Source organism: Cajanus cajan, chromosome 1 (genome assembly GCF_000230855.2).
Source record: "Cajanus cajan strain Asha chromosome 1, NIPB_CcT2T_4, whole genome shotgun sequence".
Lineage (NCBI taxonomy): Eukaryota > Viridiplantae > Streptophyta > Magnoliopsida > Fabales > Fabaceae > Cajanus > Cajanus cajan.
The window spans coordinates 25,177,082-25,296,283 of NC_138517.1; the positions used below are offsets into that span (position 1 = coordinate 25,177,082).

At 30.6% G+C, this 119,202-nt stretch overlaps 3 protein-coding genes, 2 long non-coding RNA genes and 2 other non-coding genes across 14 annotated transcripts; 2 read left to right on the top strand and 5 right to left on the bottom strand.

The window, feature by feature from the left end:
* Positions 1–8,025: 8,025 nt before the first annotated feature.
* Positions 8,026–8,523, top strand: LOC145953841 (uncharacterized). The gene is made up of 2 exons (XM_083067620.1): positions 8,026–8,238; positions 8,341–8,523. Exons 1-2 carry the CDS (start codon positions 8,026–8,028, stop codon positions 8,521–8,523), a joined length of 396 nt encoding a protein of 131 aa, XP_082923746.1.
* Positions 8,524–20,919: 12,396 nt separating this feature from the next.
* LOC109803423 (uncharacterized) lies at positions 20,920–31,140 on the bottom strand. Of its 6 annotated transcripts, XR_014434695.1 has the most exons (14): positions 30,981–31,140; positions 30,812–30,877; positions 29,925–29,990; positions 29,685–29,760; positions 29,502–29,579; positions 28,269–28,366; positions 27,738–27,811; positions 27,032–27,119; positions 26,232–26,389; positions 26,010–26,052; positions 24,388–24,453; positions 23,987–24,234; positions 23,306–23,383; positions 21,264–21,309 (listed from the first exon to the last, which is right to left on the bottom strand). XR_014434695.1 is itself a non-coding variant. In XM_020364993.3 (13 exons), exons 1-13 carry the CDS (start codon positions 31,077–31,079, stop codon positions 21,211–21,213), a joined length of 1,089 nt encoding a protein of 362 aa, XP_020220582.1. In that variant the 5' UTR covers positions 31,080–31,140; the 3' UTR covers positions 20,920–21,210. The 6 variants fall into 6 exon arrangements, 5 of the variants coding, with proteins under 5 accessions (XP_020220582.1, XP_029128245.1, XP_020220583.1 ...); XM_020364993.3 differs by lacking the exon at positions 23,987–24,234 and having other exon boundaries at positions 20,920–21,309; XM_029272412.2 differs by lacking the exons at positions 23,987–24,234; positions 27,032–27,119 and having other exon boundaries at positions 20,920–21,309; positions 26,232–26,297.
* Positions 31,141–41,929: 10,789 nt separating this feature from the next.
* LOC145953922 (uncharacterized) lies at positions 41,930–43,550 on the bottom strand. Its single transcript, XR_014431143.1, has 2 exons — positions 42,488–43,550; positions 41,930–42,178 (listed from the first exon to the last, which is right to left on the bottom strand). It is a non-coding gene; the product is annotated as an uncharacterized LOC145953922 (long non-coding RNA).
* Positions 43,551–60,521: 16,971 nt separating this feature from the next.
* LOC109803249 (uncharacterized) lies at positions 60,522–66,681 on the bottom strand. Of its 3 annotated transcripts, none has more exons than XR_014434700.1 (3): positions 64,338–66,103; positions 62,977–63,095; positions 60,522–60,764 (listed from the first exon to the last, which is right to left on the bottom strand). It is a non-coding gene; the product is annotated as an uncharacterized LOC109803249 (long non-coding RNA). The 3 variants fall into 3 exon arrangements; XR_003804627.2 differs by lacking the exon at positions 60,522–60,764 and adding an exon at positions 62,308–62,773; XR_002240156.3 differs by lacking the exon at positions 60,522–60,764 and having other exon boundaries at positions 62,901–63,095; positions 64,338–66,681.
* LOC114916273 (small nucleolar RNA snoR118) lies at positions 65,271–65,355 on the bottom strand. Its single transcript, XR_003804663.1, has one exon. It is a non-coding gene; the product is annotated as a small nucleolar RNA snoR118 (small nucleolar RNA).
* Positions 66,682–76,268: 9,587 nt separating the features above from the next.
* LOC109803319 (uncharacterized) lies at positions 76,269–76,721 on the top strand. The gene has a single exon (XM_083067630.1). The coding sequence runs from the start codon at positions 76,269–76,271 to the stop codon at positions 76,719–76,721; it is 453 nt and encodes a 150-aa protein (XP_082923756.1).
* A 16,441-nt stretch (positions 76,722–93,162) lies between these two features.
* On the bottom strand, positions 93,163–93,252 carry LOC114916274 (small nucleolar RNA snoR118). Its single transcript, XR_003804664.1, has one exon. It is a non-coding gene; the product is annotated as a small nucleolar RNA snoR118 (small nucleolar RNA).
* Between the last annotated feature and the right edge of the window lie 25,950 nt (positions 93,253–119,202).

The following is a 119,202-nucleotide window of genomic DNA, read 5'->3' on the forward strand; positions in this document are numbered from 1 at the left end:
TAGTATTCATTTGTCTCAACGCAAATATACGCTAGATATTCTCTCTGACACTGGCATGCTAGCTTCCACTCCTATGGATTATTCCGTTCATTTATCTGCTACTAGTGGAGAATCCTTAGCAGATCCATCACCTTATAGGAGACTCATTGGGCGCTTGATTTATCTCACAAACACTTGTCATGACATCACTCATGTTGTCCAACATCTCAACCAATTTGTTGCCAAACCCACTTCAGCTCATCATCAAGTTGTGTTTCGTGTCGTTCGTAACTTGAAACACGCCCCTGGATATGGCATCTTCCTTACTGTTGATAGTCTTCTTCAGTTGAAAGCCTTTAGTGACTCTGACTAGGGTGATTGTGTGGACTCTCGTTGCTCTATTACAAGTTTTTCAGTTTACCTTGCCCATTCCCTCATCTTGTGGAGATCAAAGAAGCAACCAATTGTCTTTCGCAACTCTTCTGAGGCAGAATATCGCACTCTCGCTTCTACCTCGTGTGAACTTAAATGGCTCATTTATCTTTTGGAAGACCTTCGCATCCCTTTCACATGGCTTGCTCTCCTCTTCTGTGACAACCAATTTGCCTTACAAATAGCCTCCAATCAAGTGTTCCATGAACGCACGAAACATATTGAACTAGACTGCCATTACATTCGTGAAAGAGTTAGCAATGATTTGATCAAATTTCTACTAGTATCTTCCTCTCTTCAGTTAGCTAACATCTTCATCAAGGCATTGTCTCCTTCCATTTTCCAAGATTTTCATTCCAAGTTGAGAATGACAAACATCTATTCCCAACTTAAGGGGGCTCTTAACCATATTCTATTTTTTTTTTTTTGCCTTTATGCAAAATACTTTCTATTATTTTCTATCGTGTAGCTTTTTGTTATTTTCTTTTTTAATCCTCTCTCTCTTGTCTCTTTTATTGTATATATTCCATTATGATTTAATAATAGTTGTAAAGCTATTATTGATCATTTTATGTTGTTCGTCACTCTCTCTTAAAGTTTTTATCTCCTTTCTTTTATGATTAGCTTTATTAAAAAAAAACTAGAAAAATAAAGTTGATTCTACCATAACCAAGTAAAAATAATAATTTGGTCCTATAACATACCCAAATTGCTTCAAATCGAATACCCAAACTATCGGATTTGATTCATATTCTTGCAAATTGGAGTTTTTGAACTTGAAGGCAATTTGGGAGTGTAATGGGGCATTTGTGTTGAGAAGTTGGGGAACTTGAAAAGTTGGGTGCATGGCTCACCACGTGGACCAAACGTTAAATGTCACTTTCTCATCAATCTAATGTACCACTCCGTCCACGTTGCCGTGTGTCACGACGACTTCGTCTACGTTGCCTTCACTTTCTACAACGCGTGTCATGTTATTATTCCTTCAACACCAACTAATCCCTCCTAATAAATATTCTTATATTCAATTCAAATATTAAGATCATACAATAAAAACTTATTTCACTCGTTAAGCTCTTTATTGTGTCTTCTAGTCCTTCTATAAAATTCTTAAATATCAATTAAATGCAGGTAAAGAAAATAATACTTTTGTTTTTTTTGTCTTTTTTCAATATCAAGTATTTTCAGGTAAATAACTAGATGAGTAACAAGAAGGTAAATAACTAAAGATTAACTTTAAGTTGGCATAATAATTAATAAAACTTTTTTAGAATATGTATTTGTCATTCGAAACTCTAATATGATGGATACTTTTTTTTTTAAGTCATAGTTTGCTTTTACCATGACTAATAGGTAGCAAAATAATAATATGAGAAGAGTGAATAAGAGAGAGAAAATAGTTACCATAAATAAATTTATAATAAAGATTTTATATTGGAGTTAATTCAATAATAAATATATAAAGCACATTTTATGAATATTAAAAACTAAATGAATGGAAATTAAAAAATTTAATTTAATTAATTAATATTAATACTACCTTCATCTTTATTTTTATCCATATCTTCATAATTGAGAGATAATATGATTTATAGTTGAAATTTCTGTTAAAATTAGCAAAGCAGATACTCGAATATGATTCTGCTTTGGAAACCTCCTTTAGTTTTAAAGAATATTCTTGAAATGGTTATACAAAAAAATATTTTAAAAAAATAAATATAATTGTATATAATGTGTTATTAGTTATCAATGTGATTTAAATATGAAAACGGTTTGGGCGTACTTCACTAGTTGACCAATTTCTGTATGGGTTTATATTGTTTTGAATACAAATAGTACACATATAAAAAAGAGTAAATAATATTTTAATCTTTTTTGGGTAAATAAAATTTTGCTATCCGATTTGTTATTGTAAGACCCGTGGCACAACCTTTCCCCTATTTTCTCTTTCCTTCTTCCTTCACTTGCATTTTCTCTTGGGCCCCTAAAACTTTGATTCTCTTCTCTTAGGCTGAGGTGTTGAGTACCAAAGGGATCCATCTCTTTCAACTCAAGGATGTACAGAGCTAGCTGAGGGCGCACAATCCATTCTTCTCTTGTCCATTTCTCTTCGTCTTCTCCTTCACTTCCTGGAAGATTCAAATCTTCTCCTCCGAGGTAAGGGAAGCTAGATTCTTGCTGATTGTGTTGGAAGTGAGTTTAGAAACTCAAAAGCTGTTTGTTTCTTGGAGAATGAGGGCCGGATTTGAGTGTTGCTTGTTTTCGGGGTTTTGGGTGAAATGGTGAAAATTTGGGATTTTGAGTGTTGATGGTTGCATGTTGAAAAAGGGATGATTTTCGAGTTGTTTGATGAAAATGTGGTTCATTGGATGGATTGCATGTGTGTATGCTGGTTTAGTTTGCAGGTTTTAGGTGGAATTTTTGAAGTTTGAGGGTTATTGTTCGTCATTGCGTCGGGCGTAGTTCTTGGCACCGGGCGTGTAACCATCAGAGAGTTCCATTGGTCAAGCACGTCAGGCGCAAGATTGTGTGTGTCGGGCAAGCTTGGGAATGGAGGTCCCTGGATGGCTCATGCCGGGCGTGGTTGGACCGCGCTGGACATGATAACAGATAGGGACTCACGATTTTGGGGTACTGGCATGGCACCGGGCGTGATTCAATCTCGCCAGGCGTCGAGACTCCATGGGAGTCTCTGCCAGGGGTGGCGCTGGGCACAATTGGTATTGTGCCGGGCGTGAGACCTTGCAGAGGTCTCTGCCTTACTTGCGCCGAGCGCAAGTTGGGTACGTCGTGCTTATGAGACTCTTGAGAGTCTTTGCCTCCTATTTCGTCGGGCGCAATTGGAATTGCGCCAGGTGCGTGAGAGCTTTGGAGCTCTCTGGTTGGTCCAGGCTGGGCGCAAATCTTATTGCGCCGGGTGCGGATGTGTTCTTTCAAAAATATGCTAATTTATGTTGATTAATGTTGTATTGATGTAACGCTAAGTTGTGTTGTATGATGCTTTTGCTGATTAATGTTGTTGAGCCGAGTTGGGTTGTATGTTGTCTAAGTTGTTAATGCTGTTATATTGTGTTGTGCTGAATGTTGAATATGAGTTGTTGTAGGCCGTAAGGCTGAGCTATTGATCAATAAGACTATTGGAGATCTCCTAATTGAAATGCGTGACGACGCATAAGCTGTTTGGTGTTGATTTTGTTGAATGATATGAGTTGTATGTGTGCAGTGTGTTGTGAAGCTGAGATGTAGATGTATGTTGTTATGAGTTATAGGTTGAATTTGTTGAAATTGATGATGTGCCGTTAAATTGTAGATGTTTATACTTTCTATATATGCTGATTCTTTCACTAGCTTACCCTTGTTTGTTTCCATGTGGATTGGACTGCTATGATCATACTATGTATGGGAGCAAAGCAGGGATAGGCTAGAGTATAGTAGCAGGTTTGTAACTGTCAGATGGAGCTGATGTTTTGTTGTAATGGCTACTTAGTGTAGCTATTTTGGTTGATATATTTTGTATATTGACTTGTGAAGCCCCAAGCTAGACCTATGTGTAAATATATATTTTCTATATATATGCATACTTTATTCTGTGTGGTGTTGTTGTTGTGCGACGGTTAAGCAGGTCGTTACACTTTTTGGTATCAGAGTAGTTCGAGTCTAGTGGACACTTTGTGGGGGTGGTTCCTTTAGGATTTTGTTGTGCTGAGCTCTGTGTTGTGTTGAATGTTGTGCTGATTTTTGTTGAATGGTTTAGTTGTTGTATACTGAAGGTGTTATTACTTTTGTAGACGATGACTAGTACCAATGAGCAGATAGCCCATGCCATGAAGATGATGGCTATGGCTATGCAACAGCAGAATGCCTACTTTGCTAGGATGGATGTTGATAGAGCTGCAGGTGGTGCAGCAAGACCAGTTGGGTCACAGGAGAGCCGGGATCTAGCTGAATTTTGCAAGTGCCATCCTTCATAGTTTAAGGGTGATGCAGACCCAGAGGTAGCTGACCACTGTATCTGTGAGTTGGAGAAGATTTTTACAGTGCTGGGCTATTCTCAGGAGAGAAGGTTGGCTTATGCCGTTTATATGCTGGTGGGGGAAGCTGAACATTGGTGGAGAGGCACCCACCATATGTTGGTTGCTCGAGGTGTGGCTGTTGACTGGGAGTGCTTCAAGAGGGTGTTTCTTGAGAAGTACTTTCCTAAGAGTGCGAGGCATGCCAAGGAGGCAGAGTTCATGAGGTTGAACTAGGGTGGGATGACGGTGTTTGACTATGCAATGAGATTCGAGCACCTGGCTCGTTTCTATTTGCAAGCTATTTCTGAAGCCTAGAAGTGCAGGAAATTTGCTGAGGGATTGAAGCAAGAGTTGAAGAGGGTGGTGGTGCCTATGGCCATCACTGAGTTTCTGGCCATGGTTGAGAAGGCTAAAGTTGTTGAACGGTTGGAAGGTGGCAACCGAGCAGTAAGGAGTGTTGAGGGACCGGCTGGGTCCAAGAAGGGTGAAGGTCAGAGGAAACCTTATGATAGGCACCAACCACAACAAGGAGGTCCTGTCACAAGGCAACCTATTGATGCAGCTAGAGGTGGGAGACAGGGTGGAGGTGCCACTCTCAGATGTTATAAGTGTGTTGGACCCCACTTCGTTCGGGATTGCCCTCATATTGAGAGTCGGTGCTTCAGGTGTGGCCAGATGGGTCCCGATTCAACTAACTGTCCTACCAAGAATAGACCGAATAGGGGTGCTCCGAGAGGTGATAGACCTACTACAGCTGGGAGGGTGTTCGCCTTGATCGGGACTAAAACTTCCACTTCATCCAACCTAGTGAAGGGGAAGAGCAAAGCTACTGGTAAGGATGTGATGATTCTTTTTGATTCTGGAGCCTCCCATTCTTTTATTTCCTATGCATGTGCTAAAATGTTGGGTGTGCCGATATGTGATTTGGGGTTGAGACTGCTAGTGTCGACGCCTGCTTCTACTTCTATGGTTGCTTCTAAGCTGTGTGTGGTTTGTCATTTAGAGGTGAATGAGAAGAGGGATAAGGTAAACTTGATTTGTTTGCCTTTGGTAGATATTGACATAATCTTAGCGATGGATTGGTTGTCTTCCAATCGCATCCTTATAGATTGTGCCAATAGGAGGTTGATCTTTCCTCAGGTGAAGGATGAGCTATTGGTTTCACTTGGCCAAGCTGAAATATTGATGAGAGATGGAGCAGAGTGTTGTATTCTGCTTGTTTCCATGAGTGTGGAGACCGAGAGGGTTATTGCTGAGATAAGAGTGGTGAAGGATTTTGCTGAGGTGTTTCCGGATGAGGTGCCTGGGTTACCTCCTACTAGGGAGATGGAGTTCAGCATTGACTTGGTTCCTGGTGCGGGGCCAATGTCGGTTGCTCCCTATAGGATGGCCCAGCATAATTGGTTGAGATGAAAGGTTAGGTTGAAGAGTTGCTGGAGAAGCAGTTGGTGAGGCTGAGTATATCTCCGTGGGGTGCTCCCGTGTTGTTGGTGAAGAAGAAAGATGTAGGTAGTCGACTGTGTGTTGATTACCGGCAGCTGAAAAAATTGACCATTAAGAACAAATATCCACTTCCTCGAATAGATGACTTAATGGATCAATTGAAGGGAGCATCGGTGTTTTCAAAGATTGACTTGAGGTCAAGATATCACCAGATTAGGGTGAAGGAGGGTGACATACCTAAGACTGATTTCAGGACTAGGTATGGTCACTATGAGTATGTTGTAATGTCGTTTGGCGTGACCAACGCCCTAGCAGTGTTCATGGATTACATGAACAGAATCTTCTGGCCCTTCTTGGATAAATTTGTGGTGGTGTTCATTGATGACATCCTTATTTATTCAAGAACCCTGGAAGAACATGGAGAGCACTTGAGGTTGGTGTTGGAGATTTTGAAGGAGAAGCAGTTTTACGCCAAGCTGTCAAAGTGTGAGTTCTGATTGGAAGAGGTGAAGTTCTTGGGCCATGTTATTTCAGCTGAGGGGATTGCAGTTGATCCGGCTAAGGTGGAGTCGGTGTTGCAGTGGGAGCGTCCAAGAACTGTCACGGATATTCAGAGTTTTGTGGGTTTAGCAGGTTACTATAGGAGGTTCTTTGAGGGATTCTCCAAGATAGTAGTGCGTCAAACCTAGTTGACGAGAAAGGATCAACCTTTCATTTGGACAGATGCTTGTGAGCGGAGTTTTGATGAGTTGAAGAAGAGGTTGACTACTTCTCCTGTGTTGGTGTTGCCCGATTCTGGTGAGCCTTTTGATGTGTACTGCGATGCTTCTCACCAGGGATTGGGGTGTGTGTTAATGCAGAACAGAAGAGTGGTGGCATATGCTTCAAGGCAACTGAAGAACCATGAGAGAAATTATTCTACTCATGACTTGGAGTTGGCAGTGGTTATTTTTGCCTTGAAGATATGGAGGCATTATTTGTATGGTGCTCGGTTTAGCGTCTCAATGATCACAAGAGTCTAATATACTTGTTTGATTAGAAGGAGTTGAACATGAGGTAGAGACGGTCGATGAAATTTTTGAAGGATTATGATTTTCAGCTGATTTATCACCCTAGGAAAGCCAATGTAGTGGCGGATGGGCTAAGTAGAAAATCCATCCACATGTCGGGGTTGATGGTGAAGGAGCTGGAGCTGGTGGAGGAATTCAAGGGTTTGAATCTTTGTGTGGAGTTAGCTCATGATCACATTAGTTGTGGAATGACTACCATAACTAGTAAGTTCTTGAGGCAAGTTGAGTTGAAGCAGTTGCAGGATGCAGAGTTTGTGAAGATTCTTGGTTTGTTGGGCTATGATAAGGCAGTTGATTTTGAGCTGGGCAGAGACGAAATTTTGAGGTTTAAGGGCAGAATTTGCCTACCTCATGATTTTGAGCTAAAGAAAGCAGTTTTCGAGGAAGGCCACAAGAGTAGACTTAGCATACATCCTGGTATGACTAAGATGTACCAAGACCTCAAGAAGACTTTCTAGTGGTCTGGTATGAAGAGAGACATAGCTGAATATGTGGCGGTCTGTCTGACTTGTCAGAAGGCAAAGGTGGAGCATCAGAAGCTAGGTGGTTTGTTGCAGCTGATAGAGATTCCCGAGTGGAAGTGAGATAGCATCACTACGAATTTCATTGTGGGATTACCTAGGTCAGTTAGGAATAGTGATGCTATTTGGGTGATTGTTGATAGGTTGACCAAGTGTGCATATTTCTTGCCTATCAATATCAGGTGGTCCTTGGAGAAGCTGACACAGTTGTATGTGAGGGAAATAGTACGGTTGCACGGGGTGCCTTCTAGTATTATTTCAGACAGAAATCCAAGGTTCACTTCTAGATTTTGGCAGAGTCTACATCAAGCCTTGGGCACGAAGTTGAGGTTTAGTTCTGCTTATCATCCACAAATGGATGGTCAGTCAGAGAGGACAATTCAGTCCTTGGAGGATCTGCTGAGAGCTTGTGTGTTAGACCACTTGGGAAGCTGGGAGGAAATCCTACCACTGATGGAATTTACGTACAATAATAGCTTTCATGCTAGTATTGGGATGACGCCGTTTGAAGCCCTGTATGGTAGGAGGTGTAGGACTCCTCTGTGTTGATATCAAGATGGTGGGTCAATGGTTCTGGGGCCGGAGCTGATCCTACAGACTATTGAGAAGGTGAAGCTGATTCTGGAGAGAATGAAAACTGCTCAGAGTAGGCAGAAATCATATGTTGATAAAAGGCGAAAGCCTTTGGAGTTTGTTGAAGGGGAAAATGTTTTTCTGAAGGTGACCCCAACCTGTGGTGTGGGAAGAGCGCTGAAGGCTAAGAAGTTGACACCTAGGTTTGTCGGTCCCTATCAGATAATCCATCATGTGGGTCCGGTCGCTTATCGGTTGGCCTTGCCACCATTTCTCTCAAACCTACACGATGTGTTTCATGTATCCCAGCTGAGGAAGTATGTTCGTGACCCCAGTCATGTGGTTGAGTTGGATGAAGTTCGGGTGAAGGAGAACCTGACTTATGAGAAGTCGCCTGTAGCTGTGGTTGATTTCAAGTTGAAGAAGTTGAGAGGCAAGTCTATTAGCTTGGTGAAAGTTTTGTGGGATGTAGCTACTGGTGAGGCTACTTGAGAAGTTGAGCAACAGTGTAGAGAGCAGTATCCTTCCCTATTCCCAAGTAAGTCTATTTTCGGGACGAAAATTCTTGTTGTTGGGGAGGTTGTAAGACCCGTAGCACAGCCTTTGCCCTATTTTCTCACTTTCCTTCTTCCTTCACTTGCATTTTCTCTTGGGCCCCTAAAACTCTGATTCTCTTCTCTTAGGCTTAGGTGTTGAGCACCAAAGGGATCCATCTCTTTCAACTCAAGGACGTACGGAGCTAGCTGAGGGCGCCCATTCCATTCTTCTGTTGTCCATTTCTCTTCGTCTTCTCCTTCACTTCCCGAAAGTTTGGAATCTTCTCCTCCGAGGTAAGGGAAGCTAGATTCTTGCTGATTGTGTTGGAAGTGAGTTTTGAAACTCAAAAGTTTTTGTTTCTTGGAGAATGAGGGCCGGATTAGAGTTTTGCTTGGTTTCAGGGTTTTGGGTGAAATGGTGAAAATTTGGGATTTTGAGTGTTGATGGTTGCATGTTGAAAAAGGGATAATTTTTGAGTTGTTTGATGAAAATGTGGCTCATTGGATGGATTGCATGTATGTCTGCTAGTTTAATTTGCAGGTTTTAAGTGGAATTTTCGAAGTTTGAGGGTTGTTGTTCGTCATTGCGTCGGGCGTAGTTCTTAGCGCCGAGTGTGTAACCATTAGAGAGTTCCATTGGTCAAGCACGCTAGGTGCAAGGTTGTGTGCACCAGGCGAGCTTGGGAATGGAGGTCCCTGGATGGCTCACGCCGGGCGTGGTTAGACCGCGCTGGGTGTGATAATAGACAAGGACTCACGATTTTGGGATACTGGCATGGCGCTGGGCGTGATTCAATCTCGTCGGGCGTCGAGACTCCATGGGAGTCTCTGCCAGGGTGGCGCCGGGCGCAATTAGTATTGCACCGGGCATGAGACCTTAGGGAGGTCTCTGCCTTACTTGCACCAAGTGCGGGTTGGGTACGCCGGGCTTATGAGACTCCTGAGAGTCTCTGCCTCCTATTCTGCCGGGCGCAATTGAAATTGCGTCGGGAGCGTGAAAGCTTTGGAGCTCTCTAGTTGGTCCAGGTCGGGCGCAAATCTTATTGCACCGGGGGCGGATGTGTTCTTTCATAAATATGTTGATTAATGTTGTATTGATGTAATGCTGAGTTGTGCTGTATGATGCTTTTGTAGATTAATATTGTTAAGCCAAGCTGGATTGTATGCTGTCTAAGTTGTTAATGCTGTTATGTTGTGTTGTGCTGAATGTTGAATATGAGCTGTCGTAGGCCGTAAGACTCAGCTATTGTAGGCCGTAAGGCTGAGCTATTGTAGGCCATAAGACTGAGCTGTTGTAGGCATAAGGCTAAGCTGTTGATCACTAAAACTATAGGAGATCTCCTAGTTGAAATGTGTGACGACACATAAGCTGTTTGGTGTTGATTTTGTTGAATGATATGAGCTGTATGTGTGTAGTGTGTTGTGAAGCTGAGATGTGATGTATGTTGTTATGTGTTGTAGGTTGACTTTGCTGAAATTGATGATGTGCCGTTAAATTGTAGTTGTTTGTAGTTTCTAAATATGTTGATTCTTTAACTAGCTTACCCTTGTCTGTTTCCATGTGGATTGGACTGCTATGATCATACTATGTATGGGAGCAGAGTAGGGATAGGCTGGAGTATAGTAGCAAGTCTGTAGCTGTCAGATGGAGCTGATGTTTTGTTGTTATGGCTACTTAGTGTAGCTATTTTGGTCGATATATTTTGTATATTGACTTGTTGAGCCCCAGGCTAGACCTATGTGTATATATATTTTTTCTATTTATATGCATACTCTATTTTGTGTGGTGTTGTTGTTGTTGTACGACAGCTAGGCGGGTCGTTACAGTTATGAAAAAATTATGTTTTACATAAAAATATAATTATACAAAATATAATTGAGATTAAGAAAAATCTTTATTATTAAAAAAAGAATAAGATTACAAAGAATTCTCGATGAATTTTTATTTTTCACGATGCTCTTTAAAGATTAAATCTCCTTTTTGTTTGAATTAATTATTACAATCATTTACACTTATTTATATCATAATACAAGCAAAGTCTTCTATTATGAATGATTCATATCAACTAAATCATTAAATCAATGAATGAATTATAACTATTTACTAAATATGGAAATCTTCACCTTGGCTTGAATTCATTATATTTATATGGCTTTCATTATTCAAATGTGTTGCTCCATCCACTTCTAATGTCAAGCGACATTTGTAACTCCAACTAAGTTCAAAGAATGTTTGAACTTTATTAGTGGAAGAGCTTTTGTCATCACATTATTAAAAGTAGTAATCTTCTCTACTAGCACATCACCTCGTGTTGTGACATTACAAATGAAATACATTAATATACTTTGTTCTCTCATGATACATTTGGTTCCTTGTTAAGTGAATTGCGTTTTGACTATCACAAAACGTCGTAATGTCCTTCTAACTTACACCAAGATCACCAACAAGACCTTTAAGTCATAAGGCTTCCTTCACTGCTTTTGTAGTTGTCATATACTCTACCTCTATAGTTGACAAGGTAATAGTGGACTGACTGTAAAGGACCTCCTACAATCAAGATCGCCAACATAATCTAAATCATAAAATCCAATAGTATGATTATCATTTGTTCCTCTTCCAAACACTAGACCTATATATGTCCATCGAATCCTTCAAGTATTTGAGAATCCACTTCATAGCTTGCCAATAAGACTTCTCTAGACTAGCCATATAACAACTAACAACACTCATTGCATGTCCAATATCTTGTTTAGTACAAATCGTGACATATATTAGACTTCCAATTGTATTAAAGTAAGACACATGAGACATAAACTCCTCTTTCTTTCTTTTTTGTTGTGACATTTTTGCAGATAACTTAAAATGAGCTATCAAAAGTTTATTAACTATATTTGCATTTAGCATTCCAAACCTCTCTAAAACTTTCTCAATATAGCCCTTTTGAGATAAACATAATCTTCCAGCTTTCCAATCTTGTATGATCTTCATACCAAGAATGGTCCTTGCTAAACCCAAATTCTTCATCTCGCATTCACCACTTAATTGTGTCTTCACCTTGTTAATCTTATTTGGATGCTTACATGCAATTAGCATGTCATCAATATAAAGAACCAAGTAAATATAAGAGTAGTCAAGCAATTTCTTATGATAAACACAACTATCATACTCATTTCTTGCATACCCAATATCAATATATAAAAAAATTAGTCAAATCATTTATACCATTGTCTGAGTGACTACTTCGACCCATATAATGACTTCTTCAACAAACACACATGGTTTTCTTTAGTTGGTATGACAAGCCTTTCTGATTCTTTCATATAAATCCTACCTTTTAAATCACCATGGAGAAAAGATTGTCTTCACATCTAGCTACTTTAACTCCAAGTCATGTAGAGACACCAAAGCAAGAAGCATTCAAATAGAGTTATGCTTCACAAAATGGGAAAAAACTTCATTAAACTCAATACCTTCTATTTATGTAAATCCTTTTACAACAAGCTATGCTTTGAACCCTATTCCGTCTTTCTTCTTGAATATCCACTTGTAACCCACAATCTTTTAATCAGCTAGTTTATTAACAAGCTCCCAAGTTTGATTCTTGTGGAGGGATTCAAGCTCTTCTTTCATGGCACCAATCCATTATGACTTTTCATCACAATTAATTTCCTTTATGGAATGAACTAGGTTCCTACTTATTGATGTTTTCTTCCATAATAAGTGCAAAAAAGACTAAATTCTCATACCTTTGAGGTGGTCATTTTGTCTTCTTGGCCTATGTATAGCCAATATATACTTAAATTGTGTTATTGTGACTTCATCTTATGTCTCATCTAGTTTTTGTCTGAGAGCCTCAGTTTCAAGCTCCACCTCTTTGCTAGCATAATCAAATTCAACTATATCATCGTTGTCCTCTTGTGATATTGGGTTAAGCATGATTGTCTCATTAATAGTCACATCTCTCTACTAATCATGATTTGATTCTTTAGGGTCCCACAACCTGTACCCACACCATCTTAATAACCTAAAAATATACATTTCTTTACTCTTGGTTCCAACTTCCCTTCATTAACATGACCATAAGTTGGACACCCAAATAGACGTAAAATTGAATAATTTGTTATAAAGGCTAACTAGATTTCTTTTGGAATCTTGCACTTAATAGTTTTTGAAAGAGACTTGTTCATCAAATAGCATGCAGTATTAACTACTTTTGTCCAAAATTGTTTTGGCAAACATGTTATTAAGAGCATGCAATGAGCTCTCTCAAGCAATGACCTATTCATTCTTTTTAGCACGCCATTTTGTTGTAGTGTGTGGCTCATAGTTCTATGGTGAACTATTCCTTTATTTGCACATAACTCATTGAAGTCTCTATTGCAAAATTTCAACCATATATGTCATCAGTCGTTTGACTTTCTTTTTCATCTACTTCTCCATATATTAGAGATTTTCACTACTTGAACTTAATGAATATATCACTCTTTTGTTTCAAGATATAAATCCAAACATTTTGTGAATAATCATCAATGAAAGTTAACATGTACTTTGCTCCACCGTGAGAAGGAATACTTGATGAACCCTATAGGTCTAAATGGATATAATTAAGAGTCTCTCACGTTCTATGACTTTTGGTGCTAAATTTTACTCTATAAACACAATGCTCACAAAAATCAAGTTCCCAATTCTTTGTCCATCAAGCAAGTCTCTCTTGCTAAGCTTGTCCCCAGGGCCTAACCTCATATGCCATAAATGATTTTGCTCAAGATCTGAAATAGAAGAAACTGCAGCTACACCTACTACTATGCTGCCTTGCTAGATATATAGTCCATTTTTTAACTTTTCTTTCATAACTATCAAAGCACCTTTGGAAACTGTTAAGACTATTTCTTTAACTCAATATGAACAATCAAGAGAGTCTAAAATGCTTAAAGAAATTAAATTCTTTCTGAGTTCAAGCACATACCTCGTGTTTATTAATGTTCACACAATACCATCATTCCCATTAAAATTTTGCCAATACCTCGTGAACAATAACATCAATTATCATAACTTGCATCGCACCTTTACTAACTATACTACAAGAACCATCATTCCCATTAAAATTTTGCCAATGTCAATCTCTTTGTGCATGACAAACCAATCTCTATTAGGCATCATGTGAAAGGTACATATCAAATCTAGAATCTAGTCATCATCATTTATATTAGATAAGACAAAGAGAACATTTTCACCATTTATTTTGAGGCCATAGTTGCTCCACTATACTTTGGAGTACTTGTTCTATCTTTCTTGAGCTATGGACAATTTCTCTTCTAATGCCTTCTCTCTAACAATTATGACATTTATTATTGTTCTTATTTTTTGTTGCGTGATTTTGACCACCTCTTTTGAAAACTCTTCTTCATTTCCAATGTTCTTCTTCTAACCATTAGACCTTCACCTAAGCTAATCCTACTATATGAATCAATAATAAGCCTTTTCAATTTTCAAGATTGTAAGACTATTTTAACTTCTTCATTGATAGCGAACTTTTATCGAAAATTATCATGTCTACAAAATTTTCATAAGCTCTTGACAAAGCACTTAGGAGAAGAAAAACTTGGTTCTTGTCATCAATCGTAGCATAAATATTTTTTAAATTAAACAAAACTTGGTTGAAATATCAATGTGTTTATGAATAGACTCACTTTCATGGATGATATCTAATTGTTTCTTTAAGCAAATATGACTTTGGAGAGATTTTGTTATATACCAACTTTTAAGCTCGCTTGTCAGCAGTCGATTTCTCCCAAAACTTCCTCACCTTACGATAATAATATTACATTATGGGCCTTTTTCATTATTATATCTTTTTGTGCATATGCAATATCAACTGACAACTTTACTTTTCCTTCTAATGCCAACTCGCATTCTTGTTGTGTGAGAAGAGCAAGTATCTTCACTGCCACTGATTAAAGATATATTTATTAATTTATTATAATAAAAAAAATATTTGATGTAAAAATATAATTATACAAAAAAATAGTTGATATTAAGAACAACTTCTATTATTAAGAAAAGAATAAAATTATAAAAAAATAATTATCAATAAATTCATTATTAAATCCTCTTATTTACACTCTTCTATTTAAATTAATTGTTACAATTATTTATTTTAAAATATAAATATCATAAGCCTTCCATTATAAATGATTAATATCAACCAAATCATTAAATTAATTAAATTAATAAATAGATTATAACTATTTGTTAAATATAGAAATCATATTTAACGCATATGTAATATAAAAAATGTTGATATTTTAGAGATTCATAAACTACTTTATGCGTTCTTTTCCCGGTGTATAAAAAAAACTATTTTATGTCGTTATCTTACTTTTGTTTTGACGTGACGATGATGGTATTAAATTTTTTTTTTTAAAAAAGTGTATTAAACCAAGACGTTTCTTTTTTATTTTTGAATTCTATCTAGACCTCTTTTAGACAATGTCAAGCATTCTTTTCTAATTCATATATATGTTCAGTATTTTATAATTCTAAGTTAGTGCAAAATAAAATACCCTCTAGGCCTCTATAACTGGTTTTGATCTAGATCTTTCACAATCAAAAGTGATCCACAAACCTATTCCTCAATTAAGCTATTTCTCCTTTTCCAATGCGCAAATGTTAAGGCCATAATTATGAATTATCATATCTTAAAAAATGTATTATATGGTGTTGAAAAAAATCATGTATAAATAATCATCTACTTATTTTTTACATAAAATAATCATATGATCATTTATTCATATCAATTCTTAACCAATTTACCTTTTGGCATACGCTCGTGTTAAACCATCTATTTAGGTTTAAGTTTAATATCATTTAATTTTGAATTATATTTCTAAACTAAAAAATTATAATTAAGTTTTCATTTTTTCATAATTTTTGTAATTTAATTCCTGAAATTATAAATTCATTTATAATTGATAGATTTTAAAAAAATATTCTCTATATTCTTATACTTGAACAAGAATATTAAATTATTATTTTATATTAGATTTTAATATCTTTTGGTTTAAATCCTTTATAATCTCCTTAATTATAATTAGTAAATATAATGATATAAAGAATATTTTATAAAATTTCACATATTATAAATGAACTTTTAATTTTAAGGACGAAAAAAAATAACAATTTATTTAATTTAAAGATTTAATTAAAAATTTATAAAAATTTGGGTCAAATAATATATTAAATCCTAAGTTTATATAATTCTTGCTTTAAAAAAACAAATAAAATCTTAAATTTATTTAATTACTGCTCTAAAAAACAAATAAATAAATTTATATAATTCTCCAAAGAGACTCTAACTTTGTACAGCTTCATACAAGTTAACTTTATGATAATGATTAGCATCTTATCTTCGTATTCATTTAATGCTGCAGAAAGTGAAAAGATAACTAAAATAGACTATAGATATAATTAATGGACAGAATATAGCCCCCACAATTATTAGATGGAGAAATAAATTTTTCAGAAACAAATTCTAGAAGAGAATCTACACCTAAATTATTCAGAAAAGACTTTTTTGTTTTATTCTTCTTTGCTTAATATGAAAATCAACATTAAGATCATTAAACAATTACATTACATATGTGATGGATTGCTCTTTCCTCAGTTAGTCAGTTATGAAAATGATAAAATGGGTTCTTATTGATTGTTGTTTTTTTTCTTAATCTATTGCCGATTCGATCACTCTTGGGCAATGTGATTTAATTTCACTATGAAGGAGAATATAATAAACTTAGTAGCAATAGCACTTGTTTTAATTTCTTAAAGTAACAAGATAATAGTTAAAAAACATAGCATACAAATAAATAAATAAATAAATATATATATATATATATATATATATATATATATAGTATTGTAGTAACCTTATTTTGATTAAAAACAAAAGTTATTTCAATAACTCACGTAATAAAAATCAAGATTAAAATTCAACACCGATTATTAAAATAAAATTATAATTTTAATTCAAGAAACGATAAAAAAAAAAAAAAAATCTTAAATGTTGCATTTTTAAGAAATGAAATTTCCATTTCATCAATAATGAGTGAGAAAAAGAGGTATGTAGGGAATAAATAATATATACACTAATAGTATAATTTATATTATTTTAATCCTAAAATATCATGTATGTAATTTGTTAATTTTCATACTAATTAAAATAGTTTATTCATAACTAACAATCAATGTAGAAGTTTTTATATTTTTGTATTCACGAGTAATTCTCATATTATTTAAGTTGGAATAACTCTTTATTAATCGATCTATTTGATAGTACTAATAATACACATTAATGTAAATATGTTATAAATAACTAATTAGAAGTTACTAATTTTTAAATACTACCCTTTCCTTTCCACAATAACTATAATTTTAATATTTGAAAAATATTTTTAAGAAAATTATGTTTTTATTTTTCAAATAATATTAATTCTTTTTAATTTATCCTTTCATAAACTATTCACTTACCATACTTAAATGTAATTTATTAAAAAAAATAAATTATTTTAATAAAATCACATAAAAAGTAATATATTTATAATTATCTTTTAATCTATATATAAAAATCTTAAACAACGATGATGGGTGTAGTAAATGAGTGATTAGGTACATACGTTCTGAAGGGCACATGACAAATTGTATTCACTGGCTTACGGCTGGCAAGCCCCACCAAAACACCAAATTGTTGATAAGAAATTAATCCCATCTTTCTAGAACACAAAATCTCATAACCCCAAAACTTAAAATCGATCTTTAATTACATAGAAAATTGCAAATGTGGTTGGAACCCGAGTATTTGACTTTATAGACTAATGTATCCACGTGTTCTCTTTTACTATTTTTTATGGTTTAAAGAAAGAAAAAAGAATAAAAAAGAAAGAGTTTGACACCCCCAAGAATTTGTTCCATTCAACATCTACATGGAAACTTGAGTTGCTTCATAACAAAGCTTGATTAATTATTGGCATGCGCATGACATTAGATGATGATGATACACCATCAAACGTTATCCTTCAAATTAAGCACAAAAGAAGATTTGATATGACTAACCATCAAACGTTTTGGTATGAAAATTTTAAATCAATTATTTGATGGTACGTTGTTAATCATGCGATACTGCCATCTTAATCCACACACGTAGCTCAGAGGAAGACCTCAAATTTTTTATGTGCATTCTTAAACAAAATATTTCCTTGTTTCTGTTTTGGTTTAGGATTCGTTTGTTTGCATGCTTTTCAAGAAAGAATTGTTTTTGTTCAAAAATTATGTCCAAACAAAATTACAATGATTAGATACGTTCCTTTAATAAACAATTTCTATAAAAAAAATTGAGAGTTAAAAAGGGTAATTTTTTTATAAAAAAAAACTATTAAATGTCTTTTACGCTTTGTTTGAAATGGTAAAAAAGAATAATAGATAAAGCTTTTATTTTAATTTTCTTAATTATATTACTTTTATCCCTCTCTTTCCTTTCTTTTATTATCCTAAGGGAAATGTTATATTCTCTGAAAAATCTTTTGAATCAGACAATAATTTACATGTGTCAATCATTTTAGATAAAATATTTTGAAATTTTAAAATTTTGAAAGATTTTTCGGATGTTAAATTTGGGAGGATGAATCATTTCTCTTATCGGAATTATAAAATGTCTCTATGTCCGTACGTGAGTTTTCAAGAAGTGAAAAATCTCTTCTAGAAGAGTATTTATTTATTAAAAATATTAAAAGAATATAGATTCTTCTCGTCTTTCTAAAGCATGTTTGGGAAATGAATATGTAACATATTACGTATGCGTCTCTGCCTATGACACGATCATATTTACTAAGGAAAAAAGAATCATATCCATGTTGAATCTTTTATTCAATTTATATTAAATTTTCAATAAATTGAGCAATAATTGTTTATGGAATTGGACTTGTTCCCCATGTGTGGAGGAGGTCAAACTTTTACTTGGCTCAGTCCAATTGCATCGCACAAAATAAGTTCTCTTTGAAAAGACAATGTTGTCCTCATCACATGCAAATGGTGAAAAACCAAAGTAGTCACTGTCTTATCTTATTAGGGTTATGACAGGACCATATCATTCAATTGCTGAGACTCAATTTTGTAATAAATTTCTCAAATGCATGTCTAAAATATTGAATTAATTCATTTATACAAATAAATCTTGACAATTCGAAGCTCTGTTTATTTATCTTAATTTAGTATTTGACCGGGACAAAGCGTAAAATTAAATGCTAAGATAAAAGGATAAGTTATACTTTTAAGTTTCTTTATATTATTTAATTCATGATTTTTATTTTTAATTTTACAAAATTTATGATTTTGATTTAACTATCTTTTATTAATAAGAATTATAATAATGATAATAAGATTTAAACTTATAACTCTGTATACTAAAAGTGTAAAATTGATAATGAACCAAAATTTAAAACTAATATCTAATGGTATTTATATTAAGTTATATTTTTAGTTTCATTTCTTACTTATAAATGTGCTAAAAGAAGATGAGAATCAAATAATTTTTTTTTAAAAAGGATCAAAATTGTAATTTAATCTAAATATTATTAAATATTAATTATTATGTTATATATTTAATTTTAAGTTATAATGTTATAATTTTAACAATTAACAAATGAACATTTAACGATCAAATATAAATTGTAGATTTTATAAGATTGGAAACTTAATTATAAAATTAAAAACTAAAAAAAATTACAAAATTGAAGACTAAAATTGTAAAACTAAAAACTAGAAAACTAAAATTACAGAAAAGAAAATATTGTATGAAGATCAGAACTCCAGTTTAATCGACATAATAATATCATCTTAAGATAAGGCGTAGAAATAAAATTAATAAAACTAACATAAATAATAATAAACTTTCCTATAATCATTGTTTCTTTTGCTTTTGTATTATGACAAAAACTGACGACATAGGATCTCAATCCGATGTTTTGTGATAATTTTTATTTTCATTTTGTGGTTAAGAGTCCCATGTGTGAATTACCAACAAAAATATTAACTAAATGGTGAGTTCCATGATAGATGTACAAGCACCTAAATATGGAAAATGGAGGGAAGAACATAACCCGCAAACAGCATCACCAGAGCACCTAAATATGGAAAATGGAGGGAAAGAACATAAACCCCAAACAGCATCACCACACTCAAATCCAAGAGTTAAAGTCGGTGGTAATTCAAATGCTATCTTCATAACTTTGATTTAATGCACTTGCTATGCCATAATATAAAAGTGGGGGCGGTGCATGGATAAGGTGATATTTGATTAGTCTATAGTGTAAAGAGGTTTTAATAGGTAGTTGGTTAGGTGCTTTCCCAAAAGAAGGTCTATATAATAATAAGACCCTTCTCTTGCTTGTCCCCTACACAGAACAACCAATACCTAGTCTATCCCTATAGTTCCCCAACAAGAGAGCATGGCTCAATTTTATCATCCTTATGGCAACAAGCTCCTTGACCAAGACCTTTGAGAGATTCATAGCTTTGAAACACTCAACATGGGACCACGCTAGCATTGGTCATTGACTTCAATTTGCACTTCAGGGTCTTCAATTTCTTAGCTTAGCATGAGTATAATAATGATCATGAAGAGAAAACAAAATATTAGAAATGTAGTTTGTAATTGGTAGTTGGCCTATATAAAATTTTTGATAATCATATTATAAATACACTTTTTATCATATCATATAATCTTTTTTTTTTTTATAGAAATCTTGCATCAATTAAAAGAATGACTATAATAATATATATAAATAAAGAATAATCATCATTTTATCACTTCGCTTAATAATGTTGTATTAAACCCATAATCCACTTTTTCTGAGATAATATTGGTACCTATTCTTACAAATTTTCACTCTTTAGCATAAGAGTTGTGTATTGGTAAAATATAATTGTGAGTGAACCATTATATAGGCCAACAACTTATTGCAAATTACATCTCAGATAAAAAATAACAAAGAACAGTAAAAAGCAAGCCTAAAAAATGGAATCTCAATCTCACCGACCATGGCAACTCCAAAATAATTTAAGCTTTCTTTTCCAAATAATCAAAGCATGGAAGAAGAGAAAGCTATATTTAGAGAGAGAGAGAGAATCTACATGATACGCGGTAACAGTATCAACATCATGATATAAAGGTATTACATGATACTGAAAGTTTAACAAGGTACAAAACATAAAGGGAAAGCCAGGAAAAAAAGTTTAGAATCTTGGGCACTAAAAGTACTATCTGCTCATTGAATGATCATATGAGCATGTTCAAATGCTAGATAACACAATAATTTCCTTCTTTATAAACCATACAATTAGCCTTGATATTTCAATAATTAATTGTCAAAATGGGAACTTAAAATGAACATCATAAAATTGACAGTGCACAAAAATAATGCATTCCGTAATCTTAAGTCACATTCTGTGGTTGGAAATGCATTTTGACATGTTCTGCATATCAAGCTTAATCACACTAAATTCACCATTTTTCTTTTCCCCTTCAAACGTGAAACTCAACCATGGTTACATACATACATTGAAGTAACAAAATTTTCTACATAGATGGGAAAACTACTGGACAGACACCACTTCATCAACTTTACTCGCAACATCAGCTATAAATATGCTGCCTGAATCACACCATCCAGCCAAAACATCTTTGCCAGAGCACTGCGATGTAAGTAGAACCAATATCTCACATATAAGTAAAAGCCATTAACTGATTAAAAATAAAACAGAGAGAAAGCTCCAGAAGAAGAGAATCTAGCCTACATTTTTATGTGCTTCGTAGAACCGCAAGGTGAAACTCAACTTAGATGAGAAGGATAAGTTAAAAACAGCCACCATGTACTTGGTCATCGATCATCATACATGCTTACAAGATTACATCCATTGCTAATTTTCGCTTCCCTCTTTCAATTTAACCCACATTTCCACTTCTTTAACACACTTCAATTATATAACAATTCTCCCAAGGTTAAATGGTTATATTTTGACAAAGAAGGGTGCTTCTGCAAGATTCAAGCTAAGTTCTCTAATGTCAGCAGTGACGGATCTATGTGTAGGAGAGTGGGGGCACTTGTCCCCACTACCATTTTACACACTTTTTTTTTTATAAAAAATAATATATTTTTAAAAATAAATATTATATTCTAATAAAATAAATATATATATATATAACTTATTATATGTATTAAATATAAATTTAAAAGAGTTGTTCATTTATTTGATATTTATCAAACTTTTGAAAGAGATTAGTTCTCATATGTGACAAAGAATACTCCTTAATAACGAATTAATTTTTAAAAAAGATTAATTTTTTATAAAATAAAATTTATAGCATATATGTTTACCTTTTGTATTTTCTATTTATGCATGTATTGATTAAAAAAATCAAAATAGGAAATATTGGAAGATTTATATTCTATTTAGAATTTTTATTATAAAATATGTTTTGAAATAAATTATCATCCAAAAAATTATATTAGATATAAAAATATGTTTATATCATAAATAAATTAAACTTGATTTTTATACAATTTAACATATTTATTTTTATGTTTTTATTAGTATTAAATTATTATAAAGTATATTTATAGGATTGTAATTCTAACCAAACATTTAAAAAATATCTATGATAGATAAATAAGTCGTATTTAAGACATGTATTTAAAGAAAACTTAGGTTCAATCCTACTAAATTATAATAACATAGTCTGACCTAATTGATTTTCATCCTTAATCGTAATCGTAAATATAAAAGTTTGTAAAAAATAATTATAATAACATAGTCTGACCTAATTTATTTTCATCCTTATTTGTGAAGAGTGAAATCTTACTAACTATGTACGCACATCTTAAGATGTTCCAAGATATTGTGCTGAGCCTAAGTTTGACCCCATGTAAAAGCATGTAAACTGATATATTACCATCAATGACCAACTCTCCAAGAGCTTAAGCCATTAGGTGCAGACACGAGCTCTTTAAAACACCCACTCATGCATGCAAGAGCCATTTGTTTCAAGTGTTGACAATGCATGGGCTCACTCTACTTTGAGTTGAAATTTAACTTTTTCTTAAAGAATTGAATTAGTAAGGACTTGAACTCTGAATACTTAGTTGCATTGGATTTGATGATATCATGTCAAATCAAATCAAAACACAACCAAGTATTCAGGAATCATGAGTTGTTCATTGACACGATATGAAAACCATGTGACAAAGCATTCAGGATTATGATCCTTACTAATTCCATTCTTCTAAGAAAAAGTAACTTTGTTACCAGGTCAAAGAACAATTCTCCTTAACAGACACAAGAATTGGTTTTATAGTTCTAAGTATTAGTATGAGTTGATTTCTAATCTAAAAATAACTACATGTCGATAGTGATGGCCGTACACAACTAAAACATGATGCTAGAAGTTCAAAAATATAAACAACACTAAGCTTTAGAAATATACCCGTTTTGATGGATGAGAAGTAATTGCACAATTTAAGTTACAAAAAGCAGAAAGTGTAAATTTCATTCAAATGGAAAAGCAGATACCAAAATGTTAAAATATTATGTGACAGCAGATGGGAAAGCAACATTTAGATTTCACTATTTCAGTTGGACTATATACCACAGTGAAGTCAAGTGATAAATCATAAACAGGCTGTATACAAACCTTACTAAAGCCGAGCCAATTTGAGTCTCCTCTAAATGAAAATACTTTTTTGTTCTCTTTCCATTGTCCACAAAAGACCTGCATTGGTTACAACAAATGGAAGAGCATTACGAGATCTGCATGGGCATGAAGTAAAAAAGTAATCAAAAAAGGGTTTTTGTTAAGGAATAAAAATATCATTCATTGCACATCTTAATTACGCAAATAAAGCATTAAATTTTTTTTCCCTTTAATTGTAAGGTATTAGATGCTTGTACTTTTCATTTCATTATTATTTTTTATTCCTTAACATGTTCCCTAAGGGGCAGACATTAACAAAACCCGTTCAGAATACGCTCACTATAGTGAGTTATAGAAATTCAGCTTAAAGAGCTGCTATATCATTTCTGCAGCAAGTGGACTAAAACATTTGATACACCAAATGTTAACACTTCAATTTTTGCATGGAAGAGCCATGTCTGAAACCCCTACTAACACATCTAAAGCCCTGTGATAAAATCCATACCAAACAAGTAGTAGACTGTAGTACAGAAAAATAGAGTTCACCAACCATTTGCTTTCCTGTTAAAATCATTAATCATAGAAAGCCCTATCCCAAGCCCTAATCCACAAGATCATGGTTATCAATCTTGAGTGATAACTCGTAAACTCGTACGAGATTACGAGATTAGTTGGTCATACCTGTATAACTCGTTAGTAGTCTCGTTTTTGAGTAATCTCGAATAATCTCACAAGTTTACTTCGATATTGCGAGATTACGGACTTCACTCACAAAACCCCCCAAAACGCACATTTCACTTAGGATTTTCCCAAAACAAAGTATTTTTCCTGCTCTATGTCTCGTGTGACTCTCATTCTCCCTCTCTGTTGTGCGTTCTCCCTATTTGTGCTATATCCCCATGGCATGAGTTCATACAGAAGGCATTGCCCTGACATGTATGTACTTATTAGTTGACCTCAATGGCATAAAAGTATAAAACCAAATAGTTCCCACTTTCTCCACCCATCCTTCATTTTCTTATGCCTTGTTATCTTGATTACCGATAGTAGTTATACATTGGTTAAAAAATGAGAAAAAATACCTCATAATCAACCCCTTGAATATAGATATAGTCCGGATCAATTGCTGAGAAACTCAGCCCTGTTATCTGCAGTATTGATGAAATCAATTACAGTAATCTATGGAAGCAAAGTTACACACACGACACAACATGTCTTATATCACAAAGTGGCATCAGCCTATATGAATCACATGATGCCATTCGGTTTGGTTAAATATCAAATTCTTAGGAATATTATCCACGATGAGATTCCTTTAAATAATTTCCTCCAACGTAGCATGAAAAAATAAATTGAAATTGCTTTTCCAAATAACATTGGAAATCAACTTAAGCACCATGGGAGTGAGGATAAAGTTAAAGCACTAGATAAAAATCTAGATATCTTTTATAGTCAAAAGGTCCACTATTGAAACAATTTGCAACAACTAGCCTCACCTTCATGCTATACCAATATTCCCATTCCCCTAGTAATTCATTAATGATCTACAAGATGAACTTTGATCCTTTCTTCTAAAATACATGAGGGCACAGTATTGACTTCAATGAGCATGAATCTGCATTGACTGGAAAACTATCTTCCATACCTCCCAATTGCAGCCCAGAGAAAGGGTATTTATAGAAGCTTAGACTGATTAAATAAAATATTAGTGTCTGTTTGTTTTTGAGAAAGTATTTTTTTGTTTTCATTTCCTATTTTTACATTTTTTACAAATAAGAACAAAATTTTAACCTTTGTTTTACTTTGTTTCTCGTTTTCAAATACCTGTATAGGAAACAGTGAAAACAAGATTTTTTTTGTCCTGTTCATATACAAATTTGTATAAGTAATAAATAAGAAGGAAACAAAGAAGCATTTTTTGTAATTATTTGGAAAAAAATGGAAAATGAAAGTATGAAAACATTTTGACAAACCCAATCGACCCTTAATGATCCATTTCCTTTCCTAGTAGATTGTAGAAAATATAGATCTCAAATGATGTGAATAACAAGACATTGATTAACTAGCAATCGGCATTGGATAACATCATCTATTTTTATTAATCTTAACTTGAAATTGACTACCCAATGACATAGGACAACTTTAATACACATTATTGAATTAAAGAAAAGTGAAGCATAATTTGGTGTAAAACCATGAGTTTCAACTACACACAGGAAACTGAATATACAGCAATAAGAAAACAAATACATTTATCCTAATCAAACTAATTGCATGATTTAGTTGACTTCTGTGCATATGAATGGTAGAAACCGAGAGTCATGGACAGTTATTTTTTAAAAAATAATTGTCCCTCACTCTCAGTTCCTATTAGCATCCTACGAAGCTAGACTTAAATGGGGAAATAATACATGTTGCCAATACACATAAAGAATGAATGAATTCAAAGGTGCATCAATCCATACATTATCTGACTTTAACTTGTAATATCCACAATTAAGATGATAATTTGTCTAGGAAAAAAAAATACCCAAATTAGAGAATCAGATTAGTTTAGTGCATGTATTTACTCACACACACAAAAAAAAACAAAAAAACTTGCAAAATCACGGCTATAACTTTACAATTTCTTTAAGAAACATTCTCTGAAAGTAGTAAACAAAATTGTTGAGAGATCAGGGCAAAGTACATTATTAAAACTGACCTCAAATTTTGAACAGTGCACCAATCTAGACAATGCCGACCATCTACATCAAAATGTATTTATGGGCTAAGATTAATTAGGGCAACATAAAAGTAAATTAAAAAAGGGAACTGTTGTCATGGCTACTACACAATATTCACACGGTTTAATGTTACTGACAAAGACTATAGTGACAAGCCAATTTTCTATTTGTTTTGTCCTGAAATCAAAACAGAAGCTAACCTGCGAGGATCATAAATAGTCACAGTACGATCAACTCCACCCACAGCAACATTGCCATTGGAAGAACTGCAAACAGCATAAAAGATATCACCAGGGATGCCACAAATCCGATGTACACAACCACCATTTTCTTTCATTCTCAAGTCCCATAATGTCAGCTGCAATTGTATAAACAGGTGATGCTCTAAAATATATACAAATATGAAGCATAAGGCAGCAGTCATTATAAAACATGAAGCACAAACATTGATGCAGATATGAATTATGAACACAGAGATACACTAAAAAAGAGTGGTCCACCTAGTGTGGCCTAGGGAGGATAGATACATGCAGCCTTAACCCCACAAAGAGATTGTATACAAGATTGGAACTCGTGACCTCCAAGTCACAAAGAAACAACCTTAGTATTGCATCAAGATCCACTTTCAAACAAGTGTTTGTGTACGTGTGTTGGTGCGTGTGTAAGTGCATAAAATGAAAAGGTTGACTGAAATGATATCAGTACTACAGCACCCATTCTTTATGTTCTCCTTTCACAATTGAAAATTGCTTAAAAGTTTTAAACAGATCCAGTCTCTTTTTTTTTCAAATTTTACATGGTCAAGTACATGCTATGTCCCTGTGTCAACATATGTTGTCGTGTGTCATGTCAAACATGTGTCTAATGCATGAAAATAACACCAAAATGGGGTGTCAGTGCCTTATATTTGCAACAAATGAAAACATTGAAGAAACCATTTGATAGGAACAGTAACCGTCCCTAACTCTCAGTTCCTATAACCACTGGTCAACAAATTTACCTGGCTTCCTTCCGTAATAGCTAAGGTAGAACTTTGATTTCCATTAACTACATTTTGCAGGAAGTTTATTGAAGTAGGGTACCAAAGCCTGAAAGAGTACAAATTAACTAAGAAATGCTCAAAAGGAAATGTGAACTAATAAAAACTTTTGTCAGACAGCATCCCTTTTGCTTTTGGGGCATAGTTGTCAAAATCAAGACTGCCATCTTGAAATAGATTGCTATTCTGTTTGAGAAAACTCTATGTTATCACCAAATCTGGAAGTTAAGAAAGTCCAAAGAGGAATTTGAAGACATTATTTTTGTTGCAGGCATGGTGCATTCGGCTCATATGTTCAACTAGAGGGAGAGTGCAGAAAATAGTGGTAGTGATAGTGATAGTGTAGTATTGGAAAAACTGAGTCATAGGAAATAGTTCAACTTTTTATTATTGTTCTCAATGTAAAATGCATTTATTATTTTAAGCATACACATAGCAAGGATGCTGAGTACACCAACTCAAGCAATTCACAGAAACCTTTCCTAAAACTTTTCCTGGTCTCTTATCAAGTCTGTATCAAATGTTTTAGAAGTGCATGTCATCAATTTTGCATTAACCACATGGAAGGAATTTGAATAGGAATGAACAAAGGATAAGTAAATATAGGAAGATACTTATTTTACTTCCACATAATTAAACCTGAAAAAAGAAAATAAAAACCACTTACGGCCGTAATGTGCGAATGTGAATGTCTTGGTCATAGATATCAATGGTTTTGCAGAAACTACGGGCTACTGCTGTCTGATTAAAGGAACAACTCAACACAATTAGTAAAACCATATATAGGTATGAAGTAGTCACAGATCAAAACAAAGAGAGAAGCAAACAATTTCTTTCTATTTTTAAGTTGAAAACACCAACCAACATACTATAGTACTGTTTTTTGGGCAAGCTTGCTAAATTGAAGTTCTGGTCACTGCCACAGCTTTCACTCCTGTGCTATTGATTTTCTTATGACAATAGGACCAAATATTTTAAACTATGCTTGTTTATTTATCAACAGTGTATTATCAAGATATTTAAATCAAAGTAAAGCAAAAATTATTCTAGATGTCTATGCAGCTTACTAACTATAACACTTCCAGTTTTTTTATTTTTATTTTTCTTTTTGGAGATAAAAAAAGTACTTCAAGGTATTTTCTGTAAAAACATTCTGTAGACGGAATGGAACCACCACTAATGGTACTAAAGTGCATACCATAGACCATTGATTTGGACAAAAGCATAGTCCTGACCAACTTCCTTCCCCAATACCATTATCATGAGGCAATGCAGAATATGTTAGCTTGTCAACATCTGTAGATTAGCAGAAATGCATCCAACTAAATTAAGCCAGTGACTCAGTGATAACATTTAAAAGCTGAATTTAATATCTCAGAGAAGGAAAATGTAAACAGCCAAAATTAATTTCACAAAATAGGTAGTGCTACAAATATGAGATATGATCACTTGGTGAGTTGGGAGGTGTGCTGTTGTTCTAAGGAGGGAGGTTTGGATCTTGGCAGGTTGACTTGATTTCTAAGAACATTGTTTTCAGTGCAGCAAAATTATTGCTATTAATGCAAAATGAGGTTCGTGTATTAAACTCTTGAAAACAAAGAAAGTGAGGGAGTGATAAAATTATCAAAGTTTAAATAAGTTTATAAGCGGAACTAATTGAATGCATAGCCCATGACTTTGGAACAAATCAAGCACTCATCACAGTTGTATTGCATGATTTACAGAAGGAGGTGTAAAAATTCATATCCAAATCAACAGATGTCTATTTACCCATATAGTTATTTGGTACGATTTCATGTAGCATGTACTGTAGTCTACTAAGGAAAATTGAAAATTACAAATCACCATTATCAAACATCAAATATTATTTGTCTAATGGAGAAACATTTTGATAGAAATGGAACAGATTTGTGAATAAAAAAGTTTGAATCTTTATTGATGAAGCCTAGTTCCCAATACCCCAAAGTCGGCATGGTACGGTACCAAGAACTGAAACTATACAAAGAGCGGTAAATTCCCTAGATATTCTAGAGATTTAGGACTACCAATTGATCAAGAACCTCCTCCTCTTAACCCCTCTTCCTAATTACAAGCAACATGCCTTATTTCTGTAATTATCCCAGACTCCCAGCCCCAACTAACTCAGTAATATAACTAACAAATGGTTAACTAACTAACCTATTATAACTGACCAATAATGTGGATACCTAACACATTTCCCTATTTCTGAATAGACACCACAGAAATACAGCTATGAGAAAAACTCAAGGGAAACAGAAAATTATTCATAAATTGAGGATGAAGATATATTTTCCCAGATAAACATCATAATTAAATGCCAGTATGTTTACTCTTAAGAATAAAATTCATGTTAAATTTAAGCCTCAACACAAGGAAAGTCAGAACAATTAGTTAAAAAGAAAAAAAGTACCTTCACCAGATGCATCTAGTTTAGAGACAATGAGATGACCATATGAATCCACACTTCCCAACATTACATAGCCACAGCCTGAAAGGCATAGCAGGTTAAAAAAATATAGAATTGCTATATCCATACTAATTTTGATGGCAAGACAAAATATTAAAGGAACACTCATGATGCAAAATCACATACTCTCCTCATCAGCAAGAGCAATACTCTGAATTTCCGAACGATGGGGGCATCGGTTGAGTAATGAAGAGGCAATAACCTACAAGAGACCATAATATGAAAACTTACAAAAATAATAAATAACTGGAAAAGGAAGGAAACAGAAAAACTAAACAAAGTAGCACGCTGTGAAATTCAGACATATCACATTGTAAAAATCAAACAACTACATTTTCTTTACAAGTCACAAGTCCATATATATACCTCAGTGTGTTCAGGTATCAAGAGGCTATCTTTTCCTTCACTGACCGAGGATTCTCCCAAAGCAATCTAGAGAGTAAATATAAATTCTAGTTAAGTAAAACAATGGCCACAAATACAATTCAAGATAAACCAACAAACTGATATGTAGCGTTTTATATCAGCAGAACCAATTATACAAGTTGTTTACTTCATTAAAGTCATGTTTAGATAAACTTCTCCACAAACACATATTGGAGAAGGAGATAAAAAGGTGAAACGAATTGAACTTCTCCCAGAAGCTAAAATCAACTAATGCACCTCAACTTCTTAAAAAATATTAGAATGACAAAGCTTTGGGAGAAGCTCAATTCATTTTAGCTTTATGTCCTTCTCCTCAGTGGCATTAATTGCAATGGGTTCAAATATATAAAATTAAGTAGGACAAAATATAAAAATTTAACCTATTTATTTACAATAAGTAAAAGATTAGTTTTAGTTGTTAAGAAAAATACATAAAATTAAAAGGTAAAATATTAAAAAAAGAATCATATTTACAAGTAATTTTTTAAAATCGAGGCGGCCTTAAGTGAAAATGTTTATGAACTAAGTTCGGTCTAGATAAACTTCTCAATAAGTATTTTTTAGGAGAGAAAAAAAAAATCTCCATAAGTTAAAATCAGTTTATGCATAACTAATTTGTAGAAACTCTATCCGATTAACTTCTCCAAAATCCTATTTTTAATTCTTGCACAAGCTAATTTTAAGTTATGAAGAGCTTATTTCAATTTTTCTTCCTATTTTTCTCACCTAAAAGTATTTCCCCGCTAAACAGCAAGAACTTGACAAAAACAAAAGATAGCAGAGCCAAAGTAGAAGAAATGAAGAAGGATGTAAGTATGTATGTGTACATGGAGGTTATAAATGTGGGGTCCAGAGGCTATGTAGACAAAACAAGAGCTTGGGTCCTCGCTAACCTGAGACGTTAACAAAAGAAAAGTGTTAGAGCAATTGAGAAGAAGAAGAAGAAAAAACAGAGAGAAGGAGAAGAAGAGAGTAATGTTATGGATAGATAGATACACGGAGAGCGAGACGAGTGCACTGAAGGCTTCCAGGAGATGGGTCCTCGATGAGAGACGAAGGAACCACTGCTTTCTTCAAACACTTCGCCTCCAACATTTCTCTCTCTGCTTTCCACAAAAAACCTTAACCTTGGTTTCGATTCCATCTCCATAACACGTGTGTGAGTAATGACTAGAGCTGTTAAACATGTCGGCCCACTTGGCCCAAACTTGAAAAGGGTATCTCATTCTGTCCAACTTTTATGATATAATTGAATATTAATTTTTTTTTTTTTTTTAGGTTCGTTCCTGGAGTATTCACTACTAACGCAGCTGCATACACAAGGCTGGATTCGAACCCCTGACCTTGCTTAAACGTGGATCAACCCCTACCGTTGGACCACACGTTTGGGGTTTAATTGAATATTAATTTAAAATCACCTTCATAATATATATATTTGATTTATATATATTTTTAATTTTAAATTTAGGATAAATTTATTTTTAATTTCTCGGATTTAAAATTATTATTTTTAGTTTTTATAATTTTAAAAAAATTATTATAATTTTTTATATTTAAATTTTGTTAAAAATTTTATCAAATATTATTACATAAAATCTACTTAATAGTATTCATGTTAGTAAAAATCTCACATTAAATTTAGTTGATATTGCATAATCGTCTTAATTTGTTATTTTCATATGTTATTAATGACATGAGAGATGAAAATAAGATTTTTAAAAATTACATAAACTAAAAATAATTTTAAATTTAAAGAATTAAAAATATATTTAAGTCTATATTTTTTAATAAAATAAAATAAGAATTTTTTAATAAAATCTTTTCTCTCAATTTTAGTTGAATAAATTCAACTGGTTCTCTAATATACCATATATTAATTATTTTATTTTTTAATATATCCTAAACTCTAGTAGTAGTATCGATAACTAGTACTCTCTAACTACCATTACTCTTTTGGACCTACAAGAGTTTCTATTACTATTATTACTACTATTTACTCCCTTTATTTTTTATTGTTTGATGTTTAAGATTTATGTACAAAAATTAAGAAAATAATTAATATTTTAATTTTTTAAAATTTATTTATTATTTATTTTCTTATTATATCTTTTAGGTGGTTGAAAAAGAAATAAACGTTAAAAATGAATAAACACATTCTTCAATATCAAAGATAAAAAAAAAATAATAAGGCATTAATCTAAGAAAAAATAACAATAAGAAAAGAGAAAAAAAAATAATATTAAATAACTATAAATAAAAGACAAAGAAAATAATAAACAATAGTGGTTCAACTAATCCTACTTGAACCCAGGCACCATAGTGCCAAGAAATTTAAACAAGATATATTTTAACTCAAAAAACGACACGATCAAGTATTACTGCTTTAAATTTTATTTACGAGCAAACTTCCTATTTATGAAAGCCTTTGGGGACCAACATGACCTTCAAGATCAATGCTGCATGAATAAAAAATAATTTAAGTGTTACCACGGGGTAGAGAAAATTAATCTGTCGTACGATAAATAACTACAGGTTATGCTACTTCTTTGACTAGAAAATGAAAGAAAAATTTAAGCTGTAGATAGATTAATCACATGCAGTTAATTTGAAAGGAACTTCATTCAATTGAACTATCTATTTTGGTTGGGAAGTTAGTGAGGCAAACCTTTGCCGTATTAAGTGTGAGAGACAGGGGTTGTGAATGTGAAAGGATCAAAAGGACATGCCAATTTTCTACTTTCCTCATTTGCACCAAAATAGAGTAAACAAAGAGACAAAATAAAAATAGAACAAACGAAGGTTCAATGTAAAACTACCGTCCAAGATCATTCACACTTCTCTTCAAAATCAGCCAACCTAATACCAAAGGACACCTTCTATTTCACATACATAATATAATAATTAAAAAAAATGTTATACTTAAATAACTTCAAATCAAAATAAAGAGTATTATATTCAAAATTCAAATAAATTAAATTAGTGCTTAACTATTATAAATTTAAAATAAAGTATACTTTGAGGAAAGTAAATTAAAATTCTTAAAATAGAAAACATGAAACATAATTCAATATTTTTTGTATCATAGGTATTTGGGCTCTCCCTTTAATCAATTAGATTTCTCTAAAAAAAGGAAGTCTTTTGCAATCATATATAAACTTCTATGAAGAAAATTAAATAGAAGAGTGAGAACATATCTTACTCCGGCTACCCGTGTACAATAAGGCCGGATAGTCACAAACAAACATTATATATAAAATCAATAATTAAAATCCTCATCAATCCATACAATAATTTTAACTTAGTTTATATCTCATTTTATCATGATATCAATCAAAATACAGTTTAAACACAAGCAAAATGTTATCATCGTAAATAGACTAGACTCTCCTAATTTATATGCATGTGATGCCAGTAAAAATATTTTTTCTGCCCGAAGGCTATGTAGTTTAGGAGTACATACTAGGTAAAGTCATCACAACACTTTCACTAGAAAGATATACTAACAAGATATCGTCAAGATAGCTGAGTGGCACAAAATACATCTCATGCACTAATGGGCGAGTCTGGGGCTTCCCAAACCAAACTATCCCCAAGGACTAATCCCCAAGCTTTTACACAATGAGATTTTTTCTAACCGTGTTTTTCACATCATACCCATTACAAAACACAAATGCACATAATGCAGGACATTCAAAACTCAATGCATTACAACACAAATTCACTTACCACATCATTCATAACACATTACATTTTATCACTTATCACTTTATAACTTCACAATTCATCACATATCACTTTCATTTATCGTTATCACTTATATACATAAACCACTCGCATATACATGTACATAGAAAGTAGATTTAAATAAAGAATCACGCCCAGTGAAACACACCTTACACCTAGTGCATGCGAGGCTATGAGCCTTTGGAAGGAAATCACGCTTGACATGATCCTCCCCGCACGCTCAGCGAGATGCATCCAAAGGATTTTTGGAGCTCTCGCACCCACCGTGACTACATTCATGCTTGGTGTCATTAACGCTGCAAGCATTTCAAACCTTCACGCCCAACAAGACCAATCTCACGCCTGATGTGGTTGAGATCACGAGCATTCTGGTTTATCCATGCCCCATGAGACTAAGTTGCCACTCGACGTGGTATCAATAAAACTTAATCTACATAATTCACAATTTTTTTCAAATATGTAACTTCTACATTTTCTACAATTTAATATATTAAAGGGGTTTTCGTAGTCTAATTAATTCACATTTTAGTCATGCAATTTACAATTATTATGAATTAACTCCAACCTAAGGGTTTATATACATCCTTAGGGTTCCATGGAAAACCCACAAACACTCAAATTCGTGATTACATGCAATTATTATAACCAACACATTAATACACATATCTACCATATACATCACTACAAAGAAATTGCCGTATAGTGATACACATTCTATAGTGACACAATAAGTGTCACTAAAAACTACTTTTACCTATACAATAAATATAATATATGTTGGTATATTGTTAAAAAGTGTAGGTATAAGCTATAGTGACACATAAAATATGTTGTTAAATCTCATTCAAAATCAACACTAAAATTGTGTGTAGTTATATGCCAAATAGATATATACCTACATATATTATACTTATAGTGACATTTTTTGTATGTTACTATATGTAACATTTATTGTAGTGACAGAACATTCAATTTCATGTAGGTTCATAAAAAAGGATCGAGTTTAATCCTCCTCCAAGACAGCTACATACATCTTAGGATTGGGAATTATCTCGCTACCCAACAGCGACCCTACATCATAGAATAAGATTCTCACTCCCCCACTTACCTTGATTGGCACTAGCTTTAAGATTTTTCTCTCCGAGTTCCTCTTCGGTTGCATCTGATTCGCTTCCCTCTTCAAATCACAATGTATGGTTAGAGTTAGATTGCATGTGAGGCAAACCCAACATTACTAATGTATTTGAATAAAACTCTAACTCCCACCTACACGCTAGCCCGTCAATATAAAGTCCAACTAATTAATCTCACATATTTAAATTTAAAAAGATAATAAACAAATATTATCTTATCAAATCATTCATAATATTTTAAATTTTGGTACAGTTATATCATGTCATTAATTTTTATCTGTGTCATCATTTACATTTTAATATTAAAATTATTATATTTTCAATCCAGTCCTTAAATAATTATATTAATTTTTACTTTTAATTTTATGGAGGAGATTCAAACTAAAGAAATTATATCCATGGCTTTAAGAAATTCTAAGGAAAACATACAATGAGGTTAAACTTGGAGCAAATTCCCAAGGCATGATCAAGAACCATGTTGGTGGCGCTCACTAGTATAGAATATACATTCTACGTCGGTTATTTTAGGGGTTTTACGTCAGAAAAACCTCCGACGTGGAACAACCGACGTAAATTTACGTCGGACATAACAAGTCCGACGTAAAAAGTTGTAAAAAAATTAAAAAAAAAAAAACTGCAAGCAGAACGGGCCGTTCTGATTGCAGAACGGGTCGTTCTGGTTGGAGAACGACTCGTTGTCTAAGAAGAACGGCCCGTTCTGCAACCCGTACTTGGCTTTTCTTCTGGCTTTTCCTCCTTATTTTCTTCTACTGGTTTTTCCTTTGGCTTCTCTTCTCTGTTCTCCTCAGGCCTAGCTTCCAGTGACGGATCCAAAAATTTTAGATAGGGGGGGCAATAATTATTTATATATTTATAATATTAAAGTTTTTACATATAATTTTTAAAAATATAAATATATATCATAATTATTTTTCACAAACTTTTATATCTATGCTTACGATTAAGGATGAAAATAAGTTAAGTCAGATTATATTATATTATAATTTAGTAAGTTTGATCCTAACTTTTTTTTAAAATACATGTCATAAGTATGACTTATTTATCTATCATAAACATTTTTTAAATATTTGTTTAGAACTACAAACCTAAAAATATACTTTATAATAATTTAATACTAATAAAAACATAAAAATAAATATGTTAAATTGTATAAAAATCAAGTTTAATTTATTTATAATATAGACATGTTTTTAATATCTAATATAATATTTTAGATAATTATTTATTTCAAACATATTTTATAATAAAATTTTTAAATAGAATATAAATTTTCCAATCTTTTCCATTTTGATTTTTTTAATTAACGTATAGAATCTTACAATTTTTACTATTTTGATTTTTTAATCAATGTATACATTAATAAAAAGCACAAAAGTTAAATATATATATATTACAAATTTTATTTTTATCAAAAATTAAATTTTTTTAAAAAATTAATTCGTTATTAAAGGGTATTTTTTATTGCATAAGAGAACTAATCTCCTTCAAAAATTTGATAAATATCAAATAAATGAACAAATCTTTTAAATTTATATTTTATAATATGATAATTTAAATATGTCTTTAATTAAAATATAATTTTTATCTTTAAAAATATATTTTTTTTTTATAAAAAAAATATGTGTGTGTAAAATGGTAGTGGGGGCATGTGCCCCCATTCTCTTCTTCGTGGATCCGTGCTTGTTGGCTTCAGCCACTGGTTGTTCCTACTCAAAATATAAAAAGAAACACACATAATAAGTACAAGAACTAATTAACGTAGACCAAGTTATAACACTATCAGTAAGAAAAAAAGTTTCACTAGGAAATCACAATGTCAACAGAAAGGTTATATCACCTGTTTTGCTTCCTCACCCATTTGCCGTATGAATGGAGACTGAAATGTCAGAAAAATTATAAGGAAGGAAGGAGTAGGAGGCGGAGGGATTTCTCGTGTGTGGCCTCCATTACACTACGCGGGAGAATGAAGTTTTTGAAATCTCCAAATCTCCAGCTAGTGTCCTTCTTTTAAGGGGCGGTCATGTGGATTATTTACGTCGGTCCTAGTAGGGTCTGACGTAAATAATTTAACAAAAATTACGAAACATGCCACCACATTTTTATTATGTCAGGTATTTATATGTCTGACATAAAATAAGTGACGTGGTATACTAATTTTCCACTAGTGGCTGGTAATGCGCTCGATGGCGGGAGTGAAGGCAACACCTAGTAAAATCACATAACAGAACAATGTTTAAGTTGTAGAAAACTACGTCTTTTGATTAAAAAAAAAACTGCATGCTCCAAGTCCTTTGATCTAAACCTAAAAATACCCTTTGATCGAAAAATTGCATATAACACCCTTTGACAAAAAATCTAAACCTTCAATAAATTCAACAATTTTAAACCAATAATTTGTTTTATTTTAAAATATAATAAACAAGGAGTTAAACATAAATAATATAAAAATTTACATAAAAAATTAAAATGCTTATGTGAATTCATTCAATGACGTGCATTTATTTTATTGGTACACACTAAAAAAGATATCAAAATTCCTCAATCTTTAATAGTACATGAACAAATTCCAAAAAAATATAATGATTATATAAATATTGCAAAAAAATTAGAAGGAGAATATGAAATTAAATCAAAAAAAAAATTATGATGGAGTAAAAAACTAAAAAGAGAGAGAGAGAGAGGTTCAAATCGGAGAATGTGAGCGAGAAAAAAATTGGAAAACAAAATATGATGAAGGATGGGATTACCAAATTGGATATAAAATCAAAAGTGTGTTTGAAATAGCTCGAATCATTTGAAGCATAGTTGAAACCAAAAATCCGAGTGAAAAGAAGCACCGTGAAAGCTGTCAAATTGAGGACTAATTAAAGAACTTTCCAATTCATTTCCTAATCGGTGAAATAACTATGACTTTGTGTTTGTTTATAATAATTTGGTTATGAAAGTTTAGCCAACCCCTAAAAGAATGCGACAATTTGTAATTGAAAAGATTGAATAAGAAATGAAAAGTTGGAAGAAAATTATGTTCTCTAAAAGTTTACTTTGTCGAATTAGTAGCTTCTCAAATGAAGGAGATTTTGTTAAAGTAAAGGATTGAGAATTTGGTGAGCCACTCTTTGATCGTTTGAGAAGCTTACTTCCCTGTTATCATATGGAATTTCTTGCATCAATTTTTATTTATTTATTATAATAATAATAATTATTATTATAATTATTCATTATTATTTATTTATTTATTTATTTATTTTTATTATGGCCTTTTTCCCTTTAATTCCAGAATCCAAAGTGGTCCACACAAAGAGATAAAGAAAGCTTCACATCTCACATTCCACATTCCCGTGACTTCCGTCTTATTTACGTCTCTATAAGGAAAACATGCAGTTTATTACACTCTTGAAGCACAATGTAAATATTGTGATTCAAGCAGTTTTTTTTTTTCAGTTTTAATTTTAACTAAAATCAATCGCACTATATCTATAATAGTTTAATTAGGTTTACAAACTAAACTTAAAAAAACACAGTTTGGTTCACACTATTTAAAAATAATTCAGTTTATTTAAGTCCAATTTAGTTTAATTTTTTTTTTAAAAAGTTAGAGTTAATAACAGTTTTGTGAGCACTCCATTGTTGTCAAAGATAATATGGAGAATGTAAAAATATATCTCATTATTTTATTTGTGGGTAACGAAAGGATAGAGGGGCAAGTTGCACCTCAGGACACGAGAGAGAGGAAAAGGAAAGAGAAACATTTGATTTATTCCCGATGAGAACTCCATCTGATCTAGAGAAGAAAAGAAAAAGGTCTTGGATCTTAAATCTTGTTCTGGTACGTAGTATAGCATATATGAAACTCCTAAAAATTAAATAAAGTAGATGATCATGATAAGAATGTTCCAATAGTTATAACAATAACTTTTACTACTTCCCAGAATAATTTATGGTTTTCAGTTTCCACATGAGAATATCTATATGAAATTCTATCACATATTGTGAAAGATTGAAGAAAGCTAGAGAGAGGAGAGGAAAAAACAAAACATAATACATGCATAGATTGATAGATATATAAGTAGGAGATGAGTGGAGTGGAGGAGAAAAAATATTGCATTATTACCTTAGGATTCACTTCTTTTGGTGTGGTTTTAGAATAGGAAAGAAGAAAATAATAAATTAAAATTTGAGGTATAAAATTAAAAAATTAAATAATAAAAAGATGAAAGATATTTTAGATTTTTTTTAAAAAAAATAAAGAATGTGTATTTATAAAAAAAAGAGGTGTATATATTAAAAGTCAAATATTTATTTTGATAAAAAAAATTTACTAGTATAACTTTTTTTTTTCAGTTCTAGCTGAATTCATTCAATTGGTTCTTAAATATATATATATATATATATATATATATATATATATATAAATTATATCAATTACTTTATTTTTTAATTATTATATATATGGTAAATATTATATATAACTCATCTTTTTAATAGATATGTTTCATTTTTTTATTATTTCAAAAAAAATATTTTCTTTATTCATCCTTTCTTGTATTCATTTTCTTATGCTATTCTATCATTTTAGAATCACTTTTTTTTTTATATAATTTGTTTTCTCAACAGCAATCTTGATATTGGTGAATTAACTTATTTGTTTTTAAAACTTTATTTTTACATTTTTAGTTTCAATATTTGTTTAAACTTTAATTTTTATCCCATCTTTAATATTTATAATAAAAAAAAATTATTACCGTTCTAGAATTATTCTTTGGGATTCCACCGGAACCCAAATCAATATGAATAACAGGCTCAATTTATTACGACTTTCATTTTTAATATAATTTTTTGCAAAACATCTGATTATATATTAGTTATTAATATATAAATTTTTAATATAATTTTTTGCAATTATGTAATATAAATTTATTATTGTTAGTAATGGAGTTTGAGGTAGTATATAAAATTCTATATTTGAAACTTACTGAATTTTGAATTTGAATTAGCAGTTACATAATAACAGTAATTAATTTGTAATTGAAAGACATGATAAAATTATTAATTTTAATTAAAACTCATGACTATTAATTATGGTAATGTTATAATTTAAATTTACAGTTATATATTAGTAATTAGTTTGCAATAGTTTTGATTTGAACGTCCGTTGTAGAAAAATTACAAATATTATATTATTAACATAAAATAACGAAAAAAGAACACTTTCAAAATAAAATTAAAAATCCAACTTTTTATATGAAATTTGAATTGGTGAATAAGGTGTTGCACATAAATTTGGAAATAAGATAATTTTTTTATAAGTGCAGTAATAATATAACTCATACACTTCAAACAAATATGTGATTTGTGGAGGTTATTTTAGCAGTTTCTAGCAGTTAAAAACCGCTACAAATGGTATTACCAACATCATTAATAATAATCAGATTTACAGTTGTTAAAATCAGTCTGCGGCATATATTTTGTAAAAGCTGGTTTTGGGTGTCAAAAAAGTCAATCATTTTATAGCGGTTTAAACTGCCACAAAATACATTTTAATGTTACTTGTTTTACAGTTTCTAACAGTTTAAAATCACCACAAAATTCATCTAATCTTTATGGAGATTGGGTTATGGAGGTAGAATACTTGTTGAGAAGACTTGATTGAGTAAACAAACAGAATCATTGTAGTGTTTTTATTTAACATTAAGAAGTGGTTTAGAATACTTGGTATTTATTTTGTTTTGGTAGAAGATAATGGTCTAACTCATCTCATGAAAAAAGAAAAAACAAAGTAAGATGCATGAAAACAATTGTAGAAAACTATCACATGTTTGGATTGGATGAATGGTGTATCACCATTTTCTTCTGAACCTTCGATCCTAATGAGAATGCAATCGTTTATGAATTATGATAGTACTATGGGCGGTGGTATAGTATTAGCCTTTTGAAAGCTGAAAAATGCAAATTTCTTACCCCACCATGTGCATTGCTACATATTTTTAAAAAAATATATTTATCACGAATATATTAGCTTACCTTTTTAGATATTAACATAGCATTCTCAATGGTCCCCCATGTAAACTTGGGTGAAAAGCGATGTTGGAAAAGTGTTTACTCAGAAACACTGCAGTTATATATGCACTATATATTATTAAGAAGAGACTAGATCAAGAACAAAACTTTATGATAATGAAAATTTGGAACAAAAATTTAGCTAGACTAGTCTAATTATTTTATCTAATATGAAACATTTGGAAATTTGGATTCCTCAACCATTGCTTTTGTTGTATTCGAATTCAATGTGCAGACAATCTTAAGTTCCATCTGTACAAGGTAAAATATTATGCAATATAATTAAGAAATAAAAGTAGCCAATAACAGTTGTGAGGTAAAGCACAAGGCAATAAGCCAATAACCATTTAAAAATGGGTAATAAAAAGGAAATGATTGAGAGGTTGATGAAATAACTTCAATTTATTATTGCTTGAGTCATTGTTACTTTTAATTAACAGAAAGTTGTGGACGTGAATTACTACCACAGTTTGTACAATGGCAATGGATATGTGCTAGACGGCATTGAAATTCAATTACATCATGATTCTAAAACAAGCACATGTTTGCCTTTTAAAATCAACATTTTGGGCCTCACGGAATCAATCCGTCTAAGATCCAAAAATATATTTTGGGCCTTTTATAAATATATATAACATATTTATAATTTAAATATTTAATGATGTTAATAGAAATAACATCCAAAAATTAGAAATAACCTTAAATTTTAACTTTATAATTTTTATAAAGTTCTTGTGGCATCGTACAATGTCAGTCTTATAAAAGATAATATTGTATTTCTTTTTATTTTTTATTATCGTAAAAAACACAATGCGATAAATAAAAATTGTATGTTCATAATTTTTATTTTTTAAAGAGAATAATACGTCAAAAGTAGAAGAAAACCAAGTTAAAAAATAAAACATAAAATTGTGTAGATAAACTCATTGATCGCATGAAACCAAGAACACAAGTTAAAAGTAAAATTAAAATTCTAGAACATTAAAGTGGTGAACCCAAAGTGGTGAAAAAAATTAAAATTAAAATTAAAATTGAAAATTAATAATGTAACATTTTAACATTTTGTGATTGGAGGGACAAGTTGCACCTTAAGAAGCGAGAGAGAGAAAAGAGAAACATTTCATTAATTCATCTAGAGAAGAAAATTAAAAAAGCTTCCATCTTGGAACTTGAATCTTGGATCTTGGATCTTGTTCTGGTACGTAGCATAGCATATATGAAACCCATGAAGTAGGACTCCTGAAAATTAAATAAAGTAGATGATCATGATGTTAAGTATGTTCCAATAGTTATAACAATAACTTTTATTACCTCCCAGAATAATTTATGATTTCCAGTTTCCACATAAGAATATCTATATGAAATTCTATCACATATTGTGGAAGATTAAAGAAAGCTAGAGAGAGGGGAGGAAGATTAACAAAACATAATATATATATATATATATATATATATATATATATATATATATATATATATATATATAAATGGATAGATATATAAGTAGGAGATGAGTGGAGTAGAAGAGAAAAGAGATTGCATTATTACCTGAGGAGTTACTTCTTTTGGGGTGGTTTGGATTTCTTGTACCCAATGCTTGTTCCAATGTGAGAGGGGTGACTAGATTGCATGATGTTTTTGCCTTTGTTGTTATCCTTCTGAAGAGGTTCCTTGAGTTTCTCTTCTTCATCGTTGGATTTGCTGTACCCAATGCTTTGTCTAATGAGAGAGGGTTCACTACTCATTTTGGTTTCTTCCAACTCCAATAATTACGGTGACAATTGGTTTTCAAAAAGAGAAATTCTAATTCCGAGTATGAGCAAAGTCTTGTAACCTGTGGTATATATAGATAGAAAGGTGTTTAAACTCTGCCTTAACATTAGATTATTTTAATTAATTGAGACAACTCTTATTAAATTATTTTAATCAATAAAGACAAAAGTGACCAATCAACATTTTGGGCCCAAGCAATCAACCGGTCTAAGATCCTATCTTTCCATTCCAAGTTAAACAAAATGATAGAATGGTACTCCAAACTCCAAAGTCACCAATAGGATGGTAGTCCAAGATGAATATATTAGATGATGAAATAAAATAAAATATTAGAAAAGTTAACAACACATCATTAATTCACATCTAATTAAATATCAAAACCCCTTCAATTTTTAGTGGTTCTGCAGCTAATTAACTCCCAATCATGAGTAAATTATATTTCCAAAGAATTAAATTGAAATGTGCTTAGTGCTGTAACCAAATTCTTCTTGTGTTAATATTATCACTAAACATATTTAATTTTTCTACCATATAATGAACACATGTATTCATCTCATACTTTATGTATAAAAGAATGTGTAAAATTTTAAAATATAGACAAATTTAAATTGTAGTCATTGGAACGGAGAAGAATAATAATCCTAACACTTATACTGCTAGGAGTAGCCCACGTAAAGTAATAATAACTTTTGTGCTTGATTTTGTCGGCTGGGACAAGAAAAAGAAGAGAAGAGGGAAGAAAAGGACACATTTTTTAGATTTATGATCAGAGAATATATTATTAACATTTCTTATATTAATAATTTAGAAGAACATTCACTCTAAAAAAAAATGGCAGAGAGAGAAATATTTTTATTTCTAAAAAAAAAATAATAAATAATATCTTACATTAATATCCTTTGTGTATATTTATTAAAACAAAAGAGTTGAATGATATTTAATCCAAAAGTTTGAATACTGAAATAATGTATTATGATATAATTTATTAATATCAATTTAAAAATAAATTAAATCGAATCATTGAAACTTAAATTAATACTTTATTCAATTTTTGAATAATATATTTTAAAATATAAATTATTAAATATTTAAATTTGATCAATATTTATTTTTATAAAGCAAACAATTTTAAATTTTAAATAAACTCTCATATTTTAAATAAAAACTATGCTAGACGATTAGACTTTTAAGAGATTCTAGTTTTTAAAGGTTCTTTTATCTTCTTATTTGATTTAATTTTTATTATCATAATTATAAATAAAAAAATTAAATTTATACATCTATAAATATATATTTATACAAATTTTAGGTATATATACTTATATATATATATATATATATATATATATATATATATATATATATTAAACACAAACGATTATCTTATATGATAATTTAAATTTAAATATTTTAAAAATAAATAAAAATATTATTGTATTATAATATAATTTATTTATGATAAATCTAAAATATAATTTATATTTTATAAATATTTACTTATACAAATTTAAATATTATTTATATATTTAAATATAATATTTATTTATATATAATTTATTATAAATTATAATTACAATTATACATATATTCTAATTATATATAATAAACTAGTGTATCATGCACAGGGAGAATATTTTAAAAAAAAAATAATGTTATATGAAATTGATTTTTTTTTATTTAAACGTTAAATTAAAAAATGATGATAAATTGTAAAAATAATGTGTAAATATTTTGAATTTAAAAACAAAGATAAAATTGAAACAACGAATAGATAAAATGATTTTGGTTGAACGCTTTGGTAGAAAATAAAATTTAATATTCTACGTTGATAATTTAAGAAACAAATTAATACCTTTAAAGGATTTAACTAAAAAATTAGCTAAAAGATAGGTTCCATACTTCACATTGATGAATAAAAAAAAAAAAAAAATCATTGATAATATTGTTTTAAATAAATTTAATAAATTGTTATGATTAAAATAATAGCACCACTTCAAAGTAATGATTTACGAAATATATTACAAACTAGATTTACAAATCGGTTAATATTCATGTTGATAAAAGACGGAGCATAACACACGTAAACAGTAATTTTCAAAATTAAAAACATACAATTCTTATATATAAAAAAAGGAAAAATAAATATAAAATTTAAAAGAATAAATTAAAAAATATATTTATATTATTATTTAAATTTAAATATCTAAAAAAAATGACATTAATCTCCAATTGAGTTCAATTCAGTTAAAAAATGAAAAAAATTGAAAAATTATTTTATTTAGAATGAATAAATAAAATTTTATTTATTATTTATTAAGATAATTCAAAATATTTAACAATAAGATTAATGAAAAAAATAATAATTTGGTTTGAATTGATTGTTTTTTAAAGTAAAACATAAGTTGGAAAAAAATATTTACAATATTAATGATGATAGAAATAATTATGGTATAGTTTTTACAAAAGGATATTAATTAAATTTATAATATTAATTAATAATATAAAAGTTTGAAGGATCACGTCTTATATTATGAGAATTAAGATGATAAACCGATAGAACAACAAAAATTATTAAAATGATAAACTCAAATTAAATCAATTATATTAAAATGAGACAAAAACAAAGTCATTGTAAATTTTCAAATATTTTATGATAAACAACATTCAATGTACAATTTGCACTTAAATTTTCATGATTAAGAAGCAAAATTCGAAGCCCTTCTTTACTATTCATACTTGAAAGTGCAACATACAACTAACCATGTGTAGATACTAACTTTGGTAAATAAATTCCCACATTGACATTGAGATTTATTTATTGTCATAGCAAAAGAAATTATCAAAGGGAATTGCCTCTTCTTGAATTTAATAGGCAATGTTTGATTACTTGGAACCAATGTTATTCTTGGAATAAGAATCATATGACCAGTTTTAGTTCTAGTCATAACCAAACATTCAATAACATGTTTTCCCAATCTCGTAAGTATGTTTTTTCTTCGTTATCTACCCAGGTCATCATATGTTTGTTCACCTGTGAAACAATCTCCAATGTAGGAGCTAAAATAACCCTTTCACTAAAGTATGAATTGTTGCTTAGGTTATCAACAATGTTGGGGTAAACAAAATTAATCAAATCATCAAAAGTCGAATCTGAATCTGGAATCAGAGTATCATTAGGTATTTCTAACTTTGCCTCAACTTCTGTTGAATCTCCTTCAAGACCATCACCAACTCTTAATAGTCACTCGCTAAACAGTTTAATTGAAGACTTGTCAGCATCAGATGAGTTGTTATTAAGTCTCATGTTTTTAGCAAGTCTTAGCACTTTGTAGTATGAACAAAGATAAGAAGCATTTATTGTTGAATACACAATATCTTGCCTTGAGCCTCTTGGGATTACAGGAAAAATTTGCCTGAAATCACCTCCCAGAACAACTACTTTCCCAGCAAAAAGAAGGTCACGATTGAAAGACCTTGAAAAATGAAGAATATCTTTTAAGCATTTGTATAAAGCTTCAAAACATAATTTACTTACCATAGGAGCCTTGTCTCATATTATCAATTTAGCTTTTTCCAAGAGTTTAGCATGAGGACTTCCTTGTTTTATACAACAACATGAGTCTTCTGTGATATTCAAAGGTATTTTAAACCTTGAATGAGCTATTTTTCCATTTGAAAGCAACAAAGAAGCAATCCTACTGGATGAAACATTAAGACATATCTGACCTTTACAGCGTAGAGCAACTGACAAAGTGTTCCACACAAAAGTCTTACCAGCGCCTCTATAACCATAAAGGAAGAAAAATCCACCTTTCTATATAGCAATTGCTTCCATTATCTTATCATAAGCAAACTTCTACTCATTTGTTATGGAAGAAAGATATTGATTCAAAAATTGAGATAAATAAGAGCGATCAAAATTCAACTCTTCTGCAATAAGTCCTGACTAGAAATTCGACAAAGCATCAATTGAGGGAATAGGCATTGATGGATAATCCTTCAAACTTTTTCCATTGCACTAAAGGATTTCTTCTATTTCTGATAGGCAGAGGTCCTTCAAACCTGAATCTGTTAACCTTAATTATGTGAAATCAAAAGAAACAACAATAAGAATTAACATCTTAATAAAAAAATTAATCTAAACAATTTCAGTATAGAACTTAAAATGAAACCAGGACATTCAAGAATTCTTCTTTGTTTGTGAACAATATCATCAGGCAATTCCTTCTGACAATTATCCCAAACAAACTCAGGACTGGACATATTGTTAGAAAAACAACCTCCTAATGTATTGACCATAAGCCCAGGAATTTGCTTCACGAATTGCATCAATAAATTCTGTCATCTTGCAACAAACCAAGTGCGTAACATGCATCCTTAAAGGTTCCACATATTACTCCATTAACTGTTCTAATTTGTTGAAAATTATGGCTACCCTTTTGAATATTTAGAAGTAGGTGAAGGTAAAATAGTCTTCACCATTTCCAACCGGAACATGAGAAACTCTTCCAATAACAAAACTTTGTTTCCTAGGCTACCAATATCCGTCCTTCGCATTCCACACAAATTTTGTAGGGAACTCTGCATATGTTAGATTTCTACCATCAGGATTTATCTGGTTTGCTTCCATCCAACCTAAGAACATTGATTTCTTATAATATGCTCTATCCAATACATTATCTACCTCATCAAAACACTTATACACAACTGGTTGATGATCCTTAGGATGAAAATGAAGTTTGGTAACAGATGGTTCTCTCAACTAAATATCAAAACCGAACAACCTCTTTGTTGCTTCACATGCAAAAATATACCTACAGTCATAGTATGATCTAATTTCATCTACAATATTATCTTTAAATAAGGATGCAATTACCCTATCATTTCCTTTATGTACATACTTGAAAAGGTATTTGATTGAGCTTGTTTGGCATGTACACTCAACATTGATATGGCATTCAAATTTCAGAAGAATTGTAGAATTGTAAGGAACAATGAAACTGTTGTCAACTTCTGCATTCTTTCTTTTAACAGTTCTGCCAATATCTCTTCTTCTATACTTGGGAAATCCTTCATCATCAATAATTGTTCTGTTTCTCAATGGTTTAGGATGATGCTTAGAGAATTTTCCATTTCTCATACATGGGGACTTCTTGTTGAACAGACCACATGGACCATGAAGCATGTATTTTTGCATTGCTAAAAAAAGCTTAGAATTCATGAGTTGATCAGGTATCTCTATGAAAATATACTTGTCAGTATCCTTTGGACTCTTAGGTCTGGCATTTGGATGCATAAAGAGCAAGATGTGAGCATGAGGCAACTCACGCTTTCGAAACTCAACTGTACAAACATCTGAAAATGATAAAATAGACTTAATTATTAAAATAAACAAATTTTAAAAAATTAAATAAAAAACAGCAAGTCATTGGATAATCAAAAAAAAAGTTGTAGTTAAAGAACTAAAAATTCTCACATGAGATAACCTTGCCAAAAACATTACCTCTTTTCAAATCTTTTATTAATTGGTCAAGCTTAATCTTGTAAACTCGACACAGAATATCTGGACGATCCTCTGCCTTTAATTCGCATTTGTTAACAAATCTCTTTATTTCAACCCACTCTGGGTTGCAAGTCATTGTGATGAAATAACTTGGATACCTAAAATACTTGCATATGGCAAATGCATCCTTGCAATTATTTAACATATATTTAGGCCCTCCTGTAAATGAACCTGGAAGAATTATACGTTGTCTAGTTGCAACAGTGTTAGTCTCACCGCGTACTAAACACTCATGCAACCCCTTGTAAAGCTCTACCCTTAGCTTTGGTTGATTGAAATGAATAAATCTCAACCTTTCTGATTCAACCATAGTGTATGCATCAACTAAGAATTGTTGAAATAATCTTTTTGACATTAGAATAATAGGAGATTCAGAACATCTGTCTTGAATTCTATATGCAAAAAATTCACGGAGTGTTACCTTAGTCTTTTTTTTTTTTTTTCACCGCCCATGTTTCTGTTGTCAGAAATTAAGATTCCAGGCCTAAAGTCATCCTCCCTATAAGGAAATAATAAAGAATACTACAAACTATGATAGTTTGGATTTAAAACATCAATCCTTTGAAGAAACCTAGATTTAGTCTCTAGAATGATATCTCTTTCAACAACATTGTGGTCAATATCCCCAACAACTAATGCAGCAACTTCTGAAGCCATAGGGAGATTGTATGTTCTACCATCAGTGTTTCTTTTATGAATCAATTTCATCTTTAATTGAGAAAGTTCGTCTTCTTTAAAACGACCCCTTGCATATCGAAAACTTTTTGCAAGGATATTGTGTTCATCAAGCATATTTTTTAAAGAAGCAATTATCATAATGTCAACATCAGACACATTTTTTGCACACCTGCAACACAAACCCCAACAACTAATTTATGAAATTATAAAATCGATCACCATATTAAGAAAAAGTATTCATCTTATACCTGATTGCTTGAATTCTATTATCAATCACATTGTTAGTATCATACACATAAAGCTGAGCAAACCTTGGCTTCTGGTTATCAAAAGGCAACAGACCACCAATTGAATGATAATTTTAACCACCGAGAAGGAAAATTGGGGGAGCCGTTCCATTATTTATATGATGATCTATCATTCCAGACATTGAAGTAAAGGTGAACATTGAGTAAAAAGCTCTGATATTCTTTAAAAGTGTTGACTTGTCAAATTATTTTTGCTATGTAGATCAATTAGAACATTAGGAGGCATTTGTAATTAAGGAAGTTTGATTTTTCCATCCATACAACAAAGACTAAATTTCAAAATTCTTGAATGTCTACTCCTGGATAAAGATTCTTCAATTCACATGAAAGAATCACACTTCGAACATTTAAAAATTGGATCACCAATGTCCCAAGTTTCTGTAATTTAAATAAACAATTAAATTATAACTTTAATCAATCAACATATATTTTTTAAGTAAATTTCATACCAACTCTTCTTTCATATTACCTTGTGCATTGGATTTAGTATTACCACTTCTACTGATTAAAACATCATTTGCTACATAAAAAAAATATTATAATCAAAAAATTTAATTTGAAAAACTATTAGACCAGTAAAAGTAATTAATATTTAAAAACACAAAGAATTAAAATAAAAATTTTTATCTTCATCATCATAATCTTGGAACAAGTCTTCATTATCAATGACATTTTGCAAATTTGAATCATCAAAACTGCTGATAACTGAAAAGGATATCAAACCTTAAACAACCAATCTTTTAAAAAGAAAATGATTAATAAAAGGCAAATAATATACCAAAAATATGAAATAAAATATTATAATTTGATACCTTCATAATCTTGAAATGGATCGATTACATTTAGTCCACCTAAGTCCTCAAACTGAGGTGTCAAGGTCTCATTATCAAATGTATCAGAAAGATTTTTAGATATTGACTCAATAAATCTTGAATTTTAAATGACATGTTTTCCATTGTTGATAACATGACTTCTGCAAAGAAAATTTATTAATATTATTGATAAAATGTGTAGAGAAATTTATCGGCATGAAAGAAAATAAAAAAGATAAATTTTGTCATACCTACTTGATGAGGACCTATTGGTATTTGAAGGCCTTGGAGATTGACAATGATTAATATGTCCATTAGGTTCTTGTGGAACACAATTGATGTTAATTTTAGCCCTTAGAAAAGATGAACCTATTAGCAATTCACCAATTTTTCAATAATCATTAAATTGTTTTACAAAACACCATGGATATATAAATTTATTACCTTCATTATTTCTATTTTCTTTTCCAAATGGAAGAAAATTCTCTTACATGACAGAGGATATGTAAATGTATTTGCTAAATAAAAAAAGAAATTAAAAAATAAGATTAACATATCAAACGTAATAGTACAAAACAAAAATAACTTTTATATGTTTACTGAATGGAGTAACACCTTTATGTTTATCATGAAAAGGTTCTAATCGAAAGTTCTGATTATTGTTTGATATTACACCAAGAAACCTCTGAAATGTTCCTATATGAGAAAAACAAAGAATGAAAAACAAATAAATATTAATTGAATCAGAAATAATAGTACCTGGATTTGAACTCTGAGAACATGAAGAATGTTTATCCCTCTTCCTTTTATTGTTCAAAATTTTCCATTATTCTAAACCGCACATTTTTCTTCTCATTGACTACTTTGTTATCCATTAAAAAAAGAAAAACAACCTAACAGAACAAAGATTTAGATAGAAAAAAGAAAACCAATATATAAGGTTTTAACATAAACAACACTAATCAAGAAACTTAATGGGCACACTAAAATTGATTTTGTAGTCAGTGATTAAGAGTGTGGGAAAAGTCTTTCAACTCTTTAACTCCACGCCCATAAGTGTGAGCCAATATCCTGTCATATCTCAATACATACAAACACTAAAAATTGCATCTAATTATTAGAAGCACAGATAAATAAGACAAAACTCCTAACCTTTCATATACCATGATTTAAATTAAATGCTAATGGGAATTTAATTGAACTGAATTGAAGATTAATGTCAATTTTTTTCATTTCATTTTTTAATGTCCTATTTTTAAAAGTGAGATAATTAAATTTAAATAAGAATATAAAATATATTTTTCATTTAATTTTTTAATTAATTATAAAATATACTTTAAAAAACAACCAATCTAAACCAAATTATGTTTATTTCTTTAATCTTATTGTTAAATATTCAAAACTATAGTTTTGAATTATCTTAATAAATAATAAATAGTATTTTATTTATTCATTCTAAATAAAATATATTTTTTTAATTTTTTTCATTTTTAAACTGAATTGAACTAAATTGAAGATTAATGTCAATTTTTTTAAAAGTGAGATATTTAAATAACAATATAAAATATATTTTTTAATTAATTATAAAATATACTTAAAAAAAATAATTCAAACCAAATTATGCTTATTTCATTAATATTATTATTAAATATTCAAAACTATAGTTTTAAATTATCTTAATAAATAATAAAAAAAACATTTTATTTATCCATTCTAAATAAAATATATTTTTCAATTTTTTTCATTTTTAAACTGAATTGAAGATTAATGTCAATTTTTTTTAAAAGTGAGATATGTTACACCCTATTTTTTTATAGAAAATAATATTATTATTAATATTATATTCTTTCTTATATTTTGGGGTTATTGTAGGGCCCGCTAGTCCACCCGTTCCTCCACCATAGTATGATATTGTCCGCTTTGGGCCCAAGCCCGCACGGTTTTGTTTTTGGGCTCCTTCCCAAAAGGCCTCATACTATGTGGAATGGTGGACACTTATAAACTAGCCAATGTTCCTTCATTTTACCGATGTGGGACTTGGGATGAATCCCAACAAACCTCCCCTCAGACCAAGGACCACATGTCTCGTGATCTCCTCCCCTCAAGCGATAATCCGTCACCATGTCACCATCTTGTACCGCCGTTAACTCTACGGGACACGCCGCCTGAACACCACAATATCAGGAAGACTTTCGACACAAGGCACCAAGTTCGAATCTCCATCGCGAGGCACAACACTGAGGGTCTTCCCGCATCAAACCCAGACGAACCGTTGGCTCTGATACCACTTGTAGGGCCCGCTAGTCCACCCGTTCCTCCACCATAGTATGATATTGTCCGCTTTGGGCCCAAGCCCGCACGGTTTTGTTTTTGGGCTCCTTCCCAAAAGGCCTCATACTATGTGGAATGGTGGACACTTATAAACTAGCCAATGTTCCTTCATTTTACCGATGTGGGACTTGGGATGAATCCCAACAGTTATAAATATTTAATTATTATTATTAAAGGAAAAATATTTTTGTATTATTATTTATATTTATTTTGTTAAATTATTTTGAGAAAAATGAGAAGTGGGTCGAGAAGGGGTAATGAGTTGGTTGACCCGGCCTGAGGAAATGTAAAGAAGGGATTAGGAGATTAACTCTCATTAGTCTCATTTGGCATTTTATGAAGGAGAGAAAAAAAAAACAAGAGTTCTAAGAAAGTGTGCCTAGAAAGAGATTAGGAGCAACTTCCACTACATCAAGAGTATTTTGATTAACCCAACCAGGTACGGGGAAAAAGAGATTTTTATATGCGAAGTCACATGAGGGAATGGGTAGCGGGAATGTTCCCTAAGATTTTTGGTGATTTTATATTCGTTTGTGTTTGGATACCTAATGATTATGATCATTTCTATGTGAACTTGTGAGTGTATTTCTGGTATTAGATGTTAAAATTGATGTTCTGAGAGAGATTGAGTTTTTGAAATGTGCTTGTGAGTTAGGGTTCATGAGGGATTGGGATTTTGATAATTGGTAAGTTGTTTTGTAAAATTGATTATTCAATCGGGTTTCATATTGACTTATTGGGATGTGCTCTGTAAGTTAAGATTTTTGTAGATTGATGAACACCCTTAATTATATGAATTTATGAGTAATTAAGAAATTTTACTTATGGATGTACCTTAGTATTTTTGTAATATCTTTCTATGTGATTAACTAAATTAATTTTCGTTTGTTGGGTTAAAAAGCAGACACTTGGGGTTATAATTTAGACTCTAAAATCGTGTAAAAATGTTAAGAATTGATTGAGTTATGCGAGTTATAAGTTCAGTATTCTAGTGTACGAAAGATTAAGTTTAATGTTGTCAGCCATGCGAGGTGACCTTAACGATAATTTTAGGCTTCGTGTTCTTCACAAAAGTTGTAGCTTTGGTTGTTAGATTTTTAATGGCTTTGGAATCACTCAAAAAGGATAACTAGAACTCTAGATATGACTGTTTTAGTGAACAAGGGTCAAGTTGTCAAGGTGAATTATATTTGTTTTGGATTTTGAAATTTTTAGCAAAGTGGATGATTTTTTTAGAATTTCATGTCTTCATAAGAGTTGTATATTATTCTCTTATATTTCTTTTGAGATAGGTTTGAGCTTACTTGGATGAGTATAACTATTTGTGTGTTATTTTCTTTAACAGTTATCGAAGGGAGATGCATATTGTTTTGATGTTCTAAAGTGTTATCATGTGGATTGAAAAGTAGTTTAAAGTTGTATAATATTATGTTGTAGAGTTAGTTCATATATGTATAATGATGTGATGTGAATTCATGGTGAATTGCGTGAAGGGTATGTGAACCATCGTTTTGTGTGAATTTATCTATATTGTGCATGTGATGTGGAATTAAAATGTGAAATATGATGTGATGATTGGGCACAATCGTATGTGTGACACTAGGCCGTAAGGGTGTGCACGTGATACAGTGCTATTTTTATGTTGTTGGGGGCATGATCGTATGCATGATATGGTACTAGATGTGTTATGCGTCAAGTACAGTCTGTCATAACCCGAAAAATTCCAATGTTACGACTAATGATTTGGACTACAGTTTTGAAAGATTTCATTAATTAAGGAATGTCTAGAGACCAGTATAATCCCTAATTAATGATTTTTAAAATAGATTCATGGAGTCTCCACCAATATTTTACTCAAAACATTGGGAAAAGAAAAGGTTTTTGAAAATTCAATTTTGGCCTTAATAACCAAAATTGGATTCGGGGTCGATTACGTATAGGGAAGGTATTAATCACCTTACAATGCCCTAAATCGGTACCCTATGATGAAGTTAGCATAATAGTGAATAATAGTTCAAATATCAGATCCCCTTTATTGATGGTTATTTATATACATGAAATCTAAATTACACGAATTATCCTAAGATGTCTACATGGTTATTCCTTTTATTTGGACAATACTTATCAAAATGAGGAAGTAAAGGGAGTAGAAAAGTATTGACTGAAATACCTCTTGACCGAGCTTTATTAAATCTTCAAGTATGGAAACTTTTAGGTTCTTTTTGGCTACCATTCACACTACAAACTACCTCACAAAATCTCAAGAAATACAAAAGGAAGGAGAGAGAGAATATTTGAGCTCTGGGTGACTTTCTCAGATAATTTTCCAGCCCCCTGAACAGTGCCTAACACGGCTATTTTATAAACATCAAAATTGACCAGAACGGCCTGTTCCAGTTTCGGCATGAGCCATTCTGGGTCATTTTGTTACGAGTAAAATTTGAATCTGGAATGACCCATTCTAGAATCAGAACGCCTGTTCTGGATTTGAATTTTACTTATAACAACCTATATTGGAACGACCCGTTTTGAATTGGGAACGACTTGTTCCAAACTATGGTTTATAGGCTTTTTTAGTAGCTTGAAACTGTCCGTTCTAGATTGGAAACAACTCGTTCCAAACTAGGGTTTATAGGCTTTTTTAGTAGCTTGGAACGGTCCGTTCTAGATTGAAAACGACTTGTTCCAGGCTATTAAATCAACCTTGTTGGGCTTTTGGACCTTCTGACGTCATATTGAGTTATTTATGGGCTTCCGAGAGCTCCTTTCCTTCATGCTCGAAGTCCATTTCTTTGTTTGTGGGATCCAAACGAAATTAGGTGTCTACACAGTCGTATGCGTGATATTGGTGCCGCTAGTGGATGCATTAACATAGTCGGGTGCGTGACACGATATTGGAACTGTGATGCATCAGGACATGTACGTGATCTGGTGTTAGATGTGTGACACGATGTATATGTGCAATTTGTTATATGTTCATATGTGAATTGTGATGAGATGATGAAATATGTGGACTGTGATGAGATGATGAAATATGTGTTTATGGATTATATTGCTTTGACATTGTTTTGTGGAATTTTGTGATGTACTTTCTATATAAATATTTTTTTCTCATCGTACGTTTGTGGTTGTTTTTAAGCGAGGAAGATGTGGACGTGGATGGTATTCAAGGTGCCAATAGTTGAGTCATGAGATTGCTCTAATAGTGATATCAAGGTAAAAGATTTTAGATTATTCATTTTATTGTATTTGGATTTTATATTTCTTTGCTAGTTAAATTTATGAACTTATATTTTATAGACATTTGTTTTTAACTTATTTGGATATTGGAAGTATTTTAATTGTGAATCATTTACCCAAGTTAGGGAACAATTTTTTTTATATTTTTATATTATATGTGTTAGGATAAAATGAGTATCACAAGATATTTAAATAACAATATAAAATATATTTTTTTAATTTAATTTTCTAGTTAATTATAAAATATACTTTAAAAAACAATCAATTCAAACCAAATTATGCTTATTTCATTAATTTTATTGTTACACATAATGGATTTTTGTAAAACTATAGTTTTAAGTTATCTTAATAAATAGTATTTTATTTATCCATTCTAAATAAAATATATTTCTTTCAAAAAAATTTCATTTTTAAACTAAATTGAAGATTAATGTCAATTTTTTTCATTTCATTTTTTAATGTCCTATTTTTAAAAGAGATATTTAAATAACAATATAAAAATATATTTTTTAATATAATTTTTTAATTAATTATAAAATATATTTTAAAAAATAATCAATTCAAATAACAAAAAACAATGCTCCACTTAACATAGATAACAGAATCCATCAGAGGATGACACCTATCCTGAAAAATATTAGAAATTTTATTTCTAATAATTATTGTGGGCTACATATATTATTTGTAGTATTTATATTTGTTATTTACATTTAGTTGGGGTCAATAAAAGTGATCTAATTTTAATGAGCATTTAGACTGCCAACAAGAAAAAAAACTGATATGAGCCCAAGTAAGTAGAAACCAGATTTGGCCCGTTAGAGATTAATGGAAACCCTAATAGGTTTAAAATCGTAAAGATGGTCATGGTCCCCAATATGCCAAATCAGAAACATACGTCTCTCTGTCTCCCCATCAGAAGAGTAACATCAAGTCCCATCAAGGAATCTAATGATTTGGCTGAGGAAAATCATTGTACCAAAAGATTATTCCGTTGTACCCTTTTGATCAACGTCAATGGATACAGGTACGTGTTATTAACATTAATTCTGTAATATGAGACAATGGTTCTTAATATTGATTAATGAATAATTTCTATTTGACTTAAGAAATTTATAAAAAAAAATCTTTTTTTTATATATTGATTGATTGATTGATATATTTTAAAATATTAGTTAAAGAAAAAAGTCCAAAGGATCTTTAATATATACAAACGTCTAATAATATTAATAATGAAGGTTGAAATAAGAGTTGGAATACTTTGCCACATCTTTCACATGGTAAGTTGGCAACGTAGGTGTCGGGGTATAGAGTTTAGGGTTTAGGGAGAGAGGAAGTTGTGATATGAAAGGTGGCGTTGTTTCGTTGATTAGACCACTATTAAATAAATGATGCATCATGCATGTACTATTATGTTTCAATCGGTATTCAATTTTCACGGGCCAATGGTTTGGAATCATGTATCAAATTTTACTGTAATATCCTTTGTGTATATTTATTAAAACAAAACAATTAAATGATATTTGATCCAAAAGTTTGAATACTGAAATAATGTATTACGGCTAAAATTAAGATAATAAAAAAATATATTAATAATGTTCTTATTTAATTATCACTACTATTTAGTATTTAATTAATATCGATTTAAAAATAACTTAAATCGAATCACCGAAACTTAAATTAATACTCTATTCAGTTTTTATTTATTTATATATTTTAAAATATAAATGATCAAATATTTAAATTTTGATCAATATTTATTTTTATAAATTAAAAATTTTAAATTTTAAATCAACTCTCATATATTAAATAATAATTATGTTAGACCATTAGAATTTTAAGCAACTTTTTTGTCTATTTATCTAATTTAATTTTTATTTATTATAATTATTTAAAATTTTAAAATAAATTATGAATAGATAAAAATAGTGTTATACTACAATATAATTTATTAATTTATTTATCATAAATAAAAAATATAATTTATACATTTATAAATATCTATTTGTGTAACAACCTAGAATTTTTTTTATGTAACTACTAATAATTAATTAAGAAGATAATGATGATTTTATTTTATTTATGATTAAGAATTTTTTTATATTTTTTAATAGATTTAATCATTAAAAGGAGAACTAGAAATAATTAAAGATAAAGGGTTTAGAGAAATAGGATTTATATATTAGAAGAGAGGCGAAGAAGGGGTTATTTGTTTTTCATCTTCATGTCTTTGACACTCATGTGCTCTAAAGAGAGCGCATCTGGGGAGCAAGGGGAAGGAATCATCGGAAAGGAGGAAGATGCTTAAGGCTCATACATTGCATCACTTAAGGTAAGGGGGAGTGAGAACACTCATCTTTGGGAATTGAGCATATGCATGAAAGGTAGAGAGATTGAGCCCAATCCCATAAGTGTTATGTTTAATGAAATTTTATGTACGTTTGATGTGGTTTATCGAATAGATTCCTAATATAAATTTTATTTGATAATTTGATGCTTCTAAAGTAATGAATTGAGTGCTCTGTAAAAAGGGTTAGATTCCTAAGGGAAAAGAATTGATGAATTTTAGGGGTAAGAGTCGTAGACGTTTAATTCAATAAATTTTCATTGAATGGTGAATTTTCTAGACTAAAACGAGTTCTGATTATTTAGATTTTTGTATGATCGTTTATTGTGATGTTTGTTTGAGTTTATTGTTTTTATGATGGTGTGTTTGGGTGTTATCGCACGCAGCGCTAGGCTCGAGTACTTGGAGTTGGGTGTGCCTTCATGCGTATGAAGGCATTACCCATATGTGCTGACACCGGGTGGGGAAATGTTCATACTAGGCACGAGAGGTCTAGGGTGCTCTCTGTCTCAACTTAAAGTCGAGCGTGGCTTTGTGAAACTGGGTATGAAAAGATCTGGGTGTTGTTTGTCTCAGCTTAAAGCCAAGCATGGCTTTGTAAAGTCGAGCATGAAAAGGTCTATATGCTCTCTATCTTGGCTTAAAGCTGGGAGTGGCTTTGTGATGCCGGGCATGAAAAGATTTGGGTGCTCTTTGTCTCGCCTTAAAGTTGGGCGTGACTTGGTTAAGCCGGGTATGAGAAGACTAGGGTGCTTTTTGTCTCAGTTTAGAATCGACGTGGGTGTCCAAGCCCGACGTAGATTGTCAAAAGGATCTTTTATAATGTTTTAAAAGATGTTATTATGATGTTAATGGTTGATTATATGATGATGAATATTTATATATACTATTATTATCTGGATGAGAGATAATTGATGTGGATAAACATAAATGTTGATGAACAGTGAATGATATGATATAACTATATAGAAGCATTTGCATGGTTATGACATGCATCATACTTGCATGATTATGTGGTTCTAGTAGAAATTTGTTGTTGTTCTGATGAGAACACTTATGTGTTGGTAGCCTAAGGTTAACTTGGAACTTAGATACCAACTATATATTCTTGATTATGATGGGTGAGTATTTCATGCATTTAGATGTAGGTGCACACTGCATTGCATTACTGCGTATGTGTTTATGAATGAAATTAGTGGTGTTACAAGCAAAGTTAATGTATTAATTATTGTTATCATGAAGAGATGGGATGTCGTGAATTGTGACTCATTTCCTATAGAGTGAGATTACTTCTTGTTTGTTTGTCAATATATTTTTTAGATGAAAATCCTCGGTATTTGGAGTAGGGAGAAATTGTAAAAACTTTGATATCAATGTAAAATCGAGGCATATGAGTAATTAAGAATTATATTCTCTCTTTGATTTTAGTTAAGTTATGTTCTCTCTTTAATTTTAGTTAATTACATACAAGCTATAATTTGACATTAAATACTCAGTGTATTTATTCTTTAGATAAACTGTTATTTTATTTATAACTTTAAATGAGGATGAACTGATATTTTATGAGCTTTATATATATTTAATTGGAAGACACTAGCTCATTAAACACACAGGGCACCATGAGCACTAGGATTTGTGAGCGGAATGAAACAAGGAAGAGGATCCTAACACGCGGAGCACCAAGAAAGTAAAAACATTTAATTATTTTATTTATTAATAATTTATTTGTATAAATAAATAACTTAAAACATATAAGTCATCTTTTAATTTATGAATAATAAATTATATTATGATATATAATTATTTTATTTATTAATAATTTATTTTAAATTAATAACTTATTTTAAAATATTAATATTTAATTTATCAATAATTATAATAAATAATAATTAAATTAAATATGTTAAAAGATTTCTTACAACCCTCACAAAGAAAAATTAACCTCTATATTAAACATGATCATTTATCTTACAATAATGTTTTTAGGAATTTATAAGAAAAGTTCTTAGAATTTTTTTTAACTTCTTATTCAATCTAATTTTTATTTTTCATAATTATTTATAAATTAAATTTAAATGTTTTTAAAATAAGTTATAAATAAATAAAATTAATATTAGATAGAAATATACATTATTTATCATAAATTTAAAATATAATTTATATGTTACTATAAAAAAATATAATTTATATGTTACTATAAAAAAAATACATTTTAAATATTTAAAAATATCTACTTGTACAAATTTTAAATATAATTTATATATTCAAACATAATATTTATTATATATATAATTATATATTTTAATTATTTATAATTTAATTATATAATAAGCATTTATTCTATATACTAGTTTATACAATTTACAAACCAAATTTTGTAGGCAATAGGAATTATATTAATCTATTAAAACTATAAAAAAAAATACAATTTTTATCAGAACATATTTAAAAAATAATAAGAATTTAAATCAAAATAATTCAAAAATAAAAATCTTCAAGTTCATTAAATTTCAAATCTATTCATAAACACAGCTTTAAATATTCTAACCAAACATTTCCAAAATACTAATTTATAAGAAGTTTCTTTTGATAAAGTAGAAAGTAAAGATAAATAATCATTAAAAAAATTAGAGTTGTTTCAAGACAATTGCCTAACCCGATCGTTGGTTCCCAGTTCCCAGAAAAATTGCATAGCCCCTCAGATTTTATACATAGCTGGTAGCTAATACAAATAGAATCATCTGCAGCTATTGACACTGGTTTCATTTACAGCCTCCTTGCACCACCAAAATAAATAAATAAATAAATAAACGACCAGATATGATCAAACAGACACACCCACACATAGAGAGAGAAAGAGAGGAGAGTGAAGGGCAATGGTGCAGGTCCGTTGTAAACAAAACCAGTTAGCAATTCAATAGTCTATTTATCCATCATTGGGAAGTAAGAAAACATTTACGGTAATTTTCCTATTTATAGTTCCGAGCAAAAATTGTTTGGTTCTCGACTATCGATTTTGATATTTGCATAATCTCCCAATTAAAACTAGAAAGAAGCAAATCCAGTTGTTAACAAAATCATGAAACCGCTCATTAGTATACTTGTACTTCTGTACATTATTGGGCTGGATTGCAGACAATTAGTCCAACTATAATTATCAGAGCTTATTCCGATGTGTTTTTCCCGTCATGATTCTCAGAAATCTATTTAAAGTTCTAAACAAAGTTTAATATATAAAAGATATCCGCGATAAAATGGAGACCAAATGAATCCGTGGGCATCACATCACACGATGGGCTTAACATTTTGGCTTTTTGACCCAGTTAAATTAAAAAAAAATAAAAATACACAAAATAAATTAAAAAAATAACAATTTACCAGAATACTACGTAGGGAGCCACGTGGATGAGAAAATGCATGGGGAGTAGACGTTTTTTTCTGTTTTTTAGAAAAGGCCTCCCCCTAGAAGCCTTATGTGGCTGATGTGACAGCTGAGCCACGTGGAAAAGAAAGAACATGGAGGAGACATTTTTTAGAAAGAGCCTCCCCAAGGCACTATCTTTTGCAAATGTTACACGTGCCACGCTTGTGAAGAAAGAGCATGGAGGGAGGCTTCTTCTGTTGCAGCAAAGTTTGTAAAACCTCTCCCAAGTACTATCTGTTGACGTCCTGATACATTGTAATGCGCATCTCCCTCAGCGCTTTGAAATTCAGACACTCCCTCCTAATATAGTTAAATGTAGAACGTGTTATTGAATTTCACAAAATTCATTTATTTTGGTGTAGTTTAGATGCTATCATATTTTATTTGGTAGTCCAGGATAGTGCAAGTGAATAATATATTTTATTTATTTTAATTTTAATTTTTATAATATATTGTATGGTGATTCGTTAGTATATGTTAGTGGTTGTCTGAGTTTCATTAAAATAAATTGATGATGGCATAACCACATCTACATGAACATACAATTCAATCATATTCATTTTATATTCTCTCAAAGCTATCAAACATACACTCAAGATCAACATTGTATGTTGGAGATAATTTTGATTAGTATTAAGATGTAATTTTGCATGAATTTTATTCTTTAAATAATTCATGCAAAGTTACATCTTAATACTAATCAAATTATCTCCAACATACAATGTAGATCTTGAGTGTATGTTTGATAGCTTTGAGAGACAATATAAAATGAATATGATTGAATTATATGTTCATCTAGATGTGATTGTGCCATCTTCAATTCATTTTAATGAAACTCGAGTAACCACTAACATATACTAACGAATCACCATACAATATATTATAAAAATTAAAATTTAAAATTAAAATAAATAAAATATATTATTCACTTGCACTATCCTAGACCACCAAATAAAATATGATAGTACCTGCACTACATCGGAAAAAGTGAATTTTGTGAAACCCAATAACACATTCTACATTTAACTATTAGGAGGGAGTATGAATTTCATAACGCCCGGGGAGAGGCGCATTACAAACTTGGCTGCAACAGAAGAAGCCTCTCCCATGCTCTTTCTTCACAAACATGGCCCTGCAATAGAAGAAGCCTTCCCCATGCTCTTTTTTCACAAACGTGCCACATGTAACATTTGCAAAAGATGGCGCCTTGAAGGAGGCTCTTTCTGAAAAACACTTACCACCTACTCTTTCTTTTCCACGTGGGTCAACTATCACATCAGGCGCCTGGGAGAGGCTTTTCTAAAAAACGTCCACCCCATGCATTTTCTCATCCACGTGACTCCCTACGTGGCAAAAACTACCTATTCCGATAAAAAAAAATTTAATTTATTTTGTGTATTTTTATTTTTTTTAATTTAACTGGGTCAAAAAGCCTAACATTTTAGCGAAAAAAAAGTGGGCATTATATTTCTAAAGATCTCCACAAAAGCTGGCAAATATAAGCAATTATCTTTAAAATAAAAACAACTAAGTATCAATCGTAAAGATCTTATAAGCATCTTACATATAGTCAATCATCAAAAAAATTCTTGTGGATAGAGATATGTTAAGCAATTTGAAAACTGGCGTCGTGAAGGTGACAAAAGAACATTGAGACATTGCCCTTAAAATACAGCAGAAAACCTACAAAAAGTTACGTAATCAAAGGGTAAGAAACCCAAATATGCTTTCTTTAAAACCTTTTTAAGACAGCTGCTAGACTCAACATAAAAGAAAATGAATCCAAAGTACTCATCTCGTAGCTTAATACAATTTCATAAACAACTTTTAACCTTGGTTCAATTCAAAACCTTCTTGCACCTTTTCAAAAACACAATCCAATTACAAAAGATAACAGTAAACAAATCAACATTTAGAAAAATAAGCAAAGAATAAATTACAGAAATTAAAATCAACACAAACAAAGAGGCACAAAGATTAAAAGATGGAAGGCAAAAAGGAATTCGAAGCCCTCAGATCTCACAGCTTAATAGAAAATCATCTACAACTTTTGTCACTGTTTTCAATCACAACCTTCATGCACCTTCAAGATCAGAGTGAATTGGTAGCATCGCTCAACACAACACACACAGAGGAAGATTATGTGGATGAGGCTGAGGAAGAGGGAGATGGGAGAGGGGGAGAGAGAGAGATGCAGATCGGGATATGAAAGAAACCAGGTAGCAGCTCAGCAATCTATTTGCGCATCAATGGGCAAGATAACAAGCAATATGCTTCAATTATCACTACTGAACTTTATTTTCGGAGTAAAACATTTTCAATTATGAATTAAATTTTGAAAAGAAAAAACAAAGGAGAAATGCGTATAACAGGCCCTCAAATTAAAAATTAAAAATAAATTTGATACAAGTAATAGAATAAAAGAAAAATGCAAGTTTCTCAAAACATCATGGCAAACAAAGGGCCTAACATTCAGACGTTAGCATTCAACCGTAGATGATGTCATTAATCACAAAGAATAATGATATTGATGACAATGCAATATGCAATGACAAAATAAAAACAGAAAGTCCAGAACAATCTGAAAACAAGTCTCATACAGTAATGAAAGAAAAAAAAAACACAGAAAAGTAATAAAGAAAACCATAAATTGGAAAAACAGAAGGATGTGGATAAAAAAACGGAACAAGAAGCGGCATTAGAATTTGATCTTGCTTGGTATGAGATGGGAGCATATAGCCATATACAGTGGAAAGTGCAAACTAAGGAACTTACCGACTGGACGTCCTCTGGTGGCATGCACTTTTTTTAAAGTTGGGTCCAGCCAAGTAGTGCTTTTGTGTTTAATAAAACTCCCAAGTAGACTTAAAGTATTAATACCGCAAATGAAAACTTTAATTTCTGTGAAATTATATAATTAGTTACCTTTGTTTGTGGAGTAAAGCTTGCATTTTGCAAAAGCTAAAGTTGATGCCAGACAGATGACCTTTGTAATTCCAAAGGATGAAATCCTTAACTGTGAATACAATAGTTCAGGAGATTTACGGCAAACACACCTAAACAGATCAAAGCAGCAGTCATGGGGAAAGGATTACAATGGTCTTTGCCCAACTATAAGCAAATTTTAATTTCACAATAAAACTCTATAAGCCAGCTGTTATAAGCAAAATAATCGACAAAGATCAATCCAAAACCAAATGCCCTCAGATCTCATAGCTTCAAAAATCATGTACAGCTTTAAAAACGGGATCCATTCACAACCTTCTTGCACCTAGGAGAGAGAGAGAGAGAGAATAGAAGAGAGAAAAAGAGAAAGAAAGAAAGACAGAAAAGGTGGTGATGATGAAGAAGAAGAAGAAGAAAAAGAAATGCAAATCAGGTTATAAAGAAAACCATTAAGCCGCTCAAAAGTCTATTTGTACATCATTGGGCACGATTTCAGGCATACAGCTCTAAATATTATCAGAAATGTTTATGTAAAGATGAAAATTTTCCTTCAAGTCATGAATCTAAGAAATACGGGTAAATAAGATCTCCTCAATAAAAATTAAAATAAAAAATGAATCCCACAAAACACACCATGGGCTTAATTACTATTGCAGCACAAAACTGGTGTTCATAACACCAGAAGCAAAATATATAATATCTCTTAACATACACAACAACGACGAAAAGACAGACAGAGAGAAGCAAAAGAACAGGCCGTACAAGTAAATAAAAGAAATTGGGGGAAATTAGAGATTCTTGTATCAATATCAAATAATACCACATTAGGGTTTGAAGGGGGCGGATCGAGGGATCCACATACAATGAAAACAAACGAAATTAACAATCAATTCATCTTTGTATCTCTTGTGGGTGTCAGACAAAGCTTTCTAGGCTTTGCATTTCCTTCAAAAGCGCATTTAAAACTGCTCGGAGCCCAGTGCGTGTCATCATCCACTAAACAAGAAAACCAATAAACAAATCAATTACAAAAAAAAATGTTTCGAAGACAAAATTAAAAGCCCTCAGATCTCATAGCTTAATACAAAATCATCAACAGCTTTTGTCATGGTTTCCATTCACAACCTTCACACACATTCCATACGGCCCGTAGCTGTCATTCATCCACAAACACACACACACACACACACACAAACACACGCACCCATACACATAAAGGAAAAGAAAGGAGATAGAGAGAGAGAGAGAGATGCAGATCAGGTTATGAACGAAACCATGAAGCCGCTCAACAATATATTTTCACATCATTGGGCAATCTAACGAACAATTTGCACCAGTTATCACTGTTGAACTTTATTTTAAGAGTAAAAGAAAAATCAACTATATTTCTAGGTTATAATTTTGCAGTCGAAAAAATATTACAAAAAAGGCAAATGCAATTTGCTCAGAACATCACACCACACATAGGGCTCAACATTTAGATATCAAAAAGAACAAATGACGCGAAATAGACCACGGAATAATGAAGATATCGCCGATGATGCAAATAAAATAAAATAAAATAAGTAGTTACAAAACAAGTAGAAAACAAGTTTTAACACAGAAAAAGTAAGAAATAAACAGATCAGCGTAAAAAGGGGAGGAACCGCGTGAATTTTGAAACAGAAGGGAAATTAGGGTTAGGGATGCAAATGGCACGATAGGAACAAGAAATGGAATTAGGGTTTGAGGTGGTGTGGAAGTGCGGTTAGACTTGGCGTATATAAAGGAAACTACTACGAATTTACCGGATCAGTGCTCGCGTGGGCTTTTTATCTTTGGGCCCATCAAGTAATTCTTGTGACCACCTCTCTATATTGGTATTTTTAATTCTCGAGTGTGAGATATTTTTAGCGAAATCAAGGTATTTCATGTTTTTATATATTTTTTATTTTAAAATTTAAATAACTTATTTATGAAATGAATTTATTTGTTGACATATATTGGTATTCATAATTTAATTTGATTATTATTTATTGATGAAGTACATATTAATTATATTATAATATTGTAAAGTAAAAATTATCAAACTAAGTATTATGCATACATCATTTGAATTTAAATTAAAAAGTGTAACTTTAAAAAATCAAAACAAAAAAAAAATTTCTTTCATGAGAGTGATTATTCATTAACATTAAATTTTATTAGAGATTTGAGTTGATAAACTTATAGCAATTTCATGTTGTTTAACATTGATTTTATTGTTATCTATAAAAAATATGATATCTTGCTAAAATAGTACATATATAATAATAAATAATTAAGTGGGTTGTTAGTGGATTGGGTTAATGGAATGATAAGTGGGTTAGGTGAGCAACCCGACCGACCACGGGCTCAACCTGGGTGGGTTGGGTCACATTTTTTGACTCATCATAAAGTTTTTCATTTTTTTGGCTCGACCTAACCCGTTTTCAAGGTGAGCCGGGGTTGACTCACAGGCTGAAGTCCACTTTGACAGTTCCAATAATTGTTCGTATTCTATATTCAATATTGAATATATTAACTATATTTTATTTTTTATTAAATGTTATTTTAGTATTTTAAGAGATGACTATAATTACATATAATGTTCAAATATTATAACATTGAAAGATAGTTATTTCAATTTTTTATTACTATCAATCTATTATCACATACATTAATATATATATATATATATATATATATATATATATTAAATGAATAAAAAAAATATTTATACTTAAAAAATGCGTTAATTTTGCATAGTATAGAGTGCAAAATACACCGATTTAATATATTAAAGTTTATTTTTTTTATCTATTTTGATGATTGATAAAGATTAAAATATGTACAATGTTAATTAATATATTCAAGATAGTGTTGGATAAAGTGGCACTAAACTTACTCTCATTAAGAAAAAAACTCAAGTTTAAATTTTATAGATAGTAAAAACTTATTTAAGATGAGAGGCCAACTAAAGATGAACAATAATGAATAAAATTAAAATCATTGGTAAAAAAATAAAAATTCTTTCATGAAAGTGATTATTCATTAACATTAAATTTCATTAGAGGTTTGAGTTGATAAATTTATAGTAAATTCATGTTGTTTAACATTGATTTTATCTTTATATATAAAAAAATGATATATTGTTAAAATAATATATATAATAATAAATAGTGTGAATAATCAATTTTATCCAGATTCACAAAAACAATGAAATACATATCTACTATGAAGAGGAGGAGCTCCCAAAGTATGGAGGCAACACCATATGACAACAAGAAAGTTTGAAGCAAAAAAAAATTTGTTAAGTAGCCCAGAACGAGCCGTTCCAAATTTAGAACAGACCGTTCCAAGTTACAAAAAAGAACAACAACCCTAATTGAGAATGGGTCGTTCCAAAATGAGAACTAGTCGTTCCAAGTCAATGAAAAGACTCAAAATCCTATCTGGAACAGCTCGTTCCGAATTTAGAACGGACAGTTTCAATTTTAGAACGGGCCCTTCCAAGTACTAAATTAACACAAAACGGCCATATCCAAAACGAGTCGTTCCAATTTTGGAACGGACCGTTCTGGCAACTTCTAACGTCTATAAATAGACGACTCGGGCACAGTTTTCAGGGGAAAATTTCGTCCAAGATTCCTTAAAGCTCGAAATTTCTCTTTCTCTCTCCTCTGTATTTCTTAAGATTTTGTGAGGAACATTGTAGTGTGTTAGGTCGCCAAAAAATGCCTAATAGATCATCATATTTGAAGATTCAGCAAGTTAAAGTCTCTCATTTGGTATCATTTCTTTTTCTTTCTTTATTTGTTTATTTATTTATTTTTTATTTTTTATTTAATAATTGCATGTACATAGTGAATATAATTTGTTGTCTTTAAAATTATTGTTTAAAAAGTATTTAATATATGACAAATAATAATGGTAATTGAATAACATTTTATCTTTAACATTATTTGGTTCTATGAGTTTAATGACTAGTCATTTGCTAGCTTAAACTCTCCTGTACAAAATTTCTTTTTAAAGAATAAAGATGTTACAACCAATAACGTTAATTAAGTAGCACTTCTATTTTTAACGTTATTGGAGGGACTTATTGATTAGTCATTTGTTAACTTGAATCCTTATGCAAAATCTATTTCTTTAGATAAAAATATTCATGTATACTTATTTTTATGGTTAATGATATTAATTGAGTAGTACTTCTACCCTTTAATATCATGTAAATCATAAAAGTTAATAGAATAATTATTCATTGTCCTAAGCTTTAAGAATAATTTAGTATCAACAAATAAAAATCAATAACATTGATTGGATAACAATTCTATCTTTCATATTATTGATTAGCCATTTGCTAACCCAAATCCCTATAATTTTCTAATAAAAATACAAAAAAAAAAGGCATCTCACATTTAAAATATATATATATATACATTTCTGAGAAGTAAATTAAATATTTATAAATTTATATAATTTTGCACAATTAATTAAAGGCACTATTTTTACAGGTATTGTAGGGTACTAATACCTTCCCTACACGTAATCGACTCTCGAACCCAACTTTAATTTTAAAGATTATCTTTTAAAGGGATTTCCAATGTTTTTCCCTTAAAATAAAATATTGGTGGCAGCTCCATTGAAAAGAAATGTTACCATCCCGTCGTGATCCCGGTTACGATAGATGGAGACTCCACTAGGGATGTTTGAGAGTCGGGCCTTATTAAATTAATTGCGCAAAATTATGACTTTATAAATATTAATTTTTTTTCCTTTCCTTTTATTTTATTTTTTGTTTTATTTATTTGTTTTGTTATTTTTGTTTGCTACGCATGTGTTGTTTGGATTTAAGCTTAAATTAGAGTTTTATTTATTTTATTTGCATCTTTGTTTGTTATCCCACACACTCACTAACACTTGTACCTCACACACTTTGGGCTCTATACCCGAGCCTGTGCGAGCATAAGAAGAGACGATGGCTTGATGACTGCTATTGAGGGGCTTGATGCTCACTTGACCGTTGTTGAGTCACTACTCAGATTGTTACTAGTAGCATGAGTTAATCATATTGAGAGGGTATGTTCCCTACTTGTGATTGATTCATGCGCTAGGTCCTTATTTATATGATAAGGGCAACCTGGGGACCAATAAATCTTGAGGAGTTTTTAGATCCATCCACAAACTCATGCACAAATAGGTGGACTTAATGACCTTCCAAAGTAGGGTGTTAACCTTAGAAATTTCCTACCCTAGGTTTACCGTAATAGGTCACATTGCACTACTCTCTATCCCTCTTTTATATGTTCATACTAACAAAAAAAAAACATGTTAATACATTCATGCATCATACATTTATATCCAATATCACTTTTGTAATTAGGTTACTTTTCTTTTCGAAAATAAAATATATTAATAAAAAAATAAAAGATAAAAATGATGGAAGGCCATGCATACATGCATATTAGGGGCATATTAGGTTGCATGTTTTTTTTCATTTAACTAAGTCTTTGTCTCATTAACACTTTAAAACAATTGATAGTATTCAATATGGGGGAGATTCAAAATCATACTAGCAATGCATCAGGGTTAAGCAAGAGTATGTAACTTGTTTTAGACATCATTTATTGAGGAGAGAATTCTCCCTTGAGTGATTGTTAATCACATTTTGATCTTGAGATGATTGATCCTTGTTTGAAAATGTGGTTTGTACTGCTGCCTTGCTAGTAAGATGACCTTATCCATTGAGGAGTGAATGCTCCCTTGAAATAAGTGTCAACCATTGTATGACCTAAGGGATTTTTGCCTCTAGCGTTGAGATGTGGGGAGTCGCTCTTCAATTTGAATACAAAATCAATTTTTCCAAAATTTGTTTCTTCTTCCTTTTCTTTTATACTCATAAAATCCACTTTGTATTCAGAAAGTAATAAAGCAAAAAAAAACAAATTTTTTCCTCGGTATCGTTATAGAACACGCTCTCAGGCTAAGATCATGGATGAGATGGAGGAACGCAACGAAGAACTGAGAAATGATATCAATCAATTGAAGGAACAAATGGCCCAAATTCTAGAGATGTTGCAGTCTATAAAAGTGAAAAATGTTGAAGGGACCCCTCCAATAGCTAGAGGAGAATCGTCAACTTCTCCTGCGTATCCACCTGGCTCTACCCCAGCCCCAGCACAACCATTAACTCTATATCTTAACAAATCCGGTTAACAAGTTGATCCTCCAGAGGTCCAATGGCCATATGCTCAACTACACACCTCCAATAATCATGGATCCTCCGGATAAGCACCAACCATTGGTGAATCGGCCGCCTACACAAATGCAACCTACCCAACTTGAGGTTTCATCCATGAACGTTGCCTCTTACAAACATCAATTTCCCTACCAACCCCGAAATTCTAACCAAGGGAATCCTCACCAAACTTCTGGGGAATATCAACCAACCTTTGGAATTGAGCACGTTCAGTCTAGTGAGAAGTTACAAATGCTAGAGAGGCTAAAGGTTGTGGAAGGAGGTAGCTATGATGTCGGTGAAGCTGTCGATCTTTGTTTGGTTCTAGATATACAGTTTCCCCCGAAATTCAAAGTGCCTGAATTTGATAAATATAAAGGAACAAGTTGTCCAAAGAATCACATAACCATGTATTGTAGAAAGATGGCAGCATATGCTCGCAATGATAAGTTGCTTATTCATTGTTTTCAGGATTCTTTAACTGTGGCAGCTTTGAATTGGTATATGCATCTTGAACGGGCCTATATCGCTCCTGGAAGGATTTAGCTTATGCTTTCCTTAAACAATATAAATATAATATTGACATGGTTCCAGATAGATTTCAACTACACAACTTGTCTAAAAAAGATGGTGAAACATTTAAGGAATATACTCAGAGGTGGAGAGAAGTGGCAGCACAAGTGGAACCTCCTTTGTCTGATAGAGAAACGGTAGCCCTATTTATTGATACCTTACGAGCACCATTCTATGATAAGATGATTGGAAACATTTCATCAAATTTCTCTAATATAGTTATCATTGGGGAAAAATTGAGAATGGCATAAGGAGTGGGAAGATTTTGGTTGACCCTGTTGGAATAGCTAGTTCAAGGAAATTTCCAAGTGGTGCAGGAAAGAAAAAGGAAGGAGATATAAAAACAGTGACATTCAACTCTCCTGGGATACCTAACAACAAGTCTCCTTATTTCTATACCCTTCACATGGCCTACCCAAATATTACCGTCATCTCACCATATCCTCAACAACCTGTCCATCAAGCTCTACAAGCTTCACCCGCAACACCTACCATACGACCACCTCAATCTACCCAACCATGGAACCAAAATCCTAGTCATTTTGAATGTTGACAGACCAAAGCTTATCACAATACAAGTACCAAAAGTTTTTCCCTACAAGGATAATAAAGCAGTGCCATGTAGATATGGTGCAAAAGTTTGCATTAATGCCTTTGAAGAGGGATTAGAAGCCATTGACATCACAAATGTTGTTGGGGTTGGTGGAATGACTCGAAGTGGTCGAATTTACACTCTTGAAGAGTTGAAAATCAAACAAGCTAGAGAGATAGAGAAGAGTCATGAGAAAGGAAAGAAAGTGGTGGATGAAAGGATAATCAAAGAGCAAGAAGAGGAGAAGAAGGAAGTCTCCGACGAAGAGGCACATGAGTTTCTAAAACTCATATGACAAAGTGAGTACATGGTGATTGATCAGTTGAACCAAATCCCTGCCAGAATATCACTTTTGTCACTAATGATGAATTCTGAGCCCCATAGACGAATATTGTTGAAGATATTGAATGAAGCGCATGTCGTTCATGACATTTCTGAGGAGAAATTCAAAGGTATTGTTGGAAATATCACTGCCAATAACTACCTTACCTTTACCGATGATGAGATACCAGAGGAAGGAGTATGGCACAATAAAGCTTTGCATATATCAGTAAAATGCACGAACCATATCTTGGCGAGAGTTTTGGTTGACAATGGTTCTTCATTGAATATGATGCCAAAAGCAACATTGGCAAAACTTCCTTATGATGGATCATACATTAAGCCAAGCACTATGATAGTGAGAGCTTTTGATGGGTCTCGTAGAGAAGTGATTAGCGAGATAAGCTTACCTATCCAAATTGGTCCTGTTACTTTTGAGGTAGTATTTAATGTGATGGACATTGTGCTAGCTTACAGTTGCCTTTTGAGAAGACCTTGGATTCATTGTGCAAGGGTTGTACCCTCCACACTTCACCAAAAGCTGAAATTTATTGTGGATGACAAGTTAGTCATTGTATTGGCTAAAGAAGACCTATTGGTTAGTAAACCTTAATCCACTCCTTATATTGAAGTTGCTGAAGAAGCTTTGGACACTTCATTTCAAGGGCTCGAAATTGCAAATGTAAGTTATGGAAAGAACATCGTGAAGCCACAACCATCTGGTGCCTCCATGATGGTAGCTAAAACCATGTTAGGGAATGGATATCAACATGGTTGCGGACTGGGAAGAGATGCACAAGGACCAAGCCAATTGCCTGAATTGATAGATAATAAAGACCGATTTGGTTTGGGCTGCAAACCCTCAAAGGCTGATAAATGGCAGGTTGTTTATGAGAAAAGAGAAATGAGGCTAGCCAGGCTGTAAAATAGGGAGGCAAAAATTGATGGGGTCCCTATCTGTGATCTACAAGAAAGTTTTTAAAGTGTTGGGTTCGAGTTTCCAAACTCAATAGTTGTTGTTGAGCAAGACTTTCACGAGGACGAACAGGCTAGTCTGGTTCGCGCTTGTCCACCGAACATGGAGCTTAATAATTGGGAGATTGCCGAGCTGCCTGTGGTTTTTAATTCAAATTTAAAGTAATTTTCTTGCAATGCTAATCTTATTGCTCTACCCAAGGCTTTAAGATTTATTTCATTGAATAAGGGCTCATGTATTTCCTTTTAATATTAAATAAAATGCATTCATTCTTCTTTCATCTCTTGCCTCTTCCTTTCTCCTTAATCTCTTTATCAATCTTATCCTAACTTTAAATAATGCAGATTTGAGAAAAATGCGCTTGAAAGTGACAATGTTAGTGTTGCATCAAATAATTTTGATTGTCTCGTTAATCAAACTTGTGAGGAAATAGAGGATGATTTAGAGCCTTCCCCTGAGTTATTAAGATTAGTGGAACAAGAGGTCAAAGAGATTCAACCACATGAAGAGCTAACTGAGACAATTAATTTGGGCGACGAAGATGAAAAGAAAAAAGTCAAGATTGGCACGCTCATGAAAGAAGCTGAACGTAATAAGTTGATAAGGCTTTTACATGATTACAAAGATGTCTTTGCTTGGTCGTATCAGGATATGCCAGGGCTTGATACGAGCATAGTGGAACACAAGCTATCGTTGAAGCCAGAATGTCCTCCCGTCAACAAAAGTTGAGACGAATGAAACCAGAATTATCTTTGAAGATTAAAGAAGAGGTCAAAAAGCAATTTGACACAGGATTTCTAGCTGTTGCCAAATATCCACAATGGGTTGCCAATATAGTACTAGTTCCTAAGAAAGATGGGAAAGTTCGTATGTGTGTGGACTATCGAGATTTAAATAGAGTCAGTCCGAAGGATGATTTTCCACTACCTCACATTGATGTGTTAGTAGATAACACAACACAACATTCATTCTTTTCTTTCATGGATGGATACTCAGGATATAACCAAATCAAGATGGCTGAGGAGGATAGGGAGAAAATGACATTTATCACACCGTGGGGCACCTTTTGCTACAGGGTTATGCCATTTGGGCTAAAAAATGCTGGGGCAACATATCAGAGGGCAATGGTGACCTTGTTTCATGACATGATACACAATGAGATTGAGGTTTACGTGGATGACATGATTACAAAATCAAGAAAAGAAGAAGATCATCATATGAAGAAATTGTTTGAGCGATTAAGAAAGTCTAAGTTGAGGCTAAACCCATCCAAGTGTACTTTTGGTGTGAAATCTGGTAAATTGCTGGGTTTTATAGTCAATCAAAAAGGGATAGAAGTGGATCCCGACAAGGTTTGAGCAATCTTGGAGATGCCATCACCCAACATAGAAAAAGAAGTTCGAGGTTTCTTGGGAAGATTGAACTATATTGCCCGATTCATATCCCAACTGATAGCTACATGTGAGCCCATCTTCAAGTTGTTACGCAAAAATCAACCAATGGAATGGAATAATGATTGTCAAGCAGCCTTTGACAAAATAAAACAATATCTACAGAGGCCACCGATTTTAGTGCCACCAGTCTCTGGAAGGCCTCTCATTATGTATCTAACAGTGCTTGATGGGTCTATGGGTTGCGTCTTAGGCGAACATGATGATTCTGGAAGAAGAGAGCAAGATGTCTATTATTTGAGTAAGAAATTCACTGATTATGAGATCCGATATTCATTGTTGGAGCGAACTTGTTGTGCCTTGGCATGGGTAGCTCATCGTCTAAGACAATATATGCTTAGTCATACAACATGGCTGGTGTCTAAAATAGACCCAATCAAGTACATCTTTGAAAAACCTGTTCTCACAGGAAGGATTTCTCGATGGCAAGTTCTCTTATCAGAATATGACATCACTTACATGGCTTAGAAGGCAATTAAAGGAAGTGCTTTGGTAGATTATCTCGCACATCAGCCTATAGACGACTATCAATCAATGCAGTGTGAATTCCCAGATGAAAACATAATGGCACTATTTAATGGGGAAAGGTCACCACAAGAAGATAAATGGATCATGTTGTTCGACGGTGCCTCCAACATGTTGGGGCATGGAATTGGAGCTATATTCATCTCTCCAGAAAAATAATATACTCATATCGCGGCTAGGTTGTGTTTTTATTGCACCAATAATATAGCAGAATATGAAGCATGTACTCTGGGGATACAAGCAACTATAGAAGCAAAAGCAAAAATACTTTAGGTATACGGTGATTCAACCTTGGTCATTCATCAGTTAAAAGAGGAGTGGGAAACTCGAGACACAAAATTAATTCCTTACCAAGCTTACATTAAGGAATTGATAAGGCAATTTGAGAAAATCACTTTTAATCACATCCCTCGAGATGATAACCAATTAGTAGATGCACTAGCCACCTTGTCATCTATGTTCAAGTTGAGTAATGACGAAGATATGCCACTTATAAAGATTCAATGTCGTGACCAGCCAACATATTGTCAATCAGTGGAAGAAGAGCCAGATGGAAATCCTTCGTACTATGATATTGAGGAGTATATCAAAAGTAGACAATATCCACCAAATGCTTCACAAGAGAACTTTGAGAAGACTAGCCATGAGTTTCTTTCTAAATGGAGAGGTGTTATATAAGAGAAATCATGATATGGTTTTGCTTAGATGTGTAGATGCGGTTGAAGCTCAACAGATTATCAAAGAAGTTCATGAAAGCTCTTTTGGCACTCATACCAACGGGCATGCCATGGCAAGGAAAATCTTAAGGGCTGGTTATTATTAGTTAACCATGGAGAATGATTGCTTCAAATACGTGAAGAAATGTCATAAGTGCCAGACATATGTTGATAACATCAATGCTCTGCCAACTTCCCTTAATGTTTTATCATCACCTTGGCCATTTTTGATGTGGGGAATGGATGTTATTGGCCCTATTGAGCCGAAAACGTCAAATGGACGTTTCTTCATTTTGGTTGCTATTGACTATTTCACCAAATGGGTTGAAGCTGCTTCATATGCCCATGTGACTCTAAATGTGGTTGTAAAGTTCATCAAAAGGGAATTAATTTGTCGTTACGGTGTGCCAAGCAGAATCATTACTGATAATGGAACCAACTTGAACAACAGGATGATGACAGAGTTATGTGTTGACTTCAAAATTTAGCACCATAACTCTTCCCCATACCATCCAAAGATGAACGGGGCAGTTGAAGCAACAAACAAGAACTTCAAGAAGATCATTCAGAAAATGGTGGTGACATACAAAGATTGTCATGAGATGCTTCCCTTTGCCTTACATGGATATCGTACCTTAGTTCGAACCTCAACTGGGGCAACCCCATTTTCCTTAGTTTATGGAATGGAAGCAGTCCTTCCAATCGTGGTTGAAATTCCATCTTTAAGAGTATTGATGGAAGCCAAATTAGAAGAAGAAGAATGGGTCCAAACCCGTTTGGATCAACTAAATCTTATTGAGGAGAAAAGGTTGAATGCAATTTGTCATGGACAATTATACCAAAAAAGATTGAAGAAGGTATTTGAAAAGAAAGTACACCCTAAAGAGTTTCAAGAAGGAGACTTAGTGCTTAAGAAAATTCTACAAGTTCAAAAAGATCGTCTTGGTAAATGGGCACCAAATTATGCCTAAAAAATATATATGAAAATAAAAATAAAAATAAAAATAAAAATAAAAAAGCTCGTTAGATTGAAAATCCTAAAGGGCGATCTAGGCAAAAGTTAGAGCGACCCGCTAGGTTGAAAACTCGAAAGAGCAATCTAGGCAAAAATTAGGGTCAACAACAAAAAAAAAAGAAGGAGGCTCGGTAGATTGAAAAACTGAAAGGGCGATCTAGGAAAAAATTAGAGCGACTCGCTAGATTGAAAACTCAAAAGAGCAATCTAGGCAAAAATTAGGGTCCCAAAAAAAAAATTCAACAATCTAACAGATAAGTATCATGCCAATTTTTGAGGTATGAATTGGGGCAAGCCATGGTAGAGCTGAAAAACTGGGGCAAAATACATTGAATTATCCTCTCAAGTTTATTGGCGAGAAATCAAGGTTATTGAAGTGTAGTACTAGCATTGTTTATCTGGAAAGTGTCACTCACATAACAACTACCTCTCATTGCTACCGTTGTATATATTTTTCATTCTTGTCATACGATGACTTCCTTTGTATACACATTTTTTGCTTTCTTAAATAAGATTATCCTACCTCTTTGTTGTCAATTTTTGCATTTTATGATAATACACTGAAAGGAAATGCATGTTACATCTAAAAAAGAAAATTCAAGGCATTACAAATTATTTTTATGAGTTTTAAAAGCCATAGTATGCTTGATAATTTCTAGATAAAGCGCAACCAACAAAATAACGTTGTTTCAACTCATAAGTGCTTACAACAACTTAAGGGTAACCCAAGGGAATAACCAACTGTCATTCAAGTCAAAGAGCGTTCAAAGGCCTCACTCATCCATGATATTTGGTTGTGTGTCACGATGAGGAATTTCTGACCTTAAAAAAAAGGAAAAGCAAAAAAGAAAGGAAAAGAAACAAAAGTTTAAGTCTTGAAAGTTGCGTCTCATAACATTTTAGATCACATCACCATTGCATCACATTTCATTTGCATCTCTTACTTCCTAGAACCTATTATTAGGTTTTCTTAAGTCTTTAAAACCAGTAGCATAGTCTTTAGACTAAGTACTTGCTTAGCACATGACTTTTTGTTTAAGTTTAGTACTTACCTAGCACAAGTTGCATTTTTCTTTTGTATAAGCCCAGTATCTACTTGACACAAGTTACATTTTTCTTTTGTATAAGCCCAGTATCTACCTGGCATAAATATTCGATCGATACAGCACAAGCATTTGATCACTCCAGCATTAGCATTTAGTCCATCAACATTCAATCAATCCAGCACCAGCATTTGATTGAATTGGCACCAACATTCAGTCGATACAGCACAAGCATTCGACCACTCCAGCATTAGCATTCAGTCCATCAACATTCAATCAATCCAATGTTAGAAAAGAATGGCTCAATCTAAGAGGGGGGCGAATTGGATTCTATGACACTTTAAAAATTTTTAGAGTTCTTAGGATCTTTATTTCAATTCAAACTTTTCTAATATGAATTCTCAAAGAAGTTCCTTGAAAGACTTGCTAATGGGAATGAGTCCTATATGCTTTCTTGATTAATCTTTGATAAAGTTCAAAGTTAAGAACACTTAGTATGCAACACTTTGATTCAGTTTAAAGCAATGTTGTGCATACACACATATTAATCAAGATTATTCCCTTTAACACACAACCAAGATATTACTCAAAGTAAAAGATAAGGGTAAGAGAAGAATGCACAAGTCTTTTATCCTGGTTCAGCCACTCCACATGTGACCTACATCCAGTCCTCAATCATAACCTAATCAAGATTTGTTCCACTATCTCAGTGAAGAAGTTTTACAAGCATACCACACATGCATATACTCCTACATTCAAGATAACCACTTTCTTGACCCCAAGAAAGCACCTCTTGTAGAACCCACTACAAGAATTCCTTACCACTTGAGACACCTACTCAAGATTTATAATTATTCACAAAGAATTAAAGGAACGAATTCACCTGGAAGCTGAACAAATCAGACTGTGAATTCAGAAGAAAATCTCAATCTTTCTCTTCCAAGAATGTGATGATGATGATGATCTTTTTCAAAGCATTTCAAAAACGTTTTACTTCTTGGTTTCACAAAGAAAACACTCCAAGAAGGTCACAAAGACTTCACAATAATGTTTTTCCCTTTTTGATTGTTAACTCATTCTCTCTGTTCTGAAGTTTCAAAGTGTGAAAACTATTTATAACATTTTCAGAACCAGATAATCGATTATTTTAAAGGATAATCGATTATTTTGTTCTTCATGATTTCTAGAAATCACCCAAGAACATAATATCGATTATTTTGCAGGATAATCGATTATTCCAGGGAGTGCTTCCTGGGATAATCGATTATTTCACAAATAATCGATTATTATAGCAAGGCTTCCTTTTCACCTGTTGCTGGAATAATCGATTATATTTAATGATAATCGATTATTTTGAGTCAATTTTCAAAAAATTAGTTTTCTATCTCAAAATAACTTTCCAAGTATTTAAATCATCATCATACTCACTCTCAGTCAAATTATATTAAGATTAACTCGTGCACAAAGCACACACATGCAAAATAAGCTAAACAAATCAATACAACTTATGAGCTATCCCTATTACACATCATAATAGCCATATTTTTCTTCTTGACTTTGTTTTTGACTTGTTGATGTCCTTGGTCAGCTTTGATTCTCAGAATCCACATTTTGTTATCATCAAAACTTTCATTTTCCAATTTTGAGTTGATTCACCACTCCATGAATCTTAACATCTAGCACCAGCATTTGATTGAATTGGCACCAACATTCAATCAATAAGCACAAGAATTCGACCACTCCATCACAACCATTTAGCATTAATATTCGGTTGATCAAGCACAAGCATTCAACCACTTCAGCATAAGCATTCGGTCGATCCAGCACAAGCATTCGACCACTCCATCAAACATTGGCATTCGGTTGATCAAGCACAAGCATTCAACCCCTCCAGCACAAGCATTCAACATTAACATTCGGTTGATCCAGCAATAGCACTTGGTGATCCCAACACAACATTCTAGCATTGGACTGGTCAAGCAAAAGCATTGAATCTTTCAAGAACTTACTCCATCAACAATAGGAGCTATGTCTTGGGTAGCTGGATAAAATTAATTCACATCTGTATTTATTTCTTATCACAAATGATCTAAATTACCTTATTTAGATTATTTAATAAAAAATAAATAAAGAGGAGAAACTGTGAATAATCCATTTTATCCGGACTCACAAAAATAATGAAATGCACATCTACTATGAAGAGGAGGAGCTCCCAAAGTATGGAGGCAACACCATATGACAACAAGAAAGTTTGAAGCCAAAAAAAATTGTTAAGTAGCCCAGAACGGGTCGTTCCAAATTCAGAATGGACCGTTCCAAAATGGAAACGGGCTGTTCCAAGTCAATGAAAAGACCCAAAATCCTAATTTGGAACAGGTCGTTCCGAATTTAGAACGGGCAGTTTCAATTTTAGAATGGGCCGTTTTGAATTTAGAACGGGCCGTTCCAGGTACTAAATTAAAACAAAACGGCCATATCCAAAATGGGTCGTTTCGATTTTGGAACGGGATGTTCTGGCAACTTCTAACGTCTATAAATAGACGACTCGGGCATAATTTTCAAGGGGAAAATTTCGTCTAAGACTCCTTAGAGCTCAAAATTTCTCTTTCTCTCTCCTCTGTATTTCTTGAGATTTTATGAGGAACATTGTAGTGTGTTAGGTTGCCAAAAAGCGCCTAATAGATCATCATATTTGAAGATTCAACAAGTTAAAGTCTCTCATTTGGTATCATTTCTTTTTCTTTCTTTCTTTATTTATTTATTTAATTTTTATTTTTTATTTAATAATTGTATGTACATAGTGAATATGATTTGTTGTCTTTAAAATTATTGTTTAAAAAGTATTTAATATAAGACAAATAATAATGTTAATTGAATAACAATTTATCTTTAACACTATTTGATTCTAGGAGTTTAATGACTAGTCATTTGCTAGCTTAAACTCTCCTGTACAAAATTTCTTTTTAAAGAATAAAGATGTTGCAACCAATAACGTTAATTAAGTAGCACTTCTATTTTTAACGTTATTGGAGAGACTTATTGATTAACCATTTGCTAACTTGAATCCTTGTGCAAAATCTATTTCTTTAGATAAAAATATTAATGTATACTTATTTTTATGGTTAATGATATTAATTGAGTAGCATTTCTACCATTTAATATCATGTAAATCATAAAAGTTAATAGAATAATTATTCATTGTCCTAAGCTTTAAGCATAATTTAGTATCAACAAATAATAATCAATAACATTGATTGAATAGAAATTCTATCTTTCATGGAAGGGTTTATTGATTAGCCATTTGCTAACCCAAATCCCTATAATTTTCTAATAAAAATACAAAATAATGGCATCTCACATTTAAAATATATATATATATATATATATATATATATATATATATATATATATATATACACATTTCTGAGGAGTAAATTAAATATTTATAAATTTATATAATTTTGTGCAATTAATTAAAGATACTGTTTTTACAGGCGTTGTAGGATGCTAATACCTTCCCTACACGTAATCGACTCCCGAACCCAACTTTAATTTTAAAGATTATCTTTTAAAGGATTTTTCAATGTTTTTCCCTTAAATAAAATATTGGTGGTGGCTCCATTGAAAAGAAATGTTAATGTCATCCCGTCGTGATCCCGGTTATGACAAATAGTTAAGTGGGTTGTTAGTAGGTTGGGTTGATGGGGTGGTAAGTGGGTTAGGTGGGCAGCCCGACCAACCACGGGCTCAATCCAGGTGGGTTGGGTCACATTTTTTGACCCATCATAAAATTTTTCATTTTTTTTGGTCAACCTGACCCATTTTCAAGGTGAGCCGGGTTGACCCACGGGCTAAAGACCACTCTAACAGCTCCAATAATTGTTCATATTCTATATTCAATGTCGAATATATTAACTATATTTTAAATTTTTATTAAATGTTATTTTAGTATTTTAAGAGATGACTATAATTACATATAATGTTCAAATATTATAATATTGAAAGATAGTTATTTCAATTTTTTATTACTATCAATCTATTATCACATACATTAATATATATATATATATATATATATATATATATATATTAAATGAATAAAAAAATATTTATACTTAAAAAAATGCGTTAATTTTGCATAGTATAGAGTGCAAAATGCACCGATTTAATATATTTAAGTTTATTTTTTTATTTATTTTTATGATTGATAAAGATTAAAATATGTACAAGATAATAAAAAACAAGAACAAAAACAATTTTTATTAATCAAGTATTTAAAACAAGAAAATAAAATAAAATAATGATATATGCACGAGTATTTATAGTTGAGTTGATTAGATATTTTCTTCTGAATGATTACAATCAAATTATGCAAAGTTTTCTTATTTGATCATGAAATAAACTTGAATAAAAAATATATATTTGTGTATTCAAGAAAAAATATATTTAATGTTAAAATTATAAAAAAAAAATATTATGATTACAAGTATATTATTATAATTACATATTTTTTTAATTAAAATTGCCTAAGAAACATTTGTAACACATTTTTTAAAAGATGAGGTACCAATTCAAGAATTAATTACTTCCATTACATAAAAAATATTTGACTATCTGATCGTGAAAATAGTATAATATTACATATTAATGAGCATACTGCTTAAGGTTATATTGTGGTAGGTAATTTCTTTTAACAAAAAAAAATCAAACACCAAAATGAAATAACTAATATATTTGGCAATTGGTTAGAATCTGGGTTTGTTTTATTCTCCAACACAGTGCCCGGAAAGAAAATCATTTTCGGCCATTACATTTTAACCTAAAGTTTGTAAATAAGATTAATTTTGACACATTTAAATTACATTTAGTGGGCCCAAATGTTAACCACTGCAGCCCATTACAATGTTAACCACCGCAGCCCATCACCTTCATTTCCTTTTACCATTACATTTAGTGGGCCAAATGTTAACAACAGCAGCCCATTACAATGTTAACCACCGCAGCCCATCACCTTCATTTCTTTCTCCACACACCATAACCCTATCACCCAACCACAGAACCTAACACAAGTAATACATTTTTATTATATATTTTTTAAAAATATTTTTTATTTCTTTTTTATTTTTTTTACTTTGCAAACTCTTTTTCATCTACTAAAGGGGTCTTATGCCTCTAATAATTACACACAAACCAAGAATATATAAGAAAAAAAAATTATATCCAAGAGGTATAATGATTCACTAAAAAGTGAGGATCAAAATAATGATTATCAAAATATATCTTCTTTATAATAGGTATAGACAAAAATATATAAAAATATATATTTTTTTGTATCTACGAAATATAATGATTTACTAAAAAGTAGAGATCAAAAGGATGATTATCAAAATCTATCCCTTTATATAAGTATAGATTAATTAATAGTATAATGGAAAGAAGTTTCATAATAACTTCTTTTTCTCCAAAAACCCACTAATTCCTTCCAAAACCATTTTACATAAATATTATTATAAAAATAAAATAAATTAATAAATATTACATTTTGTACATATAAAACTTTTTTCCAATAAATACTTTCTAAATATTTATTCTCTTCAATAACTCCTTCCTCAATGTTTTTATATATATGTACACAAATATATCAAAATAAAAAAATTAGATAAAAATAATTTAATAATTATTGAAATATATCAAATTATTATAATAAAATAAATAAAATCATTTTAAAATCACATTTTATCGATTATTAAATTAGTCTCATTTTAAAGACATATTAAAAAATTTAAATTTGGATACAAATATATTAAAACTATATTGTAGTATTAAATTACTACTAAAAATAATTATTAAAATTTTTTAATTTGAATACAAATATATAAAAATTGTATTTTAATATTAAATTGCTACTAAAAATAATTGTAAAAATATAATAAAAGATTAATTTTATTAATTATTACAGTTTAAATTAATTGTAAATAAAAATAAATCACATAATTTGATTAAAATCAATTATTGTATTAAATTTCATGTAAAATATTTATACTGATTTTTAATATTTGATGAAATTTTTTATTGAAAATTGTGCTATGAATATTTTTTAAATCCAAATAATTTAATTAACGGAAATATATATTATAGAGATTTACTTTTTTGATAAAAATATTTACAAAATTAGAGGCATGACTTAAAAAAGAAAAAAAATGGATATTACATCAATTTTATTTTTTTAATAAAAAATACTAAAAATTTAAAGGCACATACTAATATGCAATTCTTATTATGATACATATTTTCGTTTTATTGTGATATCAATAAATAGATATTGTTAATAATACATGAAAACAATACGAATTTTTATTATAATAAATTGAATTATGATATTGTTATTAAATGAATATATTTTACTTTTGAAATAAATTAATTAAATAAATTTTTTAAAATACATATCATAATTTAAATATAATTTTATTAAGTCATATAATATAAAAAACAACACAATGTTCTTATTAATTAAGAAAAATATTATTTTAAAATTTTTTAACTTTATCATACAACTATTAAATGATAAAAAAATAGATATAATATTACAAAAGTTACCAAAATATTTCGAACATCGCACAAGTAATAAATCTAATTGTCTTTAATATTTAAATACTCATATCCTTTTACATATACTGTGACACCCTTACTACCCCAACACATATATTGTAATAATGAAAACTTACAAATAAATTTTTCAATTTTGGTAAAAGGGTTCATATGAGAATCTTCAAAATTATTCTTCAATAACCACAATAATAAAAATGAAACGCAAGAGTTTACAAATTATTTTCAAAAATAATAATTATAATTCCAAATCCATATAAAAATCTATGTCCTAAAAATCCTCTGTCCCGATGTCACAATATCAGAGCATACCCACAATTTCACTGTTGGCATTCTAGATGCCACTCGAAGCCGGATCTTCCTTACCTAAAACATCCACAAATCGTACGGTGAGAAAAGAAAACATTTATATATATAGCATATGAGAAAACACAACATATTAACTTAATATTCATAAATATTTCAACATAACGTAATTCAATCAACCATGCATCGTCATCACGTCATAATTCTTAATCACACCAATTTGCATTTCACACTATCCTAAGGTCACGCTACCCATTTAACAATTCAAGGCCGTGCTCACCCCTGATATAACATTGTGCCAAGGTCACGATTCCTTTGTAGCATATCTAGCCCAAGGTCGTGCTCACCCCCGACATGTTATTCAAGGTCACGATACCCACATAACAATCTAAGGCCGTGCTCACCCTTGATATAACACTGTGCCAAGGTCACGTTACTCCTAACCTAGGGCCGTGCTCACCCCTGACATGTTAACCAAGGTCACGATACCCACGTAAAAATCTCGGGCCATACTCACCCCTGGTCATAGGTGTGAAGAACCACAATCACATCTCATTCACATTCCACACAACATCTCATAGTTCAATTTCATACACGCATCAGATAAGTCCAAAATAATGGGTTTCATACTTTCAAGCCATTCATATCTAAGTCATCAATTTTATCAATTAACATAATAATAACATTCATAAATTAATATAATAATCAATAAAATTATCAATTTAATATAATTTTAACATAAACAGTAAAACCCCCAATTATTCCAAAACCTAACTCACAGACACTTTTCTACAGTTTCGTTCTCCCTCTCAGATCATCATTCTTACAAATTAAATATGTATTTCTAATCCTCAACACATACAGAAACTAATGGGATCATCAATTTCTCAAACAAAAATATTCCAATTTTTCCAAAACCTAGCCTACAGACACTTTTCTATAATTTCGATCTCTCTCCCAGAGCATCATTTTTACAAATAAATCATATATTCATAATCCTAAATTCATACAGAATCAAATAAGATCAATAATTCTCCAAGCAGAAATAATTATAAAATTTCTCATAATCCTAAGGGTTCTTCCTCTACCTAATTCCCTCATGTAACTCTACATATAAATAATCCCCCTTTCCCCCGTACCTGGATATGTAGGAGCTGAACCTACACAAGATTTGGTTGGTCTCCATCGTTGGGTTCCCCTCAGTCTAAAGCAGAAAGTAGAGAGAAAAGAAGAGAGAGCAGAAGAAAAGAAATCAGAAAATGAGAGGTGTGCTTTTTCAGAGTGGCAGAGAGCTCAATTTATAGGCCTTGGGCTTCGTTGGAACGGCCCGTTCCAAATTCGGAACAGCCCGTTCTGGACCATAAAAACATGAGTAAAAATCACACCCAGAACGGCCCGTTCTCAAACCAGAACGGCCCGTTCTGGTGTACATTTATTACACACAACTGCCATAGCCCGTTCCCACTTAAAGTTTAAAGCAATTTTTAATAGTCCGGAACGGCCCGTTCTAACTTGAGAACGGCCCGTTCTGGGCTATTAACTCACATACAATTTGGTAGTTTGGAACGGCCCGTTCCAATTCTGGAACAGCCCGTTCCAAGCTACTAAATCACACACATTTTGGTAGTTTGGAACGACCCGTTCCAAATTTCGAAACAGCCCATTCCAAGCTACTAAATCACCCCTAAACCTTTATAAAATTACCAAAATACCCTTAATTAAAATAAATAAATAAAATAAAATAAAAACTGGGATGTTACATACACATCCTTCTTGTTCATTTGTTTTTAATATTTAATTTTTTTTTCCAAACATTCAAACGTTGAAAATTAAGGATTAATTTAGTAAATAAATAATTGACTCAAGATATATACTTTTCATTTATTAGTGTTCTAAGAAATACTTTTTGAAAGTATGTAAAAAAAATACGTATCTAAAAAGTCATTTTCATGATTATAAAAATATCCTTTCAGAAAGTTTTTTTGTAAAACACACATTAGGACATTTGGTACATCAAAATTTGTTACTTTCTTAGAAATCTAACATTGAAAATGTTAATTTACCACATTTGATTTGTTATTTAAAAAATAAAATTCCCAAAAAATAATATTTTTTGGGAATGATTTTTGCACAAACTTCTCACGACATTATGATCAAGAAAAGGTTAGAAACTAACTTTTATGAGATAAGAACACTTTTAATACAATAAAAATGTCATTCCTTTATTTTCCATGATTCTTATACATTAAAAAATTTTGAAAAAAAATTGTCGTTTATCAAATACCCCTAAAATTAATGTTACGAAAACTAGATGTATGAGAATCTTAAAATTTTATATTTTAGAAGGACAAATATAATTCTAAAATTTTATTCCATTTTGAAGTTCTGGAAAATAGAAAAATGTGTGCATATGAAGGAAAAGTATCACGAGCTTTCTTGTGTATTTAATGCAACCCAATGTAAGAAAAGTAAGTACAATAGATAAAATATTTGTTTATTTTATACATTATACCAAGCTAATCAACTCGGTCTTTTTTATTTTTATTTTTTAATTATGATATTAATACAAAGTATTTACTTTTGAATGTAATGTTTAATCTTTGTCACAAATTATGAGCACACACAATATGAATATCTCCCTCTTAACATAATGTATACTCTCATTCTTATTTATGACATAGGTCTTCCCAAATTGAACAAAAAAAAGTTAACATTTTAATTCAAACTTAAAATTTAGTATTCAACTCCTATGGTATAACAAATTTGATCTATTTTATCGACTCTAAGTTAAACCTATTGACTTTTAAATTAATTAAATTTTATATAAATATTTAGGTCAATTTATTTAAACTTCAAAAATTGATTATAAAAAATAATTTTCAAAAAATAATTTTTAAAAATTTAGATAAGAGTTACTTCTTAAATAAATTGAAATTTTATTATTTTAAATTAAATAATTTAAACAAACACAAAAACTATAAAATTTTATTTTATTATTAAAAAAACTTTCTTTGATTTTATTTAAACAAACAATCCCATAATGGATTTATTTACAATTCATAAAAAAAAAATATTAAAATGATATAGTTAATTTGTTATCTATTTAATTCATCATTCACATTTTTATGGATAGATATCCATAAAAATAATTTTAAAAAATATTATAATTAAAATACTCTTGGTTATGCAAAAAATATTAAAATAATTTCTCAATACACTTTATTTAATCATTTTTAAAATATAATTATTTGCTGTAGTTACTTTTAAAGATAATTTAAAAGAAATAGCAATCTTTTATATTTTGAACTATTTTAAGCATATCATTTTCTTTATAATAAAACAAGAATTTGTTAATTTACATATCAACCTCTCATTAGCTCAATCTAGTGCCCAATTCCTCAACTCTTTCTAAGCTTTCTAACTATGACAACAAAAATGAAATAACTTTCTAATTTTTCTTTAACGCTTATTATATCAATTTTCAAACTTTTTGATCTCATTAAAAAATAAAATTATATTAAGTAGCATAAAATCTATTATGTAATAATGTCTTATCAAAAATATTTTTCGTTTTTCTCTCCTTGTTCTCCTTCTCTTATTCTGAATTTTTCTACAAGGTTCTTTATCAATACTTTTTTTTTTTTCCACTTATCATCTTCATTTTTTTGGATTCTCTCTATTTTTCTCAATTGCCATGCCATCTACTCAAACATGGACAAGCTCTAATTTTTACTTCTCTATTCTCTTTTTTCATCTTTTTGCCTTTCCTATTATTATCCCTCTCTTCTCCCTCACCAATTGGATGATATTCCTTATAATAAGAAAAAGATTTACTAGATTATGTGCCAACCTCTCATAAGCTCAATTTCTCGTCCAATTTCTCAACTCTTTCTAATTATGATGAAAAAAAATCTTTTTAACTTATTTTGCACATTCAATATCAACTTTCTAACTCTCTTGATGATGAAAACAATCATACATAATATATGAGACAAACTCGTCCTCATCATAATCCTTTGCAAAACAGAAAATCGCCACCTTATAGGACTGGTGGTCATCTTCGACATTGATATTTTTTAATTATTTTTTGTTTTACACTTTTAAATGTAATTTATGCTTGAATAATTTAGAAATAAAAATAAAAGTCACTAAAAATTAATGACCCCCTAAAATAATATTTAAAGAGTTAGTAAAAAAATACAATGTATTTAAAATCATTTTATATATTTTTTTAGAACTAATTCAACACTTGAAAAAAATACTATTATATTCACTAAAATAAAATAAAATGAGTATGAATAATTATTTTAACAAAAAAAATATATACATTAATAAAATTACACAAAAATTAACTTTTATAATAATTTTAAAAAATTTATTTAAATAAAAAATAAATATTTTAAAAAATATATTATATATATTTAAATAATTCAATTAATATAATAATATATTTTAATTTAATTTATATTCTCATATTTTAAAAAATATATTTATTATATTAAAAATATTTTATAAATTAAAAATTACATTGAGAAGTCGGGTCCTCAACTCCCGACTTCTCAATGGTTTACAAAAGAGGGACATTTTGCCATTCTTTTTGAATGAGGGACACTTCCTTTTAATAAAAAATAGAACAGGGGCAACGAAAAAAAAAAAAAAACAAAAGTTCAAGCGGTACGATCCACATAACCCTAGAATTAGACATGGCAACAGAACGAACGAGAGCGAATTTTTACATTCCCCACCATCACAAATTTAAAACGGCCCCTGCCTCCAAAACACGCTGGGTAAAAATCTAGAGACCCATCTCACTCTCGACAACATTCGGGTTTTCTCACTCCACTCCCACTCCTTTTTTTTCTTTCTCTTTTAAAAAAAATAAATATGAACAAATTTTTAAAAATAAAATAAAAATAAAAAATACAAATTATTACATATAAATATTTCAAATTTTAATTTATATATATATAAATATTTTTTAATTATATTATTAAGCAGGACAAAGACGGATATTAACATCTTAATCCTCGTTCCCAATCTTATCAATCGAGAAAAACACAAATTCAAACCCGATAAACACGAGAATAGGTTAAATTATCATGCCTACCCACCCAGATTGAAAGGAGCGATCTCGTGGATTTCTTTAAACACAAACCAAATTTGATTGATAATACCTGATTCTGCTGTGTATCATATATGTTTCTATTATGTATTAAAAAATAAAGAGATTCAAAACCATAATTTCGAAAACTGAAAAAAAATACTTTTTCATAAGCTAAACATCATAATTCCCAAGTAACGTAGGATAATGGTGTGAAGTTGAAAATAGTCTTTTCTGAAATGTTAACGGATCGCTTCTTTTCTTGTCAAGAAACTCTTTTCTAAAACAATTTTTACAAAACAGATTATTCATTTAAATAAGCTAGTATATGATACAGAATTATTCCAAAACTCATGGCTTTATCGTTGCTTGCATCAATCACCTCACTACAAAGGCAGGAAAATACAAACCAAATACGAAGATCAATGTATATAGTTCTTTTTCCACATAGATGACATTTGCGCACAAAAGCAATACTAGGGAGAACCGAAAAGATACCCTGAACATACCCTCCTTTGGGGCTTTGCCAAAGGATGATTTGTTGGGACAGTAAGATGTCACCATCTGCAGTACAAATGTGCCACTTAATCCAGCATTATCTAGTAGCAACAGATCAAGTAAAATGGTAGTAGCATTGCCATGCACCCGTTAACAGACTGGCAAATGCCCTAAGTCACACACCAGTGGAATAGCAAGCAGCCAGTCACATAGCTGATGTACCAGTGAGGAACAAATGAATGAAGAGAGATATTAACACATTCTCTAATATTCTCTTTTCAAGAAACCACTATTTGTTGAAATTTATTCGGGTTCTAAAGTGAACCACAAATATACTTAACAAGACCCACATGAATTTAACCTAATAGAAACAATTGTCAAAAATAAGTGTTAAGATATGTGTACATAACATTTCTCAAAATGGAAACTATGACAACCATTTGCATGGATGCTAGTAGTACTATAATGAGATGAAAAATCAGAGTAAAAAACCCACATTCAATTATTTGCAAGTAATTGGAAGTAAATTGCAGAGCCCTCAGATCTTATGGCTAAAAAGAAATCAAATCATCTGCAGCTATTGACACTGGTTTCATTTACAGCCTTCCTGCACCATCTATATATATATATATATATACATACATATCCATACACACACACAAAGGGTGGGAGAGAGAGAGAGAGAGAGAGAGAGAGAGAGAAAGAGAGAGAGGCAATGGTACAGTTCCAGTTATAAACAACCAGGTAGCCACTCAATAGCCTATTTATTCATCATTGGGCAACAACAGATAGCAACTACGACAATTTACTGAAACTTTTCCTATTTAAAGTTCTCTGAGCAAAAAAAACCGTTTTAGTTCTAGATAATTTGAAGTTTTAGAACACTAAAATAAAACATTGAATTCCTGATGAAAAATGCATCAAACGTTATATTAGCTGTTACTAAACATTCATAAGTACATATGCTTCTTTTATAAAAATAGAAAAAGCAAAGTTGAGAACACTATATATCTTCGCGGGCCGAGCATTATTGTCAAAAAGAAAGAAAAATTCATGTATCCAACAAAAATTTCTCGTGAACAGTATTACACACTTTGGATGAGCAATATCATCATAAAAAGCACTAGCCCAGTGAAAGTATTCATTCATCAACAATATAAACAATCAGCATTGGCGATAATTAACAGAAACTTTTTAAAGAAAAAGAATACAGTAATTTAAAAACAACAGAAAACAAAGAATCCACAAAGATAGAAGATAGAAGCTACGGTTAACAGCCTCACAACTGTAACAGTCAATTTCATTCTCTTTACAACGAAGGTAAACAAAATGTAAAACTGTGAACTCTAACGAAACAACTGATCGAGTGAGATTACAAACAAAACGAAAATAAGATGTTGGAAAAAATTAAATAGTCAAATTATAAAGAGAAGGAGCCAATACTCAACCATCATTAAAATCAGCAGATTTACCATTATCATGAAATATTGTACACGTAAGTGAGGGATGCTACCTGCACTCAAACAAAAAGGCTGACATCCAGTGACTTGGAGGGAGTTTTGATTCTCAAGGACCTATTGAATCAACATCAATACTTGAAATGCAAGAGACTTGATTATTATTAATATTAAACTATTATCATAAGTCCACATACAAAATAGTATTTGCCCTTATAACTTGGAGGGAGTTATCTTGGTGCACGAGAAGTGAAGCTTGCATTATGCAAAACAAGTTAGTGTCACGGATAGAATAGAAAAATCTAGCTACAGAACGGGGATAAATTGGACAGATGAGCATTATAATTTCCGAACAATGTAAATATGTAGTCCTTAACTGTGAATACAACAGTTCAAGATATTTAATTCCAGATTTTCCAACTACAAAGTCAAACAAGCAGTAGAAGCTAATAATACATCATCAGATCCAATGCACACCTTAACAAATTAAAGCAGCAATCATTGGAATAAGATCACAATAATGGAATTGGGAGGGAGCTCTTTCCCAACTATAAGAAAAAATTTATTTCACTGAAACAATTGCCAGCTGTTAAAATCAAAATAAACGAGGATGAGTCCAAAGCCCTCAGATCTCATAGCTTAATACAAAATCATCTACAACTTTTTATCGATGGTACCATTCACAACCTTCTTGCACCTTTCTCATAAACAACACAAACACCACAATTAAATGAGCACACCCACACAGACTGGGAAAGGAAGAGAAAAGAGTGGGGGAGAGAGAGAGAGAGAGAGGAGAAAAAGATGCAGAACAGGTTATGATCCAAACGATGAAGCTGTTCAATACTCTATGTGTACATCATTGGGCAGGATTGCAGAAAAATCGCCCAAACTTTCATTATCAAAGCTTATTTTGATGAAATTTTCTTCTTCCAATCATGATTGTGAGAAATCAATTAAAAGTAGTAAAAAAGGGTTAATACATAAAGGGGTTCCTCAATAAACAAATGAATGTGAAAGCATCGCATCACACAAAAAGGGCTTAATATTTCAGCACACAACAGATGTTAAAATAAACCACACAAAAGACTGAGTAAGATGTTAATGAATAAGACAGAGGTCATAAGAATTTCCATGAGTTCCACTTCCACATATCAATCAGAAAACAATTCGATAAACAGCACATGAAAAATAGAACAAAGAAAAACTAAACAGAAAACCAAAATGATTAAAAAAACAGCGCCAGTGGATAGAAGTGAGAAAATTAGACCTTTTTAATCATCAGCTAAGAATAATACATCATTAGGATTTAAAGCGAAAGGAACTAGATGCAATAGGAACCAATGAATTTACCAATCAATCAATTACTCTTTTTCATCTTGTGGGTAGTCAGACACAGTTTCTAGGCTACGCATTTCCATCAAAAGTGCAGTTTAAACTGATCAGAGCCCACCCAGTGCATGTATCATCATTCACTAAACATGATAAACAATTCGCAAAGCCAACAGTAAACAAATCAACATAGCAAAATCATGAATTTAAAGACAACTAAATACAAAGCCCTCAGATCTCATAGCTTCGTACAAAATCATGTACAGCTTTTATCACGATTCGTTCACAACCTTCTCGCACCTTATAGATGAGAGCGCATATAGCTAGCATTGCACAAACACACACACACACACACACACACACAATGAATAAGAGATAGATAGATCAACAGAGAGAGAGAGAGTGAGAGAGAGAGAGAGAGGGATGCAAGATCAGGTTATGAACGAAACAGTGAAGCCGCTCAACAATTTGATTGTACATCATTGGGCAACAAAACGAGCAATTTGCTCCAATTAATACTTTTGAACTTGATTTTCAGAGTAAATTCAGAGAGAAAAACGCAAATAAACTGAAGAATAGTGAATATATTGACGACGATCCAATAAGTAAAGAATAAAAAATACAGAAGTTACACAACAATCAAAGAAACAAGTATCAACACGAAGAAGAAGGAAGAAGAAACTGTTAATGTGAAAACAAAAGGAGAAATAGGGTTAGGGATTCGAACAGAAACCTAGAGGAATAGCAATAGGGATTTTATATGACTCGGTGAAATGTGAATGTATGTAGTAGAAACTAATGAATTTGCCTATTGGGCCCTCTCATTTGCTAGAATGGGCTTTTTATATTTGGGCCGGTCAAGTAATTTTTCGCTTTTATTTCCCAATCATACACCATCTTCCAAAAATATTAAAAGTTTTAAAACCGTTTAAATATAACTTTAATCCATGTAAAATTAGTTAGCTTTAATTTTAGTTTCTGTAAAAAAAAAATTGTTTCTCATTCTTCTAAAGTTTAAACTACTTTCTTAGTTTATATTTTTTATGTGGTCATTTTTAACTACTTTTTATTTATTATAATTCAACAATCATCTATTACAAACTTTTTTTTTTTTACCTCAAATCACTTAGAAATCAAGAAAGGAAAGGAAGAATAGAGAAGAAACTCGAACTCTCTACATGGCAACTCAACTTTAGATTCTCGATTTCCAAGTTTTGAATCTAATAATCTGTCACAAAGATTAGCTATGGAGAAGGATTTGAGTATGCTACGAGGTCAAAAGAAGAGGAAGTTCTCTTTGACTCTAGAGTTTTTCTCTAACTTTCCTAATATGTGAATTCATGAAGTTTACTTCTTAAAAAAAATCTTAAACACATTTCCTAAATTTGTTCATCTTGACTCTAACTAAAACAACCTAACTCTTAATGATTAAACACATTTCCTAAATTTGTTCATCTTGACTCTAACTAAAACAACCTAACTCTTAATGATTTCTTAACCCTTAGAGTTCTATAACAACAATAAATATAACATATTCACATTAAAATACAATGAAGCATAGAATTAATTAATAAGATATATAAATCATATAGTGTTACAATTCTTTCCAACAACAATAATTTTTGTCCTCGAAAATTGACTTACTTGAGAAGAGACATGAATATTGATCTATAATCCTATTTTTCAACTCCCATGTAGTCTCACGCATCCCAAATCACCTTGACAAGACTAATGGACTTTTCCCTCAACTCCTTCACCTTATGACTCACCACTATAGTTGGGTATTACTCATAGGTCAAATTCTCTTTAACTTGTACAATATTAGACTCCATCACATGACATAACTCATAAACATACTTTCTCAATAGAGAGACATGAAACATATCATGCAACTTATATAAGAATGATGGCAAAATAAACTTATATGTCACCAGACCTACATGGTGAAGTATTTGATAATGCCTAATGAATTTTGGTGTCAATTTTATGGACTTTATCGCCCTTCCCACTATAGTAGTGGGTGTCACCTAAGAAACACATGTTCTCTTCCCTCAACTCTAAAGGCTTCCTCCTCCTATTTGCATAAGATTTTTGCCTACTTAGGGTAGTCTTCACCCTTTTTTGAATTTGATAGAAGAGCATGGACCAAGGATCCAACCACTAGAGCTATGGCTAGGAAATAACAAGAAGACTTGACTGCTTTAGAGCTTGGTGGGCCTAGGGTACTCTTCACATGGGCTTTACAATGACCACCCTTTTATTGTCTTTATTGTGTAGTGTAGGAATAGGACATTTTGGTCTTGTATTTTGGACCATTTAGATTAGTGTTTTAGGCCATAGGCTTAGTGAGCCTATTTTTGGGCTTTATGGGCCTTGGGTATTTTGGTACCCAATATTGGGTTCATTTTGCTTCTTTTATTATTTCTTATTGTTTGTATTTGATTGGTTATTGTATTTAGGCTATTAAAATATGAAATTAGAAAGAATACTTAATAGGCAAGTTTAGCTAAAATTATATTTCATTTAGAAGTCATTTAAGTTGAATTTGGGTCACATGTTTTTAGCCAAGGGTGGCTGAACATGTGCATGCCCAAATTCAATTTAAACACACTTTAAATGTAATCTAAATACATGAGAGCTTCTAGACTCACGGCCAGCACATGGGAGCCAAAAAATTTGAATTCAAATTCTTGGTGTCAAAGGTGATGCTTGAGTTTGGCGCCAATTTGCTTAGTTTGCACGCTTATTTTAGCTGTTTTCCTTCACATTTGTATTCACTTTGAATCATTTGAGAAATGAGACCATTTGCTTTAGCAAATTTTTCTCTTTTCAAAGTCTCTTCATGCCTAGTCTAGTTTCCTTGAGAGCTTTTAGGTTTAGGTACCATTGTGAGCAATCCGTTGCTTCTTTCACTTTGGTGCTTCCTTCTTCACCTAATTTCCACAATCTTCGCCTTCATTTTTTTGAGTTTAAAGTCCAGAATTGGCTCAAGGAAAGGATCCCAGGGCCGGAGCAAAGTCAAGGGAAGATCATCAATCTTCTTCACCTAGCTTTGCCATCAGAATCATCTTCACCTTTTTAATAGTTTGCAGAACTAACTTTGGTCTCACTATAATTGAGTTACCCTCCTTATACCAACATAGAGGGGTTCTACATCTTCTCCAATACAAGGCCTCAAAAGGTTCCATACAAATACTAGCATGAAAATTGTTATAAGTGAACTTCACCAAAGGCAATACATCCTCCCAACTACTAAGATGATCCAACACACAAATTTTCAACAAGTCCTCCAAAGATTGAATAACCCTCTTAGATTTTCCATCAATCTTTAAGTGATAAGCAAGATTCAATTTCAACCTTGTCCTTAGGGCTTGGTGCAAACTCTACCAAAACTTGAGAGTGAACCTTGGATCTCTTTTTAAGATAATATTGGAATACACTCCATGCAAACATACTATCTCTCTGATGTACAATCCAGTTAGATTTTCCAAAGACCACTTAATGTTGATAGGAAGAAAATGAACACATTTTGACAACCTATCAATTATCACCCATATAACATAGAAGCAACTAGGGTTATGATGGGAAGAAGAAAATATATTAAAAAAATAGGAAGTTGCTACCAATGTTTATTTTAAAGAAAAACATTGGAAAACCCATAAAATAGAAAAATGGTCTACAAAAATAGATATTAGATTCGGGGGTTAGTTATGTGTAGCGAAACTATTAACACCTTACAATACCTGTCATAAAGACAATTACCTATAATTAACTAAACAAACTATTTATACTTTCAAAACATTTATCTCACTCTAAATTAATCAAAATTAATTATAACAATCAAATGTATTTTATTTAACAAGTGTTTATTTTATTTTAATGAATATTGAAATTATTTATTATTATTATTGTTGTTGTTAAGAAAAAATGAGAGATAATCTTATTATTTTTATTTTTTGATTTAACAAGAATGATTTCTTGGTTCTATGAATCTCCATATATAATGGAGAGCCAAATTCACTTAATTCTTTGGTAGAAAACATTTGTGTGTTAATTTTTAAATTTTTTATTTGTTTTCATACAAATAATTTTTATATTTTTAAGATCTAAGAATTTATGAACTATCCTAATTCATGCATTTTAAATTTTAAAATTGATAGAGGTGTACACTAAAGTGTGTCTATTTGAATATTTTAATTATTATTTATTATTATAGATGGATTATAAAAATTAATCAAAAGAAGAAATTTGAGTATACCAAATTGTCACAACTTTTATTCTCAAAATTTGAGAAAGTTAAAAAATGTCACATCTATTTAATTCTATTTTTTCTTCTATAAGTTCATTTATTTAATTATTATAAAAGATATTATTACGAATTTACAATAAAAAAGAAAATTAAATGTTGAATAAAACATTTCTAAAAATAAAAATTAAATAAATAATATATTTATTAAAAATATAAGATAAAAGACACTAACTTCAAGACGACAATTTGTTATGGCATTTCACATTTTTTTAGAGTGTCTTCATCTACATGACAATCCATGGTTCTCCAATAGAAGACTAAAACAAAAGAGAGAAAAAAAATTATAAGTTTAATGTTCTCCATTAAGCCCTTAAAAAGTTTACTACGAGTTCAATGTTTCCACTGATTCCAATTTTAGAAATCCAATTGATGGAAATTTTTGTGTCTGTGTAAAGGTTTGAGGTCACCTCCCTATATAAGGGAAGAAGGAGAAGCATGATATTATTGTGGACAATGTGTGACTTTGATTGAGAAGAAAACAAAGTAGGATTTGAGTTTTTTTTAACAAACCACTTACTTTGGGATTGATTTTCATCAAGACAGAGATGAATTTTAGTTGACAACAATTGTAGATCTTTTGTCAGGCTAAATGTTTATTTCATATAACTAAAATTTATAATAAATCATATACAAATAAAAATTATATTTGAATATATAAAGTATATTCAAAATTTATATAAATAATATTTTAAACATATAAATTATATGTTAAATTTAAGATATACATAATTTATATTGTGGTACAAAATCATTTTAAATTATTGATAATTTATTTAAAAATATTAAAATTTAATTTATAAATAAATATAATAAATAAAAAATTAAATTAAATAAAAAATGTTAAAATTTTTAAAAATGCTTTTATCCGAAAATAATTCCTAAAAATATTCTTACATAATATTGGTTAACAATTTTTTTTTGTACACAGAAATTTGTTGACATTTAGTATGTAAGAGTGAATACTTACTGTTCCAAATACATACTGTTCCAATGTCATTGCATCATTGAGTGTACTTGATAAAAACATCTTTGAAGAATTGTAAACCTTTTGTGCATTCTTTAAAAAGATAAGAAATAATACATTTTGATGATTTAATTTGCATCTCAACTAAAAACATTATAATATTTTTGAGCCAAACATTATAGAGTACTTTCTGACATGTCTTTCATCAAGTACACTCAATCATATGAGTTTGGCTATAAAGCATCTTAACAAGACTACAATAAATATGCGAAAAATAGCAAGAGTATAACAAGTAATTAGTAAGGAAAAACAAAAACAATAAGAAAAAACAAAAATAATAGAATGAAAGAGAAAAGGACACTTCCTTACCAAGATTTTTCTGCATAAATGTTGTAGGCGATTTAATATACATTTAAAATCTTAAATAGAAAAAGAAGAGAAAAAAAAAAAAGCAATGTGACACCACTAGAACAAACTCATCATGCATTGGGCAATCACTTTATAAGCTTGCAAAAGATTCTGTGGTTTAATCTAGTCTTGTTTTATTTACTTTATGGAACTAATTATTTTACCAGACAATAATAACAGGTTAACAACTAGTATAGTACCGAGAAAGGGTGTAATATTTAAACAAAAAATAATTGATCCATGTTTCCCACTATTACACGCCAACTAGTGTAGTACTTTAAAGTTTCAGCTAATTGAAGTGGAAAGCACGTGTCCAAGCACTGTGCTGATCTATCATAAGTTCATAACAAATGTTTGCTAATGTATTTTTTTTTTTTTTTTTTTTTATATACAAAGGGAAGGAGATAAGCATGAAAGATATATGAATCCTTACGCAATATATATATATATATATATATATATATATATATATATATATATATATATAAGGGGTTATAATTATACCAGTGTAATTTTTACCAAGTATTACACTACTTAATAACTTTATATTAAATATGAATTTTGTAAATTCAACCGTTGAATTGAAAATTCATATCACTTTATATGTGTATATCAAATTTTGTTAAAATTGAACAACAACTTGAAGGTAATCAAAGTATTCATATTTTAGTGTATTTTGAAATGAATATATTACGTCAATTTTGTTTTATAAGAATGAAGTATCAAATCATCTTGGATTAATATAAAATTTTGTATATATGATTTAAGAGATATGAACTTTCAATATAACAGTTGGATTTACAAAATTTACATTTAATATAAAATTATTGAGCGGTGTAATACTTAATAAAAGTTACATCGGTATAATTATAAACTTCCTATATATATATATATATATATATATATATATATATATATATATATATATATATATATATAAAGAGGGATCCTTTTACTCTAGGAGTAAGTCTACCTAGACTTACTCCGTTCAATAATTCATGCTTTACATCAAATTTCAGTGATTCAACCGTTTAATTTAAAATTCTTAATACATAGATCAAATATGCAAATTTTTAAAAAAATTGAAAATCATTTGATACTTCATTTCATTAATTCAAATAGATGGATAATCATAAAATCATTTTATACATTGATTCAAATTAATGAAACGAAGTATCAAATGATTTTAATTTTTTTTTAAAAATTTGCAGATTTGATCTATGCATTAAGAATTTTAAATTGAACGGTTGAATCATTGAAATTTAATGTAAAACATGAGTTATTGTTACTCCTAGAGTAAAATGATCCCTCCTCTATATATATATATATATATATATATATATGAGAAATGTATTTATTTTAGAAATAAATTTATTTAAATTTATTTTGTTTAATAATTTATATTATATCTTTAAAATTAAAGTTCTTAATACATAGATTAAATCTGTAAATTTTTTAGAAATTTATAAACTTGATCTATGCATTAAGAACTTTAATTTCAATAATTGTATTATTAAAATTTGATGTACAACATGAGTTATTAAATAAAATAAATTTAGCTAAACTTACTCTTAGAGTAAATAGATTTCTCCTTACATATACTCACATGAATTTTTTACTATTATAATATTTTTTTTAAAAAAAATCCCTAAATAAAATCTTCCCCTATTTATTTACACAAATATAATTATTTTCTGTAGCCGTTCGGAGTTCAATTTTTTGGAAACCAAATTTCGAACGGTATATATTTTTTTGTTTTTTTGACGTAAAAAATATTTTATTAATTATATAAATTTATACATAAAATAATTTATAATTATAAAATTTAATATATTAATAATTTATAATATTAATAATTTATATTTTTATAAAGTAATAAAATTATTAATTTATAATTTTAATAAGTTATAATTTTAATAACAAATGATTTTATAAATTTATAATTTTAATAAGTTATACTTTTAATAAATTATAATTTTAATAATTTGTAACATTAATAATTTATAATTTTAATAAGTTATAAATGAAAAATAAAATTATTATGTTTATAAAATTTATATTTTTATATAAATCTTTATAAGTTAGAAGATGAAAAATAATATTGTTATAAGTTAAATAAAAATAAAAATAATGATGTGTTTATATAACTTATTTTTTTAATAGAATTGATAAAACTTAATAAGTTAGTTAATATTAAATATATTTGTTAATATTAAAATTTAAACAATGGCATTTAATTATCAAACTTAAAACTAATTATAACAAAAATAAATGGTGGCGGGAACTAAATGTATGACCAATATTTGAACATGTCTTCTTGGTGTAACCAAGGGTGTGACAATAGGAACAATTTTTTACACAATTATGTTGTTCTCTAATGTTTATCTCTGTTCTAATCTTTTTGGATTTGGGCCGATTCTTGGAAGTTATTTTGAGTTTCGAATTTGGCCACAAAGTTGGGCCGGTGTAAGTAGGCCAATAATCTTCGTGTCAGAACTCTCTAAACTATCCTTCGTATACATTTGAAACTTGTTGTAAGATATATATAGGAGATATGTAGCTTTCAAAGTCGTGGGGTGCATGTAAGCATGAAGGAAGTACATGTGAGCAAGGGATATGAACTTTTTGGAACTTACCACAATCACACCACATCTCATTTAGTCTTACTGTAAATCTCTCAGCAGGTTGAACTTCTCTCAGATGTTGCGTTTCTTCCACTAAAAATCTAGTGCTTGATATGTCAAAGGTGATGATTCTATGAGTGTTTGTCTTTGACTGTGCATCTTGAATGGTTTTATTTACAATCTCCGAGTAGACATGTCCAACATTAATCATTGCATCCATCTCCCTACCTCCCTCAACGAAGAACTTGTTGTAATGGGTGTCTGTCGTCATTACCATGGAATAAATTGACAGGTTTCTTGTTTTCTTCAAGACTAAATTAATAAACTCTGCTAGGTTTCTTGTCATGTGTCCCAGCGTCGTCCATTGTCCTATGCCAGCGTCCATTTTTCCCTTGGGATGTTGTGCAACCATTTTCTTACTTCAGCATTATTATCTCTTACTATGTTGTAATAGTAAAATAATCTAGGTTCAGCCATCCCATATGCTACTAAAAATTATTAATTGAATTATGAAAACTAAGTAAGAAAGTTAAAAAATATTAATGATAATATAAAGTACAGGAAAAATTAAAATTACCCATGTTGACGATATCCTTTTTCAATGCTGCATTTTTTAATCATCTCATGAAGCTCCGTGCAATGTGTCTAATGCAATAAACATGGATAGAATTGTTTTCTGTCCAACCACTTCCATTTCTGGAGTATGCACTTCTAATAGCCTCGTGACGATCCAAAATGAGGCACAACCCGTCTTGCGATATTACATACCGCTTTAAGTGTTTGAGAAAAAAGAACCATGCATCACTTGTTTCACCTTCAACAACAGTAAACACAATGGAAATTATGTTGTTGCGTCCGTCTTGAGATGAGAGGAAGACAGGATGAAAATTGAATCACAACAATTTGGATGATCTCCATGCAATTGACATGAGAGGAAGACAAGATGAAAAATGGATCACAAGACATGCACAATGGATAGATGTATGGAACAACAGACATGAGTTGACATTAATGGGTCATCCAATGCAAGGTCCATTGTGTCACACATGAGAATACATGGAATGGTATATTGTCAATTCCATCCATTTCCTATTTGTGTCACCACTACTACAAGATCCAAGGAGGAGCTATCAACAGCTACGGACCACCACATCATTTGATACCGATACGTCTTCCACAAATCATATCACGAGACTGCATCATTTCCTCCACCAAATATCACACTTGAAGCAAACATAATTGATAGAAGGCATTTGTTTGCAACTACTTTGGAGGACTTTTTTACATACTTATTTGGAGTTGATTTTACACTTTCATCTTTAGCACAAAGTTATACGTGCAGTATTTTTATTAACCGGATTTTGTAAATGAACTTGGTAGTTCCTCAAATGTTTTCCAACAAAGGCCTTTCAAAATGACCCAAATTCTTCACAACTTGATCCTGGATCCTGGATTCCAAGAGCAAGGACCACAACGAAGAAATCTATCACGTAACAAATGTCGCTCTCGTTGTGGAACTGGCCACCATTACGGAGATAGTTAATTATTGTATATAAAACATTGTAAAGTTTCCTTACAAGTTATAATTTATTCAATTCAAAATTTTCAAATAAAGTATCCACCTCATTCATTAGCATAGTTCATTTCCGGAACATGTCTATATATACCGTAGCATAGTTCACTAAGACATCAACTTAGATTTAATTAAATAAATACCTAAGCATAATATTATCACATATTTAAATAAATATGTAAACATAATATTACATATAAATTTACTAAAATTATCACTTATTTTAAATTATAACCTTTTCAAATTATAACTTATTTTTATTCAAATTCTAACTTATTAAATTTTTAAATTATTCAATTTATAACTTATTAAAATTCTAACCTCTTCAATTATACCTTATTTTATATAATTTTTTTATAATAATAATATTTTATTTTAAAATTATATAATAAATAAAATATAAATTTTATTTTTTATATAGTAAAAAAACAAGACCCATTTTTAAATTTATAAATTATTAAAATTATAACTTATTAAAATTATAACTTATTAAAATTATAACTTATTAAAATTGTAACTTATTAAAATTATAATTTATTAAAATTATAAATTATGAAATATATAATTTATTAAAATTATAAATTATGAAATATATAAATTATTAAAATTATAATTTATTAAAATTATAAATTATTAAATTTATTACTTTATAAAAGTATAAATTATTATTATTATAAATTATTAATTTATTAAATTTCATAATTATAAACTAATTATATATAAATTTATATAATTAATAAAATAATTTTTACATTAAAAAAAATAATATATAGTTCAAAATTCGATTTCTCAAAAACCAAATTCCAAACTGCTACAAAAAACAGTTCTATTCATGTAAATAAATATGAGGTTTCATTTAGGAATTTTTTTAAAAAAAATATTATAATAATAAAAAATTCACACACACACACACACACACACACATATATATATATATATATATATATATATATATATATATATATATGAGGAGGGTTCAAACGACACCGGTATAACTTTTACTAAATGTTACACCGCTCAATAACTTTATATTAATTGTAAATTTTGTAAATCCAACTGTTAGATTGAAAACTCATATCACTTTATATGTGTATATTAAATTTTGTTAAAATTGATTAATAACTCGAAGGTAATCAAAGTGTTCATATTTTAGTATATTTTGAAATGAATATATTACGTCAATTTTGTTTTATAAGAATGAAGTATCAATTCATCTTAGATTAATATAAAATTATATATATATGATCTAAGAGTAAAGAACTTTCAATCTAACGGTTGGATTTACAAAATTCACAATTAATATAAAGTTATTGAGCGGTGTAACTCTTAGTAAAAGTTATACTAATGTCGTTTGAACCCTCATCATATATATATATATATGTGTGTGTGTGTGTGTGTGAATTTTTTATGAACACTTTGATTACCTTCGAATTATTATTCAATTTTAACAAAATTTGATATACACATATAAAGTGATATGAATTTTCAATCTAACGGTTGAATTTACAAAATTCACAATTAATATAAAGTTATTGAGCGGTATAACACTTAATAAAAGTTACATCGGTGTCGTTTAAACCCTCCTCTATATATATATATATACATCATATTTTTATTATATTTATATTTTTTATTTTATTTTATCTTTACGTGTAGATTTACATATAGATGTCCATAAAGTGTTTTTGAAAATAGATATAATATGCTAATATAACTAAAAGAAATAAAAATAAATTGAACATTGTCAAAATGCAATATAAAAATATTGCTTATGCAGAAGAATTTACAAACATATAAAGGGAGAATAAAAAGTATATTTCTTTTAATCTAGAGGTAATGTTTTTTTTGCTAGAAAAAAATAAAAATTTAAACGTGAGATCAAAATAAATAGTATTTAAGTTTGTGCACATGTTAAATGTTCATTAATTATAATTAAAATTTATAATAAATTATATATACTGTAACGACCTGGTTGGCCACTACACTCACCACCGTAACATACCGGAAACACTAGACAGAATAGAACACGTATATAAATATAGAGTCTAGAATATAAATATATACATATGTCCCGAGTCCGACTAGAGTTAGGGCATGCAATACAAGAATTTCATCAAAAGTCACTATGCCAAGTGACCAAAACAAAAAAAGCGCTCATAGAAGTCAACTCCATCTACCAGCTGTCGACTCATCACTATCCACCACCTATCCCTACTCTACTCTCGTACATAGTACGATCATAGCAGTCCAACCACATGGAAACACAAAGGGTAAGCTAGCATAAAAAGGAACAACATATATAAAGGTTTAGGAAATAAAAAAAACTACAATTATCAACACTTCATCAACATACATTCCGCTGGTTTTCAACATTATCATCAATAAGCATGCAATGCGTCGTTACGCATATCAACTCGGAGATCTCCTACAACAACTCAGCCTTTCGGCCTACATCAACTCAGTCTTGCGACCTACAACAACTCAGCCTTGCGGCCTACATCAACTCACATCAACATTCCAACACAACACAACTTATACAACTCAACATATCAACTTGCAACTCAACACAACTGTACATCTATACAACTCAACACAACTGTACATCTATACAACTCAACACATCAGCTTCACAGCTCAACATATCATCTACAACACAACACCACTTCTCAACACATTCACCAGATACAATTCAATATTAACAACAACATTATCTACTAGACATCATTTCATAACCTTCCATTTCAATTCAACTCAACATAAAACATCATACACAACAATCTTATCTCCGCGCCCGACGCATACGTGGTTGCGCCCAGCGCAGCGCAACTAGAGAGCACTAGGGGGTCAGCGCGCCCAGCACAGGTGTGCCCGCGCTCGGCGGAACTCAGCCAGAGAACCCAAGGCTTTCTCGCGCTTGGCGCAATGGTTATTGCGCCCAGCGCTGGCCAGGAAGAGACTCAAAGGAGTCTCACGCGCCCGGCGTACCTCACCCAGCGCTCAGCGCGGGTAAGGCAGAGACCACCCCTTGGTCCCGCGCCCAGCACAATTCGGGATTACGCCCAGCGCCCACAAGGCAGAGATTCCCAAGGAGTCTCACACCCAGCGCGACAAGGGCCGCGCTCAGCGCAACCTCAAGAACCCAAAAATAAGTTACAACGAGTATCGCGCCCAGCGCGGTCCACGTCACGCCCAGCGCGGGCCAACCAGAGACCCACATTCTCAAGCGCGCCTGGCGCACTCATCATTGCGCCCGGCGAGCTTGGCCAAATGGGGTCTCCTGATGACCACGCACCCAGCGCGATGAACAGCGCTCAGCGCGAAGCTCAGCAGCAACCCTCCATTTTTTAAAAATTCTTCAAACATCTGCAAAATAACCAGAAACTTCACATGCAATCGGTTCAAATTTCTACATTTTCATCCAAGAATCTAAAAATACTACCTTTTTCAACTTGCAACAACAAATCAAGGATTTCCCCAAATTTTCTCAAAACTCCGAAACCCCCAAAAACAAGTTCTCATTCAACACAGCCACAAATTCAACCATCAATAAGCATCTAATGAGTTTCTAGAACTCATCCACAACCAAAACAACAACAAAAGAAAGAAAATCACTAGCTTCCCTTACCTCGGGTGAAGGTTTCGAGCTTCGGGAAGAAAAGAATGAAGGAGAAGAGAAGCTTGGAAGTGAATGGAGAGGAAATCAGCTTGAGGAAATCAGTTCACACCCCTTATGCACCTTCAGCTGCCAAGAATCGCCACAAGCAAAAGAGAGAAAAGGAGAAGTGAGAGTTTGGAGAGAAAAGAGTTGTGTGAGGAAGAGTGAGTGAGGCTGAAAAATGAGTAAGGGTGAAAATGGAAGATGAAAAAAAAAAATAGGGTCATATACAAATAAATATTATATTTAAATATAAAATTATATTTTGAAATTATTTAAATAAATATTTTAAACATATAAATTATATTTAATATTTATAATAAATGATTATTGATAATTTATTTTTAAAAATATCAATATATAAATAAATATAATAATAATATTGAAATTAATCCCTATATATTAAATACAAATCTTTATCTTATACGAATATTTTTAAGAATGTTTCTTTGATGAGAGAATTTTTAGATTTTTTTTAAAATCCTTATCTAATTTGATTTTTATTTATCATAATTATATATAAATTAAATTTTAACATTTTAAGAATAAATTATCAAAAAATAAAATAATATTATGCTACAATATAATTATTGTCAACAAAATATATAATTTATGTTTAAAATATTTATTTATATAAAATTTAAATATAATTTATATATTCAAATATAGTTTTCATGTATAATTTATTATAATTTTAGTTATATATAATAAATATTTAACATGTGTATTGCACATACTAAAATACTAGTATATAATAAGTTAAGAAAATTTTTAAAAACTGTTTCATTAAGGAAAAATGCTCTCACAAAAAATAATTATTCACGTTTAATATATAGAAGTTTACTTTTAAATAAATATGATAAATAAAAGTTAAAAAAATAAGAAATCAACAGAAATCATTAAAATCCTCTCATAAAAAAATAAAAACAGTATCATACAAAACAATCATTTGTGTTTCATATATAAATTTGATTTAATTTATAAAAAAATATAATAAATCAAAATTGAAAAAGAAAAAAAATTCAAAAATATCTAAAAATTTCTCATAAAAAAATATTTTAAAATATTCTTATGTAAAACAGTCCTTCATATTTAATATATGTGTCGATTATAAACTCTATTTTATGAGATTGGTGTAGGGATGACAAAAATACCTGTACTTGCGGATATTTATGGGTAAAATTTGCTACGGATAATAAATGGATAAACTAATTGGGTACCTGCGAATAATGGAGACAGATAACTTTTTACCCATTTATAAGCGGGGCGGGGGCGGGTATGATGATATTCATACCTGTGGGTACCCGTTTAATAATATTTCTTAAATATCCTAATTATCCTTGTACCACATAACCCTAAAACTACACTCTCTCATCTTATTTTCTTTCTATAGCCGCACAACCCACACATTAGTCATCCCAGTAAGATTTATGTATTTTAAGTTGTCTACTTTTGTTTGGAATTATGAGATTGAATTATTGTAGCTTTTTGATTTGAGACTTTCACTTGTGAGATTGATGTATTTTAAGTTATTAATTATCTTGCATTTTTATTATTATTTCAACAAAATTAATGTTAAATAAAAGTTCAAAATTAACATTGAATTTTTATTTTTAATATTTCAATGACATTAAATATAAACTTAAAATTATTTCTAATATAATCTTTTTAATTTCTTAAAAATTTATAAATATCCATGAATATCCGTGGGTATTCAAGAAATTCATCGATACCCGCTTAATGGATACTCACACGAATATAGGGTGGATATGGGGCCAATTTTCATCTTGCAGGACGGGGATGAGTTTACTATTACCTGCTCCTATGGGGTCCCATTACCATTCCTAGATGGACGATCAAAAGATATTAATATATATATATATGAGATAACAATAACACAATAATTTTAGAAAAATGATATACCTCAAATTTCTTTTATTAAACTGAGACGAAGATAGAGGGGAAAAAAGTAAATAAAGAAAGAATGATAAATATAATATATATGATATAAAATATAAAGAGAGATAGAGAAAAATATATAAAACAAAGGGAATTATAAAAGAGTTAAATGAATGTTTATAAATATCCATATTTACGAAAATTATCCGGGAATACGAGATTATGTGAAACTCAATCCTTATTTTTAAGTGAACGTGAGGCTTAATTTTTATTTTTTCAATACAATAGTGAGTATCATTTTTAATTTACACCAAAATGTAAATGAATTAACAAATTTATAATCGTTTTTGTCTCTACAATTTTTTTAAAATAATTGTATTTTTTAATTTTTTAAATAATAAAAAATAATATAAAAAATTAATCATCCATGTAACTACTTAAATAAGTTAATTAAGTTTAATTACTTAAAGTCTTAATCATCTTTATTACTTGATTTCAATTTTTATTTTATTTAAATTTTTTTAAATAAAACATAAAAAGATGAAGTATTTTGATTCGACAAATAAATTTATAACCATTTTAATGTTATGAGTTTTATCTTAATTCAACTTTTCAAACCTGAATATATAGATAATAAGTAAACTCATACTCATTGATAATACTCAAATTCGTCTCGATTTTAATAGGGATACTCAATTTGATCAGATACATAAATGGTACGAAAAATGGATGAGTATATCTTTATTGGTTTCGTACCATATTTGTAATGACTCGCCATGACCATCACACTACGAAACAACACTACACACTATTGGAATATATATACTAAAATAGAATAATAAAATAATTACAACACAAGTTGCTAATCAAGCAACCAACAATAACTAGCTATATACAATAAAATATGCTACTATAAGGTAGCCTACAAAAAAATCCAATTCCAGGCACCTCCTGTGGCCTCTAACAGCTATCTCCCAGCCTATCCTTGTCCTACTCCCATACATCGTATGATCATCGCAGTCCAAACCACATGGAAACATGCAAGGGTAAGCTAGAGACAATAAACATTTCATAATAATTAAATATGCAACACACCAACTATATAATCATCTTCACATCCAACATAGAAGACAACAACACATATATTATACATCTTAACATCATTTCAACTTGATTCAACATATCACCACTGTATTAACACTTCAACGCAACTACTGTATAAACCATTGGAATAGTTACCATATTCATCATAACAACAACCAACACATGTATTACACATCTCTCAACAACACATGTTTAAAAGCAACTTACAACATAGGTAATCTAGTAACGCTAGCATCATCATCAACTTGTATTCAAATAAGCAACTTACAACATAACAACACTATCATCATCCTCAACAGGGTCAACAAACAACACAATCACAGCTTAACAACACAACAACATGTATACAACTCATATCAGCAACAAATCAACTCATCAACAACTTATGCGTTGTCACGCATTTCAACTCGGAGATCTCCTATAACATGGGTGAGAAGTCTAAGTCGTTAGGTCCTACCGAACCGACAACACAAAACCTTTTTTGGGCTTGCTAGGTAAACAACAAATTTGGATATCAATCCACAACTTAACGGTTTCTCAAACTTTGCTACTTAAACAAGGAAGTATAGTACTATGTCAGGATATAACAACTGGGTTTAGGCCTACCACGACATTAGCTAGCTCAACTAAGCCACCTATGGAATTAGCCTACCGACTATCCTCCAAATACTACACCCTCCGATACTTGGTTAGGAACTAAGTTCCCGACTTCGTACTTTACTCGAATTGGCCGCTTGTAATCGATATAGCTCGACGTGGCCCCTATACCGTGGTCACTTTGTACACGTGTGCCTCGACCTTGTCCACACACGGGACCAACTAAGTCCTAGAGGAGAACAACACAACATCCACTCCAAGAGACAAGTTCCCAAGGAGGGTTTTCAACAAATTGGGCTCTCAGAGCACCACAACTATCTCAATCCGCATAATAGGATGAGTAACTTCGAAAATATCTCCCCTAGTCCTAGTGATCAATAACTTATCATCACAACTGAATCAGCTTACAACTCAACAACACAGCTCAACTCAACAACTTAAACAACACACAACTTTTCAACTCATCTTCTCAATCAACTTTCAACTTAAACAACGTAGTCAACTCAACATTAACAACACAATTCAATCGCACAACAACTTCTCAATAGTGTTTAACAACATCGTTATCATCTCATCAACTCAATTATCCACTCATTTCAACTTTAAACAACATAGTCAACTCAACAGCTTATCAGCTCAACTCAGAATTTACTACTCAATCATCTTAAAATAATATCTTTTCAACACATGGCACAACATATAACTTTATAGTAACATACAACTCTCCTCTAACAACTTAGCAACTTTAACAACGTATCACATATTCAACACATTTCTATTTAGCACAACAACTCATTTAGCACCTATACACAACTACACAACTTCACAACTCAACTACAACATACATCTCATTTACATCCCATCTTCATCACAAAAATATCACCAACAACATCATTAATCAATATTTAATCATATATTATCAAAACACAACATTTTCATCACATAACACAACTCATACTACATGTTCACAACCCATCTATCATGCCAACTTACCCACCCTAAACAACACCAATCAACCTAAGCACCTAAAACAACTTTCAACTTAACCAAATCACTTCTTTTGAAATGACATCCTTCACATAAAGCAGTGTATCAGGAGTTATACTACTCCTACCATTCTCATCCTTATCTCATATGAAAGATAAGAAGATTTCATACAACTCTCATGAAGACACCAAGTCCTATTTCCTTCATCTACCTTGTTAAAAATTCTAAAAACCGCAATAACTATAACCAATGCTGGCAGCTTGACCCCTCTTCACTAAAATAGCCATATATGGAGTTCTAGACCTCTTCTTTGGGTGATTCCAGTGCCATTAGAAATCTAACATGCAAGGCTACAACTTTCATGAAGACTCTAAGACCAAATTCGGTCATATAGCCCCAGATCTGCAGCGCTCAATCCAGTGCTTTAGCTCTAACTCTTTGCCAATCCATTTCCTTTCCACGGCCATGGTTGTGAATCCACGGCCATGGCTGCAAGTTTCTGCCATTCTAATTGTTTTTCCACAGCTATGGCTGCAAAACCACAGTCATAGCTGCAAGTCTCTACCCTCTCGTTTTTCCCCTCCCACGGTTATAGTTGTGAATCCACAGCTATAGCTGTGGGTTTCTGCAAGTTTATTTTTACTCCACGGCTATAACTGTGAATCCACGGGTATAGTTGTGGGTTTCTACAAGTGCATTTTCCTCCACGGCTATAGCTGTGAATCCACAACTATAGCTGTGAATCCACAACTATAGCTGTGGGTTTCTAAACTTCTAAAACTTCATGGATTTCACTTCCGTTTTCACTCAAATCCTCCATGAATATGCAATCCAAGGAGACCCCATCCATGCTACAACTCAAATGCAACACTATCAACCACATGTAACCTAAAAACATCAAGAATCACAACATGCATGCACCAAGATTCAAGATCACCCAATTTTTACCCAACACGTTCAAGAACACCACAGCCCAACAACATTCAACCCACCCCGCTTAATTTATCGGCTCCCAAATCACATCCTAGATGAAGATCCAGCCACATGCAACCCAAAATGTACAACAAATTTGAGTTCTAGCTTCCCTTACCTCAATCCCAGCTCCACAAGGAAGAAGAGAAGAACGAAGAAGAAGAAGAGAATGGAGAGGAAGAAAAGGATGGAGGAAAAAAATCTTTCTTCACAACCTAAGCTCCACCACTTCAGCCTTGAGAAGAAGACCACAATGAAAAAGCTTTAAGAAGAAATGAAAAGAAAATGAGAGAGGGAGGAGAAGTTATGGGTCTCACAATATTCATACTTATTTTAAATTTTAAAAATTTAGTTTATTTTTAAAAATTACTTAATATTTATGTAATTCTTACTCTATTTTAAATTTATGTAAAATAAAATTTAATTAATATAATTATATATATATATATATATATATATATATATATATATATATATATTACTCTATATTAAAATTTTTATTTTTTTTCAAAAATTTAAGTAAGTATAAGAAAAATATAAATATATCTAATAATTAAAAAAGACAGAAATGAAAATACAAATTTCATATTTGCGTATAAATAAAAAAAAAATATAAGGTACTAGAATCGGAACATTAATGGAAACTTGTACCCACTATCTCTCATTACCATCCATACTTGAGTACGTGACATCTAATCCTTCACTTATTTATTATATTTTAGTGTTATCTCTAATCTAAGCAAGTTTTTAATTTTTTTTAATAAATTGTATACACAGAACACTTTTCACATATAAATGTGAAAATAATTCACAGAAATTAACAATCATACTCAATAAAATATGCAGATATTTCACACTAATAAATATTAATATAATTATTAATTTATAAATAAAGAATGGTTAGATAACGAAAGTGACGCCACAAGAATATAAATTAACTTTTGATTGTAAATTTTAAAATAGCACATATACTACAAACCAAAAATAATTAATAAAAACAAATAAATAAAAATGGCACTATTTTTATGTGAAGTAAGAGGATTCACATTTCACAATAATGGCCAGGAGGAGAAAGAGAGATGAATAAGGGAAGAAATTAATGGGTGCTTATGCTTTTTCTCCTAACTTCACTCCTCTAAGGCTCTAGCTAGCTAGCTGTAACTCCACTACCATATGTAGACTTGTGACAACTCTTCATCTTTTTCTGACATCAAGAGGACCTTCATCTTCTTCAATATGCCAGACACCAAAATCTTGTGCACCACCAAGAACCACCACAACCACCACCACCACCAACACCAACAACAGGGTCTTTCTCCATGACTCATGGTTGGAACTTGGAAGCAGTGCTCACTTCTCGTAACTCTGTCAGGGATTCAACCCCATACCTTCATGTTCATCTATATCTGCAACCCCAATATGTTTCACAACATATAATATATCAAGTTGTAAGTATACATAATTAGATCACACTGCTTGTAAGGTGTAGTCAAGTTATATATATATAATTAACTTCTTAATGTCTTAAATTATGCTCCTTTTGTAGCTTATTTTGTTTAATCTTCAAAAGGGTTAATATCTCTAACTAGTTAATTAATTCAAAAAATAATTTGGAAATAATTTAGTGTTTATTAAAAAAAAAATTGTTTTGTTATATTTGACTGGGTCCATTTGACCTCCTCTCATCACCTTATCTTTAAGTTTAGCTTAGTAGGTTGAAGTAGATTTTGGAAAACAGTATTAAATATAATTTTTCATTGTAAATATTTATATTTAAAAAGCTTTTTTTTATTGTGTTAGTCTCAATCACACCTTTCTTTTTCTCCTTTTTTCTCTATTATGAGTTCCTGTATATATATGTATTAAAAGAAATCCAGCTAGTTTTGTTGTTTCCACGAAATTTTGGATAACCTTTTAAAATTTTAAACCCCAAGAGACTTGCACACTCAGTGTGAATAAATCTTTTATCTTTAAAGACAACATAAAACCATACGTCTCATACTAATTTTAATTCATGAATCAGCCTACTTGTATACAAATTGGATTGGTGGTTCATGATTGTAAACAAAACAACCCTTTGTTGCATGTTCTTTTTGAATTATCACTGATTTTGGACAATTCTGCAATTTTTTTTTTCATCTATGCAGAAAGGAGAACTTCGACATTTTAGAAACTTTTCCATGTATGATTTCTGACTTGAAGCCTGTTAACTAACATCTAAGCTAAGATGGTTAGAAATATAGTATATGGTAGTGAATTTTGTTGCCCAAATCCTTTTGACATGGAACCAATCCTTCGAATTATGTTATGTCTAAGATTCTGAATAGTTGAGTTTGTCTTTTACCTGGCCATGTGCTCTTGGTGAACCTGTTACTGTTTGTATGGATTAGGCATATATGTTGGGAAAATCTCGACAACTTTATGGTCTCGTGACCGAAAGCAATCCCAAATTCCCAACCATTAAATATCTGTCAAGTAATTATGACCCCTTGGTCCCAATTCCACACACTCCACACAAATAAACTTTGACAAATTCTTTGTATGGTAACTTTTACTGCTGTTTTCTTATTCAGACTCTTCCACAGGGCTCCCACCATTTTGTGTTTATTGATTTGTCTTCAAATTTTTACAACCTGCTAGGTAACAAGTTTTTAATAGTATTATTTTTGGCTCATTTTAAAGTTTTTGTACATAAATTAGGAAACAACAATAAATGAGAAGACTAATCAAGAAAATAAAAATTAATATTATGTTAAAAAGTGAGAACATATCTAGTACGGTTGATGATACAGCTAATTCAATGAATAATTGATTAAAGTTGTTGATGTAACTAGACATTATTAATGTAGCCATTATATTTATGAAGGTTAATAGACATAATCATAATGTACAATTGTTCAAGTATAATAGGCACTTTTCAAGATAAAATGTGGTAAAACAATTATAATGGGAACTTTTCAATGTATTATAACAGCATGCTCATGAACAAGGTTTTAGAAAGCCAATGTATATGAGGTGTCAGATAAAATGCTTCAATGGCAAGTCTTTCACTTTAAAAAAAAAAATATATATTCAACAAAAGCAGTTTAGAACACTCATTAATGATCAGATAAAATATCTTTAAAAGGCCACCATTTTTTTTAAAAAAAAATTGTGTCTTATAATAAAAACATTGTAAATTAATTGTTACAAAAGAATATTTTTTACGATATCTTTAAATTCAATTATTAAGCCTATTGTATCCCGTGTGATGTACGGGTACAGTATGCTATATTGTGAAATACAAGTTAACGAAAGTAAATATAAAATTTTATAATTATTTTAAATTTATTGTATTTCTTGATTTTTTATATATAAAAAAAACTTTGGAAGCTAACGGAATAATATAGTTCTTACTCAAATTTATTCTTATCACGGAGTTATTTTCTGGTTACAAAATAACAGGGCAACAAGGGTAGAGGGAGAAGTTTGAGGTTACCCATAGCAGAAGGTTAATTTGCTCATAAATTTTTGCCGAAGTAACAAATAATATATGAAAAATAAATTTTGATGAAATATCAAGGATTATAACTCGGTTAGTTAAGAATAAACCCGGTTAGTTAAAGATGGTGTATGAGTATAGTATTATAAACCTTATAGTAAAAAGATCAATTATTAGAGATTAAAAAAAAAAGACTAATAGTATAACAAAAATTGTACAATAACATTATGTTTATCTCTCTTCATCATTAATAAATAATTGTATTTATAATAAATAAAGTGATAGAAAGAAATATACACAAAATCAATATATTGTATAAGTTATTATACAAGTTTTATTTGCACATATAACATTACTAAAAATAAATGAAAGAAAAAGGTTATGAACTAACTGTATAAACCGATTTTTGATTGGTTTATAGTCCAAAAACTTTTATACTAATTGTTCGTGAACAATAAATTAATAGAGTTATTAGAACAGAAAAAATAAATACTCCTTCCACTCTACAATAACTGCAGTTTTGGTATTTGAAAAATGTTTTGATTAGATTAGTTGTAGCATCTATTTAGTATATTAGTAAAAGGTAGAGTTCTAACATGTCTTCATTGTAAAGTAGTAGATATATAAAAAACTAAAAGTTGAGATTCAATGTGGATGACTTGCATTTATAGAATTCTTTCCAAATAAAATATGAGATTCAATCTGCAATACTGATGTCAAAGAAATCAATGCCTTATTAATCCTTTATAAAAAAACAAAAAAAAAACATGTAGAATAAACAAAGGAAAAAATTGCATGAGAATTTCCATGAAAATTTACGAAGAGTTGAACACACTTAATGAAGATAATATATTTCTAACTTATTAAACGAACATTAAACAAAGTGTTAAGATGCCATAATTTAGACACCGTTTTTTTTAAGCCAATTTCATCCCCTTTATTTTGCAATATGGAAAAAGGCATTTAATGCCTCTCAATATTTTTTAAAAATAAAATAAAATAAAAAGAAATATCCTGGATTTGATGGTTATTAAGAGAAATGATGATATTATTAAAAAAATATTTTTTTTTCAATAATTAAGGATATAATGATCCAAAATTTGTAGAGATCAAAGAAGAAATATTCTCATTATATATATATATATAATATTATCATTTTTTTGGCATTATTTACTATAAAATAACTATTTTGGTTTTTCTCCTACCCTTTTTACCCTAGTCTTTGTGACTAATATTTGTTGGAGTTTCATGGGTAAATTTTCATGAGCGGAACAACTCTTTTCCCACAAATCACACACTACCAAAAGTCATATTATGAGTTTAGAATTTTACCTTTGGAGTGTGTTTTAAGAATTTTCAATGAATAACTTTTGTTTGCATGGAAAACCATCTATTTTTAATCACTAAACACCAAAAAATATGGTGTCTCTACTTAGTCCACAAGAGCAATACTGGAGCAGAGTTTGGTGCTAATTACAAAGAGGATAAAATAGTGTTGTGAGATAGTGTACAAAACTTTAATTTTTACCTAATTGACAAAGTTAGGTTAATGCATCATTTTATAAACTATTGTTTAATCTAATTTATTTCATTATAATGAGAAAAATCAACTATTTAATTTTAACCTTTTGCAACCAAAATTAATATAAAGTAATTTATCATTTATCCATATGCTTTTGATTAAACATAAAACATAAGAGTGTCATTCTCAACTTTAATCACATGTCTTTAGATATTTAAACAGACATTCAAATATGAACAAGTTCAATATCTCAAATTGATTCATTCTCATTTGACAATGCATGTTTCACATAAAATAACATAAGTTTGAAAATCGAATCAAACTAGTCAATTGGAGCAATTCAACTGGAAACTAGTCCTAAACCGATTCGATTGGCCTAAAGAACCATTCTATATCGAAACAATAGGAAATATGTGGAAATCAATCCAGAACTGATAAAATCAATAAATAAAAAACTAGTCAAATTGATTTGAACTAGTCTAGTTAAAATTTATTTTTTAAAATGTAATTTAAAATATTTTTAATAATTTTTTTTATAATAAAAATAGCTTATTTTGAATGCTTGTTTCATAAATATAATTTAACCATTTATATTAATTTACAAATTTTAATATCTTTATTTTTAATAGTTTATATAATATTAAGTTAAAATTTATTTTTTAAAAATTAATTTATTTTTTTAATAAAATCATATTTAATAAAAATTTATAAATTAGAATAACTTATTTTTAATACTTGTTTCATAAATATAATTTAACCATTTATATTAATTTTTAATTTTTAATATCTTTATTTTTAATATTTTATATAATATTAATTTATACTTTTTTATTCTAAATGTAAACATGTTATTATTAATAGACATTGTTATATTTTATTAAAATTTAAATATTATTATATATATATTTAAAATTTTACATATACATTAAATGTTAATAATTTATAATAATATTTTATTTTTAATTTTTAAAGTTATAAAATCATAAAATTATATTTATTTAATATTAATTTTGTAATAATAATAATAATAATAATAATAATAATAATAATAATTATTATTATTATTATTACTATTTTATTAATACTAATTTAATCACGATTGAACCATTAAATCTGAAATTAAAACTAGTGCTTAAAATAATTGCTCTGATTTTTAAAATATTATAAAATAGTAGGAGTCTCTCCCATAGTTGAAAGTTGGAAGAAAAGCCAAAATAAAACTTGAGATTTATAAAAGAACAAATTTGAAGAGTTTGGTTTTAAATTTAGACCCTCAAAATAAACATACATCCATGTAGGTTTAAAGATTCTTATCATTACCTTTTGAAATATCGAAGGAGTTACCTTAAGGCCAAAATAATATAATACCTTCCATTGATATTATGCATTAAGAATTGTAGAAGACAGTTTTATGTCTATCAATTAAATTGACGTCCAATTGCCAAAATTCAGATTTGACATCAAACTTAAAAAAAAAAAATATTTCTTTAAAGAAAAGAGACAAAGATGAACCTTAAAAATATATATTTTTTAATCGTTTTTCGAAAAAATAGATCCCAATTATTCTTAAAAATAACTGTGGCTGTGCAAATATTGTAATTTGATGTTTACCATATCATCTAGTTTTAATACGTTCATGTTAATATTTTTTTTTGTGAAAAGAAGATAGCATTTATAACATTATCCAAAATCTAAATTTTGTACATCAAGAAAAATAATCTAAAATCTAAATAATTTAAATATATAGCATAGTTTGGGAATAATTCAAGTTACCTTTTCCATAGGACCATACATAAATTAAAATTTAATCATTTCACGGAAAAGGAAAATACAAGCAAATTATATATGAATTTACATTAAAACTTTGAATCTAATTTATCAATAAATTATAACAATATATATTTTTTTTATAGTCTTTTCTTCTCATAAAAGGGTCAAAAGTGGATGACATTGATATATATAAGAGACGAAAACTGATTAAATAGGGATTAGTCAATAT

Excerpts from the sequence above, each read along its gene's own strand:
- LOC145953841 (XM_083067620.1), top strand. The coding sequence starts at position 8,026 with ATGGTTCTGGGGCCGGAGCTGATCCTACAGACTATTGAGAAGGTGAAG. Across the intron at positions 8,239-8,340 it reads AGAAGTTGACACCTAGGTTT|CTGAGGAAGTATGTTCGTGA; the intron begins GTCGGTCCCTAT and ends CATGTATCCCAG.
- LOC109803423 (XM_020364993.3), bottom strand. The coding sequence starts at position 31,079 with ATGTTGGAGGCGAAGTGTTTGAAGAAAGCAGTGGTTCCTTCGTCTCTC. Across the intron at positions 24,454-26,009 it reads TGCACTGTTCAAAATTTGAG|ATAACAGGGCTGAGTTTCTC; the intron begins GTCAGTTTTAAT and ends TCAATACTGCAG. Across the intron at positions 21,310-23,305 it reads ATTGGCTCGGCTTTAGTAAG|TGCTCTGGCAAAGATGTTTT; the intron begins GTTTGTATACAG and ends CTTACATCGCAG.
- LOC109803319 (XM_083067630.1), top strand. The coding sequence starts at position 76,269 with ATGAACGGGGCAGTTGAAGCAACAAACAAGAACTTCAAGAAGATCATT.